At 42.9% G+C, this 112,842-nt stretch overlaps 6 protein-coding genes and 1 pseudogene across 9 annotated transcripts; 6 read left to right on the forward strand and 1 right to left on the reverse strand.

The window, feature by feature from the left end:
• Nucleotides 1-2,509: 2,509 nt before the first annotated feature.
• On the forward strand, nucleotides 2,510-43,129 carry adamtsl2 (ADAMTS-like 2). Its single transcript, XM_061672452.1, is given in 21 exon segments — nucleotides 2,510-2,618; nucleotides 2,621-2,708; nucleotides 11,586-11,697; nucleotides 12,410-12,552; nucleotides 12,643-12,718; nucleotides 12,997-13,099; nucleotides 14,780-14,925; nucleotides 15,077-15,200; nucleotides 15,872-15,952; nucleotides 16,040-16,215; nucleotides 16,708-16,851; nucleotides 16,853-16,979; nucleotides 21,813-22,161; nucleotides 23,674-23,777; nucleotides 23,870-23,996; nucleotides 26,359-26,572; nucleotides 30,183-30,338; nucleotides 30,423-30,593; nucleotides 34,206-34,382; nucleotides 37,889-38,033; nucleotides 40,516-43,129. Coding segments are annotated over 21 exon segments (3,000 nt in total). The 3' UTR covers nucleotides 40,644-43,129.
• A 3,459-nt stretch (nucleotides 43,130-46,588) lies between these two features.
• Nucleotides 46,589-57,097, reverse strand: LOC133400238 (protein FAM163B). The gene is made up of 3 exons (XM_061672689.1): nucleotides 56,884-57,097; nucleotides 53,143-53,258; nucleotides 46,589-47,032 (listed from the first exon to the last, which is right to left on the reverse strand). The coding sequence occupies exons 2-3, from the start codon at nucleotides 53,233-53,235 to the stop codon at nucleotides 46,589-46,591; spliced, it is 537 nt and encodes a 178-aa protein (XP_061528673.1). The 5' UTR covers nucleotides 53,236-53,258; nucleotides 56,884-57,097.
• Nucleotides 50,185-71,424, forward strand: LOC133400183 (natterin-3-like). 3 transcript variants are annotated; one of them, XM_061672589.1, is made up of 5 exons: nucleotides 50,185-50,504; nucleotides 55,531-55,674; nucleotides 67,566-67,673; nucleotides 69,341-69,451; nucleotides 70,161-71,424. In XM_061672589.1, exons 3-5 carry the CDS (start codon nucleotides 67,583-67,585, stop codon nucleotides 71,237-71,239), a joined length of 1,281 nt encoding a protein of 426 aa, XP_061528573.1. In that variant the 5' UTR covers nucleotides 50,185-50,504; nucleotides 55,531-55,674; nucleotides 67,566-67,582; the 3' UTR covers nucleotides 71,240-71,424. The 3 variants fall into 3 exon arrangements, with proteins under 3 accessions (XP_061528573.1, XP_061528575.1, XP_061528574.1); XM_061672591.1 differs by lacking the exon at nucleotides 55,531-55,674; XM_061672590.1 differs by lacking the exon at nucleotides 50,185-50,504 and having other exon boundaries at nucleotides 55,517-55,674.
• A 2,582-nt stretch (nucleotides 71,425-74,006) lies between these two features.
• Nucleotides 74,007-78,610, forward strand: LOC133399568 (natterin-3-like; annotated as a pseudogene).
• Nucleotides 78,611-79,582: 972 nt separating this feature from the next.
• On the forward strand, nucleotides 79,583-87,106 carry LOC133400195 (natterin-3-like). 2 transcript variants are annotated; one of them, XM_061672610.1, is made up of 5 exons: nucleotides 79,583-79,674; nucleotides 80,306-80,501; nucleotides 81,952-82,046; nucleotides 83,992-84,653; nucleotides 86,672-87,106. In XM_061672610.1, exons 3-5 carry the CDS (start codon nucleotides 81,956-81,958, stop codon nucleotides 87,104-87,106), a joined length of 1,188 nt encoding a protein of 395 aa, XP_061528594.1. In that variant the 5' UTR covers nucleotides 79,583-79,674; nucleotides 80,306-80,501; nucleotides 81,952-81,955. The 2 variants fall into 2 exon arrangements, with proteins under 2 accessions (XP_061528594.1, XP_061528595.1); XM_061672611.1 differs by having other exon boundaries at nucleotides 79,629-79,674; nucleotides 80,405-80,501.
• Nucleotides 87,107-93,095: 5,989 nt separating this feature from the next.
• On the forward strand, nucleotides 93,096-97,672 carry LOC133399569 (natterin-3-like). The gene is made up of 3 exons (XM_061671133.1): nucleotides 93,096-93,186; nucleotides 94,656-95,095; nucleotides 97,031-97,672. The coding sequence occupies exons 1-3, from the start codon at nucleotides 93,096-93,098 to the stop codon at nucleotides 97,670-97,672; spliced, it is 1,173 nt and encodes a 390-aa protein (XP_061527117.1).
• A 1,049-nt stretch (nucleotides 97,673-98,721) lies between these two features.
• ptrh1 (peptidyl-tRNA hydrolase 1 homolog) lies at nucleotides 98,722-109,063 on the forward strand. Its single transcript, XM_061672680.1, has 5 exons — nucleotides 98,722-99,206; nucleotides 105,068-105,281; nucleotides 105,349-105,448; nucleotides 106,518-106,563; nucleotides 106,641-109,063. Exons 1-5 carry the CDS (start codon nucleotides 99,027-99,029, stop codon nucleotides 106,839-106,841), a joined length of 741 nt encoding a protein of 246 aa, XP_061528664.1. The 5' UTR covers nucleotides 98,722-99,026; the 3' UTR covers nucleotides 106,842-109,063.
• Nucleotides 109,064-112,842: the final 3,779 nt, after the last annotated feature.

Consider the following 112,842-nt stretch of genomic DNA (forward strand, 5'->3'; position numbering starts at 1 on the left):
CGTTGTAGTTTCTCACGCTCCTCAGTGACACAACTGAGTGTTTGTGTCGCTTTGTGGTTCTGTGGTTCTCCTCTAAATGCCATCACACTCACACACTCTTTGGCATCCTTCACGTGCACGAACAAACAGATGTGTGAGGAAGACTTTGTATTTGGGGCATGTTGGGACATGATGGTGGCATTCTTTTGGCATCTTATTGGTATGGTGGTTGCATGTCGTGGTATTCTGGTGGCATGTTCGTGACATGATGGTGACGTTATGGCGGTGTTTTAATGAAGTGATGGTGACATGGTGATGGCATCTTTGTGGTATGCTGGTGGCTTTCTGGTGGTATGTTAATGAAATGATGGTGGCGTGTTAGTGAAGTGATGGTGGCATGTTAGTGGTGTGCTGGTGGCATCTTAGTGACATGATGGTGGCGATGTCTGTGTTCTCGTGGCACATAAGTGAAATTCTGGTGGCATTCTGGTGGCATTCTAACAGCATATTCATGGTGTGTTGTAGGCATGTCAGTGACATGACGGTGGCGTTTAGTTGAATGTTATTTTTATTCTGATGAAATGTAAATGCCGTGCTGGTGACATGTTAATGGTGTGCCACTGGCATCGTTGTGACATGGTGGTGGTATTTCGGGTGGCATCTTTGTAGTATGCTGACATGGTGGTGGCATTCTAGTGGCATGTCAGTGACATTCTGGTAGCATGTTAGTGACATGATGTGGCTTTCTGGTGGCATAGTATGACATGTTGGTGCCATTCTGCTGGCACATGGGCCTGGCTTTGGGGTATAAGGACACTCAGGAGCACACGGATGCACGACAAGGCTCAATGAGGCATGCGGAGCAACAGCAGCAGCTGTGGAAACAGCGGTTGCAGACAGAAGAGCACGAAGGGAGCAGCGAGGAATAACAGCAGGAAAAGGAGAAGGAAATGGTGGTGAGGGGTAAATGACTAGACGAGTAACAGGAGAAGAAGCCATGGTGGGAGGAAGACGACATGGTGGGCAGACATGGTGGTCCTCAGACCGCCGCCATCAATCTGAAGAGATGAAATTCACCTGGAACTAAAACAACTTTCACACTCTCTGCTCACGCTAATGCATTTTTTTGATCTTCTCCATGGTTCTTGTAGTGAAAGAACATCTTGTTTTGAGGTTCAGCTCGGGGGAACAAACGTGAGCCCTGTTTGCACACGTGGCTACGTCAGAGCCGCCATGCACATTTATGATAGAATGTAGCATTGAGGTTCTTTCATATGGCCTACTCCTAGTTCCATCAAGTTTCTACCAGAGGATTTATAGCAGGTTCTACCATACGTTCATTTCAAGGTTTCACCAGACATGGTATTAAAGTTTTGTTTATAGATTTTCGCGTTGGGTCTACCATAGGTTTTATGAGAGGTTCCACCAATAGAGTTTCATCCATAAGTTCTCCTGTTGGCTCCATCAGAAGCTTTACCAAATGTTCTATTACAAGTCCCACCAGACATTTTACTAGAGGTTCTTTACTACAGGTTCCATCATAGCTTCCTGTAGAGGTTAACCAGAGCTTCTGTCAGACAGTATGTAAGAGGTTCTTCCATACGTTATCCTGTAGGGTCCACTGGAAGTCCTACCACAGGTTTTGTAGCAGGTTCCTGGGTTCTATTAGAGTTTATTTCCTTGGTTCTACCAGCTGTTCACCAGAGGTTTGTTGGTTAGAGATTTTTTTATGGGTTCTCCCATCAAGTACAGCAGATTTTCTCCCATATAATCTATAAGAGGTTCCACCGGAGATTTTATTAAAGGTTTCTTTCAAAGGTTCTCCCATAGGATCCATCAGAAGTTCAAATGGAGGTTCCATTAGCAGTTCCACCAGAGGTTTTTTATCAAGCTCTACTATGATTTCAATTTGAGATTCACCAGAGGTTTGATTAAAGGTTCTTTCTTTGGTTCTATCCAATATTTTATTGAAGGTTTATTTAGAGGTTCTACCAAACATTGGATGAGAGTGCTTATTAGAGTCAGTCCTATAGTAGAACCTCTGTAGGATCCCTTAGAAGTTCTGCCAGATGTTTTATTAGAGGTTCTTTCATAGGTTCTTCCTAAGAAAAAGAAAATGCAGATACTGTAAATGCCTGTAGATGCAGTAATTTTGCCAGTTTTCTGCATGACAAGAAACTCCTGCTGGGGGAATGTGCACGGTGTAAAATGTCGCCCCCTAGTACACTATGACTGCCACGCGCAAATGCCGTATCGGGCCTTCAAGAGCCAGGCGGCGTCCGCTCACGTTCTTGTTGTTCTTGGCCGTTGGCCCGTTTCAGCTCTGTCTGGGCCGCGGGCGCACAGGAGCATTGTGGGAAGTCTGGGACTCGCCGAGGGAGGAAGCAGCGAGGTGTGAAGTGCCGGTTCAAGGCCAGCTGCAGACTTCAGGTCCCGTTTAGAAGTTCTAGCCACCACCTTAACTCCCACCCCCACCCCAAACCCTCCAATACAGCCTGCTGACTCAGGAGGAAGAGGAGGAGGAAGAGGGATGCAGGGAGCACACACCTTACCTCCCTCTTCTCTCCCTCCCTTCCACGCTTTCTTGCTCCCTCACTCGCGTCTCCTCACTCGGCGGCAGCCACGCACAACACAACACCGCTGACGCGCACACACATGCACACACACACACGGACACTAAGCGGCATCCTCAACACAAAGTCAGACGCCCTTGGACTGCAGCGGGGGAGGTGAGTGTGTGTCAATATGTGAAACATGTTGTGTGTGCGCGCGTTTGTGTTTGTGTGGGTTTGTCGGTGTTCATGTTTCTTTTTTTTTTTTTATTAGAGGTTCTTTCAAAGATACTACTCATAAATTCCATCAGAGGTTCTACCATAGGTTGTATTAAGTTCTATTGGAATTCCCACCAGACCTTTTATTAGAGGTTCTTTCATTAGCTATCCTCTGGGTTCTTCAGAAATTGTAGAAGAGGTTTTTTGGCAGGTTGGACTATAAATTTGTTTAGAGCAGTGATTCCCAACCTTAATTGAATCAAGACACATAGTTTACATTTGAAAAATGTCACGGCACACCACCAAACAGAAATGTCACAAAAAGTGGATTCACAAGTCTATTATGCCGCCGTCTATTAGCCATATTATGCCATATCTTTCTGCCACATAATAGAAGAGTATTTATTTGTTTTCTCTGTCACTACACATGCACCAAAGGTTTTATGGCAGGTTCTACCACTCGTTATTCAGAGGTTCCACCAGAGGTCCTATTAGAGATTATTTCATAAATTCTCCCGTAGGGTCCATCAGAAGCTCTACCAGGTTTTTTCTTTATAAATACAGTGGGGATGGAAAGTTTTCAGACCCCCCTTAATTTTTTTTACTCTTTGTTATATTGCAGCCATTTGTTAAAATCATTTAGGTATTTTTCTCCTCATTAATGTACACATTGCACCCCATATTGACAGTTAAAAAAAAAAACGGATTTGTTTAAATTTTAGCTGATTTATTAAAAAACAAAAACTGAGCTATCAACAGCCATAAGTATTCAGACCCTTTGCTGTGACACTCATATTTAACTCAGGTGCTGTCCATTTCTTCTGATCATCCTTAAGATGGTTCTACACATTCATCGGAGTCCAGCTGTGTTTAATTATACTGTTTGGACTTGATTAGGAAAGCCACACACCTGTCTATACAAGACCTTACAGCTCACAGTGCATGTCAGAGCAAATGAGAATCACGAGGTCAAAGGAAATGCCTGAAGAGCTCAGAGACAGAATTGTGGCAAGGCACAGATCTGGCCAAGGTTACAAAAACATTTCTGCTGCACTTAAGGTTCCCAAGAGCACAGTGGCCTCCATAATCGTGAAATCGAAGATGTTTGGGACGATCAGAACCCTTCCTAGAGCTGGCCATCCGGCCAAACTGAGCAATTGGGGGAGAAGAGCCTTGGTGAGAGAGGTAAGGAAGAACCCAAAGATCACTGTGGCTGAGCTCCAGAGATGCAGTCGGGAGATGGGAGAAAGTTCTAGAAAGTCAACCATCACTGCACCCCTCCACCAGTCAGGGCTTTATGGCAAAGTAGCTCGACGGAAGCCTCTCCTCAGTGCAAGACACATGAAAGCCCGCATGGAGTTTGCTAAAAAAACACCTGAAGGACTCCAAGATGGTGAGAAATAACATTATCTGGTCTGACGAGACCAAGATAGAAATTGTCTAAGTGGCATGTATGGAGAAAACCAGGCACTGCTCATCAACTGTCCAATACAGTCCCAACAGTGAAGCATAGTGGTGGCAGCATCATGCTGTGGGTGTGTTTTTCAGCTGCAGGGACAGGGAGACTGGTTGCAATCGAAGAAAAGATGCATGCGGCCAAGTATAGGGATATCCTGGACGGAAACCTTCTCCAGAGTGCTCAGAACCTCAGACTGGGCCGAAGTTTCACCTTCAAAAAAGACAATGACCATAAGCACGCAGCCAGAATACTGAAGGAGTGGCTTCAGAACAACTCCGTGACTGTTCTTGAATGGCCCAGACACAGCCCTGACAAAAACCAAATTGAGCATATCTGGAAAGACCTGAAAATGGCTCCCCACCAACGTTCACCATCCGACCTGACAGAACTGGAGAGGATCTGCAAGGAATGACAGATGATCCCCAAATCCAGGTGTGAAAAAGACTCAAAAAGAATCATGGCTGTATTAGCTCAAAAGGATGCTTCTACTAAATATTGAGCAAAGGGTCTGAATACTTATGGCTGTGTGATATTTCAGTTTTTCTTTTTTAATAAATCTGTAAAAACTTCAACAATTCAGTTTTTTTCCTGTCAATATCAGGTGCTGTGTGTACATTAATGTGGAAAAAAAATAACTTAAATGATTTTAGCAAATGGCTGCAAAATAAAAAAGAGTGAAACATTTAAGGGAGTCTGAGTACTTTCCGTACCCACTGTATATATATAGTTTTTTTTTAACTGTCCAGAGCTTTTATGAGGGCTTCTTTCATAGGTTGTCATAGAAGGTTGACCAGATATTTTATTTAGATTTATTTAATATATAGCACTAGATCAGAAATTATCCAAGAGCAGATATAGAAGGTTCCACCAGCAGTTATTTTCTAGCTTCCACTAAAAGTGATGTAGACTTTAGTTCAAGTTCTTCTAGAGGTTTTACTAGAGGGTTTATTACAATTTCTTTCATAGGTTGTTCCGAGAGATCCGTTAGAAGCAGCGTTTTATAGGAGGTTCTTTGATTGGTTCTCTAGTAGGGTCCATCAGAAGTTGTACCATAGGTTTTGGAGCAGGTTAAACCCTACTTCCTTTTGAGGTTCTCCCAAAGAGGTTTTATTAGAGGCTCTTTCTTAGGCTGTCCCATAGGATCCATCAGAAATTCTACCATAGGTTCTTTGAGAGGTTTTACCAGATGTTCTTTCATCGCCACTACTCTGGGTTCCATCCAAAGGTCTACAATCATTTCTGTTGGAGTATATTCACACCTGCCTCATTTGGTCCCATCTAAACAAACCAGAATTACTTTCCCCCTTGGTCCGGACAGGTATGAATAAACACAAGCAAATCCTGGTGCGCACCAAACAACCGCTCTGAAACCTACTTTGTGAGGTGGTCTCGGTCAGCCTCCAAACGGATTCTATGCAGTTCCTCTGTGTTGTGTTTCTGGTGTAAATATAAATCAGCCTCGATCTGACCCAACAAGTCAATATCCCATATCTTATAACAATATTGAATGTTGTAAGTCATACCTGATCTGCCGTCTTCAACATGAAAGACAACCTTCCGACAGCGTACCTTGCCATTGACCAATTGCGTGGATTGCATCTTGCAATGGCATGTCGCTTCCCTTGCTCACCGTTGTTAACATACTTGGTCACCGTTGTCAACATACTTGGTCACCGTTGTCAACATTTATTCACACACACAAACCAATGTTAACTGAAGCTTTAAAGCATGATTTGACAGAGCTCCGTGTTTATGTACAAACATTAGCGCCAGCAATAGCTGGCTACATAACGTTATGTTACCTGCTTACGAGCTGTATTAAAAATAAGTGAACATACCTCAAGCTCTCCTTGAATGGACATCTGAAAACGTCTTCTCCTGAGCTCCCGGTGACAACACCACACGGTAACGGTTGCATACGGTCGCGGTGCCTGGTGACACGTTTTGTGGTCCCACCTCTCTGTCAGTGTTTGATTTGACAAGATAAAACCCACTGATCATAAAAGAGGGGATACAGCGATATCGTAATATACAGTATGGCATGTAGTTTGCCACTGTCTGACAGCGATACAGCAAGATTTTATGGCAAGTAGTCTGACATATGAGGTGGATTTTTTCGCCTGTGGTTCTGAGTTGATGGTCCCCCGGGAGAACAATGCGCAGGAATGAATGGAGACTTCGAGACACTTGGCTTTTGGGCTAATTCGATTTATTGAACAAGCCTTAGTGTCCTAGTAGCTGCTTACAAAGCCAGGACAACGAAAAAGCCCCCGAAACTCCTGGATAGCCAGTTTATCCGTCCCTTTATCCGAGGTTACGTCGCGGGGGCAGTAGCCTTAGCAGGGACACCCAGACTTCCCTCTCCCCAGCCACTTCATCCAGCTCTTCCGGGGGGATCCCGAGGTGTTCCCAGGCCAGCCGAAAGACATAGTCTCTCCAGCGTGTCCTGGGTCGATGCCAGTTTATAAAGGTTTAATTATCTGGGCGTGGAATTAGCCCCACCCCTGGGTTTACACGGAAGGTGGTCGCTCCGCATGACCATATTTGGAGTGTTCTGCTGGCCACAAGGTGACACTCTGAGTCCGTGAAATACCCACACCCGCCTGCTAGCGTCTAACAGACTGGCCGGGTGCCCAAATGGTACCCTTATCTTGTAAGATGCAAATCAGTCCTCTTTGAAGACTCGAACCTCTGCTGTAAACCAAAGACAGGTTATGGTCTGAGAAGAGAAGGAAAACCCTAATAAACATACAAATGCCTGAAGGAATTCCTTTGATGTAGAAATACAAAGAAAAGATGGTTGGCTTGAATACTGATCTCAAAACACTTGGTCGTCTCAAAGGAATTCTGACTTGGGTACTATTTACAATACTACGCATACACCAGGCTACTAACGCTGTCCGTGCATGTTGTGGCGGAGGCCGATATATGCTCCTTCGGTTTGCAGCACGCATTTGCCGACGGTGTTTTGTGTCGCAAAACCTTCATTGAATGAGCTGCTCTTTGTTATGTTAGTGAGGCTGCCTGTATATATTAACTAGAGGCTTAACACATAACAAATGCTACATTTGAGTTGTTGTTTTTTTGCTGCTTTAGTAACAGTGCAAATTTGCAGAAAATAAATGTACCATGCATTTCCGGGTCTGTACTTTGTCCTGCCCTCGTCATTTCTGTCAAATGGGCGCAAGGATCGTCACATGTGTGACTTTGTTTACAAATTATAGTTCACTTTCAAATGTACAAAGTGGATGTTCTTTTATAGGGTGTACTCTTGGGGTTCATCAGAAGTTCTACTAGAGGCTTTATGGCAGGTTCCAGTTCCCTAGCCGGCCAGAGAAGGCCGCTGTCAGCTAGCCACTCTTCTGTGTTTTTGCGGTCGTGAGACATTGTACAAGCGCAAACAGAAGCAAAGTACATTAGATCACTTCCACTTTCGCTTTTTTGTTAGTCGACGAGCTAAATATCAACTAGCTACGTGCTGGTGTTTGTTGTTAGCTCTTCAAAAAATGCATGTATGCATCCTCTTTATCGTTTTTGGCTTGTGTCGCTACAGTGTTAACACTGATAACCCTCAGTCTCGCCTCTTGGTCTGAGTTGATGTTTGACTGCCAGTTACAATGGTGGACGTCCAGTTAGTGTGTTAACTATATGCTAACAGAGCATACAGAAGCAAGAAGTGCTACATTTCAATCACTATGTTTCCGCGACACAGAAAACATTTGCTCCTATTGCCATCAATCTAACGTTAGTTTGTGTGGCCGCCATGCTAACATGAACATCTTGTGATGCTCCATGCTATCTACATTAGCTTGTGTTACTGCTTCACATACAACATTATCTCATCCTGCAGTCATGATAACTTTGCCTGCTTTTGTTGCTGCACCGCCAAAATGTTAAGTCATGTTTCCACCACGCTAACAACATTAGCCTATGTTGCTGCTGTGCTAACAACAATAGCGTGTGTTGCCATCACACTAATGTTAGCTCGCATTGCTGTGACTTTTTTTCTGACACTGTTGGACCCCGGTTCCGGTTAGCTTCTTAGCTGGCATAACATGCTAACGTGCATGTAGATGCAGCTGAGGATGAGTGTGTGTGTGTGTTTGTGTATGTGTGTGCGCGTGCGTGTGCGTGTGTGTGCTGAAACTGCCAGTGTTACAATAACAAGACAGTGAAGGGCCCCTGCGGGCCGTCAAGATTGTTTACTTTAGTCTGTGTATGTGAGTGTGTGCGTGTGTGAGAGATGATGTATCTGCGTGTGTGTGTGTGTGTGTGTGTGTGTGTCAGAGGATTGTGCGTATGTGTGTGCGTATGTCTGACAGACTGTGTGTGTTGAGAGTGTGTGTGTGTGTGTGTCTGTGTGTGTGCGCATATAAGTGTGTGTATAGATAGATGTAGAAAGGAGTAAAGCCGTCATCCTAACAATAACGTGAGCTCGAGTTGACGTCAGGCTCACAATAACATTAGCTGATATTGACGTAACACAAACAATAACATTAGCACGTGTTGACATCACATAAGGACGTATTGCCGCCACGCTATCGACATTATTTCGCGTTGTTGTCATGCTAACTATGCAAGACCTGAGGTTTAGCTCATGTTGCCACCATGCTAACAACAATATTTGTTATGCGAACTGATTTAAAATACTCTTGTAAGTAAAAAATAATTAATTCACTTATCTGACATTAGAATTAATGAATCCACTTATTGGACGTGTACAAACCCCAATTCCAATGAAGTTTGAATGTTGTGTAAAACCTAAATAAAAATAGAATACAATGATTTGCAAATCCTTTTCAATCTATATTCAACTAAATACAATACAAAGGCAAAACAATTAATGGTCAACCTGATGAATATTATTTTTTTTATTTGTTATTTTTTGCAAATATTCTCTCATTTTGAATTTGATGCTTGCAGCACGTTACAAAAAAACTGGGACTGGGGAAACAAGTTTGGGCGTGGTCTGGTCATACTTATAGCGTGGCCACTTGTCCAGTCCAAGACACAGAAAAATTCATGACGCCATGTCCTTTAATCTGGCAGAGTCAAGAAAAGACGTGTAGTCTGAGCTCGACGTGACACAGTTCGTTGCTACATCTTCAAATGCAAGTTAAAACTGTAAATGTAAAGTGAAAGCCACATAGCAGCAACACCCAGAAATGGTGCCAGCTTCTCTGGGCCTGACCTCATCTCAGATAGACTGAGTCAAAGTGGAAAACCGCTGTGGTCTGACAAGCCACATTTCGAATTGTTTTTGGAACTCATGGACGTTGTGTCCTAGGGCCAAAGAAGAAAAGGACCATCTGGATTGTTATTAGCACAAAGTTAAAAAAACAGCATCTGTGATGGTATGGGGGGGGGTGTTAGTGTCCATGGCATGGGTAACTTGCACATCTGTTAAGGCATCATTAATTCTGAAAGGTACATTCAGGTTTTGGAGCATCAAATGCTGCCATCCAAGCAACGTCTTTTTCAGAGACATCCCTGCTTATTTCAGCTTGACAATGCCAGGCCACATTCTGCATGTGTTACAACAGCGTGGCTCCGTTGTAAAAGTGTGCGGGTACTAGACTGGTCTGCCAGCAATCCAGACCTGTCTCCCATTGAAAATGTGCGGCGCATTATGAAGCGCAGAATCCGACAAATGAGACCCTGGACTGTTGAGCAACTGAAGTTAAACATTAAGCAAGACTGCGAAACAATTCTACTTACAAAGCTTCAACAGTTAGTGTCCCTAGTTCCCAAACGCTTATTGAGTGTTGGTAAAAGGAAACGTGATCTAACACAGTGGTAAACATTCCCCTGTCCTAGCTTTTTTGGAACATGTTGCAGGTATCAAATTCAAAATGAGGGAATATTTGCATAAGAGAAAACCTGTTTATCAGTTTGAACATTAAATATCTGGTCTTTGAACTTCATTCAATTGATTATAGGTTGAAAAGGATTTGTAAATCATTGTGTTCTGTTTTTATTTATGTTTCATACAATGTCCCAACTTCAATGGAATTTGGGTTTGTATTAAAATTATTTAATAATGTATTGGAAGTATGAAGAATGAATCAATTTATTCAACATATAAAAGTAAAATAATCCACTCATTTGATGTATAAAAACGAATTAATCTACTGCTGGTTAGCTTGTCAATCATTCATCAATTGATTAGAATTCAAGGGCGACTGATCAACCCCATGTGTTCGTTTGCTTTTCATAGGTATGTTACCAAATCCAGAAAAACGGCCCCCTTTCTCTTGTCATTTTTCTGTGCCGAATTTAGGGCACGTGGATTTAGCAGATGTCCAAAATCGCATTTTCTCATTGTTTCCCACAAGGTAATCCTTGTTCTTTTCAGATTACGTTGTTATTACCAATTTGTACTTGAATTTTTTTAATTCAGGTGAGATTTTTTTGTGGTTCTGACAAAGATGAAAATGTTCCTCGCTTTCGGCGTGGAAAATAACACGTTCATAGGATTCAACCACGATGGAAAACTATATGATTCAGTATTATTATTCTTGTTTTCTGTGAAGTTTGAAGTTAATTCTGACAATGTGCCTGTATGCTCTCAGTTTGACCGGAAAATGAGATGGCTCGAGCGGATGCTGCCATTGAAAACTTCACTTCACATTTCAACTAATAATACTTTTACATTTTTCTATAAAGAGTCAAGGTTTTGGTCACACATTTCCTAAAGGTTTACATTGATTTCTGGGCAAGAAAATTTGCTGCATAAAAAGCCAAGTGACAAGCTAGGACTCATTTTATTCGTGTATCACTCCTCTATCCAATTATATTATCCTATCTATTTTGATATACAGGTATTTTGAAAATGTTAGTTTCATACTTACTTTACATACCTACTGCATTCACCCCACGTCAACTTCATCTTTATCGTGTTGTCAACGTACTAACAATGTTACGTCGTGTTGGTTTCATGCTAATAACAACTTTAGCTTGTGTTGCCCTCTTACTGACATTATCTCATGTTCCCACCATTTTAACGGTAGCTCTCATTGCCGTCATGCTAACAACAACAATAGCTTGTGTTGCCCTCATATTGACAACTTTAGCTCATGTTGCTACCAAGCTAATAACAACAACAGCTCACGTTACTGCGATGCTAACAATACCATTAGCTCACAATCCCGTCATGTTAACAACTCAAACTGGTATTTCCAGCATGCTAACTCATCTTTCCGCCATGCTAATAACGTTGATTCTCAGTGGCAGGATGGTAACAAAAATGTTAGCTCTTTTTGCTGTCATGCTCACGTTTTTGCGACTCTAACATAAGCTGGCAATGCCGTGATGTTAATGACATTAGCTGGTGCTGCCTTCACGCTAACAATGATGTGATGTATTTTGTCCAACAGAATGCGTGTGCGCTCCTGGGTGTTTGGTGAGACGGGCGTGGTCCTGCTGGCCGTCCTCACGCTGATGATGTCTGTGGGACGCCTCGCCACCACAGCCACTGCACCTTTGCAGGTCAAATAACCCCCACCCAGCTCCCTCTGTCTCCTTTTCTGTCTCCTTAGCCTTTCCTCTGGTTCCCTTTATTGTGTCCTTCATGCCTAATGTGTTTCCTTTTGTGTCTCCTTTGTTGTGTCCTTTTGTGTTTCCCTTCTGTGTTCTCTTGAGTCTCCTTTGTGTTTGCAGGTAAACAAACACGTAAACCAATTGGATGACACCCCCCACACTTCCCTCCCAGGGTGTCCCCTCCTGACCCCCTCACATTCCAGCAGCATGCTTGGGTTTGATTGCTGCTGCTGCACACAGGGAATGTTTGGAAAGTGCAGAGTCAGCGCTTTTCGGGATGTTCACAACAACACTCTCTTGCTGACTTCTGATTAGCTGACACGCTCACTCACGAAGCAGGGTCTTCTTTTGGCCCTGATGAAATACCCCAGGAACTAAATGTAGATGTTCACGTCATCCAAACACGTAATGGTCCTCCAAAAGTTCCTAGTTTCACTAAGTTCCAGGAACTTGTAGTTCTTGGTACAAGTAGTTTGTGGAACTATAAAGGGTTCAATCAGATACAGTATGTTTAAAGCCTCAAAGGTTGTTGCACCTCTCGAAACAGATAGTGACCTCATACTACCCCAAACGCCACAGCTTCATTTGCACTTTTACATCAACTTTTTGCTGGATAACTCCATTTGTGTGTGTGTGTGTGTGTGCGCGTGTGTGCGTGCAGGAGGAAAGCAGCGTAGCCTCCAACAGCCTGGAAGAGAGCCAGGTGACGGCGTTCTGGTGGGGCGAGTGGGCTAAGTGGACGGCATGCACGCGCACTTGCGGCGGCGGCGTCAAGTCACAGGAGAGACACTGCCTCAAACAGCGGTCACTAAAAAAACTGTTTCCGACGCGCCCTGAAGGCAACACCTGAGGTTTCTGCTTGTTGTTGTTCACATGTGTCTTTTGTGTCCAAAGAAAGAAAGTTGCTGCATTCAAGGACAACATGACGTGCTCAGGAACCTCCAAGAGATACCACCTGTGCAACGCACAAGTCAGTCACACACACACACACACACACACACACACACACACACACACATGCACACACACACACACACACACACACACACACACACACTGGCAAACACAGATACATCCATGCACACACAAACAGACACATACAGACACGCACAAATTGTGAATGTTAAACACACGCACAGACACATGCAACACATACACAAACACACACACACACACACACACACAGTGTGAAGCTAAATCACAAAGACAGACACACAGACTGTCAAGTTTGTTGTTTGCGCCACGCAGGACTGTCCGGCCAGTGGCCAAAGCTTCCGGGAGGAGCAGTGCTGGTCCTTCAACTCGCAGCTCTACGGTGGCCACAGCTACCAGTGGAAACCTCTCTATCCGGGTACCACACATTCAGCCTGAATCATGGGTTAGGGCAGGGGTGGCCAACCAGTCAGAGGCTAAGAGCCCACATTTTTACTGTGTTTATGCAAAGAGCCACATCATACACATGAGCACACACGGGGTACGATCGAAGATTTCCTTCCAGAAATTCTTTGTTAACGGGGGCAGCCAGGGGCCCAGGCCCGTTGTGCCAGTTTTCCACTTTGTTCGATGCCCCTAGGCACATGTAAACTGCTCTCGCTTTCTCTTACACAAAGAGACCTCTGCTCTGCCAGATTTACTGTTAATGTCACACATTAGAATAGTACTGACAACAAATGACTCCCATAGAACTAAGACCACAAAACAGTCATTTTCAACAATGAACACTGTGTGCACTGTCTCCCAAACAAACTCTCGATTCAATGTTCAGTTTAATGTCTACAAACAAAATTATTATAATTTACAATAGCATTAGTTCTCTTTCCATGCATGTTGCTTAATGGGACTTCTAGCATTCCTTGCCCTCAACAATCCTCAAATCTGGTTTATAGTCAGTTGTTCCCACTCGAAGCAATTCCTTCACGTGCCTATTCCAATTGAGTGTATACATGGGCAAACATGTGGCGTAAACGTCACAACATTTATAAAGATGGAAGTCCGATGTCTATTTAGGACAGTAGCTGGGATTGTTTTTACACTTTCATTAAAACAACCACTTGATAAAAACAAGTTACAAGTAGTTCAAAACAAGAACTCTTCCAAATACATGCTCTGGTCGCAAGCTGTCATATTTACGTACATAAATGATGATGTCACCGCACATTTACATCAAGACAGAGCATGCGCAGACAGAGCGCAGCCTGACACATTCGGATTCACGGTTAGCATGATGAAAATTTACTTTTGATCGGTTTGCAAAAAGGAATATTCCATCGCTGTGAAACCAAATTAAATTCCATTCAAATTTATTCCTATTTATTCCAATTGAGGTGTTTATTTGGAGGGTTTTCATAATAGGAAAATGTGCAGTCCGTTCCGAGTGTTTCCGGGTTGCCTGGCAACTGGCAGGAGAGGGCAGCATGAATGTAAGAGAAACCGGTCAGCGAGCCGCATGCGGCTCCTGAGCCGCGAGTTGGCCAGGCCTGGATTAGCGGTTAAAACCTGTGTTAGAATTTCCAATTAGGGTTTCAAGCCTGGGTTACACATTTCAATTAGGGTTTCCAACATGGGTTAGGGGAGGGGTGTCTCTTTTTTGTCTCGGGCCGCATTGTAGTTATGATTTCCCTCAGAGGGCGGTTAGAACAGTGAAACCATATAAATCACCAAATCATGTTATTGCCATGACACAACAAATTGAGGGATAACTAGTTTTGAAATCAGAAGACAAGGATAATAGTTTGTTCAAGTATTGTTTAAGTTACTGTAGAAGAAAGGTTTGGTCACAGAAAAATGAAGTATCTCAACATTATTGTTTATTATTATTATGACAATTTGGAATTTAGGTACAGGTTTTAGCAAAAATCACAGAAGTTGACGAGCATGATTTGCTTTCGCGGGCCACATAAAAGGATGTGGCGGGCCGCATCTGGCCCCTGGGCCTTGAGTTTGACATCATGGTTTAGGGTGTCAATGGAGGGCTTCGATGATGTTAATGCTACCGACATTAGCATTGATGTTAGTGCTGCGCTGTGTCTAGACGACTATGTGCACATCTCCAGCAACCCGTGCGACCTCCACTGCACTACCGCCGATGGCCAGCGTCAGCTGATGGTAGCTGCGCGCGACGGCACGTCCTGCAAGTACAGCAGCTACCGCGGCGTCTGCGTGGATGGTAAGTGTGAGGTGAGTCCACGCTCGGCCACGATGTCAAAGTAGGGTTTCAAGCTTAGGCTAGCGTTGCAAATCAGGCTAACATTTATTTTAGTATATTTATATTTCTAGGTCATTTGCCTGTGTTGAAAAACGCTGACATGTTTTCTTTGATGTCTCCCAGCCAATCGGATGCGATGGCGTTCTCTTTTCATCCAACACACTCGACAAGTGTGGAGTCTGCCAGGGTGACGGCAGCAGCTGCAGCAGAGTCACTGGAAACTTTCGCCGCGGGGCCACCACGCTCGGTGAGTGCCATGCGGTCACCACACCACCCGGTTGCCATGCCACTCACTCACCACCGCTACCTGGTCGCCACCACTGCCAGCTCGCCATGCAACCCAATCGCCAGCACCACCCGCATGCTGCTGCCGTCGGCTCGCCGCCCGCTCGCCACACCGCCCGTTCGCCACGCCACCCGCTCGCCACCACCGCTTGCTCGCCACTGCTGCCCGCTCACCACATCACCGGCTCGCAACCACCGTTCGCTCACCGTCACCGCCAGGCTTGCAACCGCTGCCCGCTCACCACACCACCCACCCGTCACCACTGCCTGGTCGCCACTGATGCCAGTGCCCAGTTGCTAGTACCATCCAACCGCTGCCACCCAGTCCTCACCACCACTCGGTTCCTGCCACCTCTCGGTCACTGCCGCCGCTCAGTCCCCGCCGCGGCTCAGTCCCAACCTACGCCAGATCCATGCCACTGCCACCTGGTCCTCCCCTCCACCCTCCCACCGCCACCCGCTCCACCCCGCCACTCGTTCTCCATCACTGCCTACACCCGGTCACCACCGCCGCCCGCCATCCGGTCACCCGCCGAAACCTGGTCTCTTCAGCCGTCCGGTCTTCACTGCCACCCGGTCCCCACTGCCACTACTCAGTCCGCTAAGTTCAGTCTCCTGCCTCCTGATTTCCAGGTTACGCCTTCATCACGCAAATCCCTGAAGGATCATGGGACATCCAGGTCATCGAGAGGAAGAAGTCAGCCGACGTTCTCGGTCAGTGATTGGCCGGCAGTCGGCGCGTAAGTTCCGTTTCCCAGACAAAAAGCCAAAGAAAAAGCCAAAACTGCTTCCTCCTCCTAGCCGTGACTGACCAGGCGGGGAACTTCTTCTTCAACGGTGCCTACAAGGTGGACAGCCCTCAGAACTTCCATGTGGCGGGCACTGTCTTCAAGTACCGCCGCCCCATGGACGTCTATGAGACGGGCATCGAGTACATTGTCGCCAAAGGGCCCCTGGACCAGCCCGTGAACATCCTGGTACTCAAAGCAGCATGTCAGGGACTAGGGTTTTAAATGAGATCTTGGGTTTCAAATTAGGGTTTCAATACAACGTTTGGGTTTGAAGCCAGGATTAGGATTTCAATGTAGGGTTTAAAACCATGATTAGAGTTTCAAATTTGGGTTTCAAATCTGGGTTAAGGTTTTAAATTGGGCCTTCAATTGTGGTTAGAGGCTTTGAATTAAGGTTTCAAGCTTGGAGTATGGTTTCAAGGTAGGGTTTTGAGCTTGGGTTATGCTTTCAATTTTTGGGCTTCAAACAAGGTTTTTTTTTAACTTGGTTTAGGGTTTGGAATTAGCGTTTAACGCTAATGTTAGACATGGTTAGGGTTTTCAAGATAGGGTTACATTTTCAAACCAGGTTTCAAGCCTGGGTTAGGATTTCAAGTTAGGGTTTTAAGCAAGGGTTTGGGTTCTGAAAAGGGTTAAGGGTTTCAAATTAGCGTTTCAAGCCTTGATGTGTCCTTTCAGGTGTGGAATCAGAATGGCCGCACGCCGTACATCACGTACGAGTACACAGTACTGAGAGACTCCCTGCCGCCCATGCCGCCGCCGCCTGTTTACACGGGCGCTGACAGCTCAGTGGAGGCTGGGCCCCTGCCGGCGCACAACGCCAGCCACGACCAGCAGACGCCCAGCTGGGGGGCGTATGGAGGGGCCGGGGGGCGCCGCACAGCAGGAGACCAATGAAGTCTACGAGGAGACCGCACACATACACTGTGACACGGACACACACTATACAGGTACACGAACACGCACACTTTTTGTCTTGTGTATTTTTGGTGTTTGTTTGTGTTTCCATTGGTGTCTTTGATACCTTACAGGTGCCATTTTGTGTCTCCTTTTGTGTATCTTTGTACAGTTATGGAAAAAGTCAAATATAAAATATTATAAATAAAAATATGAAGTGGGGTGGGTTGCTTTTATAGTGTCTAAACACCTCTAAGAACCTGTGAGTTGATATCTAAATAGAATCTGTGTTGTTATTAGTGGTCGCAGCATAAGCAATTAAAGCCTATAGCGTGTCTAGGAATTTATCAGTGAATGAAGACCACATCACAGGCATGTTAGTCAACTGGTGTATGGAGTTGCTGAGCTGGCACATTGAGGAAGGGTGGGCCTGGCCCTCTCCACCCACAATGAGGGGGCCAAGCCAGTAGGCCCATCCTGTGGGGGACCTAGCCAGAGGGACGTCGCCCACCCCTAATCACTCCCCCAGCCCAACCGAAGCGCCCCAACCAGTGCCAAAGGGAGGGGCAAGGGTACCGGACCCCCCCCCAAATACACCCCTCCCCCCAGCAACCCCGGCCCGCACACCCCTACCAACCCTGGAGAGCATGGGGGCCCCAACCACCAACAGGGCCCAACGCAGGAGCCAGCTGCCACTCGAAGAAGGTCACAGCCCGCCAAAAGCGAGCCCATGTCAAGCACCTGGCATGAACAATGAAGGGCGAGGGCGCCAGGAGAGGGGAGAGGAAGGTGGGGACCCAAGGGCGGGAGAGAGGGTTGTTGGGGGGGCATCTCCCTGCAGCCCGACAACCATGGCCCCAGGAGTCAAGCAAACAGAAATGTGAATACTCACCACCCACCCTACAGTATTACTATGGTTACCAGGTTACCGACCATTATCCCTGTATGCGTGGTGGGGTGTCATGCATTAAAATTGGGGAGACTGTTGGGGGTGAGGCGAGATGGTCCCGGGGCAATGATGACCCGTAACTGTCACCCCCACCCAGGCCAACCCTAAATGAGATGTGAATATGCCCAATGTGTGAAATATGTACAGTGTGAGTAATAAAAATGTGCAGAGTGTGTGAAGTAAGAGGCTAGACTCCTGCGGGTAGACCACACAGAAAAGGGGAGCAGCCCCTCCCTACCCTAGACCTAATTCTCAGATTGCAGATTTGCGCCCAATATTCATTATCAGAAGACACTGAGAGGTCTTATTCCCATTATGCGATTGGTCAGTGTATTGAATTAGTATTTAAGATTAATTTGATTGGTGTTCTTACTTTATAGTATTGAAGGAAGTTACCATCTCTAATTTGAAATTCTTGGAAAAAGGTTTCAGATGACATGATTGCATTATTTTTGAATAAGTGATGTAGGCGGTCAAGTCCACTTTGTTCCCATGTGCTGCAGTAAAGCGGTATTTTGTTCACCTCAAAATCAGGATTGTGCCAGATTGGGGGGGAGAAATGATATAGTGCTAAGAGATTGCGTGGGTTCTAGACTTTGGACCAAGCCGATGAAGTGGCTGCAATAATCGGATTCTTAAAACAATTGTGGTGTTTGAGACTTGTGCTGATAAATGGGAAGTCTGACAGTTTGGTGCTATTGCAGTGTCTGTTCTAGTTCCAGCCAAGATTGTTGTTCAAAATTTGCATGTCCATATTAATTAGTGACAGCGGTTGCTAAATAGCTGGATGAGTGAGGTCTTTCCCTGGTTTCAGTAGTAGTTTTATTGCGGCTGTGTTCATATGGCTTCTAATTAGGTTTTGAAATTACATTTCTTTAATTTCTTATTCATTTTAATGCCTGGTGTCACGAATGGTATATTAGCTGCAAACAATAAACACGACATAAATGCAGATGATTCCATAATACTATGTCCTATTTGACATGCTCAAATGTAATTGTAGTCCCAGGGATTTTGGGTATTATCAAGAAAAACATTGAAAATGCCTTGATAACAGCTCTTAAATTAAACTCTTATGAGCTATTATTGCTGTCATCATATTTGTCCAAACAAATGTGCCTTTAGTTGTACCAGGCATTAAAATTGAAAAAGAAACTGAAGAGTAGTTTAAAAACCTTTTTACATGACTGTGTGCCCTTCTTTCGTACTTTTGTGTCTCCTTTTGAGTGTCCTTGGTGCCTTGTTTGTGTCTCCTTATGTGTGTCTTTGGATGTTCGCTGTGTTTTTTTTTTCTTTGTTGTGTCATTTAGCCATTTAGGTGTCTAATTCTTCTTCTCTGCGTATCCTTGACTCCATTTGTGTTATTTTTGTGCATCTCTGATGTCCTTTGTGTGTATATTTTTGTGTGTCCTTGAGTGTAGTTTTGTGCATTATTGATGTTATTTGTGGGTGTTGAATGTCCTTTTTGTGCATATGGTGTCCGGTGTTGTCCTGATGAAGTTTGTGTGTCTTTTACTGTGTCTTTGATTCCTTTGTGTGTATTTTAGTGTGACGTTGATGTCCTTTGTGTGTCCTTTTAAGCAGAGGTGGGTAGAGTAGCTAAATATTGTCCTCAAGTAAGAGTACTGTTACTTTAGAATAATATGACTCAAGTAAAAGTAAAAATTAGTCATCCAAATATTTACTTGAGTAAGAGTAAGAAAGTACTCAATGAAAAAACTACTCAAGTAAAGAGTAATTTGTGAGTAACTTCAGATTATTATTCTTTTTTTTAAATCAGAGCATGAACAACAACAAAAAAAAAAATTACAAAAAAAAAAATATATATATATATATATTCAGAACTGTGAGGCTGACGCTCTAACATTCGGCCACCGTGCCGGCCACCAGCCATATATATATATGGGAGTCGACACACACCTGCCACCATTTAAATTTTTAAGTGCCCATAAACCAACAACACATGATTTGGGCCCTACAGAAACATTATTTGCTTTATTCACTTAAATAACTTCATGAAGAAGCTATTTGCTGACCAGACTTAGTGATTGTGTGTGCGTGTGGGACACCTTAGAGATAGTGCTAATGTTGCCATATCCACTGCCAAAACAACAATAGAAACATCTGCAATTTACTGCAAGGTGTTTTCTCAAGTTAGAAGTGGGCTGAAATATCCAAGTTTGGGCAGTCACAATTGAAGAGCTGCATGACAAAGCTGTTGTTTTTGGGTCTGTAAACACACTCGTGGGGCTTCCCCCCCCCCCCCCCCCAAAAAAGAGTCATTTTGATTGGCTTGCAAAGGCTACATGCACGGTCCTGTGACTGCCTTCTATCGACTGATTGGTGAATTGGAGTCAACTGCGCCAATCACGTTTGATTGGCGCAACGGCCGTCCTATGTGGAAGTCGAAGATGGAGTCTAAAAATAGACGGCCACACATATGAATGGATAAATACGAAGTACAGAACGATATGTTGATCATTGTAACGGAGTAAAAGTATCGATTCTTCTTCACATAAATCCATCCATCCATTTTCTGAGCCGCTTCTCCTCACTAGGGTCGCGGGCGTGCTGGAGCCTATCCCAGCTGTTATCGGGCAGAAGGCGGGGTACACCCTGAACTGGTTGCCAGACAATCGCAGTGCACATACAAACAAACAACCATCCGCACTCACATTCACACATATGGACAATTTAGAGTCTCCAATTAATGCATGTTTTTGGGATGTGGGAGGAAACCGGAGTGTCCGGAGAAAGCCCACGCAGACACGGGAAGAACATGTAAACTCCACACAGGCGGGGCCGGGGATTGAACCCGGGTCCTCAGAACTGTGAGGCAGATGCTCTAACCAGTCGTCCACCGTGCCGCCTTCACATAAATACTCAAGTAAAGGTAAAAAGTACAGTGCATTTAAAGTACTTGACAAAGTTTATCGAAAATGTTCTTTGAATAAATGTAATGGAGTAAATGTAGCGCATTACTACCCACCTCTGCTTTTAAGAAAAGGAACTGAAGAAGCTGTTGCATCCAGAGACACACGAGGGACATGTCAAAATAGCTACAATGCACAAATTGCTTGTGCGCGTGTGTCTTTGTGTGCGTCAGTGACGTGCGGTCAGGGTAGGCAAGTGAGGCAGAGCCTCACTACTCCCTGGTGGTCTTTCCTTTCCACTGCATGTGAATATTAAAAAAAAAACTTATGATTACATGAAATTGTTCCATTTTAGTTCTAGGGTCCGTGCTTTACATTGATTTTCTTTTTCAATCCAATAATTTCAATGATTTTATCATTAAAATAGCTGAATTTTCATATTTCCTCTTCAAATGCATAGGAAGTGCAGCTACGAGTCACGTTGCGTCATCGCTCCCATGATGCTTCAGGAGTCCACGCACACATCCATTCAGGCAGGCTGTGATTGGTAGACATTGCTGTTTCCTCATTACATCGCCAATAATATACGTTTTATCACACATGTACTGCACTTACTGACGCTTAATAGACTGTCTAATATATTTAATGAAAGTATGTGACATTTAGTCTTTCTTATCGACCAGAAAAGCCACTAAAAGTGCACTGTGGAGTCTGGTATGTACGGTGCCAAAACCAGCATGTGGCAGTGTTGAGCTGAGCTTCATAGAGCTTCAGACGTCACGTGACTGTAGTCAGTGCCTCACCGCAGTGCCTGTAATCATGAACCTCACCGCACGTCACTGGTGTGCGTGTGTGTGTGCGTGGGAGGCTGGTGCTCGTGCAGCGTTGCATTATTGATGTCGCGCTCACACAAAGCGTATCAACAGAAGATAAAAAATTCACCCAGGGCCATTACACCACCCCGCCAGGAATACGAGGGTACTTGGGGCAAGGCAGCTTTTTGTGGGACTTCCCCTTGCATCTCACATATTGAATCTTTAACACTTTCCATCTTGATCCACTAGAGGGCAACAGCAGCGATACAGGGAGCACCGCCAACCCAGTCCCCGCCGACGTGCCCCTGGACCCTGAGGCTGATGCCCCTAACCTTATCTGGAGGGTCCTGCTGGAAGGACGCTTGAGCCCGGAGGAGCTGCTCATTAATATTTCCACCAATCAGCTGCTGGAGATGGAAGGAGATGGCTTGTTCTCTGCTGGCCCTGGCAGCCCGGAGCCCGACGGACCGCTTGTACTCAACCAGACCCTAGAGTTCACGCTCGGACGCAAACGCAATGACAGCAGCGCAGACATCTTCTACCACAACAAGACGCTCCACGCCGCGGGCAGGGCCGGCGGACGCTCCAACAGAACAAGGTAATGTAACAGAACTAGGTCACACAACAAAGCCAAGTCACACATCAGGCAGAACCAGGTAACACAATATAACCAACATGACCAGTAACACCACCAAGAGAACCTGGTAATATGAAAGAACCAACTGAGCCAGTTACCACCACCAACAGAACCAGGTAGAACAACCTACAGAACCATATATTTAAAAAGAACAAGGTGATGCAACCGAACAACCAGGTACTACTACACAGCCAAAAAAAAAACAGGTACTACAACAGAACTAGGTCACACAACAGAACCAGGTCACACAACATAGCACAACTCAACCAACAGAACCAGGTATTACAACCAACAGAACCAGGACTTGAAACAGAACCAATATCTTGAAAAAGAATAAGGAAATGCAACCGAACAACCAGTTACTACTACTCAGCCAACAGGACTACGTAACACAACGGAATCAACAAGGCCTGGTAACACAACTAACACAAACATGGTAACGTAACACAACCAAGAGAACCAGGTACTACAACACAGCCAAGTTGACAACAGAATCAACGACTACAACAACACAACCAACAGAACTAGGTACTACAATAAAACTAGGTTACATAGCAGAACCAGGTAACACAACACAACCACCAGAACCAGGTGCTATAATAAAACCAGATACTAAAACAGAACCAGGTAATTCAACCAACACAATTGGGTACTACAACACAGCCAACCAAACCAGCTACTACAACCGAACTAGGTAACACAACAGAACCTGGTAACACTGCATAACAGAACCAGGTAATACAACACAACCAACACAACCAGGAGCTGCAAGAGAATCAGATGCTAAAACAGGACCAGGTAATACATCCTGGGTAATACAAGCTGGTAATACAACACAGCCAACAAAATCAGCTACTAGATAGAACTAAACAAAACTTGTTCACAAAACAGAACCAGGTAAGAAAACACAACCAGCAGAACTAGGTACTACAACACAATCAACAGAATCAGGTACTACTACAGCGGCAACAGAAACAGGTAACACCGCAGAATCAACAGAAACAGGTAACACCGCAGAATCAACAGAATCAGGTAACACGACACAACCACCCTAAACAGGCACTAAAACAAAATCCACAGAAGCAGATACTAAAATAGAACTAGGCAACATAACAGAGCCAGGTAACAACACGACAAACAGGATTAAATACTACAATAAAACCAAAAGAACCAGGTACTACTAAGCAATCAATCAAACCAGGTAACACCACAGAACGGGTACTACAATAGGTACTACAACTGAACCAGGTACTACAACCGAACCAGGTATTACAACTGAACCAGATATTGCAAACGAAACGGGTATTACAATAGAACCAGATCCTACGGCAGAACAAGTTATTCAAACACAACGAGGTATTAAAACAAAAACCAGGTAACAAAACAGAACCTGATATTGAGACAAAATTAGGTACTACAAGACAACCGGGTGCTTTAATGTTAGATGATGTATGTAGACGTCATGTTCCACAGGGGGAATTCAAGGCTCTACCAAAAGAACCTGAAGCTGAGTCCGGCCGACATGTATCGCTGGAAGCTTTCTTCTCAGGAGCCCTGCAGTATGACCTGCTCCATCGGTACCGTCCCATACCAGGATCGCTGTGTTCTAGCGAATCCAGATCGGTACCACTTCGATACACCCTCAAATATTCCCGCTGATCTCTTTCAGGCGTGTCCAAGTCCTTTGTCACGTGCATCCGCTACGACGGTGTGGAAGTGCACGACATGTATTGCGACGCGTTGACCCGACCGGAACCGGTCCACGACTTCTGCATCGGGCGGGAGTGTCAGCCCAGGTACACTACTCACAAAAATTTGATGATATCAAGCTTTCATCTGAAATTTCAGGATTACCGTAATGTATAATCTGCATTACCCCCCCCCCCCCCCCCCCACCCAAAAAAAAGAAAACAATTATCGTACTTATTATACATTGGTATTAGTAAAATTTAAATGGTCACATTCTTTAGACATATACCGGCACCTAGGGGTTGAGATAAAGGTGTACTTTCATTCCAATATGCTATGCAATGTGTAATGTTACCAGGTTGTATATAATATGGTAAGTTTTCGCTGCTCACCCAAAAATCACGACATGTTTGCAGGCGCTGCCATATCATATCATATCATATCATATCATATCATATCATATCACATCTGTTGCTACCGTGTCCGTTTGACAGCATAGGATTTAGCGTTTTAGTTTAGTAGACGGCAGATTTTATTTCTAGTACCGCCACTTCACAGACCACATCTCCCAAGTTAAAAAATGTCGAGTCAAAGAACACGCTCTTTGGAAGAAACACGGACATCAACTGGAAGTCCGGCCAATCGGCCTTTAGTTCCATAGGGGATTTATGTCAACCCACCACCACCATACTTCCATTTCAATATGATATGTAATGTCATATTTCACAAATGTATAGATAATAAGGTAAATTTTTGCTGCTCACCGAGAATCATGACAGCCTCTCGGGCACTGCCATATTGAAATCGGTAAAACGGTCCGGAATGAAGCAGCGCGCGCTTCCGAGTGTGTTTCCGAATGCCCCCATATCATATCTGTTGCTACCACGTCCATTAGATGGCATCACATTTAACGTCTTTACTAGATGGCAGATTTATTTCTTGTACCGCCACTTCAAGGAACATATCTCCCAAGTTAGAAAATGTTGAAGAAAAAGGCAAGTGACTCTGCTGCTTTTAAGAAGAAAGTTATCACTGTTGCTGTCAGAAGGGAACTGTGAACCAGCTCAGCAGTTGTAACAGTTAAAATGTTATACTTACCTTATTGTTGAGCATTGATTTTAATCCATTTGTTCTTTATTAATATGAGAACTTGAGTAGAAATGCTGTGAGGAAGCGACACGAATGTCAGCGCATACAGACAGCAGAACATTTCTTGGAAAGACCTAATGAAATACGGATTATACTTCATGTTTTGAGCATGGATACCAGCAAATCGATGGTGCATATTATACTGTACATGGGTAGAAAGGAATACCTGATTTTGGGGGATTAATTCTTGCCGTGTGTATTATAATTGAGAGCCTTTACAGGTGAACTTATGTCCAACTGTTCAATGTTTCAGTACTGTTTGCACAATATTTCGTGTGCATGCATGTTGTTATTTTCTAACAAGGAGCTGAACGACAAACAGGTGTTCGATCCATGAATGGACAAATAAATTCCCACAACAGAACTAGTGTTGTTTCGTTCGCTAAAGTTTGGTTCAGAAGAATGAATCTTTTTAGTGAACGAACTGAACCGAATGAGTTTATGAAATGATTCGTTCTTTTATCTTGGCCACTACCCGCCGCCAGGCAAACGAGTCGGCTGGGAGTGGAAACGGAACTGAGAACCACATAACTTAGTGCTACAACGGAACTAGGTAGCACAACAAACCAAAGTAAGTTACCACAACAGAACCAAGTACTGAAAGAAAACAAGGTACAATTAGCCGTTCTCTAACAAGGAGCTGAACGGCAAAGAGGTGTTCAGTCCATGAATACACCAATACATTTCCACAACTGAACCAGAGACCACAATAGAACCAGATACTGTTACAAAACCTGGCACTGCAGTAGAACCAGGTAATACAAAAGAACTAGGTAACACAACAAAACCAGTTACTACAACACAGCCAACAGAACCAGGAACTACAACCAAATCAGGTACGTCAAGTAAACAGAGCCAGGTATTGAAACAGAACCAAGTAGCATAATAAAATCAGGTGCTCCAACAGAACCTAGTAATACAACATGACCACGTAGGCCATCAGACCAAGGGATTAAAAGAGAGCCATGTACCACAAATGACCAGGAACTGAAACAAAACAAGGCACCACAAGTTACTTTAACAAAACCTGTCTACAACAGAACAAGGTAACACAGCTGAACGAGGTAATATAACAAGCTCACAATTTATAAAACAGTACCTCACCATTGCGCGGCTTCAAACAGGAAGTGACCACTGAGCTTTGAGTGTCACAGAGTGTTATCACCAGGTTGCTACAGAGCTACAGAGAGACTGGACTCACAGACTCACAGAAAGGCACAGATGTGGATGTATTTGGAAATGCTCATGGCTCAAACACCATGGGAGTAGTGCACTGGGAGCCACAATAATGTCACTGGATGGTTCTTACGGTCCCTTCAGGTGGGAGGCCAGCAGCTGGAGCGAGTGTTCGCGGACCTGCGGCGAAGGTTTCCAGTTCCGGCAGGTCCGATGCTGGAAGATGCTGTCACCTGGCCTGGACAGCTCCGTCTACAGCGACTTGTGCACCATGGCGGACCTGGACAGACCCGTGGAGAGACGGCCCTGCAAGAGTCCTGCATGCGGCCCGCAGTGGGAGGTGGCCGAGTGGACAGAGGTATGTCACCCCGGAGAGAGGCCTTCTACAACGTCTCGTGTATTGTTTTACAATGTTTCTCAGTTACAAAATGGATGGATAGCCTTTTTTTTCTATGAAAAAGCTATGCTAATATGTCAGGCACTACAATAGAACCATGTACCACAACACAACCTGGTAACACAACAAAGCCAGTGGAACCAGGTCACACAACAGAACTAGTATACAAGAAAGGCAGGTGCTAGAGACTGAACTAGGTGCTCCAAAAGAAGCAGGTAACACAACAGCGCCAGATACTACAACATAAACATGTATTGAAGCAAAACCAAGTGCTGAAACAGAACGAGAGACTACAACTGAACCACATATCTCAACCAAAACAAGTAGCACAACAGAAACAGAAAGTGCTCCAACAAAACCAGGTGATCCAACAGAACCAGGTACCAACACAGAATCTAGTACTCCAACGTAGCCAAGTAGTACAAGATAGACCAAGGTATTGAAACAGAGTGCTGAAACATAACCAGGTACAAAACCAGAACCGGGTAGGTCAAGAGAACCAGGTAGCACAACAGAACCACGTAATCCAACAAAACCAGGTATCACAACAGAGCTTAGTACGACAACAGAACCTGGTAGATAAACTGACAAATGTTTTGAACTAGAGCCAGGTACCACAGCATAACTAGGTACCACAACACAACAACATAACACAACAGAATCAGGTGCTCCAACAGAACCAGTGTTGAAACAGAACTAGATGCTGAAACAGAGCCAGGTAACACAACAGAAACATATTGAAACAAAAACGAAGTACTGAAATAGAACCAGAGACTACAACAGAACCAGGTACTTCAACCAAAACAGGTACTAAAACAGAACTGAGTAGCACAACAGAACCAGTGCTATAACAAAACCAACAGAGCCTATAGCCTAGAGCCTAGCCAGAGCCTATGCTATAACAAAACCAACAGAGCCTAGTACTACAAAAGAACCAGGGAGCACAACACAACCAGGTGTTGAAACAGAACCAGGTACTACAACAGAAACATGTATTGAAACAAAACTAAGTGCTGAAACACAACCAGAGACTAAAACTGAAACACGTACTTCAACCAAAACAGGTAGCACAACAGGAACAGGTGCTCCAACAAAACCAGGTGCTCCAACAGAACCAGGTCCCAACACAAAATCTAGTACTGCAACCTAGCCATGTAGAACAAGATAGACCAAGCGATTGAAACAGAGCCAAGTACTGCAACAGAACCACTTCTCTGAATAACTACCGACCAAAAAGCATTCTTCCAGCCTTTTCCAAAGTTGCAGAAAAATGGGTGTCAGAGCAGATTGTCCATTATTTAAACAGCAGCTCCCCCTCTCTCCACGCCATGCAGTTTGGTTTCAGATCCAAGCATTCCACTGAAATGGCTACATGCCTCTTCATTGAGAAAATAAAATATTCTCTCGAAAAGGGTGGAGTTGTAGTGACGGTGTTCTTGGACCTCAGGAAAGCTTTCGATACAGTAAATCACTCTGTTCTTCTTACCAAGCTCTCAAAATTTAACTTCTCTCGCAAAGCTGTGAGCTGGATTGAATCATATCTGCATGACCAAACACAATCTGTATCAGTTAACAACTGTAGATCAGAGTATCTTAGGCTAACCTCTGAAGTCCCTCAGGGATCAATATTAGGTCCCCTTTTATTTAGTCTTTATATCAACGATTTGCCCACTGTTTGTTCTGAAGCAGAGTGCGTAATGTATGCAGACGACACGGTTTTCTTTGTTCATGGTCGCTCCAAAGATTCTGTTGCTGCTAAACTTACTAATACAATGTCCTGTGTCACAACTTGGTTGCAGGAGTGCTGTCTACAGCTAAACGTTTCTAAAACTGTAGGCATGTATTTCACTAAAACAAATAGAGTATCACCTGACCCCGACAGACAGTCTTCACATATTTTCAGATTTAAATTTGATTTATAAAGTACTGCATGGTTTGGCTCCAGCTCCTCTGGCTGAGTTCATCAGCCAAAGAAACAGCTCTGAGTGTGTCACTCGAGGCTCTGTCAGAGGTGACTGTCTCATTCCTCTGCGCAGGAGCACTTTCAGTAAGTCAGCCTGGTCAGTGAGGAGCGATGGTGAGTGGAACTCAGTACCTGAGGAGGTTAAACTGCTTACAACATACAAGGCCTTCACAAAAAAACTGAAAATGTGGCTAGTTAACACCTATAGCTGCCAACACTAAAAGACATGTATGTTATGATGTTTTTTTTGTTATGCTCAAATGATTTGTGGTTTTATTCTCTCTTAATAGTATAGTAAGTCTTTGATTATGTATCCTGTATTATATTGTCTTGTAGACTTATTTTACTGCTTTTTTTACATCATGGCCAGGGGACTACAGATGAAAACTAGCCTTCTGGCTAATTCTAGCTTTTTTAACCATGTGTATTTCATGTGTTTTATTAAATTGCATTGTCCCCTTTCAAATAAACTGATTTAAAAAATAAAAAAAAAGATACCATAGCAGGACCAAATGCTATAACAGAAGCTGGCACTAAAACAGAACCAGGTAATAAAACAGAAATAAGTAACACAACAAAACCTACTACAACACAGCCATCAGAACCTTGTAATATTAAAAAAATAAGTCCGAAATAAACAGAACCAGATATTGAAACAGAACCAGGTACTGTTGTAGAACCATGTTTTGTGTTTTGGCCCTCTGTGTTTTCTCTCTGCCCACAGTCTGGCCTGGTTAGCTCATTCACTTCCCAGCCTTCCCAGTTAACATGGATATTTGACTTCTAAAGCAGTCAATGGCAGTGATGTGGTGTGCGGAGTCCCGTCGCTCCATCTGCTTGCAATCAGCCAGCTGCACCTGTTGCAATCAGACTTGGCTGGTATTTAGGTGCGGGTCCAGTGGAAGGAAATTGTCTGAGTATTGTACTGCTTGCCGTTTTGCTTCTCAACATAACGCTTGTTCCCTTGCATTGTGTTTATTAGACTATATCCTGTCACACCAGGAGTACCTAGGGTTCGTTTTTATTAAGTACTTCTGTGTTTTTGTGTTTCCATTTGTGTTTCGACTTTGTGTGTCCGTTTCCTCTATGGAGGTGTTCCAGAAGTACTAACATTATTTTTGTCTTTTAGTACTTCTGTGCTTTTCTGTTTTGTTGTCTATCTTGTGTCAATAGTTTTAGTTTCACTCTTTTGGTACCTTCCTTCCACTGTGGCTCCGTCCGCCATCTTTTGTTCATGTATCTTTCCCCGTGTCCTATTTCTCAGTCATTGTTGTTTTCCATTATTATAATACTACGCACTCGTGTTACCTTTGTAGCCTCGTATTTTAGTTTTTCACGACGACCGTTTGCTTTCGTCGTTTCGCATTTTGCATTTATTGCTGTTTCTCTGTCTCTTTGAATAAAACATGTGCAACTGTTCCAAACATTTTACATCTGCGTGATGGTCCATTCTCCGGCTATTGGCCGACCATAACACTAGTACTACAACAGAACAAGGTAGCACAACACAACCAACAGATCTGTGTTGGGAATTTACGTAATGTACAAGAACGATCAAACCAAAGTTAATTGCTAACTATGCTAACATGCTAATATGTACTAACATAGTGTACTGCAAAGTGTGGCCGAAGAGATCAGTTGACCCGTGACGTGCGCTGCTCCGAAGAAAGTCGCCCGTGTGACCCCATGACCAAACCACCTGGTGTCAAGAACTGCACAGGTCCGCCCTGCGAACGCCACTGGACTGTGTCCGAATGGGGGCCCGTGAGTGGACATCACAACACGACATCGTGAGCCAATAACCACGCCGTCACAGGACGTTCAGTTTTTCAACTTCTTGTACCGCAGTGCTCAGGCCCATGCCCGCACGGGAGGATGGTGCGCCATGTGTACTGCAAGGCCCCCGAGGGCCGGGTGGTGGCCGAGGATCAGTGCCCTGGGGACGAGAAGCCGCTCGCCGTTCAGCCCTGTGGGGAGAGGGACTGTCCTGCCCACTGGTTGAATCAGGACTGGAAAAAGGTAAAGCAAGTTGAGCGTTTTAATGCGTGTGAAACCTGCATGTACTCTTTGTTTAACGTCCGTAATGTCTTTAAGATGTGAGACCTGCATGGAACGTGTATGTAACCTGTGTGTAATGTCCGTACACTGAAAAAAATACATACTGTATAATTTTTAAAAATTGAAATAATCCGTCGCATATAATATTTTAGCTTTGACTCAATAAAAATTATTAATTTATTGTATTCTTTTTCATGCAAAACCATGTATGAATGTTGGAACCAAAATGTTGAACCAAAATGTTAGCTCTTGCTTAGTTTAGTTTAGTTTAGTTTAGTTTAAAAGCACGGCAGGGAGGTTCAGTGCTCTACGCTCATACACATTCACCCATTCATACAAGCTTTACACAAGGCACATGCTTTTACCATTGTTATTTCACATTTTATGGCGTATTTTTGGTTTATTTGAGAGGAATATTTAGAAATATTGAGAAAAGTTTAAGCAGCAGCTACTCCCGTCCCCAGTAGGCTAACCGTTTACACGGCCTGCACTCTGTGGACAATAGGGCGTCAGATTCGAGGGTTAAATTTTACGTCCAGTCAAGGACAGATACATGTTTAACAACATAAATGACTTTAAACTAATCGTAATGTTACCATAATGTAAAGTTTTATAATATTTCTTACCAATGTCAACGTCGCTTTTTCCGTCCTGGTCCGCAATGCATGCAAATCGCATTTAATTAAAGAAAATACTTTGAAATATTTCAGTTTAGCTGTAAATTAAAATTACACTAAAGTAAAAACAAAACAAAACAAAACATAACATTTAAATTACAAACTAAAAAATTTCAACAATTTGCAAGTTAAAAAAAAATTAAACAAGTGACAAGTTTGTTATATTTTTTTCAGTCTATCATGTGGCACCCACATGGAACGTGCGTGAACTTTGCATATAACGTGTGTAACGCTGTGTGTAATTTGTCTAACGTGTGAAACCAACATGTAACGTCTTTGTAATGTTTGTGTAATTTAACGTGTGTAACCTGTCTGTAACGTGAAAAACCTGCATGTGACGTGTAACCTGTGTGTAATGTCTGTATCGTATGCAGTGTCGGGGAGTTACTAATTACATGTCATGAGATTACGTAATGACAGAATTTATGTAATTGTAATCTATTACGTTATTGGGAGAAAAGGTGTACTGAAATTAAATTAGTTGCTTTTGGAAATTTTCATGATCACAATCTTAGCTACATTTAAAAAAATAGCTGCAAAAGCTCAGATATTTTTTTTAATCATTTGCTCCTTCTAAAGCCGACGATTGTGAATGCCTCTCTCTTTGGTCATGTGCCATTCTGCTGTAGCCTCAAACATGACATAATTTTCCAAATATGAGCTCGAAGCGCCACCTTGTGTGAAACCAGCATGTAACGTGTGTATAATATCTGTATAATGTGAAATCTGCATGTAACGAGTGTAACTTGTGTGTAAGGCCTACAATATGTGAAACAATGTGGGTAAAGTGGCCAAATATTGTACTCAAGTAAGAATACTGTTACTTAAGAATAATTTGACTCAAGTAAAACGTCGTCCTCCAAATAATTACTTGAGTAAGAGTAAGAAAGTACTCAGTGAAAAAGCTATTCAAGTACTGCGTAACTGAGTTCAAGCAGAGGATGAATGACAAATAAAATAAAAATAAGTAATAAGTAATATGATAGCGGCACGGTGGACGAGCATCTGCTTCAGAGTTCTGAGGACTGGGGTTCAATCCCCGGCCCCACCTGTGCGGAGTTTGCATGTTCTCCCCGTGGCTGCGCGGGTTTTCTCCGGTTTCCTCCCATATCTCAAAAACATGGATGGTAGGTTAATTGCCAACTCTAAATTGCCCGTAGGTGTGAATGTGATTGCGAATGGTTGTTTGTTTGTATGTGCCCTGTGATTGGCTGGCAACCACTTCAGGGTGTACCCCGCCTCCTGCCCGATGATAGCTGCGATAGGCTCCAGCACGCCCGCGACCCTAGTGAGGAGAAGCGGGTCAGAGAATGGATGGATGGAAGTAATATGATATTGCTGATCAATATCACTTAATCTACAACATAATACAATAATAATCAATACAATCTTTATAAAATAGCAAATGATGACTACAATCTTTGTAAAATAACAAATTAAGGCAAATTTATCTCCAAGAAATGGTTGTACACTATTTTGTTTCTACTTGTTAAACACCACAATAGGATAACGAGGCACAGATTACAAAAACAGGAACAAAGGTGCAGTGGGTATAAAAAGTCTACGCACCCCTGTTCAAATGCCATTTTTTAATGGAAAGAATTTCGACCAAAATTAATTATTTTATAATTTTTTGCCGCTATTAATGTGACCTAGAATTTGCACTACTGAGTGTATATATATATATATATATATATATATATATATATATATATATATATATATAATCTTTTTGAAAGGGTACGTGAAAATAAACAAGTTACATAATCTTGTATGTGACTGACATGGACTTTAAATTGCTGCTTTCTTGGCCAGGTCATCATTGCAAAACAGATCTTCTGTTTTAACTGATCTTTTACCCGGTTAAATAAAGGTTAAACAAAACAAATACAAATCTGGTTGCACAAGGATGCATTCCTTCTTATAAATGGGATGTGGCTGTGTTCAGGAGTAACTAATCACATTCAAGCCCAAAAACCAACAACACATGCATAGGGCCTTAGAGAATTTGCATTATTCACTGAAATGACTGAATGAAGAAGCTGTTTGCTGACCAGTCTTATTGCTAAAGCGTGTATGTGCGTGCGTGCGTGCGTACGCATGTCCGAGCGAGAGATTACAGCACGTACCCCAAAGGATGCATGTTTCAGCCCACAAAAACAACAAAAACATCTGGAACTTACTGCAAGGTGTTTTTCTGAAGTTAGAAGTAGGTTTGACCAAAAATAAGACTACACTGCATGACAAAAAAAAGTCTAGAATGTCTACACAAGTCAGCATCCAGTTTATTTTTTTAATTGTTTTTTTTAATAGTTTTTCCTAATATCTGTCCCTTTGATTGGCCCACGAAGGCTTTGGGAGCAGTCATGTGTCTGCCTTGTGCCATTTGATTGGTGAACTGGAGTCAAATGACACTAGTGTTTACGCGTTGGATTGGTGCAAACAGCGCCCGGCGGGAACGTGGAACTCAAAATCTAAAAAGCAGGTCGCACATGCAATAATTGATGAATAAAAGTAGCAAGCGCCGTTGAGCTCATTGTAACGGAGTAAAAGTACCGATTCTTCTTAACATAAATACTAAAGTAAAAGCATATAGTATGATGCATTCAAACTACGCTGACAAGTACAATTTATCCAAATGGTACTTGACTAAATGTAATGGTGTAAATGTAACGCGTTCCTACCTACCTCTGCATGTAACGTATGTGAAACCCCCATGTACAGTAACATGTCTGTAACCTCTGAGTAAAGCTTGCATGTAGGGTGTGTAACCTGTGTAATATCTGTGTTGTGTTGAAACTGCATGCAATGTGTGTGTAATGTCTATATTGTCTGAAATATATTGTCTGTCTCTATATTGTCTGTCATGTAACACGTGTTACTCGACTGTGTGCAGTGTAACACCACATGTGGCCGCGGTGTCAAGCGGAGGATCGTCCAGTGTGTGGGGATCAGCGGCGGTAAGTTCCTGGTCTTTGAGGAGGAGGCGTGCGGCGCCGACGAGCGGCCCGAAGATGAGAGCACCTGCTTCGAGAGGCCATGCTTCAAGTGGTACACCACACCCTGGTCCGAGGTAGGCTGATCGGCACCGCATGTAGGGTGTGATGTGTGTAACCTGGTTCAGGGCTCTCCACTACGTTTAGCACTAGTAGTACCTTTTCAGATGCCCGCACCGACACATGAGTTGGTCGCACCATTTTTGAGGAGGTACAGCATGACCATGGCATACCATAGTTTTGTATGAAGTAAAGATTGACAGTGACTCAAGATATGATATTTCCAAAATATTTTACTGTGAACAAGAAGTTTGTTTGCAACAGGTGGCGGTAGACAAAACAGGTGTATTCATTAAAAAACAAAAAACAAAGGCTTTTTTATTTTATTTGATCATTTGTTCGACTCAGAGGTGCCAACAGGCAGCTCTTATAGTGAGGACTCCTAACCCTACTTAATTTTGCGCATTACCACAACCATATGATTGACATACATTTAAAAACGATTGCATATGGTATATCCCCTGGATGTTGTCAAGCAGCAATCGGAGGTACTGAAAGCAAGATTTCATTGAGCTCCTCAAAAAATAGTTTTGATGCTGAGGTTTTCATAAGTGGACCTATCCAAATGGTACGATTCGAGGATGAACGTTTCAGTTGGCTCAGTCAATTAAATAAGCGGCTCAAAGAAGTGTGTACTGCACTATCCGTGAGTTTCATTGACAATTTCACCATTTTTTGGGAGCGCAGACATATTTACAAGGCAGACTTTCTGTCTAAATAGACAAGGGGTTAAGTTATTGGCTGCCAACATTTTTTACTGTGTACATCATTCAGGGGCCTGAAAGGAAAACATTGGCCTTGTTGACACAGCTGAAGAACAAAAAGATGTAGTTGTTCCCAAACAATTAGAGGAACAAGAGATAAGGCGAAACGAGGCGCAGATGGATTCATCAGCGTTATCCAAACAATCAGATGAACGAATGAGATGAGTCTGCACTTTGAATCTCCCACACCCCTCCCTGCCCCATTGGAGCAAGGCCCAAAGCAAAACTCACTCTCTTCTAGCCTAAATGCCTTGTTAGGTGTGATAGACAGGATGCAGGCTATCGCCGAGTGCACACCATGCCAAGATCTTCCTCCTATCCCCCCTCGCCTGAAACCAGCGTCCACTAAGATGCGAAGGGCCCCTCCTCCACCCATGAAGAATCTTATCTGCAAATCTGACTGATATCTGCGGGGTCTTTTCCAGAATAAGTCAGACCCCTATGGGGATCAGGCATTTTCAAGTGTTCAATCTTACCTAATGGCAATGACCTATGGGGTGCCTCAGGGGTCCGCCCCTCCTGTACAGGTTGTATATGCTACTCTTGGGTCAAATTCTTCAGAACATTAATTTTGAGTATCATAGTGATGCAGATGACACACAGTTATATCTAGCAGTGTCTCCAGATGACTACAGTTCAATTGAGGTGTTGGATGAGCCAAAATGTTCTTAAATTAAACCACAACAAAACTGAGACAATTGTTTTTGGCAATAAAGAAAAGAGGATTGCTGTTAGTAAATACCTGGAGTCACTCTCTTTAAAAAGCAAAGACCAATTCCGAAACCTTGGTGTACTGATAGATTCCGACCTGACTTTCAACAGTCATATCAAATCAATTATTAAAATTGCATTCTACCATCTGAAGAACTTATCCAGAATGAAGGCTTGCATGTGCCAAGCAGACCAGGAGAAGCTCATCCATGTTTTTATTAAACAGATGCAGCTCATTCAGAATGCTGCAGCTCGGGTTCTGACCAGAATGAAGAGGTCAGAGAATATTACTCCAATTCTAAAGTTTTGACACTGGCTCCCAGTAAGCTTTAGAATAAATTTTTAAGTTCTGCTACTGGTTTATAAATCACTAAATGGTTTAGTTCCTGAATACATGAAAGAAATGCTAATGGAATATAGAGGTGTTGTCAGCCCCAAGTGTGAATGTTTTTAAGTCCAGGTTAAAAACTTTTCTTTTTCCTCATGCTTTTTAGACCATTTCCACTTTTAAATGATATTTCTTGCACTGTACTCTGTTTTAATTGTACTTTTTTTCCTCTTTGTTTTTAAATGCTTTTAATCATGTAAAGCACATTGAGTTACCTTGTGTTTGAAATGCGCTATATAAATAAATTTGCTTTGCTATGCTATGCTATGTATATCGCCACCATATAAAAGTATTGTTAATGCTTATTCACACTATTTTGCCATGTATTTACGAGCAAAACAGACCAATTGACCAATTTAAAATCATAGTCTTAAACAGTACAAGGATAAATCATTATTACTGCAATTATTGCACTTCATTTTAATGATAGTTTGTTTTCCTATACAATTCTCTTTAAAGGAGTCTGGGTTTCTTTCACTTTGCACATACTGTATCTTTATATGTCTATGCTATTAACAAGGTTGCCCTTCTAACAATTTTTGGTTGTTGGGTCGTTCGCTAAACATTTGGTGTTACTAGGGTGGGAGTGTTACTTTAAAGATAGATAGATAGATAGATAGATAGATAGATAGATAGATAGATAGATAGATAGATAGATAGATAGATCGATAGATAGATAGATAGATAGATAGATAGATAGATAGATAGATAGATAGATAGATAGATAGGTTTGTTAGGTTTGATAGCTTCATAGCAAAGTTATTGAAACCTTTGCACATGACTTTCTGTTTTTTATAATAAGTGCAATGAAAGTGATAAAAAATTAAGGAGGAAATCATTGACCTCCTGCCCCCCCCCCCACACATACACACCCTCGTAATTTTAATACGATCATACGTGACGTCACTCAGGGAAACAGCTTTTGGTTTTATTCTCGTGACAAATGTAGCAGTATTGATAATGGTGACTTGCGGCGGGAGGAGTTAACCGCCTTACCGGATTTTACAAGGTAGGTGCGGGTTAGCTTGCTTGCGCAGTCGTCCAGATGAGTTGAAGGCTCACACTTGTCAATTAAAATGAATAAGTAGATGGCCAACATCAATATAGTTACGTGGTGGCCACTGGCCAGACACAGCGTACTAGCCTGTCTGTGACATGCATATGTCGGGTGAGTGTATGCAACGATGAGAATAGTGTGTCCTATCTGGAAGAAGCACTCAATTATGTTGCAGCAGGCAGCCAATCATATTGTGGCGGGTCGCTTTTAACTCAAATGAGATTCACAACCATTATCGAGTCGGCGCTCTCTCTCTTTCTCGCTCTCTCTCTTTGGTGCAGGGGGAGGCGATTGCAGTTGAAAAAAAGGTGACTTTCAAACATTAAAACATGCACAGTGTTTAAATGTACAGTAAGTGCGACAAAATTAAATTTTAATCGCACAACCTGAAAGAAAGTTCACAACCTGTGTGCTGTGATGTTAGTGTAATGTGTATGGAATTCGAATGGAATCTTAACACGTGTCACTTGTGTGTAATGTCGGTAATGCGGAAACATGTATGTGTGTCAGGTATGTTTAGGATGTGTAATTTGTGTCAATTTATGCTTGTGTGTGTGTGTGTGTAAAATGTGCTTGTAACATGTGTAACCTGGGTGTGCCCAGTGCACCAAGACGTGCGGTGTGGGCGTGAGGATGCGTGACGTCAAGTGTTACCAGGACCGCGAACTGGTGCGAGGCTGCGACCCACTCACCAAGCCTGTGTCCAAACAGACATGCAGTCTGCAGCCTTGTCCCACTGAGCCGCCAGGTCAGTCTGCTGGAACTGTCTGAGTCCCGGGTGTTTCCAGGGAATTTCCTGGCTCAAATTTAAGCAATTGTGGTACCCCTACTGGCTCAAACAAACACTTTTTCTATTGTTCTTTAACGTTTACTGTTTCTTAAATCATTTATAGGTGTGCCTCGACTTACATGTTTAATTCGTTCCTTGACTAGACGCATAATTCAAAACACTCATATTTAAAATTGAAATGAATTACCATTAATCCATTCCAGCCCCACAAAAAACACCAGCAAAACATTTTGTACACATTTTTTTCATGAAGAAAAGCAGTAAGGTATATAAAGCACCCTGCAATACTGTTCTTAATGGGGGAAAAAAACCTACAGTCGTGACATAATTAGATAGAATGTAAATAAATTGTTTTTGTCACATTTTTTTGCTTCATTTCAATGGACATTGTGCTCCTGGTGAAAACGCCTTTGCCACCCGGGGGCAGTATATTACAGACATACGGATAAACTGTACATGGAGACAGTCTCAACTCGTCAGTAAACCGCAGTAATATTGGTCATTCTTTGCGGAGGATAAGGAATACATGCCTCTTGAGTATTGTTAGATTTTCTACATGTGTTGGTCCACTGTTTGTGTTCAAATATAAATTGTTTAAGGAGTTAGAACTAGGGCTGGGTGATAAATCAATATCAGTATGTATCGCGATAGACACATACTCATTATCAATATAAAATACATTTGATGAAATTTTCGAGAGAGAAAAAAATCATCGCGAAGCAAGAAACTCTGTCGCAAATGGTGCAACTCGTGGGGAGGCGATGTTGGCTGAGCTAGAAGGGCCGCGTGCATGAAGCAGCCGCGTGCTTCATGGACGTCTCAATCATTCTGTTTCGCGACGCTACGACGGTTCATCAACATCGAAATAACTTCTCGAAAGACATGCAACGAGGTCAATCGGTTGCATTCATCCATGTTTTGACAGACAATACCAATAGCCAATAATAATGCTAGTTGCTCCGTGCTGAACCAATCATGTGATGTGAATAAAATCATACCAAGTTAGGTTGACGCACTCATTAGCTGCATGACACAACAGGCGCTGAGCTACACGGCGACAGCGGTGTAAACTCAGCAGTCGGAGGGTGTTGTAAAAAGCAAAGAAAGTGAGTGTTCCTTCAGAAGAAACGACGGGAGGCTCAACGGGTGACATTGTTGATAAGAAAGGCCCTTCAAGATCGTCAGTGTGGAATTATTTTGGATTAGTAAAGTCTGACACGAAACAGAGTAGCGTGCACTGGAAATAATGTTGAGTGTATGTTCACACAAAGACAGAGAACATCAGCAGCCTTTTCATGCACCTGAAGCAGTGCCACCCGCTAGCGCACGCTCAATACAAGACTTTACAAGCAAGGGCTACTCACCCCTCAATAACAACAAACAAATTGTATCACAAAAGACATGTTACCAGTTAGCACGGTTGAAAACAAGGGATTCAAGTGGATGATTAAAGTAATGGACCATCGTTACCAACTCCCTGGGCGTAAATTGGAATTGAAAACTTTTGCATGGTCAGATTATACATGTTTATAGATACTGTCGGTACAGAAAGTATTCATCCATCCATCCATTTTTTACCGCTTATCCGAGGTCGGGTCGCGGGGGCAGTAGCTTTAGCAGGGACGCCCAAGACTTCCCTCTCCACAGCCACTTCATCCAGCTCTTCCGGGGGGATCCCGAGGCGTTCCCAGGCCAGCCGAAAGACATAGTCTCTCCAGTGTGTCCTGGGTCGTCGCCATGGTCTCCTCCCGGTGGGACGTGCCCGGAACACCTCACCAGGGAGGCGTCTACTCTGAGAGCCTCCCGGATGACCGACCTTCTCACCCTATCTCTAAGGGAGAGCCCGAGCACCCTGCAGAGGAAACTAATTTCGGCCGCTTGTATCCGGGATCTTGTTCTTTCGGTCACGACCCACAGCTCGTGACCATAGGTGAGGATAGGAACGTAGATCGACCGGTAAATCGAGAGCTTCACCTTTTGGCTCAGCTCCTTCTTTACCACAAAGGACCAATACAAAGTCCGCATCACTGCAGACGCTGCACCGATCCGCCTGTCGATCTCCCGTTCCCTTCTTCCCTCATTCGTGAACAAGACCCCAAGATACTTGAACTCCTCCACTTGGGGCAAGATCTCATCCCCGACCTGGAGAGGTCGGGGATGGATGGATGGAAGTCAAAGCAAAAAAATCAGAGCGACTGCTTGTATCTTGAAAAACTTCTAAGTCGGGGCACTCGAATCTCCGGGCCCCACAGTATTTTTGTTGCTGTCAAATGTCAAAATGGGTAAAATTCGAGCCAAACAGTTCATAAGGGATGAAAATAGCCAACAACTGCAACACTGGTAAGATGAGAACAGGCCCCAAAATAAGTGAAAAAATAATGCGGGGAAATCCTTGTGTTTGTGACGCACACCCCTTCCTTTTATGTGTCTTAATGTCCAGATGAGAGCTGCCAGGACCGGCCCACCACCAACTGTCTGCTGGCTCTCAAGGTCAACCTGTGCAGTCACTGGTACTACAGCAAAGCCTGCTGCCACTCCTGCCGGGCCCTACGATCGCCCGTGTCCTAGAGCCCCAAGCCCCGCCGCCTTTCCCAAAACCCGTGCACATGGATTTTGTTCATCAGGTAGCCCGAGTGCAACGTTTACATTCTCAAAAGACAAAGTCAACACACACAAAAAGTTTAACAGCTTTGCTGGCTGTCAGGCTTCCTCAGACGGGGCATTAGAACCTTTTGGTTTATACCAGAATCCTGCACTCTCATCTTTTCGCATCATCCCTCACTCTCCCCCTACCTCTCATTCTCCTTTATTCCCAGCAGCCTTCCCTCATGCTATCTTTCCATTTCTCCCTCTTTTCCATCATCCTCACTCTAACATGCTTCTCTCTCCACTGCTTTCTTTTCCCCAGCCTTCATCACTCTCTCACTTCCCCATCGTCCCTATGCTCCCTTGCGCTATCAACGTCCCTCTGTTTCTTTCATCATCTCTCTGTCCTTATGCCCATCAACTTTCACTCTCTCTTTCTCACTCCTTTTTCCCCCCTTCATCCTCTCTTGCTTTTGTTCTCATCATTCTTGCTTTCTCCCATCGCGCTGGTCTTTCTCTATTTCTTTCTCATCATTCTCCCTCTCTTTTTCACATTATTCTCTGTCTTTGTTCTTCCCATCATAATTCATTCTCTTTTGTCCATCGTCCTTCTATCTCTTTCTCATCACTTTTTTCTTTCCCATCGTCCTTCCCTCTCTCTTTCTCATTTCATCATTCTCACTTGTTCACATCTTTCTCTTTCTCTGCCTCTCTCTCTTTCTTTCTCTCATTCCCCGTCACTCTTCATCCCATCATCCTTTGCTGTCTTTTTCTCATCATCCTTCAAATGCTTTCTCTTTATACATCACCCCCTCACTCTCATTCTCATCATCTCTCCCTCATTCACTTTCTCGCGCACTTGTGTGTCTTCAACCCTCAGCTTAAATTAGCCTTTAAACTTGAACCAGAACAATGGTGATGATGCCGATGATCAAGATGAAGATCCTCTCCTCCTGCAGCCTGACAGCAAATGGTGTGCGCCTCTCTCGACAAGACAATCTTCCGTTCAATCATTAAATATTATTTAACAGTGACAGAGAGTGAAATGTGCACGCTGGCGTATTTATTAGTCATCGCACATTTAAAAAAAAAAACAAAAAAAAACATTATCGTTATTATTTTTTCACATTAGCACGACCGCCTGACGTTTCTCCGCCGGGACCAAAAAAGAAAAAGGAGAAAAAAGAAAAATGATGGCCGACAGAGGAGCCGAGATTCCTGACACTTGAAATGTATTCAGACGTGTTTTACTTTCTGTCTTTGATAAATATAAATATAACGGATACCTCTTTGTACGACGCGGCAGGACGCACAAACCGATGTTGTTAATAAACACAACAAAATGTACACTTCTCTCTTAGCTGGACTTTTCATTTTTACACTGCCTCTCTTTTACAGCAATAATACCGATTTGGGGGTGGGGGGGGCTAAATGCACGTTACACCAGTGTAGGTGACAGCATGTAAGACTGTGTTACACCATGTTACAGTATGCGTGACAGTGTCTTACAACATAACTGAATGTGTTAAAATGTGTTACGGTGTATGTTACAATGTGTTACTTCATTGTTACAGTTTGCATTACACTGTGTTACAGAGTCGTGTGACAGGATCTTTCAATATGTGCGTTACAGTATAAGTGACTGTCTTACAATATCAATAAGTGTGTTACGGTGTGTGTTACGTTGTGTTAGTTACAGTGTTACACTCTGTTAGAGTACGGGTAACACTGTCTTTTAACATAAGTGAGTGTGTTACAGTGTTGTTACAGCGTAGGTGAACGTGTCTTACAATATGTACATTTGTATTACGTGTTACAGTCTATGTGGTGGCATGTAACAGTGCCAGTGTTACAGTGCTAGTGTTACAGTGTCAGTCTTAAGCAGTGTTACTATGTGGGGGACAGTTTATGTGACGGTGTTACACAGTGCTAGAGTATCTTTCAGTATAAGGGAGTGTGTTACACTTTAGGTGAAAGTGTTTTATGGTATAACTGTGTGTGTCACAATGTGTTACAGTGTACGTGACAGTGTTATGCCTTGTTACAATATGGGTGACAGTGTGTTACAATACAGGTGAGTGTCCTCTAATATTGTTACGTGTACAATGTCTTAAAATATAACTGAGTTACACTATGCTACATTGTAAGTAACAGTGTGTTACATTATAGGTGACACTGTGTTACATTCTAGGTGACGGTCTCACATAAGTGAGTGCGTTACAGTGTAGACAGCAATGTGTTACATTATAACGGAGCGTGTTACAATGTGTTAGTGTAGTTGACACTTGTACTTGTACGTGTACTTAATTGTAGGTCAAATTACAGTATGTGCTAAATTAACGAGCATCAATTGGAAGACTCCATTAGGTATCATAAAATATTTATTAAAACATTGAATCATTAATGTTTTGGGTGGGAGGCTACTGTCATGTTTATTTCATTGTCTGGATAATTAATGAAAATTTGAATTGATGCCTCAACTTCTTAGATTGTAAATGATGTGTTTACGTTAGCATTTAATGCTCTTGAAATGAAAAAGTGTCAAACATTTTTAAAATGTTGGCGATCAATAATTTCTTCATAGTGTGAGGTGCTGTGACGTCAGAGTACATTTACACGTACGATACTTACGTTGCTATGTTAAAATACAACAGCCACTTGTATAGTGTTTCATATAACAGGACACATAAATATAGTGATATAGTCATTGGTCAAGTTAGGCCTTTGCAAAAGAACAAAAGGCAAGCCGAGAGAATGGTTTAACCCTCCTGTCATGCTGCGGGTCAAAATGACCCGTTTGAAGTCTCAAACTCTTGATTTAAAAGAAAAAAAATGATTTTGACTTGTTCTGCTGCCCTTGTTTAATTATTTACAAAAAAACTATTTGCATGGTGTTACTTTTGACAATTAAAGGTACAGTGGGTCATATTGACCCATTTTAAGATTTCTTTTAAATTGGGGTTGAACTTGTTTCTTGGCGTTACTTTCATTTTCTTCATCAAAAATGTTTTGTAATTGGATTTGCATGGTGTTATTTCTGACGACTAAACATACACTGTGTCATATATAGGGTTGGGCATCGAGAATGGGGAACCGATTGGAACCGGACTAACGTTCCGGTTCTCCTGGAATCGTTCAAATTTAAAAATTGCGGTTCCCAGTTTCGATGCCTACAGTCCACCGACCCCGAAGAAGAAGTGGCGAAAACCCACAAAGAAGAATGCGCATGAAGAGGTGCTTGTGCCCAACGGCAGCGGCGAACAAAAGTGTGTCTCAAATTTGTTAAAATGAATGACCAGTCGCCTCAGTGCAGTTATATTGTTCAAAGGAGGCTTTCAGGATTTCTAGTCGCCTGACACCGAGCCTCAGCCTCCACCGCGCAGAACTTCAGTGAAGTCAAATTGGTGAGTGAAACAATAAAATACGTCTATGCATTAACATTAAGGCAGCTAACAAGGTAAACGGTTGGTTGCACTTCTGCACTGATGGGTTTTAGCGTTTATTTTAGTCTTCAAACCAATGTAAGAGCTGATGACAAAAAAAAAAAAAAAAAAAAAAAAACTTAACATTGAGCTAAAACATCACCGTAGCAACTTTACATCATAATGAATTGGGAAAAAATTCACATAAACGTATCACAAACACTAACCTTGTGCCTCATCGGTTGGTAGGGACAGGAAACAATGTTTTATAGCATTTAGATCCATTCATTAAAATAAAATAAAATAAAATAAATAATCACCGGTGTTGTGTGAAGTTACTTTTGGTGCCAAAATGCTGCGTACGCTTCAAAATAAAAGGCTACAGGCTTAAAACAGGAAGTCAAGTTAAAAGTTGCACATATAAATCGTTTGACGTGATAAAACAGTCCCAAATAAGTATTTTAACAATGCTACATGTAACTTTTAGCTGAAACATGAATTAAAGAATATTATGTCAATTGGGTTAGTTCCACACACATTGCCTTTTAGTTCATAGGTTTGATATTGATACTGGTTAGAAAGACCGCTGAGTCAAATGTTCATTTTAGTCTATGCTGCAGGCTGCTAAGACAATGGCTGCTCATAATTTGGACACCCTTTATTCAAACCATGTAAACTTTTTTTTACCTAGCCCCCTAAAAGAATCGGACTCGAGAATCGTTTGGAACCGGAATCGAAACGAGGAACCGGAATCGGGACCGGAATCGCTCAAATTCAAACGATGACCAATCCTAGTCATGCATAACATTGTTGCCAAGAAAGGGTCATAAGAGGAGGGTTAAAAAGTGAGCTCAGCTCCTTGTAACAAGCTGCGATGTCAAAGTTTTGTTGAATTGAGAGTTTGTTTCAAGTCAGACAGCAGTCGACAGACATCCAGCATGGCAGCATGGAAAAGTATGAGGGGCTATCAGGGACATACTGTAATTCAGGATTACCTCTCACAAGCACTGCTGAAACGCTCTCACATACTACTGAAACACTAGCACAAATACTTCAGAAACGCTCTCACACTCACAACTAAACACTTTCATATGCTCTACTGAAATGTGCATTTCAGAAGGTGTGCTGAATTCCCCATGACGTGTGTGAGAGCGTTTCATTTGTGTGCGAGCGAAATAATATTCAGTAGTTTGAGACTGTTTCACTGGTGTGAATGAAAGCATTTCAGCATGAGTGAAAAAACAATTATGTAGTGTGTGACAGCATTTCAGTATTGTGTGTCAAAGCGTGTCAGTCGTGTAGATGAGTGAAAAGTTTTCAGTAGAACGTGAAAGAACCTCAGTATCGTATATGAGAGTATTTCAATAGTGTGTCTGAGAGCGTTACAGTTACTCAACTGAAACAAGTGAATAGATTTCAGTACTGCTTGTTGGATTGTTTCAGTCGTGTGTGTTTCAGTTACGTTTGAGCAAAAAATTGTGTGTGACAACATTTCAATTGTGCATGCGAATGAAGAAAGTTTCAGTAGTGTGTGTAAGAGCGTTTCAGAATTGCGCAACAAAGCGTTTCAATAGTGCATGTGAGTGAAAATTTGTGAAAGAACATCACAGTCATGTGTGAGTGAAGAACATTTCAGTAGTGTTATGAGGGTGTTTCAGTTGTGTGTGAGAGTGAAGAAATTTCACTCGTTTTTATGACAACATTTCAGTAGTGTGGTGAGAGTTTCAGTTGTGGGTGCGAGTGGGGGGAAAAATCAGTGACGTGTGTGACAATGTTTCAGTTGTGTATGTAAGTGAAGAATATTTCAGTAGTAGAGGATATTTTGTATCAGACCATTTCAGTTGTGCATGTGAGCGGAAAAAATTACTAGTGTGTAAGAGCATCTCAGTAGTGTGTGAGCAAAAGAAAAATTCAGTCGTGTGTGAGAATGTTTCAGTTGTGAATGTGAGTGAAGCAAAATTTGAAGTGTTAGCGTTTCACTAGTGTGTGAGAGTTTCAGTTTTTGTGTGTGTATGTGTGTGAGCACAAAAATTCTAGTGTATGTCAGAAGGTTTCAAATTTGCATGCGAGTGTTTACATTTTCAGTAGTGTGTGAGAGCATTTCAATTGTGTACGAGCAAAAAAATGCAAGAGTGGGTGTGAGAGCATCTCAGTTGTGAATGTGAGTGAAGAAATTTCAGCAGTGTGTGTGAGACTGTTTCACTCGTGTGAATAAAAGCATTTCAGTTGTGTGTGTGAGTGAAGAAAAAACTTCAGTCGTGTGTGAGAGCATTTCAGTATTTTGTATCAAAGCCTTTCAGTTTTGAATGTGAGCAAAAAAAAAATCAAAAATCAATCAGTATGTGGTACATGTGAGCTTGTTTCAGTATTGTGAATGAGAGAGTTTCAGGTGTGTGTGAGAGGTAATCCTCAATGATGCCCCCGCCGGGCCCTCATAGAAAAGCCCTCAGTGTCGCTCCCTCCCGCCATTGCGTTTGTGGCCCTCCGCCCTCCCTCCGGGGCCATCTACACGTCGGTGCTGACGCTGCGTGTGACCACCTCTCGTGTGGCCACGGAGCGGATGAGGTCCAGCTTGCGGTAGAACCCGGCCAGGTCAGCGGGCATATCCAGGTCCTGGTGGACGCTGCGGTACCCACCGCCCAGTCGCCCTCCGTTGCAGAGATGCTCCGGGTGGTGCAGGTAGAAGGGCAGCGTGCAGCGGGCGCACGCCGGGCAGAAGCCGTGCGCCCGCTGGCACCGACGCAGCGGCGGCGGCGGCGTGAAGCTGGCGGGCCCGTTGGCCTCGGTCAGGAAGGTAGGCGGGTATGTCTCTGGTTGGTCACTGTAACGCTCCGGGGTGGGCGGCGTCGGGGGAGCTGACAGAGCCAGGGGGTGCGAAGGAGACATGGTGGACAGCTCTGGTTCCTCCTCCTCCCCTTTCACGGACTCCTCCCTCTTACAGCAGTAATACTGAAAGGGGAGATGAGTGGGCTTCGCTTAGTGCCTGTTACAATGTGTTACAGCGGTATTATATGAGGGGCCGTTAGGGACATTATTCAGGATTAGCTCGTATATGTACTATTCAAATGCTTTCACACACACACAAACTACTGAAAGGCTCTCAAAAGGACTACTCAAACGCTCTCATACACACGAGTCTTGCTCTCCTTCACACTACTCAAATGCTCTCATTGATACTCAAATGCTCTCATTTACACTACTCAAATGCGTTCACACAAGCACGTCAATCACATTCTCGCACACATCACTGGCATTCACGAGTTCATGTCAATCATGCTCACACGTGAATAGTGTCAATCGTTTTTAGGGAGTTCAATTCAAAAAGTGAAATTATAGAGGTACACTGCACACACTCAGAGTGAAGTATTTCATATTTAAAATATGTATTATTTTTGATGATTGTAGCACACAGAAAATAAAAAAAAAATCCCCATTTTGAGAAACTAAAATATAATGTCAAATGAAATAGTCAATGAATTCAAGAAATAAAGTGATTTTTTAATGTAGAAATTAGGCTGGAATTTGCCCTCTGAAAAGTACTTCAGTGTTTAAACACTCTATGAGTAATAAAGAAAAACCTTTCAACTATATTCTAATTTATTGAGATGTCCCTATATTTAAAAAGTCATAAAATATTTGACTGACTGTGTGTAGTCTGGAGTGCATATCTATGACACGAGTTTCACTAGATTTATTTTAAGATAGATCTATCTATCTATCTATCTAAAATGAAAAGTCTAGCATGTTGGATTTTTTTGGGATATCTTCCGCGTAGTGTGACATAACAACGAAAACTCTCCAACAGCGCACCTTGACGTCAACCAATAGGATTGCGTATTGCGCGTCACCTCCCGTGCTTGCCGTTGTCAACAACGCTGGCATGTTTACATACAAACATTAGCACTAGCTTGCTAGGCTACATAACGTTTTGTGTCTTACTTGCAAACCGTATCGTATTAAAAGTTTGTGAACATACCTCAAGCAATCCTTGAATGGATAGCCCATAACGTCATCTCCCAAGCACAGGGTGAGACTGCACGTTTTTTTTTCTCTTTTTGTTCTTCCCCCCCCCAACATTGCCGCAGCGATCAATTGCTTGACAACAACTTGTCGCCATGGTAATGATTATATTCAGTTGCAGTGAAAGGTGTCACGTTTTCTGGTCTTGCCTCCCCGACAGAGTTTGATTTGACAAGATAAAGCTCAGTGATCGTGAAAGACGGGATACGGCGGTACGGAATACATGTTGCCACTGTCTGACCGAGATACTGCAAGTCTGACAACATGCAATTGTGAAATACCAAATTTTTCTTGAACTCTGATCCAGGCATTACATACATTTTATTATTGATATTACGAGGGCCCGGCAGGGGCATCATTGAGGATTACCTCTCACACACACCTGAAAATGTATGACTTGGGTCAAGCGTTTTGGATATCCTTCCACAAGCTTTTCACAATAGTTGGCAGAAATTTTGCCCCATTCGTCCTGACAGAACTGGTGTAAGTGAGGCAAGTTCGTAGGCCGCCTCGCTGGCACATGCCTTTTTCAGGTCTGCCCATAAATTTTCAATAGGATTGAGATCAGGGCTTTGTGATGGCCATAGTTATTACCAGCTCGTTCTGTATTTAATCACGTTGCCTGCTGCCACGTGGGCCTAGAGCCGTGACAATGCCCCAGTCATGCACGGATCACCAGAGGTGTGATGTAATGAAGTACAAATACCGTACTTGGTAACTTTACTGAAGTAGATTTTTCTGGTATCTGTACTTTACTTGAGTATTTATTTTTCTGCCAACTTTGAACTTTTACACCTTACACTTTAACACAAATATCTTTATTTTCTACTCTTTACATTTAAAAGTGTAAGTGGTTTGTTTTTTCCCCTCTGCTTCATCAGAATCAGAATCATCTTTATTTGCCAAGTATGTCCAAAAAACACACAAGGAATTTGTCTCCGGTAGTTGGAGCCGCTCTAGTACGACAACAGACAGTCAATTGACAGAGAACACTTTTGAGACATTGACAAAAAAACATTCACTGAGCAAAAAAGGGTTGCTAGTTATCTGGTAATGCTGATACATTTTTTTTTTTTTTTTTTGACAATTGTGCAAAAACATGCAGTCTTCTAGCACTTAGATCAGTTCGAATGACTAACATTGCAATAGTTACAATTGTGCAACGGGCGCCGAGACTACAAGGAGTGTATGCGGTTTAAAGTGACTAGTAGTGCGATCATCTGGGACGATGTTGATTGTGCAAATGTTGCAGATACTCCTCAGTCAGTGTGCTAATGGAGCAGATGCTACTCTGGCATGAGTGGCCAGTATGGTCAACAACAGATATGCAAATGCATATGAAATGCTTGATTGCATGATTCATGAAATGCTTCAATCCGTCGTCCAGCCGTTAAAAGAGAATACCAGGTGCCGCTGCTCGGCGCCAAATTGAAGCATATTAACTAGATATACGTTCGAAGTGTTGATGGTCAATGTGTCCTGCACTTAACATTAGTTCTTCCAGCTAGCGACCTGCCGTCTTTATCAATGCACAAGCCTCTAATTACAGCTTGGCTGTCATGCCGAGTGGTGGCTTTTGTTGTTTAGTTCGCGAACGTTTCGTTCAGTAGAACAAATCTTTTTAGTGAAGGAACTGAACTGAATCAGTTTGTGAAAGGACTCGTTCTTTTAGCTTGGCCGCCACCAGCCGCCGTGAGGCGAGCGAGTCGGCTGGGAGCGGAAACGGAACTGTTGAAGCGTTCTGTCACTCACTTCTGAATCTTTGGCGAATGACCAATGAGCAGCCAGCGTGCGGGCGGGGGCGGGACTTCATTCAACGTACTGCCATGTGATTTGCGATTCGCCAGCCATGTCGCTCACTTCAGCGAATGACCAATGAGCACCCAGCGTCAGGCAGCGCAGTCCTCGCAGGGATAGCTTTCATTCGCTGCCGTTTCTTCAAGCTAACGGCTAATATTGAGTCAGTCAAGCACATGAAAACAAGCACACGTATTTAAAATAAATGTAAATTAATAATAAATGTTTTTACCGACACATACATATCATTCCCTCTGGGTCTCTAAGGCGAGTATTAAAGCTTTAATAATAATAATAATAATAATAATAATAATAATAATAATACATTAAACTTATATAGCGCTTCTCAAGATACTCAGGCGCTTTTCAACTAATCAGATGACAATAACAGTCAGGTGAGTGAGCAGGAAGCCCGGCTGGCAGGTGCTGGTGTCAGCGACGCTGTCCACCGTAGTGGAATGCAGACAAGTCACGCCGGCTGGCGAGAGCCGAGCTGGACCTCAGGAGACGCGGAAGAATGGTCGGGAGCTGAGTTCGCTGAACGTATGTTCACGACTCACAACCGAAGCTGGGTGTTCGAGAGTTTGCTGAGAGAGAGCGATAGGTAGGTGATCATTTAGCCGTTTTTGTTTTTAATAATCTAGCCTTTCCTATCTTACAATGCATGACAACAACGCATAGTCGGTGAATGTGTTGAGTGAACGTGAACCTCAAGGGTGGATCATTAACTGAATGAGTAAGCACTTGAATGATTTTGTGAAAAAGAACGGAACGATTCAGTGAACGAATCATTTGAACGAATCTTTTTAAGGACCTGATTCGAATGATTCAATACACTCAAAAGAACTGCCGTGCCCATGACGAGTTGTGGCGTTTTTTTTCATCCATCCATCCATTTTCTGAGCTGCTTCTCCTCACTAGGGTCGCGGGCGTGCTGGAGCCTATCCCAGCTGTCATTGGGCAGGAGGCGGGGTACACCCTGAACTGGTTGCCAGCCAATCGCAGGGCAGATAGAAACAAACACCCATTCGCACTCACAGTCATGCCTACGGGCAAGTTAGAGTCTCCAATTAATGCATGTTTTTGGTATGTGGGAGGAAACCGGAGTGCCCGGAGAAAACCCACGCAGGCACGGGGAGAACATGCAAACTCCACACAGGCGGGGCCGGGGATTGAACCCGGGTCCTCAGAACTGTGAGGCTGACGCTGTAACCAGTCGTCCACCGTGCCGCCCGTTTTTTTCAATTATTATTATTTTTTTTAAAATACACCTTAATTCCTATATAATGGGTATCTTTAAATGGCGGGCATCGTCACACGGTCGTATTTTCTCACATACTGTACGCCGCTGCCACAGACTGTCCATCGTCAGTTTTTTGGAAAGCTAGCTTGTTGAAGTGTGGCTCGCTTGCAGTAAATGATGTCACGTTTGAGCATTAACCTAATATTTAAAACATTTATTTCAGTGGGCAAATAAATGTTTGAAATGAATCTAGCTTTTTTATTTTTCACTATTTATTTTGTGTATGATTATTTCAACAGTACAAATAAATGCTTGCCTTTTCATTGAAGCTGACCTGTTTTTACCTTTGTTTTGTCCATTGTTGACTCCAGAAAAAGCATGCCAATCGTCTGGAGAAATACAAAAATCTCCCTTTATGTATTTTATTGTTGAGCCGTAAAATATCAATTTACTTTTTACTTTTTTTACGTAAGTATATTTATAAGTGTGTACTTTTGTACTTTTACCGGAGTTGTTTTTTCCACAAGTATCAGTACTTTAACATAAGTACTGACTATCAGTACTCTTGACACCTCTGCGGATCACGGCATCCTCTTCCGTATGAAGAGAAGTCTTCATGCAAGACATTGGCACCACTTTTAAAGGGAATGAAAGAACTCTCTTCGATTAGACAGGAATGAAGTCAGCTGTGAACACACCCTGATCAGCGCAGACGTCCCACTTTTAAATACACTCGCGGTACTCCGGTCCACAAAAATTCACCAAAACCAAGTCTAGCCCGCCTCCTCACAGAGTTACGCCAAGCACAGTGCTGAATTTGTGCTAGTCAAGAAAATAAAGCCATGTGTGTCTTTTTATATCCAGCCATCCATTTTCCATACTCCTTCTCCTCACTCGGGTCGCGGGCATGCTGGAGCCTATCCCAGCTGACTCTTGGTGAGAGGTGGGGTAGATCCTGGACTGGTTGCCAGCCAATCACCGGGCACATATAAACAAACAACCATTCCCACTCACATTCACGCCTACGGGCAATTTAGAGTTTTCAATTAACCTACCATGCATGTCTTTGGGATGTTGGAGGAAACGGGAGCACCCGGAGAAAACACACATCAGAACGGGGAGAACATGCAAACTCCACACAGGCGAGGCCAGATTTGAAACCGGGTCCTCAGAACTGCGAGGCAGACGTGCTAACCAGTCTGTCACCGTGCCGCCCGTGTGTTTTTATATAGTATATGTAAACATCTTCTTTTCAACCATATGTTACACCATACTAGAGTTACTGTCAGTAACAGTGTGTAATAGTGTAAATGACAGTCTGTTCCACGGTGTTCCAGTTTAGGAAAGGGTGTGTCACACCATGTTACAGTATCAGTAACAGTGTGTTACAGTGTAGGTGACAATGTGTTACAGTGTGTGACAGTGGGTTAGACTTGTTACAGCGTCAGTAACAATGTAACTGTGTAGGTGACCGTGTCTTATTATATAACTGAACATGTTACACTGTGTGAGTGTAGGTGAGGGTGTATTACGTTGTGTTATAGCCTATATGATAATGTCTTATAAGTCTAAGAGTCTGTTACAGTGCACTGTAGGTGACAATGGTTTACACCGTGTGACAGTGTCAGCATGTTACACTCTGTTATTGTGTAGGTGACTATTCATTGCAATAATCCACAGTGTGTTCTTCACTAAAGCCCTGTGAATAACTGTAACTGTGTTACAGTGTTAATTACTGTGAGTCACAGTGTGTTACATTTCCAGTTACTGTATTTCCCGATGTATTACAGTGCTTCATAATATGTTAGAATTTGTTACTGTGTAATTACAAGAGGTCACCGTGTGTGACAGTGACACACAGTGCATGGCAGCGTCAGTTACTCTGTTTCAAGTTGTTAGTGTTGACAATAATTTTTTTTGTGTTAATTACAACAAGTGAGATCGTGTTACAGTTTGTCACAGAGTTATTCAGTAGGTCGAGCGAGCAGACGTACTGTACCTGCAATCTACATAAACACAGCACAGCGACAATGGTGAGTAAGATGACGGCAGCCAAAATTCCACCTGCGATGACCACTGTCCCGGCTGACATTCGAAATGCTCTCCATCAACAGCCTGCAGGGGGCGAGAGAAAGGAGGGTGACCATTCGTACAATACGGAAGAAGAGAAAGACGACGATATTTCGTAGTCATTGGGCCTCGTCAGATTCTTGTTTTTGCTCAGGAACTTTCCTTTCCTATCTTATTGAGCAAGATGACCCGGAATACTGTCCTTTTATCATGTTTGGAGGATATTTTTGATTGGAAATGCCCACAATGTCTCTTTTCAAGCTATTCTAGTCTGCCTTTTCCACCTGGCAGGTGAAACGGTCAAATTTCTCATTGTTACACCACATGTAAATGAGCTTTGCTCTGATTGGATTTTTCATCTTCCCCAATTTAAATATGGAGCACAGCTTGGCTCTGATTGGTCCATATGACTGCGTCTGCTAGCGTCTAGATCGACACTCAGAGCGGCCAAGCATTCATACAGACGTTATGTCCTTTGACGTGACAGATTCGCGTCCCTTGAAAAAGTTTGATCGCAGGTAATTTAAACACACAGAAAGTGCATTTGTTTGTGGATCATCGGTGCGCTCGCGTCCGACGAAGGCGTGCTGTCAGCCGCTACGGCTAGCGCCTCAAGTCACCCCGGCTGGTTTCTTTGATTTTTTTTTTTTACCCCCCCCCCCCGGTTTCACTCCCCATTCCAGCCCCTCCGCCCCACGACTCTCACGGCCAGCGGGAATGCATGTCCCCCATTATTATCATTGTGAAGCACAATTCACCAAGCATTGGATTGTTGGCCCACTAATAGGGAACTTGATTTGAAAAGGGATGTGGATGAAATTGAAAAGAGAAGGGAATGTTTTGTGGTTATGCTCGTAATTCGCTCCCATTCTTTGGAATTGAGCCTGCCACGATGATCAGCACTGAGGAAAATGATCGCAAGCTTCGCTATTTCATCCACTGTTACATCAGAAATTATAAATATAGTTAAGTATTGCTGTAAAACATATGTATACTTCATAGACTGTATTTTTACATCTTGGCAGCGACTGAGTCGCTCACTTAAAACCCGGAAATGCCATGTTACCGTTCAGCTGTGTTGAGTGGTTGAGTACCTATAAAACTGCGTACGTATAAAACTACATCACAATGTAAACAATTTCAAATCCACCCGTTTTGCAAGTCTTCTGCTGTTTATTGAGATTTGCATTCAAGCCGCAAACCTAGATGTCGAACCTAAACCATGTCATAGACTCATTTTGACCTATGTTATGCATAAAACAGTAGAAAAGAAAACTGGGACAACTGAAAACTGAACAACCTTTACAAAAGGAGAGGAGATATATTACCCCAAATTTTGTATGGCAGCAATATTTAAAGCAACAGACCACCGATGAAGTTTACAGACTACGCAGAGACACTCGAGAGTTTCACACTAGATTATTTAAAAATAATTACTAATGAACTTTTTTTAAAGTACAGAACAGTAGATATAAATAGACATCCATCAAGAATATAGTCTTGGTTTTAAATTTGCCCCAATAATTGTAAGACTAACATTTCTAATCATACAGAAAAAACTGCTGTAAACAAAGCATTATAAAATGCTAGGAATAAAACTTCGAGTAAGAGAGAAAAACGACAGACAAAACAAAAAAAGCAAGCTCAATACTTTTTTCCATGATATTTATTCAGAAAACACAGAACATACAAACACAATCACCAGGGTGACATAGAATCAGTGGCAAAAAGGCAGATGATCGTTTTGCAAAAATATTTTATAAAGAGCACATCGATCCAAAGTTTCAATGGTCCTCATATATTGTTTGACATCATTTTAGTATCTGTACACAGTGTAACCTAGATTTAACGGACCCCGATTTAACGGACTTATGATTTAAAGGACAGAAAATGTTTCTAGTTGAAACTCAAAATACCCCTTTGATACAGTCTGTTAGTTCCAGAGATGGCCGCTATTGTTTACTGGTGCTGTGGCGCAATCAAAGGCAGACGCTGGTACTCGTATTTCCGGGTTCTGCTGCTGTTGTCATAGATATGAACACTAGGTCCGGCTAACTACGTGGCGGCCATGTTAGCAGTGGCGTCGGGCCTAGCAAAGGCAGTCCATGGACATATGTGGCGGCCATGTTGGCAGGGGTAACGTTCCCATCACAGGAATTGCATGGCGATTAGCTTAGTGTCGCTGTAGGGACGCAGCTCAAAAGGGGCGTTTCGCATCTTCCTAAATATATCTATGACTGTTCGAACGCTCATTGTGTCTCATCTGTTGAACATTCTATACTGATTTAGGTACAGTATCCTGTTGTCTTTTGTCAAGCCCTTCTCTATGGCATCCAATCGTAATGGAGGTGAAAAAAGGAAGCGGGCTAACTTCGTGGCGCATGAAAGCGACCCTCGACTCGTCCCCACAACTTTCTCCGACCACCTCGTGCCATTATCACCCACCCCAAGCACCAGTGAGGTAAGTTTGGATAAACTTTAAAACTTTTCAAACATTTTCAAGCTTTTTTTATATTTATTTTCCACTGTACTGGGTGTTTTTAAGCCACAAAAAAAGTGCTTCGATTTAACGTCTGACCACCCACCCCTCTTAGTCCGTTAAATCGAGGTTCCACTGTATTTTTTTAATCGTTGTAGAAACACTTTCCATGGGTAGAATCTGTGAATTACTTTAAAAGATACTTCTTTCATTTCATTTTTAAGCAAATATTTTACAGGTAAGGTCCGCAAGCAAGAGACTTACATTAACGGTACACAAATTCATTTGAAACAGTGTTGACCTTTTCTGTATTTGAAAGGAAGCAGCACCTTTTCATCTCTCCTTGACCTCCTTATGTATTTCAACAAAGGGTAAAGAAAGGTGGCATCACGATCATCTTTTCAGGTCCTCGGAATGAATTTGGGAAGGTGGCACGAGGTGACGTCATGCCGTGTGCTAATGTGTGCTGTTAGCGACGACAACATGCGCTTCATTAGTTGAATGTTTATGCAGCGCCTCTTTAATACAAAAAGTAGCACTTTTACCTTATTAAGGCAAACACACTGCTTCAAATACACTGCACATTTCTTATTCATATCTATATTTTATCTCCCTAAAATATTATTATAAATCTTTTTCCAATCCATCCATTGCTTGTATCGCTTGTCCTCATTTGAGTTGCGGATAACTGAAGCAGAACTATTTCAGTAATATCTCACAAAATACATCATTATGTCACTAATACCTCAGAAATGTCGAATTCTCTCTTATATCCCATTTCTTTAGGTTGGCAGCTCTGTTAACGCGGTAGCTTTGTTTTACCATCCCTCCATTTTCATTTGACCCTCCATCCATAATCTTCATCTTAAATCATCTATTGTCATTTTACCATCCACTAATCATCCATCCAGCTTCATCTTCATCTTGCCATCCATCCATCCATTATACATCTTCACCTTATTTCCATCCTTTCATCCATCCATCTCCATCTTACCACGCATGAATCCATTATTCCCTTCCATCTATTCATCCTACTTACATGGCCCTGCTTTTTTCGTTTAATCATGCCAAGTGTGTCACAGACAACCAATGAAGCACCTCTAAAGTGTGACATCACTTAAAGGTATTGTTGATTGTTGCATCACATTCAAGCAGCACACACGTACACGAACATTGACATGCTGATCTTACCCATCACTTTATTGCTGGTCCCGCTTGCAAACGAACACGCACACGTGCCAAGAGTGGGAAAAGTGATTGAGTGCGTCAAAGAAAAGAAAACATACATGTGCACAGCCAAAACAAAAACAAAAAAGTCACCAAACTTGTTTGATTCCCTTTGAGAACATTCTCCACGTACACTGGAAGGCAGTCCAGTCGGAATGAGAACCTCCTGCAGTGAGAAAAGAGCCTCCAGTGACACCGCGCGCAGCCACTCTGCTCCGCTCTGCTGCTGCGGCGGCGCGCTCAGCGTCCAGGCGGCGCAGCGCGTGTGTGTGCGCGTCACATCACAGTTGAGCGTTGGCGCGCACCTGCAGCGAGAGGAACGCGGACCTTCATCCTCATCCTAACCTTGATCTAGTTTGATAAGCCAAAGTCACCAAAGAAGTTCAAAGTTGACACTAGACAAATCTCATTAAAATCTCACTATCATCTCATTAATAATCTTAACAATGTCCCACTTAAATCTTCAGAGGTTTTCACTAATATCTCATTAACATCCCATTACCACCGCACTAACATCTTGGTAATGTCTCACTATTATCTAATTGATATCCCACTAATATGTAATTAATACATCATTACCAGCTCATGGATATCTCATTACCATCTCATGACATCACTAATATACCCTAAAAATCCTAACAATATCACACGGATAATCGCACTAACACCTTGGTAATATCCCACTCTTATCTCACTGATGTCCCACTAATATCTCATTAGTAGTTCATTAAATCTCACTAATATTTCACCAAAATGTTCAGAATAGTGGTTACCACTATCGCACTGCTATCTCGTTACAATAAAAAACACTGATATCCCACTAATATATATTCTCATGACACCTCACTAAAATATCCCAAAATCTTAACAGTATCTCAATGATATCTCATTACATCACACATCATATCACACTAATATCTTGCTAATATCTCGTGCTGCGGGTCTCCAACGTCTGTTGCGTGGCTGTGTCTCCAAAGCGACATGGAACAATGCTATTCGCTAGCTGATGTGCAAGGAATGTCGGTGCCCTCAAAAACGGGCAAACGTGTTTTTATACATTTTGAAGAAATTTCACTACGCAAGTGATTATCTGGAAAGCATAAAAATGCGAGCGCAGTCAGTACAGCCTCAATCATTATTCAGGAGGTTTGTAAAATGGAAAAAAATGTTAATCTGTATTGTTATTACAGATGAGGCACATTTGAAAGTAGCAATAATGGCCTCAACAATAACAAGAGCAACCTAACTAGAGAATGATGTTTACAATCCAAGATGTCTTCATTATCCCAGAGGGGGCAGTTTGTTTATTTTGTATCTTGTATCTCCAAAAAGATAAGGACTTCAAACTATTGCACTGTTGTTATAATTTTCTACGTTTTGTTGCACTGATTAAAAAAAATTCGTATATTTGTATCTGTTTATTTGATTTGCCTTATTTGCTCAGTATGCCTATATTATGTTGGGGGTCAGTGTTTCAAATGTTGGCTAGGGTGAGTGTTGTTAACTGAAGACGTTAATAAAATGTTGAACTACTCTCTAGCTTCCTTAGTTTTCAGCACAGATGCTTTAAAACTATTTTAAAATGTTTTTAAAAATTGCAAAAAATCGAGAGTAATCGAGATTTGACGATATGAAAAAAAAAAATTATTTAAAAAAAAATATTTTTTTTGCCAGATCGCCCAGCCCTATTATATATATTAATATCACACTAATACTGTATATCAAAGGTTATCCCATTACCATCTCACTAATAAATTGCTAATATCACACTATTTAATCACTGATATCATATGGAGCGCTCACTCACTAATTTCACTGATATTCACTAATATCTTGCTAATATCTCACTAATATACTGTATCTAAAGAAAAAAAGGCAGAACAAGAAGAAGAAAATGTTTCAGGTGGTGAATAATTCAGAGGTGGAAGCGGGCTGAGATTTCAGTGTCTTGTGCAGACAAGAGTGTGTAATATGCATGAGCCCTTACTCTTACTCCTTTTACCTCGACGCACACATCGACGCACGCACCCACACACACAGACACAACGCTCAGCAGTATCACAACGACATCGACGCAATGTCCGTCGTCTTCTCAGATGAATGAGAAAATGCCGAATCATTAAAAACCTCCCATGTCCAGGCAGGTCCACGCATCATCAACATCACACTGAAGGTTCCAACCGTAACCAGTAACTGAAGGTTATAGGTTTGGAGACTCTCTGGATATGCAGCTAAATAAGGACATAGGGATAATTCTAGACCTGGCTATGCTCCGGTTCTGCAGATGACCTCAATCTAGGTCCTCTAGCTGGTGAAATTATGTACTTGAATTAAGTCAGCTCTAGTTCTAAAGCTTCCGACTACATTTGGGGTTCTACACCCTATGACACACTGATCATACTAAAAGCGCTACAGCTAGTGACGCTCTGGATTTTAAGATAACCTCACTTTCGATAATTGAGTTGCTGAGGCTCGAGTAGACTTCTAAAGCTGACTCAATTTTGTGTTCTAGAGCTACTTATACTCTGGGCTATAAATCCGATGCCATTGAAGGTTCAAGAGCTTGAGACAGTTGAGACAAGTAGTAGAGATGGGATATTTTATGTTGTGTTCTGGAGCTAGTTACATAGGTTATAGAGCTCACTCACACCCAAACTCGATGATTTAGTGGTCATTTCTTTTGAGCTTTTACTGTTCACAATGTGTTCTAGAGCAGTGATTCTCAACTGGTGGGCTGGGACCAAAAAGTGGGTCGCAGACAGCAAGTAATTATTTTTATTTTTTTCATACATGTATTCCAATTCTGATTTCTCCGCTACAGTACAGAGGCGTACCAAATTCCGACACAGATCATACTAGGAAAGCGACAATAAATGTTACCTCCTCATTCGCTAGCCACTAGTTTATTCTGTGCGGGTCCTTGGGTGACAACAATTGAGAACCACTGTTCTGGTGAACCTCACTCTGTTTTGTAGTAACCTCACTCTGTTTTGTAAATATAATAATTTCTAGAGCCAGTGACTCTAATCCCACTGAAGGTTCTGAAGCTGTGATTAACGGGTGATTCCACTGTGGTTCTAAATCTGTCCTGTTATTGCGCTCTGAAGGTGTGGAACCTTTGGCTTTCAAGAGCTGACCACATTGAAGGTTCTAGAGCTGGAGACAGTGGTTCTGCAGTTAACTTCAGTCTATTTTCTGAAGATGGTGAAATTATCTTCTACAGTTGCCACGTTCTGATTCTAAAGCATGGTAGTTTCTCAGTGATGACTAAAGAAAAGCAGTACACTAGCCAAGTGGGTCCGTGAACACACAATTGTGACTGACGAGTTGCGAGCTTGTCGTACGAGAATGCGTCGTGTTCGGCTCAACAAGCGGGAGGAACATGCCGAGAGAATGTTTGTTCATCTTGTTGTCGACGAGTATCTTTGTCGACTCCAATTTCTTCTGCTCCACTTGAAGCTTCACTAGGATACACAAACACACAGACACACACACACACAGATACACACACACAAACACGCAGACTGATAGAAACCTTTCTGCCCGGAACGTCAGCATAAAGACACAATTTTCCATACACTTGAACACAACAGAACCCGCAAATCAAACCAAAGCTAAGGAGATTCTACAAAGTTGTTCAGTTTTTGACCTTACTTTGCATTCCAGTGCCAGTGACACTCTGGGTTCTAATTATAACCACACTGAAGGTCCAAGAGCTAATGACTCTGGTTCTGCGTTTTACTTCATTCGAGATTATCTGCTTGGTGAGACTATGTTCTAGAGTTAGCCCCACTAAAGCTCATCTAATGGTGGGTTCTAGTTTGGGTTTTAATTCTATCCACATGGCAGGTTCTGCAGCTCACTTCACTCGAAGTTCTCGATACTATCTAGTGGTTGGTGGGACTTTGATCTAGAGTGGATCCGGCTGATGTGCTAATGTTATCCTAGTTTTGGGTTGTAGTTTGTTCTTGTGAACTCTTATCGGATTCTAGAGCTAATGACACTCATTGTGCTAACGCTGAACATACAGAAGGTTCTAGAACTGGAGACATGCTGATTGTGTTTTCTTGTTAACACATCAACAACAACAGTTATGATGATAGTACATTTTATTTGTAAGCACCAGGACGGCATGAAAAGAAAGGCGAATAACATGATAATGATGATGATTCCCCCAGAGAGACTGTGATGGTGACTCCCTGACAAAGGCAAGCTGAAGCCAACGCGAGGCTTTATGCCAGGGAGCACGGGCAAGCATCTCGTGAATCTCTTGAATAATGGAAACATCTCCATTTAAAGGCTCTCCAACACTCTGACCCCACTTTTGGGAAAAAGCTTCTTTTTTTTTTTTTTCTCTCCAAGCAGAATATTCCGGCTCATCTCCACTGAAGCGCACGGGAGAGGAGCGTCGCCACATGAGGAGGCTTTTATGTGGGGAGGGGCTTGAAAGCTCGCCGTCTCTCACTGTCATCTTCCCGTTGCAGCCTCTACCCACACCAACACCGACCAACGCCAAAGTCCAAAGACCTGCCAAGTCATCCCAGCTAAAAAAATAATATTTTTTTTTTAAAGTTTAGCGGTGCCTTTTGTTTTCAGTCATGCTAATTGTACCTCATGAATATTCAGCGGCGGCTGTTTGCATGTCGCTTGGGATGTACGGAACATGACGTGAGGCACCGCTCATACGGGACAGCTTGGATGGGAAATCTTCTTGGGGATGTCTCATATGGGACATCTCTTTGCAATGCCTGGTATGAGAAGTCTTGTATGGGACATCTTGTTAAGGGATGGCCATCCATCCATCAGATCATATTAGATCTTATGTACTTTGCATCTGGGGCATCGTGTTACAGACCTCTCATACGGGACTTATTTTAAAGACATTTTGTTAGATTTCTCACATACTGTACGGGACACGCCAGACATCCTTAAATCGGACATGTCAGATGTCTCATACATCGTCAGATGTCCTTATGTCCGTCTCATGGAGGATATCTCATACAAGAGATCTCATTACGGATGAGTCATACGGCGCATTTTGTTAAGGACATCTCCTTACAAGATGTAGCTTTAGGGACATCTCGTTAGGAGGTCTCATCCAGGTCATCTCGTATGGGACATCTTAGGGACATCTCGGACAGGAGCTCTCATGTTGAAGATCTCATACAGGACATCTTGTATGGGACATGTCGTTAGCGACGTCAAATATCGTACATCTTATGCGGCATACCTCGTTAGGGATATGTCATAAAGAATATCTTGTATAGGACATTTTATCATGGTATGTCTCATTAGGAACATCTCGTTAGGAAGTCTCATACAGGACATCATGTACGGGACATCTTTGCGACATCTCAGACAGGACATCTCATTTGGCACATCTCATGCGGGACGTCTTGTATGAGACGTCGTTAAGCCATGTCAAAAATGGGACATCTTGTACGTGACATCTCTGTAGAGACACTTTCTTAGGGATATCTCATAGAGGACATCTTGTTCAGGACTCCTTACATACATCTCACACGGGACATCTCGTTAGGAAGTCTCATATGGGACACTTCATGATGATGTCTCTTTACCAAGAACTGCTATGCCATGTCTCATACGGAACATCTCATTATTAACATTTCATACGGGACATCTTGTTCTGGACAACCCGTTTGGGATGTCTCATATGGGACATCTCCTTATGCATGTTTCAATAAGGATATCTGATACTAGGAGTCTTATTTAGGCACGTGTCATACTGGACATCTTGTTCAGGACATCTCCTTATGTCCATTTCATACGAGACATCTCATAATGGTCATCTTATATGGCTGTCTCAAGGGGAACGTCTCCTACGGGACATCTTTTTCAGGTCATCGCCTGATAATCTCATACTGGACATTGCATGCTAATTGTGCCTCATGAATATTCAGCTTCGGCTGTTAGTGTACATAAGCGTGTGGGTGGTGGCAGCCCAAGCATTTGTAACTCCACAGAAGGGAGGCTGGCAGGTGGGTCAGACAAGGAGGGGCCGGCACCACCCACCCTGCTGCCATAGAGGCCAAAGGCATGCAAGGACTAGAGAGACACTCAAGTGTCGCTACTTTTGCGTATGTTGACAATGGAGTGTTAATTGTGACACAACAAAGATGGTAAAAGCCAAAGAAAAAGCTCATCTGAAAAAGTACATCTCGCAAGAGATGTCTCATAGGGACCTCTTCTTATGTCTGTCTCGTATGGGACATTTCATCAGGCACATCTTTATTTTCTTTATGCACGTCTCATTTGAAATAACTTGTTTGGGAACGTCTCATTCGTTTTACACGGAAGCTCTCATACACAGCGTCTCACGCAGGACATCTCAGATGAGACATCTCATAAAGCCATCTTCAGAAGTTCCACTTTGCCTCCTCCTGAAATGCTTTAAAGTGGAAAGTAGTCATTTCCAGTTTTCTTGAGCGTTAGCAGTGATACCGCCAGGCGAGCTACTTCCGCTAGTGGGAACAAGCGGGATGCGCTGCCGTGTGATGACAGGTGACGTGAAGATCAGTGTGTGCAACCAAATGCGCTTGTGCATTTTTTATACAGAGGCCGCCAGCTTCTTCTTCCTGCGCTCCACTCGCCTTCGGAATATCAAGAAGATGATTCACTGCCGTCTTGGAATGCGACCTGACAGTCACGTGATCCTCACACCGTTTGACACAACATGAATGCCGCGGCATCTCCAGTGTGTATGGGATGTACCATACTGAACATCAGTGATGTCGCTCCCAAAATCTGGTCCTCCGGTGACATCATAAGTAATCTAGTGCGTTACTTTTTATATTAGAGTCGTCAGATTACAGTTACTTTGATTTAGCTGCTAATAGTTACTTGTCTGTTCACCAGAACCAGAGCTTAACATGCTTTTGCACACTATCCTATTTATCGTCAGGCAACAGACCTTTATCATTAATAACAGTCACGGTGCATGTCATAAGTGAAGACCAATTTTCAGCCTTTGTTTTACTAATGGCTAATAAAACAGTCATAAACACTATATTGTTAACTATCCAGAACTAAAATGCACACAATGACTAAGTACAATATCGAAAAAAGGTAAAATATTGATCAACGGAGCCGTCTGGGGCAGTGACGTCACGTGACGTGTAGCGCGTTTGCCGCAGATAGTCAAATCACGTGTACCCAAGCAGCCAGTCAGCGGCGCAAACACAATGGACGCTAACGAGGGATTGACATACTTCAACTGGAAATACAATCACTACTTTGAGTTTCTCTAAGGAGGACAATACTAAGGATCATTGTACACTATGCGCGCGCACACACACACAGTCGCCTTCATGGACCCACACACAATCGGCAGGGTTGCTACAGTCTGTGTTTTCTGTCTGTCTGTCTATCTATCGATCTATCAGTTAAGAGTCTTTCAAGAAGTGTACTGGGAATGGTGTGCTTGTTTATATTTAGGTGGCTATTTGGCATGTCAAGTCTGCTCTAAGTTGCTCAGTTTAATGTGGCTTCAACTACACATTTTGTATTATTATTTTTATTGTTTTCATGTTGATGACATCATTCTGTAACTTGTGTGGCGTACATTACCAAGTAATGGGTACGGGTAAGCTAAGGCTTTTTTTTCTACTGTGGATAAGTGCTATTCCTGCCACTTGACAGCTGCTGAAAGTAACTAAAAAGTTACTTGTTTCTAACTTAGTTACTTTCGAAAATCAAGTAATCAGTAAAGTAACAAAGTTACTTTTTCAAGGTAACTGTGGCAATACTGCTGAACATATTGTCCTCTTCTTAGGGATGTATCAGACATATGATTAGAAATCGTTAGGGACATCCCGTACGGAACATCTGAATGACAAAGTCTCATATCATATGGGACTTATCATTAGGGACGTCTTATACATACACGGCATAACTCATACTGGACATCTCGTATGGGACGTCTTGTATGAGGCATCTCGTACTGGAAACCTTGACAGGAAGTCTCATATGGGATGTCTCCTATGCGATATTTAATTTGTAACATATCGTTAGGGACGTCTCATTGGGGACAGCATGACATTTCATACCGGGACATTTAATTGGGGACATCTTGTTTTGGGGCGGGGATCCGATCCCCGGCTACAGAAGCTGGCTCTAGGGATGTGGAATGTCACCTCTCTGGCAGGGAAGGAGCCCGAGCTGGTGTGTGAGGTCGAGAAGTTCCAACTTGATATAGTCGGACTCGCCTCCACGCACAGTTTGGGCTCTGGTACCAGTCCTCTCGAGAGGGGTTGGACTCTCTTCCACTCTGGAGTTGCTCACGGTGAGGACATCGGGGACAGTGCCTCTGGATTGGCAGACTGGGGTGGTGGTCCCCCTTTTTAAGATTGGGACCGGAGGGTGTGTTCCAACTACAGGGGGATCACACTCCTCAGCCTCCCTGGTAAGGTCTATTCAGGGGTGCTGGAGAGGAGGGTCTGTCGGGAAGTCGAATCTCAGATTCAGGAGGAGCAGATTCAGGAGTTTTTCGTCCTGGCCGTGGAACAGTGGACCAGGTCTACACCCTCGGCAGGTCCTCGAGGGTGCATGGGAGTTCGCCCAACCAGTCTACATGTGTTTTGTAGACTTGGAGAAGGCGTTCGACTGTGTCCCTCGGGGGGTCCTGTGGGGGGTGCTTCGGGAGTATGGGGTACCGAACCCCCCGATACGGGCTGTTCGGTCCCTGTACGACCGGAGTCAGAGTTTGGTCCGCATATCCGGCAGTAAGTCGGACTCGTTTCCGGTGAGGGTTGGACTCCGCCAAGGCTGCCCTTTGTCACCGATTCTGTTCATAACTTTTATGGACAGAATTTCTAGGCGCAGCCAAGGCGTAGAGGGGGTCCGGTTTGGTGGCCTCAGTATTGCATCTCTGCTTTTTGCTGCTGATGTGGTTCTGTTGGCTTCATCAAGCCGTGAGCTCCAACTCTCACTGGAGCAGTTCGCAGCCGAGTGTGAAGCGGCTGGGATGAGAATCAGTACCTCCAAATCTGAAACCATGTTCCTCAGTCGGAAAAGGGTGGCGTGGCCTCTCCGGGTCAGGGGATGAGATCCTGCCCCAAGTGGAGGAGTTCAAGTATCTTGGGGTCTTGTTCACGAGTGAGGGAAGAACGGAACGGGAGATCGACAGACGGATCGGTGCAGCGTCTGCAGTGATGCGGACTTTGTATCGATCCGTTGTGGTAAAGAAGGAGCTAAGCCGAAAGGCGAAGCTCTCGATTTACCGGTCGATCTACGTTTCTACCCTCACTTATGGTCACGAGCTGTGGGTCGTGACCGAAAGAACAAGATCCAGTATACAGGCGGCCGAAATGAGTTTCCTCCGCAGGGTGTCCGGGGTCCCCCTTAGAGAGAGGGTGAGAAGCTCGGTCATCCGGGACGATCTCAGAGTAGAGCCGCTGCTCCTTCACATCGAGTGGAGCCAGATGAGATGGCTGGGGCATCTGATTCGGATGCCTCCCGGACACCTCCCTGGTGAGGTGTTCCCGCCACGTCCCACCGGGAGGAGACCACGGGGACGACCCATGACACGCTGGAGAGACTATGTCCTTCGGCTGGCCTGGGAACGCCTCGGGATCCCCCCGGAAGAGCTGGATGAAGTGGCTGGGGAGAGGGAAGTCTGGGCGTCCCTGCTAAAGCTACTGCCCCGCGACCCGACCTCTGATAAGCGGTAGAAAATGGATGGATGGATGGATCTTGTTTGGCACATCTCATTATGGACGTCTCATATGGGACATCTTTTTAGGGACACCTTATGTAGGACATATCATATGGGACATTTCGTAATACAAAATCTCACACTAGACTAGACTTCTTAGTGACACGTCATTGCAGACGTCTTTTGAGACGTTTCATAGAGGGCATCTCTTTTGAGGGGTCTTTCATACCTTATTAGAGACGTCTCATACAGGACATCTTCTTAGGAGAATATCGTTACTGACGTCACATACAGCACAGTTTGTTACGAAGTCTTATTAGGGACGTCTCGTTCGGGACGTCTCATACGGGACCTTTCATATGGTAGTGACAACTTCTTACATACATCTCCTATAAAACATCTTTATGGTGACGGGACAAAACGCCAAAAGTGAAGTGTTGCGTTTGAGTCCCATTTTGTTGTCATATTGTTTAGTTTAAAACTAAAGAGTTACTGTCCACAGTGGAGAGGGAAAAAGTTTTGGTATTGTCCGGATTAAGGATTTGTTTGCGCTGGTCAATGTTTTATATGGAGGACGGCTGCGAGTCAAAGTGCAGACGTAGCTCAGCACATATTTGTGCCTGATGCCCATTCCCAATAATAGGAACGCTTGGACTCAGGTGAGTGTGTCTCCCCATCGTCTTTGTGTTGTTTTTGTTCCTCAACGTCATTTGATGCCCTTCTTGTTATCCGTCATTTGTTTTTTGTTCTTTGATGCCCATCGCATCATCCTTAATTTGTGTTTTTCCTCGGTGTTGTTTGATGCCTTTCTCATCCTCCTTCACTTATTTAGTTTTTTTCCTCGGCTTCATTTAAAGCCCTTCTCATCATCTTTCACTTGTTTTGTTTTTGTTCCTCAACGTCATTTGAGGTCCATCGCGTCATCCTTCACCTGTGTTGTTCCTTGATATCATTTTGATGCTTTCTCATCCAGTGTCGGACCGAAACAAAATGACCAAGGGGTGGGTTCCTCTTTTGCTGTTGGCTCTGGTGCACCTGATCTGCGCCAGACCGGACTACAGCGATCACCAGCCAAGATCAGGTCTGGTCACGTGGAACACAATCCTGGCAGAATGACCCCTTAAACCAGTAGTTCTCAATCTGGGGTCCCCGGGAATCCCTGCCCTGTAAAGGTCTGAACATTATTCATCCATCCATTTTTACTCATTGTAAATAATAAAGAAATAGTATTTCCGTAATTTCTCACGTATAATGCGATCTTGAGTATAAAACACAGCCCTAAAATCGACCCCAAACATCAGCAAAACCTTCTATGTATAACAAACCCCATTGATTTGGTGCTATTCAATGCTCAAAACGTTAAGTATTATCCATATTTATAGTTTTTCAAAGAAATTTTCTGCTCTGTGTGCATGAACTGACGTCCGTGTCGCTTCCTCACCATGCATTTCTATTTGAGTTCTCATATTCGCAAAGAACAAAAGACGGTGATGGACTCAAATCAGTGCTCAATGATACAGTGAGTATAACATTTTAATAGTACTGTTAAAAATAATAGTCTTACCGTGTAGGCTGCATTGGATGACTCAAGCCGCTGGTTAATAGTTGGTATATAGTCCACCCGGTGTTGTTTTTTCACAGGCCGTTGTTGTGCTTCAAGTCTGGAGATTGTAGCAGTCCTCTAATGAGGAAAACTCGTTGATGTCCACAATATTTTTCAGAGGTTGAAGTGGGCATAGGTAGAGATGTCCATATACATTTTAGTGACATTAAGCTACATCAAGATTTTTCTCTATAGTGAGCAGTTAGAGGAGTTGCCAAAAGCTCTCCAATGAAGTCGAACATGTTCAATTTCACCGCAACTCCTTGGCCACCTGGCTAGTCTCCAGGAGACGTCACAGAGATGTCTCCGCAGCCAGCGGAGAGATACAAGAAAAAGTAAATAGTGAGTGGAGTTGCACTGACTGAACACATGCACACATCCACGTCCTGTCCATGACCCAGAAGATATGATATTGATGTGGCAGCGCACATGAGTACGTCATCATTCTGTAAGCAGCACTTTTTCAGATTCATATACACTGTATACATTTGGGCAGCACAGTGGACGACTGGTTAGCACATCTGCCTCACAGTTCTGGGGTCAGGGTTTCAAATCCCGGTCCCGCCTGTGTGGAGTTTGCATGTTCTCCCCGTGCCTGCGTGGGTTTTCTCCGGGCGCTCCGGTTTCCTCCCACATCCCGAAAACATGCATGGTAGGTTGATTGACGACTCTAAATTGCCCGTGCCTTGCGATGGCTGGCGGCCGGTTCAGGGTGTACCCCACCTCCCGCCCGAGGATAGCTGGGGTAGGCTCCAGCAGCCCGTGACCCTAGTGAGGATAAGCGGTAAAGAAGATGGATGGATGGATGGATTTAATGTTTATTAATTTATTTTATTCAATAATTGTTGAATTTATTTATTGAAAATGATACTAAAATAAACATGAAGTCCCCAATCGGTTGATTTTACAAATCTAAAACTATGGCCTTTGTAGATTTAGGGTTATCACAAGATAGTTATGTTTAATTGGTGTTAGGATTATGAGAGGGTCCTTGGCTAAATCCCTGCCCTGTAAAGGGTCCCTGGACCCCAAAACGTTTGAGAACGCCTGCTTTAAATGTCACAACGTCACAAAATGCCTTCAAATTGAGTCGACGGTGATTGGTGACTCTTGTGTGTGTGTGTGTGTGTGTGTATGATTCCAAGGTTCAAGTTTGGCGAAGTATACCATGGGCACCCTTTCCAGGTTTTCCTGGTGGCTGGATGAAACGTTGTCAGGGCTTGGTGACACTCGCAAGTTCACACCGACCGCTAGAGGTATCACATGACTTGACTCGAGTCAGCCTTGCATCACAAATTTTAAGACTTGGGACTTTCTTGGCAACATCTTATGAAAGACTCAGTTTGACTTTGGAACTACATGACTTGACAAAGTCCTGGCTGTTTGCACATGAAAATCTTCAATTTCTTGGTAGCACACCACCTTACATTTGTTTTGTTTTCTGCTACTGTGGGATTATATGTTGTGACTGAGCAAAATTGTATGACTTGAATAATGACTTGGTTAACCCAAGTAATGACTTGACTAGAATTGTTTGAAATTTAATGGGACTCTACTTGACTTGCTCAGAACAACAAGGACACTCTAGTAGAACGTTTAGGGCGCACTGGTAGAACAGTTAAGATGCACTAGTAGAACCACTACTACAACCCCAATTCCAATGAAGTTGGGACGTTGTTAAACATAAATAAAAACAGAATACAATGATTTCCAAATCATGTTCAACCTATATCTCATTGAATACACTACAAAGATGTGTTTAACGTTTATGTTTTGTTTTATGTTTAACACAACGTCCCAACTTCATTGGAATAGGGGTTGTAGTAAGACTAGTGTGCACTAGTAGAAAGACTCGGGTACACTAGTAGAATGACTACGATGCACTATTAGAACGATTTTAGACTCCTGGGAAACGAGTCTCCGATGTGTCGTTGGTGCTGTGATTGTTTTCAATCCTTTACACAGAACCTGCTCTCAGTCCCGCTCTGGAAAACATACGCCCGGAACAACCACCCATCAAAAGGGCTCTGAGGGGGTCAACGGGTTTCTTGAGAAGCGCGCAAGAAGCCAGATCCATGGATTTTGAAGAAACCAACCTGGACTGGAAGTGGTGGAACGGCTACCTCCCGGATGGGGCCGTGTCAATCTACAACTCATATTCCCAACGCGTGGACTACATCTGTAAGGTGAGCTGCCAATCGGGCTACTACGACTCCACTAGCAGCAACCCTGCCTGCTCCTACACCTTGGACGGGGCGGGGTACACCTCTACGCAGTTTTATCTGCTGGTCAACAAAGACAGCTTTGAGATTCTGGAGTGGAAAGAGGGCTCCGACGGTTCAGTCACAGCCAATTCTATTAGGACCTGTGCCAACGAAGACATTTACGTTGGGAAGAATGAGTACGGATTGGGGGAAGTGAAGGTTCGCGACAAGAAGTTCCACCTTCCCTGGGGCGGAAGCTGTTATTCGTACGGTACTTACCAGGTCCTGGAGACATACAAAGACATCGTGAGAGAGCACTTGATGGACGTCATGTACCAAACAGCGGGCGTCACCCCCTTAAAGTATCCCCCTGAGGTGTTGAACAAGGGCACAATATTCAACTACGAGTGCCAGACCCTCAACCACATGACCACCCTCTCCAAGACCGTCGTGTCATCCAGCAAATGGGAGATCAACTTCTCAGTCACAGTGGGAGTCGGCACCACCATCGTGACCAAAATCCCCTTTATACTCAAAGGGCAGATTTCCTTCAATTCCGCCTTCACCTATAAATTGACCAAAGAGAGCACCTATACCGAAACCACCATCCACGCTCTGACGCTGGAAACCGTGGTGCCCGTCAGCCACTCATGCACGATCGAAATGCTAGGGAAGAAGTACGGATTGGACATCCCGTTCACTGCGCGCCTCAAGCGCACCTACCGTAATGGGGAGACCACGTGGACCACCATCACTGGGACCTTCAGGGCCGTCCAGATATCGGAGGTCCAAGCTGACATGGAACGCTGTGAACTTCTCCCTGATGTTAAGCCTTGTTAAGGTGTTCGGCTGTGTGTGAAACTGCAATAAAAATAATGTACACCATGAACCTGCTTCAGCTTTTATTAAAGTAATGAACACATCCATCCATTCACCCAGTGCACCCCTGACAATCAATTACCAGGGTATGCACAGAGACACTTTCAATTTCACATCCTCCATTTATCCAACCATTCTTTCATACACCATCGATCTATCATTACACTCACCCAAGCATCATGCTTTTTTCATTCATCTATCCATCCATTTATCAATCAATCCATCAACCATTCTTTCATCCATCAATCATTACTCGCTGTCTTGAGCTGCCCTGCAGTTCTATAGTTGGAGCCTGGGTGGCGCTTTGCGCCCTCTCGGTGTCTCTCTCCCCTCCCCTATTCTCTTTCCAGGACCTTCCTCGGCCACGCACATGTCAGCAATCAGCCCTCGTTACCACCTGCATTTAAGCCCGCCTGATCCCGGAAAACCTTGCCAGAGTATTGCAGCTTCTCCAGCGGTAGCACGGCTCACCTGTCTCAAGTAAGCAACCTAATTCCTTGCCATCGCTCTGACCCCCGTGTTTCTCCTTATCCTCCGTGTTCCCTCCGTGCTCCTCGTCAAGTGGACTCCTGCCACCACGCTGTCAAGTCTGCCGCATGTCCCTGCCTCCACCACCTGCCAGCGCACATCAAGGACTATTCTCATTGCCCTTTCAATAAACTGTTCATCACAACATTTCGGCCTCTGCCCGCTGTTGGGTCCAGCATCTATCCGATCGTGACACTCTATCCATCCATTCTTTCATCAATGAATCCATCCATCCAACTATACATTCTTTACTTGCTTCGTTCATTTCTCTTTCCAGCCATTCTTTTATTCATCTATCTATCTATCTATCTATCTATCTATCTATCTATCTATCTATCTATCTATCTATCTATCTATCTATCTATCTATCCATTCTCTGGCACAAGAAAACACTCCACTATTTAGAATCAGAATCATCTTTATTTGCCAAGTATGTCAAAAACACATAAGGAATTTGTCACCGGTAGTTGGAGCCTCTCTAGTACGACAACAGACAGTCAATTGACAGAGAATACTTTTGAGACATAAAGACATTGAAAAAAAAAAAAAAGAAGAAAAAACCCAAAACAGTCACTAAGCAATAAAAGGTTTCTAGTAATCTGGTAATGCCGGTACATTGTTTATGTTTGACAAGTGTTCAAAAAGATGCAGAGTCCTCTTGCAATTAGAGCAGTTTGAAATGACTAATAGAACAATAATCCGGTGCAATGACCATTGTGCAAAGGGCGCCGAGACTTCAAGAAATGTATGCAGTTTAAAGTGACTCGTAGTGTGATAATCTGGGACAATGTCAATTGTGCAAATATTGAAGATGCTACTCAGTCGATTGTGCAACTGTTGCAGAAGCTACTCAGGCATATGAGTAGCCGGTATTGGTCAACAACAGATATGCAAATAGTGCAGCGTTGCGAAATTATTACAGTGAGCGCAAGAGCAATGTATAATTGGACTGACAGAAATGTGACAACAAACTCAAGACAAAAAAAATGGCAGCATGTTCTAATGGAATTGCAAGTTAACCGCTTAAGAAGTTAATGGCAAGAGGGAAGAAGCTGTTGGAATGTCGGCTAGTTTTAGTTTGCATTGTTCGGTAGCGCCTACCTGAGGGAAGGAGGTGGAAGATCTGGTGACCAGGATGTGGAGGGTCCAAGAGGATTTTTCTTGACCGTGTTCAGCTCCAGGTTGTGTTGGCCGCACCACAGCTCCAGCCGCTCCACTTCCTGTCGATACGCAGACTAGGCACCGTCTTTGATGAAGCCGATGACAGTGGTGTCATCTGCAAATTTCATAAGTTAGACAGCCGGGTGCGTTGAGGTGCAGTCGTTCGTGTAGAGATAGAAGAGCGGCGGAGAGAGGACACAACTTAAGGACGCCCTGGTGCTGGAGGTGCGTGCAGATGAGATGGCCTCCCCCAGCCTCACCTGCTGTGTCTTTCCCGTCTGGAAGCTGTAAATCCACTGGCAGATGGCAGGCGAGACGCTGAGCTGGAGAAGCTTGGAGGAGAGGAGTTCCGGGATGATTGTGTTGAAAGCAGAGCTGAAGTCCACGAACAGGGTCCTCGCATAGATCCCCACGCCGTCGAGGTGTTCTAGGTTGAATAGCAGTCCCATGTTGACTGCATCATCTGCAGACCTCTTTGCTCGATAAGCAAACTGCAGGGGGTCCAGCGGGGGACCCGTGACGCTCTTGGGATGGTCCAGCACGAGGGTTTCGAAGGACTTCATGGCCACAGATGACAAGGCGACAGGCCTGTAGTCATTGAGACCCGAGATTGGAGGTTTCTTGGGGACTGGGATGATGGTGGAGTGTTTGAAACAGGGTGGTACTTCGCACAGTTCCAGAGATCTGTTGAAGATCTGTGTGAAGACTGGAGCGAGCTGGTCCGTGCAGACTTTGAGGCGGGATGGGGACACAAGGTCTGGGCCTCCCGCTTTGTTAATCTTTTGTTGTTTGAAGATGTGTGAAAGTGTCCTTTTCAAATCTGCAGTCGAAGGTGTTCAAGTCGTCGGCTAGTCTTCTATTGTTCTCAGCTTGGGGGGTTGGGCGATTGTAATGCATGCCAGACTGATTCCCTGAGAGTTTGACACTGAAAGGTCCACACAAGCGATTTCAGTTCTTGATTTGGTTGCAGGCAGTGGTGCCACACTCAGGCTCACCGTGTGTTCTGCATTGTTTGAGTGGTTCCAAGTGGCTTTGGCGCATGGCTGAGGACAGGTTCGGATACAGGTCTTGATACATGTGATTGATGTGTGATCTGCCACTGCTACCTTTGAACATGAAACCCAACCAGGATTTCACCAATTTGTTTGCGCTGGTCAATGTTTTATACGGAGGGCGGCGTGAAGTCAAAGTGCAGATGAAGAATAGATAGATATATTTGCACCTTCTCCCCACCACCTCAGTGCAGAGCTGCTTGGACTGGGCTTGGAGATCTGGTTCTGGTGTTCTGTGTGTTATCTCTGGTGATGAATATGTCGGTGGCACTGCTGCTGCTGGTCCTGTCGGCTCTGGCCTCAGCCCAAGGTCCAGGCTGCTACCAGCTTCGTAAGTGACAACAATCACTGTAACGGTAGTCTGTCTTTTTTATCTTTTGAAGGTCTGCGGGAGGGGGGGTTTCAGCCAGGTTAAGGGTAAGTTTAGGGGTATGTTTTCATGACGAGCACAAATTACGTGGGGAGGTGGGTTAGACCAGGTGTTTGTAATTTGGAAAACGAGTAGCAGCAGGCATATTTAAAAAATCGGCTGTCTGCACCGTTGTGGGAGTAAACACAGCCGACTTTATTTGCTGCCAATCAAAGCGGCTTCTTTCATTCTTCCCCTTTAAACCACCTGTTGTGTTAGCTTTCTGTTATTATCCCTGATGTTAGCGGGCCAGTTTTGACCCCGTGTCTACTCTTCAAACTATTATTTATCATCTAATCCATTTCTTACCTCATTGTTACATTATTAGGCTTCCTTTTCCATGAAAAGATTAGTTTTAATTATTTTGGTGTGGCCCCCAGGGCCTTTCTTTTGACAGCATACCCCTTGTTTGATAAAAAAGAAGGTAAAGTAACTTCAAGAAAATTATATATATAAATAAGAGGTTGTTACGTTACATGGCTATTACTGAGGGAAATTAGAAGACATTTCTGAAGTTAATTTGTTTTAATTTTTATTTTAAGATTATTAACGATAGTTACTTCTATGATGTTTGAGTCCATTTTTACTAGGGCTGTCACTATTGAACCTTTTTAGATTATCCTACAGATATTTTGTCGAGTACTCGAGTAATCGGCTGATTACCTCCCCCCAAGTCTTCCCTTGTGCAGTAATGTCTCCAAAGACAAACAAAAAACACGAAAACAGACAGTACTTGAGAGCGTGTTACCGAGGCGACCACGCGGTTAGGCGCCATCTTGACTTTGGTACTGAGTCAGGCATAAACTCTGTCCAGAATTTGGGTCAACAAAATCAGCCTTTGCTAAAGGGTTAGCATTTGCACTTAGCATTAGCGCGCTAGCGATTACAATTTTAGGTTAAAGAAAACTGAGAACTATCAATAAGCTCACCAAATACACTATGTGATACGTACATTTTCCACATCTTATAACAGAGATGGGAGTAATGTAATCATCATAAGATGATAAAGAAATGTGGCAAGTGGCCATATAGTGTAAAGTACGGACGGGTCAGTATGGTAGCTAACGTTAGCAATATAGCTAACGGTAGAGCGCTGCTAAATTGTTGACAAACTGTGCCTGTGCACTTCTAATATGTTCTAGCATAATGTTAGAACATCACTGCTTCCTAGTTCAGCATTGACAACATATATTATAGATACTTACGTTTCCTTAAAGTGATCGAAAATTGAATCTTGTATTATTGACGTTGGGTCTGATGCTCAGTGTGATGCAAAAAAAAAAAAAAATCCCACCTGGGGGCCTTAGCTGTCACTCAAAACAAATTAGCCAATGAGGACGCATTCCTCATAAAGCCCAGTCACCCGAGAGGTTTGTGCCAAAAGTCAGCGAAAAAAACAGAAGCGTAAAACTGAAACCGTAAACGAAAACAAATTAAACGTAAGCAAATAAATAAAAAAGTAAGCGAGAAAATGAAAACAACTGAAACGTAAGCGACAAAAACCAAAACATAAGTGAAAAATACAAAACCGTAAACCCCCAAAAAAAAACAGAACCGTGTAGCGTATATTGGTCAAATAAAAATGTAATTAATTTAGGAGAAATGAATAAGCCGGAAGCGACGCTGAGAACATTGGTGTGTTGGACTAAAGTTGGGTGAGCGTTTACTGCATCCAGTGCGGACGGGAAAGAGACGAAAAAGTTGAGATTTTGCCTGAAGCTAGTAATTTCCCCAAAATTTGTAGGCGCTAATATTGTAGTCTGGCAAAGTTGCTGTGTTTACTCACGACCGTAAATTCAAGATGGTGGGTGGTAGTCCCTCTGTGGAAGTGGCTTAGGAAGCAAGGCGACAGATTTGGTTGCAGACGACAAAGATGTAGAAAAATAAAAAAAATAATAATAAAAACGGCCGGAGAAGAAAAATGGCTGATCGTCACGCCTTCGGGAACACGCGTGATCACACGAGACTTTGAGATCGGTGGTGCAATGGAATCTTTGTGTGTGTGGTCTACTGTGTTGAGATTCTCAGAGCACACCACACACATGGCGACCAAAACCTGATTGTTTATCTTTATGTGTGGGATCTGTAGCAGATTTTTAAAAAAGTCTTTTAAGAGTGGAAAGATTTTTATGTGTGCACCAGGCCTCAGTCTAAATGGCAGCGGACGTAAAATAAAGGAAGTAAAAACGGCGTGGCAACATTGCAGCTCTTGTCAGAATAAAGTAAGCAGTACAGTATGTAGTTCTTTGATTTGTTCGATTGATTAGTTTGTCCAAACCTAATATATTAAGTTAGACAAAACCTATTTGAACCCGGGTAAATTAAGTTGGGCGCAATCCTGGTAATTTAGTTACATTAACCATATTAAATGATGTTGACACAACAAACGTCCATTGAGATGAACCAACAGAACTGCTTAATGCTTAAAGAAAACCATTTAATCATGTGGCAATTCTTTCCATGATTTTCTTCAAGTTCATTGAAAGTTGTTTTTTTTTTTTTTTCTTGGAGTGTAGGAAAATAGGAGCCTAAAATGCCCTCATTGCGTTGGTACGCCCATCTTGGCGCAGACTGGTCTGCCAAAATGGTAAACACGTCAGCAAGCCTTTTGCTTGCACGGAAATCATGATGGCCACCATTTGTGCTTCGACGCAGACTTTGAAAATAGAGCCCTGAGTTTAGGGGTAAGGTTAGGGTTAGAGATAGGGTTAGGTTAAAACTGTAACTAAAAGAATGTTGGAAAACAAACTGTTCTAAAAGATTACCAGTAAATGCAAATGCTTAAAAGTTAAATAAAACTGAACTGTACATAACAAATGCACTGTACTGGATGAAACAAAAGTTGAAGGCACTGTCACATCCATTTAATTTAGTGATTTTTTTGCGTACCGCGAGAGGAAGACCGCATACCACAAGTGGTACCTGTACCACATTTAAAGAATCACTGGGTTAGTGGGTTTGGCTTAAGAGTTAGGGTTTCATTTAGCTTGAGGATTAAGTGTTTTGTTAACGTTGATTAAAGAATGGTCTGTCATTTTCATGCTTGCTTCTATGGGTTCTTTTTCAACCGTTCACTGTATTTCCCCAAAATCCTGCACAGAACCAGTGATGGACCCAGCTCTGATGGACGTAGTTCCTAAACTATCAGGTGCCGGGTTACCTCGTCTAGTGACTCAAGACACTGCAAAAGCACCGAGAACATCGCCGTCAATTGATTTTGAGGGAACCAACCTGGAGTGGCGGCCGTGGACGGGCCAGCTCCCCACCGCAGCTGTTTCCATTTACAACGGCTACACCAGTCGCTACGATTACATCTGCAAGCACGACTGCGATTCAGGCTACTACAACCCCAACGAAGGACCGTTCTGTGTCTATTCCGACAGTGGCGAAGCCAGGCATAGCAAATACTTTTCCTTGCTCGTCAATAAAGACCATTTTGAGATCCTGCAGTGGCGGGAGGGTGCCTATGGTTCGGTGGCGTGGAACGCGGTCAAGAACTGCAAGGACGAGGACAAATACGTTGGCAAGAACGAGTATGGTCTGGGTAAAGTGAAAGTCAGCCACCGAGTCTTTTACTTGCCCTGGGGGAAATGGGAGTACGTTTACAAAAAAGACTACCAGTTCTTGACAATCAACGAAGATGTGGAGAAGGACCACCTGATGGATGTGGTGTACCACACCAACGGCGTCAATGTGGTGGAGCATCCCCCGGACATTATGAAGAACGACACCATCAAGAACCGAGACTGCCTGGAGGGCATGGTCACAGACACCATCAGCAAGAGCAGCCAAGTGGAGCACAGGTGGGACCACAGCTTCAGCCTCTCCCTCTCAGCCAACACTGCCATCACCACCAGTATCCCTTTCCTGGCTAAGGGAGCCATAAGGTTTAGCTTAGAGACCACCGTCGGGTTTACCAAGGGCACCACCTACACCGAGACCCACGAGCACGGACTCAAGTTGACAATCAGGGTCCCGACCAACAGCTTGTGCAGAGTCCACATGGTGGGCAAGAAGTACGGAGCGGAAATCCCGTACACAGCGAGCCTCAAACGCACCTACATGAACGGCGCGACCAAGTGGACCACCATCACCGGGACCTACAAAAGCATCCAGATCTCAGAGGTCAATGGCGTGGTGGACCGCTGTGAACCCCTGCCGAATGCCAAACCTTGTAATTGACAGCTGGGCATGATGGATTTGAGTAAAACTGCAATACATTGCTCCATTTTGTGTAATTCATGTAAAACTGCTATAAAATGTGTGTACGCCAAGCGTTGTAACTGACACCTGGGGATATCACTTTCACGAAAAACTGCAATCAATCAAAAATGCTGAGAAACACGCTTGGTTTTGGACTCTTACGAAGGTCCTTGTTATCAGAATAATAAAACTGACAAGAGATTTTTCTGTAAAAATCAAAAGAGAGATCTTTAAAGACACAAGATGGTGTCTTTAAAGAAACGAACTTCAGCATTTGTCTCAACACCCAAGACAGTTTGGTCTTCCTTCAAACTAATCTCCATATTTCTCTCCACACGAAAGACCATTCAGAGCCTTCAATCAACCTAACCTCAGTGTTTCCGTAAACATCAAAGACAATTTCATCTTCCAATAAAATGCCTGTATTTTGCAAACATCAGACTAGTTTGTTCTGCAAAGACAATGCAGTCTTACTAAGACTACAGCGCAGCGCAGGTGTTTCTCTTCTCAATAAAGATGCATTTTGGTCTATTTATTTATTTTTACATCTGCGGTGTACCTTTTAGCCACATGAGGGAGCCACACACGAGGGCCTCGCTTACCAAAGGGTGCGTTGGATTCTGACTAATGCACAACAGCTGAACACGGCGTACAGCAAAAATCCGATCAAATCTTGCGCACCCACGTGGGCACAGCTGTAAGTATCCAGCATACCCGCGATCCCAGTGAGGATAAGCGGTTTAGAAAATGCATGGATGAGTATGTAGTCATAAATAGATCCAGGATGTGGCGGATTGCTCCGAACGCATGGAAAACAATGCATTTAGATCGCTACGAAATTAGTTTAGCATGTCGAAAGGCTATACAGTCTAGGCAGCTCCAGAGTTCTTGGGATATCTCACGTGTGCGACTCCGCTCATCTAACAACAGCACAACGACGATGAACGACTATCGGGACCCACGTTGCCGCGGCCACCAGACGCTCGCCATCGGGCCTCACCTCCGGTGAATAGGAGCGCGAATGATGAAGAGTTGATGAGCTGGTGCGTTCGAAGACAAACCGCATGCACTTTGTCCCGTTGACTCTCATCTCTTAACTTGTTATCTTTTCATGTCGGTCTTATCATGCATGTGTGTGATAAGTCGACGATATTAAAGTCGTGATGGAAGCAGCGAGAACCTTCCCGCAACTTTCACTCTCCTAATATGCAACAATAATGGGTCATACGTGGGAGTGGAGAGCGTGTACGTAATGAAGGGGCCCATACATGTTACATGTGCGTTATACGTGTGTTACATTGTTTTACCACTCGGTTGTCCGATTGCTAACTTTAGTAACGTAAACGATCGAAATGCAAGTTTGGAGCGCGCGGGCCCAGTGTGGTTGTTGCACTACGTGTTACGTACGCATTACATGTGTGTTACGTTGTGTGTCAGTCGGTGACTTGTATGTTACATGGGGCATGACTTGGTTAAACGTGTTAGTTTGATGTTGCATGTGTGTTCCATCGTGTATTACATGCGTGTTACGTTGTGTGTTACATTGCTTGTTAGTCGCTTACTTGTGGTTCACATTCTGTTGTGTTTTGTGTTACATACATTGTATGTTGCACCTGCGTGTAACATGTCAGTTCCATTGTGTGCTACATGTGTTTTATGTTGCGTGTTAATCAGTTACAGGAAATGCATGGGGTAATTGGGGTAAACGAGGCACGGATTTTGACATTCGTGTAGTGTTCCTCGTGCGTTCCATCACGCTGTGATGGTGTTCAGGAAGGTGCGTCTTTATGGGGCCGGCGTAAAGTGCGGCGTATAAAAATCCGGCGTGGACAGAAGAGGACGACTCAGTTGGGAGGCGCACTCGATCGGGGTGAGTCCTGTTTAATCAATCGGAACCAGATTGATCTTTAATCATAATAATATGAATAATAATCCTACAAGTAAAACATAATATGAATGACTGTCGTATGAATTGATATAGTCGAATTGTTTTAGATGAACATTTCAGTGTTGGAACGATCAAGGTCCTTCTGACATAGAAAGCTCTGTTTAATTACAAGAAAAACGATGACTGTAAACCGTCGCCATTTTACGAATCGGCATTTTCCATCACTTTTCTGTGGAACATAACTGAAACTATTGGCTAAAAAATAAAGCACCTGTTTGTGCATATCTACACGGTTTTTTTTGCATATTTTATCCTCCAAATGGCTTGCTCCTTACTGTTTGCAGAGGAGTGCAGTAGCTGGAGCATGTACTACAAGTATGCTCTTTGTCCTCACTAGTAAGATAATTCTGCACACTAGTACAACAACTGTCTTACTGCAATGTTTTGTTTCTACTACAGGTACTAGTGCCACCTTTGGCCAACTAGTATGCAATGAACCTTACTAGTAAATGACTGTGCTGCGCTAGCAACACCCAACTACAGCAGTAGGCATGTGTTATGCACTTGTAGCCTGTTCCGCTTTATGTAAAGCTCATTAGTAAAAATTTGGCATAAGAGTAGGTAACTGTACGGTGTTATTAGTAAAGCAAAACTGTGCACTAGTTGACACCTCTGCACTACTAATACTGTAGATAAATAAATAACTAATGACTAAAAAAATGTCACTAGTAAGACACAGTTGTTCTACTACCGTGCTGAATTATCTTGCTAGTGAGGTCAAAGAGTGTAGTAGTACATGAACCTCGGTGAATGACTAGGGCGCACTTTTATAATGACTAGGATGCACTAGTAGAATGAGTAGGGCAGACTAATAGAATGACTAGTACACCCAAGTAGAATGACTCGGGTGCACTAGTAAAAAACTAGGCCACACTAGCAGAACGACTAGGGCGCTGAAGTAGAACAACTCGGGCAAACTAGTGGAACAACTACATGTTACTCGTGCCCACACTAATATCCTCTTTGTTTGACACTTCGGCACACTTGTAGAATGACTAGGGCACACTACTAGAAGGACTCTTAGAAGGAATAGTAGCAAGACTAGGGTGCACTAGTAGAACAACTAAGGCACAGTATTAAAATACCTACGTTACCTATGTTACTAGTGCGTCTACTAGTACGCCCTTTATCCTCATGCGTAGGACAATTGAAGGCACTAGTAGAACAACTAGAGCGTACTGGTAAAAAAAAAAAAAAAAATGAAACTCCAATACATGTTACTACTGAGGTAAAACAGTGCACTAGTTAACATATGAGTAGTACTAGTAGCACACAGTTAAGTTCAGTCAACTAGTGCACAGTTTTGCCTGACTAGTATGTAGTTGATATGAAGCCCTGAATATGTGCGAACGTTGACTGTGGCGTTTTACAGCCAGATGAAGAAGCTGTTGTTGTTGTGCGTGCTGGTGGGCGGAGCCTGTGCCGGCGTGCGGGACGTCGTCCAGAGGAGCGCCCAGAGCAGGAAAGGTGAACACCTGTTTTACATCCTATGTTACATTGTGTGTTACATGTGTTACAATGTGCGTTATTATAGATTGTATGTTGTAACGGGTGTTACATGGGTGTTCCAATAAAATATATATGTATTGTTGACATTTTTTTATTAATTGTAGTAAATCCATCCATCCATTTTCTACCGCATATGAGAGGTCGGGTCGCGGGGGCAGTAGCTTTAACAGGGACGCCCAGACTTCCCTCTCCCCAGCCACTTCACCTAGCACTTCCGGGGAGATTCCGAGGCGTTCCCGGGCCGGCCGAAAGACATCGTCTCTCCGGCCACCGCCCAGCTCGCACTGCACCCGACCCCTGTGGCCCCTCCCACAGGTGGTGAGCCCATGGGAAGGGGGGTCCACGTTACCCTTTCGGGCTGTGCCCGGCCGGGCCGCATGGGTGCAGGCCCGACCACCAGGCGCTCGCCTCCGAGCCCCACCTCCAGGCCTGGCTCCAGAGGGGGGCTCCGGGCAAGGGAGAACTGAGTCCATCGTTTGTCGTCATCATAAGGGGTCTTTGAGCCGTGCTTTGCCTGGTCCCTCACCTAGGACCTGTTTGCCATGGGTGACCCTGCCAGGGGCATAAAGCCCCAGACAACTTAGCTCCTAGGATCATTGGGACACACAAACCCCCTCCACCACGATAAGGTGACGGCTCAAGGATTGGTTACTTCATTATTATGTAATTAATTACAAGCAACAAATATGAGAATTAATGATCTTATTACATCAAAATTAATTATATATATATAATTTTATATATAATTATATATAAATAATAAGATTAAATCAGGCGGCACGGTGGACGACTGGTTAGAGCGTCTGCCTCACAGTTCTGAGGACCGGGGTTCAATCCCCGGCCCCGCCTGTGTGGAGTTAGCATGTTCTCCCCGTGCCTGCGTGGGTTTTCTCCGGGCACTCCGGTTTCCTCCCACATCCCAAGAACATGCATTAATTGGAGACTCTAAATTGCCCGTAGGCGTGACTGTGAGTGCGAATGGTTGTCTGTTTCTATGTGCCCTGCGATTGGCTGGCAACCAGTTCAGGGTGTACCCCGCCTCCTGCCCGATGATAGCTGGGATAGGCTCCAGCACGCCCGCGACCCTCGTGAGGAGAAGCGGCTCGGATAATGGATGGATAGAAGATTAAATCATGGCAGTGAATTCAAATAAAAATGTACATACAATGTATATAGTTCACATTTTTATTTGTTATCGTTTAGATCACTGTTGGTGTAGTGGTACACTCGCCTGACTTTAGTGCAGGCAGCGTGGGTTCAATTCCCACTCAGTGACGATGTGAATGTGAGTGCGAATGGTTGTGCTGTGTCTGTATGTGCCCTGCGACTGACTGGCGACCAGTTCAGGGTGTAGTCCGCCTTTTGCCGGAAGTCAGCTGGGATAGGCTCCCGTGACCCCTGAACAGGGTGAGGTGTTGGGAATGGATGGGTGGATTGATTTATTATTTAAATAATTGGTTAATCATCATTAAGTTATTTTATACTATAAAATGATGTGAATGAATTGTTTTGTCATTAAAATGGAAATGTATACGTGTATAAATGAAATATTATGTTTTGAATAATTGGTTGATTAATTACAATTCAATGAAATATAAATTATAAGATTAAGAAAGAATATTACAAAATATTATTCAAATAAAAAATATATTTTGACATTTTAAATGTAATTAATTAATAACAATAAAAAACATTGATTAGTTAATTAATTACAAATCAAATCATGACAATTATTTGTGATTTTATTATTAAGACAGATCTATTTTACGTACACATTTTACTTCATTTTATTTTTAGGTTTTACCTTACCTTAGCTTACCTTGAACGTAAAAGCCGAAGCCAGTCAACTCTATCTCGTCCTGGCCGTCAGGCCTCTTCACGATCCCGTCGCTTTCCTCCGCAGTGTCCCTCCTCAACCCGCAGCTTGAGGGCGTCGTTCCCGATAGAGCTCCGGCTCCGGCCCCGCCCCCGGCTCCAGTTGCTCCCGCCGACCTGCAGCAACGGGAGCCGCTGCCGTCCGACTACCTGTTCGGCGACAACGTCAACCTGGAGTGGCGCCAGTGGAACAGCTCGCTGCCCGACGGGGCGGTGGCTATCTATAACGGCTACACGGAGCGCACCGACTACGTGTGCATGTACAAGTGCGAGGCAGGCTTCTACAACGCCGCCCTTGGGCCCTACTGCCGCTACCCCTACGGGGACATCGAGTACTACGCCCACGAGTTCCACATCCTGGTCAACAAGGACAACTTTGAGTTCCTGGAGTGGAAGCAAGGTTCCTACGGTTCCGTTCCGCCGTACTCGGTCCGGACCTGCCTCGGCGTGGGCATCTTCGTGGGCAGGAACAAGTACGGCCTGGGCAAGGTGGTGCCACGGTTCGAGGCCTTCTTCCTGCCGTGGGAGGGTGACGAGTACTGGTACAAGAAGTACCAGGTCCTGACGATCAACCGAGATGCGTACACACAGCACATCTCCCATGTTCAGTACGCCCTGGACCAGGTGGCCATCTTCCAGTACCCACCTGAGACCATGCGCATCTCTGGAGTCACCAACAACGAGTGCCAGGTAGCCTTGCTGAAATTAAGAGAATGAGTCGGAAAATTTCCATGGCGATTCACAGGAATAAACCAGGAATTTACAAAATTGAAGGTTGTTTGGTAATATATTTCCAAAATTCCTCAGCTGACCAGAAACTTTCTGGAAATTGACTGAAGATTTTTAGGAACATTGTTTGAATGTGATACCGATCCATTGAGTTACTCCAAATCAGTGATTCTCAACCAGTGTGCCGGGGCACATTAGTGTGCCCTGAGCGCTCTTCCGGTGTGCCGTGAGAAATTATCAAATTTTACGTAATTGCTCAAAAAATTCTTTATTTACAAGAAATAATGGATCTTTGTTCATCAGTTTATGCCAGTGAGCCATAGTGACAGACAGAATAATTGAATGGTCTTCTATTAGGTGGCAGGAAGTACATACAGTAATTAATGTATCCACTTTTTGTGGCATTTTTGTTTGTTGGTGTGCCGTGAGATTTTTCTATCGATCTGCTCCATTCTTCCCTACAAGACCCCATGATACTTCAACTCCTCCACTTGGGTCAGGTCATCCTCGCTATGGAGAGGGCACGCCACCCTTTTCTGACTGAGTATCACGGTCTCAGATTTGGAGGTGTTGATTCTCATCCCGACCGCATCGCACTCGCCTGGGAAGCTCTCCAGTGAGACTTGAATATCGCGCCTTGATGAAGCCAACAGAACCACATAATCTGCAAATACTGTGGTCACCAAACCGGAGTATTAAGAGAGTCCAATCCCTCTCAAGAGGACTGGTACCAGAACCCGAGCTGTTTACGCTGTGTAGGTGAGCCCAACTAGTCGTAAAGTCTCAACCTTGCACACCAGCTCGGGCTCTTTGCCTGCTGGAGAGGTGACATTCCACGTCCCTAGAGCCAGCTTTTGTAGCCAGGGGTTGGATTGCCAATGTCCCTGCTATCAGCTGCCACCCAGATCGCTACGCACCCAACCCCCATTGGCTCCTCCCACAGGTGGTGAGCCCAAGGAATGGGGGACCCACGTTACCTCTTCGGGCTGTGTCTGGCCGGGCCCCATGGGTGCAGGCCCGTCCACCAGACACTCGCCTTTGAGCCTCACCTCCAGGCCTGGCTCCAGAGTTAGGCCCTGGTGACGTCGGTCCGGGCAAGGGAAACTTAGCTCCCTCATAGGTTTTCATCATAAGGGGTCTATGAGCTGGTCCCTTTCCTAGGACCTGTTTGCCATGGGTGACGCTACCATGGGCATAGAGCCCTAGACAATTTAGCTCCTAGGATCATCGAGCCATACAAACCCCTCCACCACGATATAGGCTGGGAATTTGGATTTGGAATATAGAGTTTCCAAAGCTCCCAAGCTGAACTGCCCATGGAAATTTGCAGGAAACTTTCTGGGAATTTCATCAAAATGTTCCACCCCTTTGATTGAATGTGACACCCTTCTCTTAAATTACACTCAATTCCCAGTGAATTTCATAAATTCTATGAATTACCTAGAATTCCCAAGGAAAGTTTGCCATTTGGAATAGACCAGTTTAACGTCCATTGGAAAGTTACCAGAAAGAATCTCGAGATTTACTGGAAATATCAATATCCATTGCCACACATGTAATGAATTGCTATTAATTCCCACAAATTCCCATGGAAAGTTTCAAATTTGGAATACAGTGGAACCCTGATTTAACAGATTGTGGAGGGTGTTAAATCTGGTCGTCCGTTAAATTGAAGCACTTTTTCGTGGCTTAAAAACACCAGCAGAGTACAAAATTATTGTAAATGGATATAAAAAAAAAGCTTCAAAATGTTTGAAAGGTTTCAAGTTTATCCAAACTTACCTTGCTGGTGCATGGGAGGGGCGATTTTGAGTTCTAACTGGACACTATCATCTGTCCGTTAAATCCGCAGACCGTTAAATAGGGGTCCGTTAAAACGAGATTCCAAAGATACAGTAGTTCCACAATTCCCCATCTAAAATTTCATGTGAACCTTCTCAATTGTCTGTACATTTACCACCTGTTCGCAACTCTGTCAGGCTGTCACCAAGACGGTTACCATCTCCAAGACCACCGAGAAGGAGACCACCTGGAACATCGGCCGGGCCACCATGCTGGGCATCGTTGGTAGCATCACGGCCAAGATCCCGCTGATTGGGTCGGGCGGTCTGGAGCTGAGCGGCGAGAAGACCCTGCAGTTCTCCCGCGGTACCACACTGGTGGAGGCCCTCAGCCACTCTGTGTCAGTGGAGTTGACTGTGCCACCCAACCACTCGTGCCGGGTGCGCATGGAGGGTCGCAAAGTCAAGGCCGACATCCCTTACACGGCCCGCCTCAGCCGCACGTATCGCAACGGCGAAACCCAGTGGACGTCCGTGTCCGGCACCTACGACGGCGTCCAGATCGGTGAGGTGCGCGCGGTGGTGGACCGATGCCAGCCTGTGGAGGATGCCCAGCCCTGCCCGTCGCCATGACAGCCATGATGTCATCATGCTCGGCTACTGAATCATCTGCAATAAAGATTTAACAACACTGGTCGCTTCATTGTGTAAGCCTTCTCAAGGAGGGTTTGAAGCAATCGTTAAGGGTTCGAATTAGGGTGACGTTGAAGGTAACAACTGGGGTTAGGGTTTCAAGTCTGGATTTGGATTTGAAACAAGGGTTAGGGTTTGAAATTGAGCTTCAAACCAGGCTTAAGGTTTAAAGTTAAGGTTTGAAGTGAGCCTGGGTTAGGGTTTCAAACCAGGGTTAGGGTGTTAAGCTAAAGTTAAAGCTTTAAATTAGGGCAACGAAATACGAACCAAGGTTAGAAACCAGGGTTAGGGTTTGAAGTTAAGGTTTCAAATGAGGGTTTCAAGTCAGGATTACAGTACGGTTTCAAGTTAGGATTTCAAACCTCCTTTAGGCTTTAAAGTTATGGTTTAAACTAGGGTATCAAATTAGGGTTTGAAGTTAAGGTTTCAAATGAGGGTTTGAAGTTAGAAAGTTGGATTAGTGGTTCAAGCCTGGGTTTGGGTTAGAAATACTTGTTGGGAGTTAAAGTTAAGGTTTCAAATTAGGGTTAGAAGCTCGGGGTAGCATTTCAAACCATGGTGAAGGCTTCAAATTATTGTTTTGAAGTGGGGTTTGAAGTTAGAAACTAGGGTCGGGGTTTAAAGTTAAGGTTTCAAATTAGGGCTTCAAGCCTCTCTTATGTTTTGAAGCTAGGTTTAGCGTTTCAAGTTTTCAAATTAGGGTTTTAAACCTGGTTTTGGATTTCAAACTGGGATTAGGGGTCTCAAATCAGGGTTTGGGTTCAAATTGAATGTTTTAAATGACGATTCCAAGCCTGAAGCAGGGTTTTAACCCATATTTAGGGCTTCAAATTAGGGTGTGAAGTTAGAAACTATGCTTCGGGTTTCAAGCCTGGCTTTGTGTTATAAACATGGGTCATGATTTAAAGTTAAGGTTTGAAATGATGGTTTCAAGGCAGGGGTGGGGTTTCAAATTAATGTATCACAATTGGCCTTGGGTTTCCAACCAGGGTTAGAGTTTCAAATTCGGGTTTCATATTCGGGTCTCCAGCCTCAATCAATGTTACAAAGATGAGTTACAGTTTAAAGATAAGGTTTGAAATCAGGGTTTCAAGATTGAATTAATGTTTCAAGCCAGAGTTAAGGCTTTAAATTAGTGTTTTGAATCAGGTTTGACGTTAGAAAGTAGGATTAGGGTTTCGAATGAGGGTTGGAAATCAGGGTCATGGTTTCAAGCCAAGGATAGGGTTTTAAAACTCGGTTTAGGATTTCAAGTCATGGTGAGGGTTTCAAATAAGGATTAGTGTTTAAAGTTAAGGTTTCAAGCCTGTGTTATGGTTTCAAGACAGGGTTGCGGTTTCACGTCAAGTTTTCACAAATAATGAAAACATAATAGAAAATGTGAATAATACAGGTAGTTCAACAAGTATTACAATTATATAAACAATAAAGCCAATTTTAAAAATAACAGATGAACTTCATCAAGTATATAAATGCAAAAATGCGGTACAGAAAAAGGATGGATGGAGTACAAATTGTCAAAAGAAGTCAACTATCTCAGTAACCTAATTCAAACAATTCAAATACAAGTCATAGAGATTATAAAATAGTGTAATACACATAAGGAAAGTTATAAAAATAATAAAAATACTACAAGTAATACAAATAAGGAAAGTGATACAAATAGTTCAAATAATACATTTAAACAAATAAGTAATGCCAAAAAAAATAGGTTTACAATCATTACAATATGTATGATACAAGTACTAGAAGATGTTTTACCTAAAAAAATGCAAATCATACAAATATTATAAATCAAATGATTAAAATAAAATGTGTACAAGTGTATGAGTGAAGTCGCTTGAATTGCTGCAACCCTCCCGTCAAGGTCGAGGCGTTGGTCCGTGACCTTGAAACAAAGGTCAGCCTGCTTGTAATTTTGCCTTTCAAGGTCACACCAGGGCCGCGTGTTGTGTTGTCTTGTGTGTTTGTGTCGCGTTTTTGCTGAGCTTGACTATCAGCAATGGAATAGCTTTGTGGCCAACTGCCACTTATTATCTCTTGTGATAATATCAAGTCAACCCAACATCAACTTTTGCGCCTTCTCAACTTTATCTCATGTGATAGAGTCATTCAATTTTGTCCACTTATCTGGTTTCCAAAGCTTTATCGTTACGTCATCACAATATACTTCGGAACCTTTGACCATTACGGTCGTGCTTTGAGATGAGTTGAATTTGTTCCATGACCACGATCATAACTCAAATCCTTCTCAATTGAAATGAATTGAAATGCCATTTATCCATTCCGGACTGAATGGCCATTGTGCTGCTGCCCACCTTGGCCGCCGAGGGGCGGTGTGAAATGGGGTTAAGGTGTAAGGTCTCTGCTCCGATTAAGATTTCAAAGTAGGTGTTCAAGCCAGGGTTTAGGGTTTCAAACAGGGGTCAGGTTGATCGTCAAAGTGCCTGAAGAGTCTGGAGACTCCGGACGTCCATTTACGACTAAGTTCTTCGGATCCGAGCCGACAGTCACCTTGGAGGCGTTAAAATGCCACTCGTAAAAACAAAACATACAAAAACAAACAAACGTTTTTTTTCTTGAAATACATGCAACTATATTCTTGAAAAAGTATTAAAAACTCCTTTTGTAATTTTTGCCTTTCTTGAAAAAATGCTACTGTGAAAAATCTCTGTACTGTCCAACTAAAAACCAATCGAAGAGAATTATGTGTTGTGTATAGAAAACAACCGCATAGCTTAGTGTTTCAGTCCTTTTGCGCAATGCTAATGCTAAATAGCATCTATGTTGCGTCTGCGATAACCCTTTAAGTAGTGGACTGGGTTTGGACTTGGGTTCAAAGTTAAGGTTTTAAATGGGGGTTTCAAACTTGGGTTTGGGTTCTCGCCAGAGTTGGGGTTTCAAGTTTTTAAATTGGGGTTTTATGAGGATTTCAGCACAAACAATGAAAATATTCAATGCAAAGAAAATAACATGGGTAATACAACAATTTCAAAAATAAAGTACATCGAGTATTATAAGGAATGCATGTAAGCGGTATAGAAAATGGTAGGAATACAAACAGTAAGAAAAAGTCCAATAGAGCAATGAAGTATTTCAAATAATGCAAATAAAAAGAATAAGAAATGATCAAATACTACAGTACAAATAATGCAATTAATATAAACAGTGAAAATACAAGCAATACAAATGAGAAAAGTAATACAATAATTAAAATGATTGAAATAATACAAATATGTTTAAACAAATAAGTAATGCAAATAATATGCATGATGAAAATCATCAAAATAACACGATCTAAGTATGACCAAAAAAATACAAATATTACAGATAAGTCAAATGACTGGAATAAAATGTGTATGAGCGAAGTCAACTGAAGTGATGTAACCCTACCATCAGTCGTGGTTTGCATGAGTGACCTCAAAACAAAGGTCAGCCCGGTTGTAACCTTTGCTTTCAAGGTGACACGCAGACGGGCTTCCAGGACGCGCGTTGTGTTGTGTTGTGTCTTTGCGTAGCGTTTGTGTTGAGCTCAAGTGTATCAACAACGGAATGACTTTGTGGCCACTTATTATCTCTTGTGATAATATCAACTCGATCCGACATCAACTTTTGCACCTTCTCAACTTTATCTCTTGTGATAGTGTAAGTAAATCGTGTCCACGTATCTGTTTTCCGAAACGTCATCGTGTGCTGCGCTATCTTGTCTTCACTTCGGACGTCGTCACATCTTCCATCTGCTCAACGACCGACCAAACCACATTTACCTTTATAGAAGTGAAGAACAATAAAGAAAACTAAGTATTGTTCAAAAAAGGCCAAAAAAAGAGAAACGGAGATTGAACATGACAAGTCGATGTTCCAAAAAGAAACGACGTTCCCCACTATTTGCAGAGTACAGTAACTTTTCTTTTCAAGCAAATGGGAAGATTGTTCTTGAATGTAACACTAAGCCTTCCATAAGCCGGCCAGGCAAGCTTTATGCGGCGTTCAACTGCAGTGCTCGTATTTCCATCCGTTGTTACAAGTTGGCCTACATAGATGTAGTTGTCGACGGCGTCTAGGACATAGTCCTCCGTTTTGTTATCTTTTTTGTGGACAGTAACGATTGAACATGACCTTTGTTTTGCTTTTGTTCGTCTTCAGACCAGAGCGACGGCTTTCTAACTCTAATTCCTGAATACGACGCTGTAGTTGTTCAGCGTCGTAGGAGAATAAAATGATGTCGTCTGCAAATATATATATATATATAGAAGGTTGGGGTTTCAAAGTAGGGTTTCAAGCCAGTGTTAGGGTTGCAAACAAGGGTTAAAGATTCAAAGTAGGGTTACAAGCCAGGGTTAAGGTTTCAAAGTAGGGGTTCAAGCCAGAGTTAGGGTTTCAAACAGGGGTCAGGTTGATCATCAAAGTGCCAGAAGAGTCTGGTCACTCTGGCTGTCCATTTATGACTTCTTGGGGTCCAAAAGTCGCCTCGGAGGCGTTAAAACGGCATTCGTCTCGCAGGGACGGCGGCGGACGCGGAACGTGTCAAAAAGGTAAAGCTCAGCTTTCAACGTTGTTTTGCTTCCTTTCACACTTTTCACACAGTTGAAAACAACAAATTTACCGAGTTTATACAAGGTTAGGCTCAACTTTGCTCCCCTCTGTAGACGAGCAGGAGAACTGCATGCCGTACTGACATGCACAGAAGACCAAAATGGAGCGTAAAAAAGACACAAAAACAAGAGGAGACTAATGTTAATATTGTGTTTAATGTGACGACATAAACGTTTTTTTTTAAATTTATTATTGCCATTGTGATTGGAAGAGAGGCATCAAGATGTTTGAAATTCACTTGTTAAACTATCACTTTTTTTCTACACTTTAGTATTGTTTTACATATTTTCTCGAAAATGTTGTTTTTCAAGAAGACAAATTCGGTTTTATGCTTCTAAAATATATAATATACAATATAAATAAACATTTGAGAAAAAATCTACAGGTGTTTTTCCGCAACATGAAAAATACTTTTTCATGAGAAGATACAATTTCATATATTATCAAATATTCTTGCTGGATTTTTTGGGGGTTTCAGCAAATAAATCTTGAAAAAAAGCCAACTTAATTCCCATGTTTTAACTTCTTTTCTTGAAACGTTCGTGGAACACATTATTTTTGTTTAAATTCAATTCAATGTAACTTTGTTCAAGAAAAACATTTGAATTCTTAAACAAAATAGTTTTCCTCATAAAATACTTCAAATACTTTAACTGAAAAATGAAAACTCAGCCCTCTATCCTGACCGGAAATTATGTATTTATATTCTTTTTAATTACATTAAATTATGTCAGGCACGGTGGGCAACTGGTTGGAATCTCTGCCTCACAGTTCTGAGGACCGGGGTTCAATCCCCAGCCCCGCCTGTGTGGAGTTAGCATGTTCTCCCCGTGCCTGCGTGGGTTTTCTCCGTGTACTCCGGTTTCCACCCACATCCCAAAAACATGCATGCTAGGTTCATTGACAACTCGAAATTGCCCGTAGGTGTGAATGTGAGTGTGAATGGTTGTTTGTTTGTATCTGCCCTGGGATTGGCTGGCAACCAGTTCAGGGTGTACCCCGCCTCCTGCCCCATGACAGCCGGGATAGGCTCCAGCACGCCCGCGACCCTAGTGAGGAGAAGCGGCTCAGAAAATGGATGGATGGATGGATGATGGAAATTTAATTGAAAAATATCACACATTCATGCAAAAGGGTGGGAAATTCCAGTACATTTTTGGAAAGTTAGTTTTCAATTTCCATTGGAAGCTGGGCTGCGGAATTTTGTAAATACTGTATTCCAAATTGGAAACGTTATTTGGGAATTTATGGTCATTCATTGGAAATTTAGGGTTCCTTGGATGGATAAATTATGTCAATGTTTAATTATTTTTTTAATAATGGCAATTTTCAGATGAGGACGTGTTTTGTGCTGTCGGTGATTCTGTTGGAGCTCTGCAGCCTGACGTTGCAGTTGGATCCATTTGACGCCCCGCAGCAGTACAGTGAGTCACACGTTTTTCCAATATTGAGTTACTTGAGAAAAATACTTTATTGTGAAAAATACAACTTGTTATTGGAAAAAAAATCAACATTTATTTTTGAAAAAAAAAAACGTTTTTCTTAATGAAGCTTATTAAACAAAAGGAGTATTCTTGAAAAAAATGAATATTCAGGAAAACTATGCAACTTTATTTCTGAGAACACAACTTTATTTTTTATTTTATTTTTGTTTTTACATTTTTCTGTGAAATATGTTCTTGAAAAGAATACTACATTTTTATTTCTTGAAAAATGGCTTTTATTTTGAAAAGTATAACTTTCTTTTGGGGAAAAGAATATGCATTTTCTTTCTTGAAAAAAAAATAATATGAAAAATTACCTTTTTTCTTGAAAAAAGAATTTTTTTGAAAGAATACAACTTTGCTTGAAAATCAAGAAAAATAATTTTCTTGAAAAAAAATACATTTTTTTATGGAAAAATACAAAGAAAATTCGAGACAAATAAAGATTTTATTGGAAAAAATGTCTGTACTTGAAGAATACAACTTTGCTCAGGAACAAAAATACAACTGAATTCCTGACCCAAAACATTGATTCTTGAAAAGCCTCAACTTTTAGAATTCTTGCAAAAGATGCCGCTGGATGAATGGTTAGAACAGTTCTGAGGACCCGGGTTCAATCCCCGGCCCCGCCTGTGTGGAGTTTGCATGTTCTCTCCGTGCCTGCGTGGGTTTTCTCCGGGCACTCCGGTTTCCTCCCACATCCCACAAACATGCATGGTAGGTTAATTGAAGACTTGAATTGCCCGTAGGTGTGCCCTGCGATTGGCTGACAACCAGTTCTGGGTGTACCCTGCCTCCTGGTCGATGATAGCTGGGATGGGCTCCAGCACTCCCGCGACCCTTGTGAGGAGAAGCGGCTCAGAAAATGGATGGATGGATCCAAAAGATGGCTTTTATTTTGAAAATATGCATTTTCTATGAAAAAGTATAACTTTCTAACACCACTTTTGTTGAAAAAAATACATTGTTCTTGAAAAAAGAAATTGCTTTTATTGTGAAAAAGATCACTTGTTTCTTGAAAAGTATAACATAGACATTCTTGAAAAAAAAAAACTTTGTTAAGGAAAAACACTTACATTTATTCTCCGAATAAATACATCTTAATTCCTGAAAGAAATCTTAACTTTATTATCGAAGAAAAAAAAAAAGGATTGAAATACAACCTATAGAATTTTATTTTTTTTACCCAATTGGAAAAACTAATTTTTTTGTGAGTGTGAAAAAAAATCCACTTTTCTTGGGGAAAACAAAGTGTTTTTTTGGGGAAAAGCAAATTTCATTAGATGTAGAATAAGAATTTTCAGACGAATTAAGTGATTGGATCTTCGGGTATATTGATTGGGAATCTGGCCGAAAATAGAAGTACTGATGATTGCGTGTGTCCGTGCGTTTGTGCGCGTGTGTGTAAGAAGAAGCTTGGTTGAACGTGGCCCTGGGTGATGTGGTCCCGCCCCTGGATGCGGCCCGGGACCCCGCCGCGCGAGGACCGCCTCCGGGCTCCTCCCTGCCCTCCTCGGCCAACTTCGGCGAGCACGCCAACCTGAAGTGGGTTCCGTGGAATGGCTCCCTGCCCGACGGAGCGGTGGCCATTTTCAACGGCTACGCCCAGCGCACCGACTACGTGTGCAAGGTAAAGTGCGAGGCGGGCTTCTTCGCCCGAGACACCTGCCGCTACCCGTACGCCGACAAGGAGTACGCGTCGGACGCCTTCGACCTGCTGGTCAACGTGGACCACTTCGAGTTCCTGGAGTGGGCGGAGGACTCGTACGGATCGGTGCCCCGGCTCGCCGTCAGGACGTGCCAAGGCGTCGACATCTTCGTGGGCAAGAACAAATACGGACTCGGCAAGGTGGGCAGTTCATCTCATACCAGTTCATGTCTCTTCTTGAAAAGAGTATTTGTAGAGTATTTGTCCCACATTCCAAAAACATGCATGGTAGCTTAACTGAAGACTCTAAATTGCCCGTAGGTGTGAATGTGAGTGCAAATGGTTGTTTGTCTCTGTGTACCCAGAGATTGGCTGGCGACCGGTTCAGGGTCCTGCCCTGAATTCCTGATTTCATGGGTTTGTAGCGATTATGTATGAAATAAGAATTGTAATTAATTTAGGATAAAGTAATAAGCCTGGAGCGACGTTTGCGTTACTTCCGGTTTATCGTAAAATTCGATTTGATTGTTAAAATCAAACTAATGTCTTGAAAAGGGCACCACATCAAATTTTTCAAGTTTAACTTAAGGCGAAATGACGACAAACCTTTTAAAATTAGTCTCATGATCTGTAGGTTGCTACGCTCTACGACATTTTGAGTCCCAGGTTACAGAGGTTTACTCAAATTCAGAACACACACAAAATACGACCACGAGTGGAATTTTATGGTATATTTAATGAAACACAACTACAATTACAAACTACAAGAAAATAACACTAACGGTAAAGAAAGAAAGAAAATAAGGCGTAGGAAAATGGAAACGAGGACATCGTGTGTGGTCGCTGGGCTAAACTAAATGAGCGTGTGAGCCTTGAATGCGTTGAGTCAGAGCGAGAGAAGGCAAAGTTGGGATTTCGTATGAAGCTCGTAAGTTCCCCACAATTGCCGTCTCACAGCAGGGCAGCGTGGAGGAGTGGGGAAGCCCAATTATGTACTAATAAATAAATACTTGGAATTGTTTAAATTGTGGGCCCTGAATCTATCATCTATGCAAGTTTAACTTTTTGAATGAAACTATGGAAATAGATCAACTTTTCAATGATATTCTCATTTTTTGGAAAGAGTCTGTATATTCTTAGAAAAAAAATAATCTTTTTGAAAAAATATGCAACTTTAGTCTTGGAAAAATACATTTTGAAAGACTTTTCGCTTAAAAATTACTACAATTGTACAAAATATACAGAACATTTTTCAAACATTTTCCTGCAAAATAATGCACTTTTAATACAACTTCTCCTTCTTGGAAAAAAAAATCGACTTCACTCTTTGAAAATAATTCACAAATATTCTACTTCATTACCTTCTTGTGAAAAAAAATACTTTTCTTCAATTTTTTTTTACTTTACATAAAATAAATGAAGCGGCACGGTGACTGACTGGTTAGCGCGTCTGCCTCACAGTTCCGAGGACCCCGGTTCAAATCTGGCCTTGCCGATGTGGAGTTTGCATGTTCTCCTCGTGCCTGCATGGGTTTTCTCCAGGTACTCCGGTTTCTTCCCACATTCCAAAAACATGCATGCTAGGTTAATTGAAGACTCTAAATTGCCGATAGGTAACAATGTGAGTGTGAATGTTTCTTTCTTTAAATGTGCCCTGCGATTGGCTGGCAACCAGTTCAGTTCAGTTAAATGATGGCACAGTGGAGGACTGGTTAGCAGGGTTACAGTTCACAGTCCTCACTAGGGTCCTCACAGTTCTGAGGACCCTAGTGAGGATAAGCGATATGGAAAATGAATGAATAACATAAATGACTTCTTTATTTCAAATATTCTTTTCAAAAAAAGATTTTCCTCACGAGATTACACTTTTGTTCATGCTTTTTCTTTGGGAAAAATGCAACTTCATTCCTGGAAAATTCTTAAATTCTTCTTTAAAAAACAAAACACTGCAATATTACAAAATACAACTTAAAAAAATAATAATTGAAAAAAAAAAATATATATATATATATATATATTATGAATCTTTGAATATTTTTGTCTTGTAAAACAGTCCTCCTTTTTACTTGAAAAATATAACTCAATTCTTGAAAATATATCAAAAAAGTTTTTTCTTGCCAACTTGATTGTGTGAAGGTGGTGAGCCAGCACGAGGCCTTCTTCCTTCCCTGGGAGGGCGACGAGTACTGGTACAAGAGGTACCAGGTTCTACGGATCAACCCCGACGTGTACAGCCAGCACATCTCGCACGTGGAGTACGCTGTGGACCAAATGGAGCTCTTCCACCACCCGCCCGAAACCCTGCAGCTGGCCAAAGTCACCAACCTGGAGTGCCACGCCGTGCACAAGACAGTGACGCTGGACAAGACCAGCACCAGCGAGAAGACCTGGGACACCGGACGGGAGACCCGCAACGGCTCGGTGTCCACCATGAAGGCCAAGGTGCCCATCCTGGGGCCCGGGAACGTGGACTTCACCAAGGAGCAGACCGTCACCTTCTCCGAGGGGACCAGCCTCCTGGAGGCGGTGAGCCACTCGGTCAGCGTGGAGCTCCTAGTGCAGCCCAACTTTTCCTGCGCCGTCAGGATGGACGGACGCAAGATGAGCGCCGACATCCCCTTCAAGGCCCGGCTGAGTCGCACCAACCACAACGGAGACACGCACTGGACCTCCATCACGGGAACCTACGATGGCGTCAGCGTTGGCGAGATCAACGCTGTGGTGGAGCGTTGCCAGCCCGTAGCTGACTCCGTTCCATGCCAGCCCAACCAAGACTAAAGAAATATGACCTGTTGTCTTGTTACAATGAGAAGAAATAAAACTTTTTCATACAAATTATGGCATGTTCCTGTGTCTGGTCATGCATGTTGTTGTTGTTGTTTGTGTTTCCCCAGTTTCCGTGGTGAGCGTTAGGGGTTGAACCGATTGGTCGACTAGTCCGGTGATTCTCAGTGTGGTACTAGAAGCACTCATGGTATGCGGGCTCCCTCTAGTGGTACGCAAAAGAATCACAGCCTGAGTACAGTTCTGTTGTATTTAACTTCTTTTTTTCCCCCGTACATTTGCATTTAATCTTCATGCAATGTTTGTTTTGAAACTTTTATTTAGGTCCAATTTTTATTTAACTTTTATGTGTAATACAATTGAGTAAAATCATTACTTAAGCAAAGAGTGTACGTTCTCATCACCAGTGTTGTACCTGAAGGAGTTTAATGAATGAAAGTTCATGAACTAATTCATATTTTGGGCAAAGGTGAATTGAGTTTAGTTCACTTCTGCCTGCTGAATGTAATTGAGAACACAGTCATTCTGATTTCAAAGAACAGTTTTCGAAAGAAAGTTCATTTTCATTCAAGAGTGCCAGGATTTGTTAGGAAACTTCCAGGACAAAACCCGTCTGAATAAACTATGTATGTGCCTTCATATGTCGGCAGATAAACGTCGCATTTAGCAACCGATTCATATACACACAGGAAGTCTCCCATTTGTATTTGAATGGCCTTCATTGGACTTCCCTTGCTCTACATATCAGCACACCGAACACTTTAGGTAAATCAGGTATTAGTTTTTAATGATATTCAATACAAGAACACAAGTTTAAAAAACTGATATCGCAACATTTTGAGATATTTCTAATACTTGACCATTGTGTGGAGGTAAATAAGGTGGTTTAAATTGTATTAAAATAGTAACTAACATATTCTTAAACTAAAAGCTCTCAAAAGTGTGCATTTCTAGCTTTTTGAAGGCATGTTTTATACAAGGCTTATATTGGATGGCTGTAGTTCTCAAGTCGCCACGCCGGGTGTCGCTGTGGCCTAGCGGAAGGAAAGCACGCTCGTCGTTCACGACGAAGAAAAAAACGAGGAAACCACAAAATGAGACTTTTTGCGAATATAATGTAATGTACATCTTGGTAGTACTGATATAATGTCTCAAAAGTCTTTATCAAGCTGTATGTTGACTTCGCTTCTCGCCTCTTCGTTATTCGAATGTCGTATGTTGTAAAGTTTAATAAGCAGCAATCTTGCTAACCCGGAGTTGCTAGCCGGACGAGCAGTCATCGGTGTCACAGAGTGGGCAACAAAATCACGTTTTTACCAAAGTTCGCCGTCTTTTATTCCACTTTGTCATGATAAGGCTGGTTGGCATATTCACGTCCCTTTGTTGCACCTTGCTTCCTCCACGCCGTTACCTTTTGACGATGCAACGTTTTTTGACGAGAATTGTCAGCCGCCTTTGGCTGAGCGAGCCGGTCGCGGCGGCGATGACCACCGAAACACAACTGCACGAACAAGGGCGACGAAGGATGGTAAGTTTGCATTATGTGTCGGTAAACATGTATTCACTGTGTAATGTCACCAAAACACTGCCGAATTCATTGAAATGTTGAAACAGAGAATGTGAGACTTGGAAAGTATAACATTGGTCAAGTATCATTTGACAATAGTTTGAATGGGTTGAGAAATTATCTATTCCAAAGATTTCTTTTTTTAAATTGGGCTTCGTACAAAAACAGCACGATTTTAGTCTCGTAATATTACAGCTTTATTCTAAAAAAAAAAAACTTTTTTCACAAAGTTACTGCTTTTAAAATAATATGACTTAGTTTTTGTAATATTACGACTTGATTTTCCCATCTAATGTTAGTACTTACACCAACCAATGTGACTTCTCATGATATTGCGACTTGATTCTACATAGTTTTCTACATAGTTACTACTTATTCCTAAATATATGACTCTGTTCTCATATTGTTACTATTGATTCTGGGGGTAAAACATTTTTTTCAACATAGTTACTACCTTTTCCTTGTGGTGCAGAGGGTAAGCGTACACCCTGAAACCGGAGGGTCGCCGGTTCGGATAGCCGCCCGAGCGCATGTCGTCGTCGTCGTCGTGTCCCTGGCCAAGACTTTTTGCCCACAAATGAATGTGGTGGTTGGGGTGGCCGTAGGTGCAGAATGGCAGCCAGGCTTTTGTCAGACTGCCCTCGGGCAGCTGTGGCTCTACAAATAGCTGACCACTACAACTGTGGAGTGAATGAATAGTGTCTGCAATTGTAAAGTGTCTTTGAGTGCCTTGAAAAGCGCTATGCATTTTGTTTTAAGACAGCTTTATTTCTCCTATTAAAAAAAAAAAAAAAATCCAACTTCTCGTAATATTATGACCTTACTCTTAACAATAAAGTGTTTCCGTATAAACTTACTAATTTTTCTTAAAAATACGACTAGTTCCATAATACAGTGGACCCTCGCATATTCGTATTTCGGCATTTGCAAATTCACCTATCTGCTGTTTTTTTGCGGAAACCCCCGCTTATTCACAGTTTTTGGGACCTAATCCCAAGGCTTTACACGATCATGATTTTGGGGACGATCAGCAAGTTTAAAAAAACGATAACTGATCCCCGATCCAATCACAAGATGGTGTAATGCGTCTATTTAAATGACCTGTTCATTTACTCTATGTACATGTGTACATAATTTCTCAAAAAACTATATTTATAATAAATAATGTATCTTTGTTCCTCTATTTATGCCAATGAGGGATAGTGACAGACTGAAAAAATGAATGGTCTTCTATTAGATGGCAGTAAGTACATACAGTAATTAATTAATGTATCCACTTTTTTTGACATTTTTGTTCGTTGGTGTGCTGTGAAATATTTCAATGTTAAAATTTGTTCCAGGCCTCCATAAAGGTTAGAAATCACTGCTCTAGTCAGGTCATGTATTCTAGTCAGGTCAAACCAACATTGCGTGGCAGAAATAATGGGTTCTAACTTACTGTAATTAAATTAGTTTAATGTAATTAAACGAACTCCTCGCCTGAGCACCGGTGACCACCAACGCACGTTTTTCCCCAGTTTGTTCTTGTAATACAGTTGCGAGCCACTCTTGTTGTCGTCGCCACGGTAACGAGTGTATCCGCTCACATTTGAGTTGACAAGATAAAGCCCAACGATGGTAAAAAATGGGAAGCGGTGGTATTGGAATACAAGATTTTATTGCAGTAGTCTGACATAGTGCAAGCGTGAAAGAGCAAATCTTTCTTGTAGTCTGATCATTACGTGTTGTCTGTCTCAGGCGTGTGTTGTCTGTCCCACACCGCCGACATGTTTTTTTAAAATAACTTTATTGGATGTCAGATATTTACATTTATATACGATTTTATTCAAATAAATGAATAAAAACTTTGATTCCATGTAAAGTTACTCCCCCCCCCAAATATGACTCATATATTGTACATTTTCTTCTTAAAAAAATTACTTTAATCTTGTAATATTAACATTTTATTCTCGTAATATTCCATCATTAAAAAAAATACTTTTTCCACGTAAAGTTACATTTGCCTAAAAATACTGTATTTTTGTAATAGTGCAAATTTTTTTTCCTCAAATAAATATTACAGCTTTATACTCCTTTTATTATTAAAAGTTCTATTCTTTTGAAATATACTTATAACTTTACCTTTCTTTTGTTTAAAAAAATACTTTATTCTTGTAAAATCACAACTTTGTAATACGAGGAGGGTCTTTTATTCTAAGAAAGATCTGTTTCTCAAAATTACTATTTTTACTGAGAAAAAAATTGTCATTCTCTCAAAATACAACTACAGTACTGTCGTAATATTACAACTCTTTGCGAAAATACCTCATACTTTTTTCCTCAAAATAATGAAAACTGTAATTGTTGTTTTTTAAAAAACATTTCATGGTGAACAAAACATTTCAATGTGAAATATATCTACAAAATAATGAAATTATATTATACATAGAAAAATAAGACAAAAACATGACAATATTATTCAAAATAAAGACATTGGATGCAGAAAAACATGCTATTCACACAATAATAAGAGTTAATTTATCACACACACACAAGTACACAAAGAAGCATACAACAACGTACAACAATGGACACAATGGTGCCTGCCTTGGTGGAGGTCACATTGGTGCCAGGAGCGGACCTCATGCTTCTGGAAAGACGCCTTGTGTCATTTGTGGCAAAACACCCCCATTCTGTGCAGGAACACGAATAAGAAACAAAACATTGTGAGCAGGAACAAAATGACTTTATTCTGTAAGCTTGAGACATTTGTCAAAATGAAACATCACCTCTGTCCTCGTAATTAGCGACGTGTATCCACGATTGCTGCTGAAATGAGGCAAATTTCCCCACTGTGGGACAAATGAAGGTTATCTTATAAATATTTTATTTATGTTATTTTAAACTTATAGGCCCCTTTTCTCAAGTGACGTAGCAGTAGAGTACAAATTAATTTCCAGTTCCTGTCCTGTGTGGCTGTCTAGCGTTATTGTGTAATACAGAATTTTCTCTCTAGACACTTATGAATTTGCCAGGTGTTTTGCTCTTCAAAGTTGGTTACTCTCCACTTTAGTGCTGTTCCAGCCAGACCTATGTGACAAGTGTACTGCATCACCCAATCACTTATTTCATTTTTTTGCGACTACACGTCACGATAGCTTAGCAATTAGCATAGCATTTTCATCTCTCTCCTGTTAATTACTCCTCGTCCTCCCTTCATGATAACAATACTTGTCAGAAATGGAGCTTATTCGCTCCCATGGGCGTGAAGATTATCGATTTATGCTGCGTTTACACTGGACACAAAGCGAACGTTCGCCTCCGTGGCTCAGCATTGTATTTAGCCGCGTTAGCCGTAGCGTGTAGGTAGCTGGGGCGGTGAAAAATAGCGTGCAACAAAAGACCCTCACAACAACATCCAAAGAACTGCAGGCCCCGGTTAAGGTCAGTGTTCATGACTCCACCATAAGAAAGAGACTGGGCAAACATGGCCTGCATGGGAGAGTTCCAAGATGAAAACCACTGCTGAGCAAAAAGAACATTAAGGCTCATCTCAATTTTGCCAGAAGACATCTTGATGAGCCCCAAGACTTTTGGAAAAATACTCTGTGGTCTGACGAGACAAAAGTTGAACTTTTTGGAAGGTGTGTGTCCCATTACAAAAAAAAGTAAAGGTAACACCACATTGGAGAAAAAGAACATCATACCAACAGTAAAATAAGGGTGGTGGTAGTGTGATGGTCTGGGGCTTTTTTGCTACTTCAGGACCTGGAAGACTTGCTGTGATAAATGGAACCATGAATTCTACTGTCTACCAAAAAAATCCTGAATGAGAATGTCTGCCCATCTGTTCGTTCTGCAACAGGACAATGACCCAAAACACACCAGCAAGTCCACCTCTGAATGGCTGAAGAAAAACAAAATGAAGACTTTAGAGTGGCTTAGTCAAAGTCCTGACCTGAATCCTATTGAGATGTTGTGGCATGACCTTAAAAAGGCGGTTCATGCTCGAAAACCCCCCAATATGGCTGAATTACAACAATTCTGCAAAGATAAGTGGGCCAAAAGTTCTCCACAGCACTGTAAGAGACTCATTGCAAGTTATCGCAAACGCTTGATTGCAGTTGTTGCAACCAGTTATTAGATTTAGGGGGCAATCGCTTTTTCTCAGAGAGCCATGGCGGTTTGGATTTTTTTCCTCTTAATAATAAAAACCTTAATTTAAAAACTGCATTTTGTGTTTACTTGTGTTGTCTTTGACTAATATTAAAATTTGTTTGATGATGCAAACCATTTAAGTGACAACGATGCAAAGAAATAAGAAAGTGGCAGACACTTTTTATTACACCACTGGATATCGTTAACAAGAACACAGTGGAAAGTAACAAAACAATTGAGATCTTGTCTACATGATACATGGTTGGTGGGAACTACTTTTTCTTATCGCCTGGCCGTAGTAAGTCGGTCACTCAATAGATAATAGCAGAGTGTAAACAGTTCTGGGGAGCTATTTGAGCTCTTTCAATTGGTTCTAACTTAATTCTTGAGAAATAAATACTATTTTTCTTCTCTTGCTCTCGCTCAGACTTTATTCTCTATAAAGATCTGACAAATAAATGACTTTATTCCCATAAAATTATGACTCTTTTCCAAAAAAAGACATTTTCAAATGATGACTTTTCTCAAAAAAACAAAGTTACATTTTCCACAGAAATTACTTTGGTATTATTACTATTTTAAAAATTATTGTAATATTAATAGTATCCCCCCCAAAATGTATGACTTTATTCTCAAATAAATATATCTTTGTTCCTCAAAAGATTGTTTTCTAAAAAAAATTACTTTATCGAACTATGCAGTGGGTGTTAACTGTATTCTCCTTTTTTGGTCATTTTTTTAAACGGGGCTTGTTCTCATTGCTTTATTTTTTAAAGTTATAATAAGTGTAATTTTGTTTAATTAAAAATGTTTTATTTGTAATTTTTTTCCAGAATTCTTTTACACTTCATTCTTGAAAGAAAATCAGTTTTCATATTCTCTATGACTTCTTTCTCTCTAAAAATCAGACTTAATTCTCAAATTATGTGACTTTATTCCTGTAAGATTTTCTTCACGAAAAAGAAGATGACTTCTTTCATAAGATTACAACAATCCCCAGCCCAAAAATGACTTCTAATATGAAGACTATTCTAAAAATCATCCATCCATCCATTTTCTGAGCCGCTTCTCCTCACAAGGGTCGCGGGCGTGCTGGAGCCTATCCCAGCTGTCATCGGACAGGAGGCGGGGTACACCCTGAACTGGTCGCCAGCCAATCGCAGGGCACATACAAACAAACAACCATTTGCACTCACATTCACACCTACGGGCAATTTAGAGTTGTCAATTAACCTACCATGCATGTTTTTGGGATGTGGGAGGAAACCGGAGTGCCCGGAGAAAACCCACGCAGGCACGGAGAGAACATGCAAACTCTACACAGGCGGGGCCGGGGATTGAACCTCAGAACTGTGAGGCTGACGCTCTAACCGGTCGGTCACCGTGCCGCCATTCTAAAAATCAGTAATAGTAATACCCCCTCAAAAACTACTTTATGAAAATTAAATTTTGTCTGTTTTATTCTTGACTTCATTCTTTACAAAAAATATCATTCTTTTCATGAACAAATGTAAGATACATTTTCAAATGACTTGTTGTATTATGACTTTTTTCAAATTCTCATAATATTAATTTGTACAGTAAATTATTGACTTTTTATGTATGATTACAACCTTTTCCAAAAACAATCACTTAATTAGATGATTGTCAGTGTTAGTATTCTACTTTTTTTCCATGCAATTCAGGTGGTGGGCCTGGGAAACCCGGGCATGGAGGGCACACGGCACAGTGTGGGCATGGCGGTGGTCAGCGCCCTGGCCGCCCGTCTGTGCTTAGGCAAATGTTGGAGCGGTGACAGGCAACTTTGCGGCGAGGTGGTAGTGGCGGACGCGCGCCGCCTGGTGTTGCTGCGTCCCCGAGTGCTGATGAACGTCAACGGCGTGGCGGTGGCCAAAGCTGGTAAAAAAAAGCTGCTGTGATCGACACCAATGCGAGCGGTATGTGATGCGATCCACTTTCTCTTTAGCCAGCAAGTACGGCGTCCAACCTGAGGACATTCTGCTGGTCCATGACGAGCTCGACAAACCTTTAGGAAAGGTTGGCATCAAACATGGAGGAAGCGCCAGGTTGGTCCTGAAAAGCACCTTTACGGAGCCTGGGGCTGAAACGATTCATTGAATAACGCTTTAAAACTACTTTAAAAAAAGTGCACATTCATACGTGAGCCGCTATAACCACAACTGACGCCTAGGCATTTAACACGCAGACTAGCTAACAGTTAGTCAGTTAACAGCCAGCTGCTAATTTTAGCTCACAACAGCCAACTGTAGACGCATTTGAGGATTCTCACATCACTCACCCAGCCAGGCCCCGCCTTTTAAAGCCATACACACTCAAAGACAGAGTCTACCGTGTAGAACGTCAGGACAAGGGTTTGAAATTTAAGGCCTGACACTTGGGCTAGGCGATTATAAGATCGCGATTAGTGATCACAATAAATTTCCCATCGATCAAGGTGATCAGCTGCACGCGTATTTATTTGATTAAACTTGGCGGAAATGTGCATGGCAACAGCCAATCAGAGTTGTCGTTTTCCTGCTCCAGTATGTTTGCAAGTTGTGGGAGTAAACAAAGACCGCACCTCATCGGCTGGCCCGCCCCGTAGCGGGATCGAGACACCGAGTCAGCCGTCTTCCCACAGAGGCCGCTGCGTCGGCCCATCCTCACCCCGGCAACGGGAGGCGGGCAGTGACCGACGCCGGTTGTGTGGCACTGTCTCCAAAGTAACGTAGAGCAATGCTATTAACTAGCCGATGTGTAAGCTATATCGTGGCCTAAAAAACGGGCAACATAACAAGCCTGTTTATTCATTTGATGATCACTTATCACTTATTCAAGTGATTATGCATAAAAATGTGAGTCAGTAAAATTGGTTGTTTAAAAAAGTTTAAAAACAATTGGAAAAAAGGGCGATAAAAATTTTAAAAATTATATTTATTTAAAAATAAAAAATGTGTCTTGATCTTTTTTGGGGGGCAGATCGCCCAGCCCTATCTGACACTAATTTCTTCTGCCCTTGTTAGTTTGAAAGCTATTTTCAACTACTTCATGTCACATCAATCCTTGTTATGGGTCTGATGGAGCTATTTTGCGGGATCTACGAGTGAAAAGCTAATTTGTTTTTTCCACCCACAGAGGCCACAACGGTGTCCGCTCCTGCATGGACTGCCTCCGCACCGATGTGAGTACCTAATTTTTGACTGGTTGCTCGAAATTACCCAATCACTGCATCCCGTTGTTTTCTTCCCCCCTGCTTAGGTGATGCCCAGGCTGCGGGTGGGCATCGGGCGTCCGGCGGGTAAGACTTCGGTGGAGCACCACGTCATGGGCCGCTTTTTTGCGGAGGAGTGGAAAATTCTGGACTATGTTCTTGTTCAGAGTGTCGACATTCTGATGTCTCAGCTCGGCAATCAAGAAGAAAAATGCTCCTCATCCTCCTCGTCAGCAGGGGGCAGATGAGGGAAAGTGACCAGCATAGAACCTCTGCGGACACACATAAAACTACCTTTTGTTCACAAGCAGATGGCGACGAGCAATTTAGCATCCAAAGCCAATGTAGCACTACTTCCTGGTAAATGTCAAAAACAAGATCAGAATCAGACTCATCTTTATTTGCCAAGTATGTCCAAAAAACACCAGGAATTTGTCTCCGGTAATTGGAGCCACTGATGGACTCAAATATACCACACAACATCCAAATCAAAGTCATCTGTTTACAAAAACCTGCCAAGTCCTAGCATGCCAACAGGAAGTAGCAACCTACCAGTGTAAAAGCTAAACATGACTGGATGTAATTTTCGATGACACTTGCCTTTCGTACACAAGTGTCAAGCATGTGCTTGCTAGCAGTCACACAAGATCTAAACCAAAGTCCTTTGTTCACAAAAAGTTGCCAAGAATCCTAGTGTGCCAACAGGAAGTAGAAACCTACAAAAATAAAAGCCAAACACACCATCTCCAACTGTCACAACACTCAAAACACTGCTGTTTTTTGTTCATAAGTGACGAGCATCTGCTGGCGAGCACAATGTAGCAGTACGAGATCCAAATCAAATTCCTTCGTTCACAAAAAGCTGCAGAGTCCTCCACACACAAAGTAGCAAACCACCAAAATAAAAGCGAAACATGACTTGATGTGGCGGCATGGTGAGTGACTGGTTAGGCACTTCTGCCTCACAGTTCTGAGGAGCGGGGTTCAAATCCCAGCCTCGCCTGTGTGGAAATTGCATGTTCTCCCCGTGCCTGACAGGTAGGCTTTCTCCAGGTACTCCGTTTTCCTCCCACATCCCAAAAAAAAAATGCATGGTGGGTTCATTGAAGACTCTAAATAAATTGCCTGTAGGTGTGAATGTGAGTGCGAATGGTTGGTTTTTATGTGGCCTGTTATTGACTGGTGACCAGTTCAGCGTGTACAGCGCCTCTTGCCCAAAGATAACTGGGATAGGCTCCAACACGCCCGCGACCCTGGCGAGGATAAGCGGTATAGGAAATGGATGGCTGGATGACTTGACGTTATCTCAGACTACCACAACACTTGAACAATCGCCGCTACCGCTTGTTCACAAATGACAACCATATGCTGGCTAGCAGTTACACAAAACCGAAATCAGTCGTTTGTTCACAAAAAGCTGTTGAGTCCTCGTTTGTTCACAAAAAGCTGCTGAGTCCTACACTTTAGCAGTCTATATCTTCACTCAGTGCGACCTTCTGTCACATCACATTGGAGATGGACTCAGATGCACCCTGCGAGATCCAAATTAAAAGTCCTTTGTTCCCAAAATGCTGTCAAAAGTCAACCCAACAGGAAGTACCAACCTAGCAAAATAAAATCATTGCTAAACATAAGTTGCCACCTCTAACTGGCACTGCACTCACTCTCCTCTACTCTTTGTTCAAAAGGGACAAGAATATGCAGGCTAGTAGTCACACACAAGATCTAATCGATGCCTTTTATTCTCAAAAAGCTGCTGAGAGTTATCAACCAACAAAAAAGCTAAACATTATTTGATATCTCCCAACTTTACACGACACTTGCCTCGACCTTTTGTTCACAAGTGACGACCATATGCTGGCATACTAGCTGGCGTGAGATGCTAACAATCAAGCTCTAGCGTCACTCAGTGCTACTACCTGTCAAACATCACAAAAAAGATCCAAATCTTGAGTTTACAAAATGCTGTTCATAAAAAAGTGGCAAATGAGATGACATTCTGCCTTTCTATTGCTAGTGGTGGTGGTGAGTCATAAAATGTCAAGAGCAAGTAGCAACCTACCAAACAAAGCTAAACATGACTCACTGTGACTAGTCAGCAATCGCCCCCACCTTTTGTTCACAAATTACAAACATGCTGGCGAGCAGTCACAAATCTAAATCAGTTCTAGTGAGCCAACAGGAATTAAAATAAGTGCTAAACATTTCATCAATCCAACTGTGATGACACAGTCTACATGTTCACTCACTCACTCCTACTTCCTGAGAAAGAATACACCGCAGCTGTCACACAAAATCCAAACAAAAGAACTTTGTTCATCAAAAGCTGCAGAAAGTCCTGTCCTCATGTTTTCAATAAAAGTTTTTGTACGAAAAAGGTCATCTTTAAGTTGTTTTTTTGTTATTTTTTTCCCCCTCCTCATTAACTTTTAAGGCCAGAGCTTTTAGATAAAGGTGAAATAAACCCACAATGTCTAAGGACAAGAATACAATGTGCCAACACTAATCAAAACGTGGTACTTTGGTTAACTGTTCGTGAGTAAAACAGAATAATTAATCTCAGAGCGCCGCCATTTTAGGAAATACAGTAAACCCTTATTTATCGCAGGGGTTACGTTCCAGCAACCCCTTGCAGTATGTTAAATAGTGATGCATTTTAAAATATATTACTAAATAGAATAAGTGAAATATAAGTACTTCAATGCCAATTTGTATAAATATAATTCTGAGAGGTGCAGGTATTTCATTTGTCCACTTGAAGGTCGCCATCTGCACAAAACAATTATGGTTGGTATTTGGAATTCATCAAACTCCGAACTGTGGCTTGCATTTTAAACACAATCACATTACCTACATGTCCTAGAAATTATTCTCAAGCAATGTGGTGATTTAACAAATGTATGAGTTGCATATACTGTAATCAAGTTTCTTTTTCTGCTAAGAACAAGATCCCAATTGCCTTTCTGTGAGTCACTGGTGCCACATTGAACTTATTTAGCCTGTGAGGCTGACTGTATCAGAGATGTGCAGGTAAGTAACTGCATTACACTGACCTTTATTAAAAAATAATAATAATAATTTTTAAAAAGGCCACGATGCACTGAATCCGCAATAAATGAACTATGGTTATTATATCACCCTCTGCTTGCGACCGAAATTAACTTTACAACTCCCCCTCGAACTTTGTAGACTTCACGTGACCAAACCCAGGAAACAGGTTCGCAGACTCCTCATGTCTGCTTCCGGGTTTGGTCACGTGACGTCCATGAAAACAGGTTCGCAGACTCCTCATGTCTGCTTCCGGGTTTGGTCACGTGACGTCCATGAGGCAGTTGTGATTTTAATTTCGGTCGCCAGCAGAGGGTAATATTGCCTAAAATGGCAGCGCGCTGGAGATTGATGAATTATTCTGTTTAATTCCTATTCCACAAACGCAATATTAACCACCGAGTTTTGATTAGTGGTGGCACATACAACGTATAAAAAAAAGTGAGTTTACTTCCCTTTTAATGAAACAGGTGTATTAATACATCCATAATTAGAAATTGGCTATTTCGGGCCATATCTTTTTTTTTTTTTTACCATTTTAGCTGTTAATGCAACTATAATGAAACTTCCCAAGGGTGGGTATTTTTCTATCACATACTTGCTTTTTTGTTTCACTTAGTTAAATAATGAGTTCAGTTTGCGACATGACTTCACAGTGACAAAAGTGAGTCCGTGTGACTATACGTCCTTGTGTGTCTTTAAGAGGGTCGAACCTCCTTAGCCCCCCCCCTCCCCCCCATCAGATTCATTACTTCTCCCCTCACACCACAATGACCATTTATCACCCCTTCAGCGTGTGGGTGGAATAGAAACGTGATGCACGGAGAGGCACTAGTCACGAGCTGTGCCCGAGTCTCGTGGTGCCTGCGCCGGTTGTCCTCGGTGCAAGCGGCCAGTGTCGGAAGAACCAGCAGGAGGAGAATGAGGAGCAACTTCCAGCGGAGGCTCTAGCCCGCCTGAGCGCTGCGGACGGCGGGGGTGAGCAGGTGCATCGCGTCTGCAAGGTCCGGAACTTTCCCCCCCCCCCCCCCCTCCCCCTTAAATCGGAATGAGACGACCGGACTTTCTGCACGTTCTTCCCGTCCTGTGGGCTCTCGCGGCTGATTGTCCAAACGCAATTCTCGTGGAAATGTTCCCAAAGCCAACGCGAGAATTGTGCGTGGACATCTGTTGCTGGCCGCTCGTGCACGACAAACCCCCGCTCATTTGCACGGCCACGTGCACGCGCCTCGATTTAGTTTCACTTTTCCATACACCTAATTTCTTCACTTTTTGCATGCTTAAGGAGAAAAAATAACAAAATAAAACACAAATGTTGTACGTAAGTTTTTAGTTGTTGTTGGACTAAAATAAAGTTTTGTTGAAAAAGATGTTAAAAGTGATGGGTGAGTAGGTTTGCTGTTGCCGCTGAGCTCTTTTCTCGGGGATTAAAAATTTGCATAATTCTTGAGGAATGTATCATTTTCACCCCTTTCAGAGAGTCGGGGAGGAGCACAAGGGGCGTGTAATTGGAAAAAGAAACGCGCACAATTTGTGTATTGCAACAGGACAGAGAATAAATTATTATTTGTGAAATATTAACCGGAAAAGTGATTATTAGTGTCATTTTAGATAGGGAGAGATGCGAGGGTGTGTTTGATTTTCACACCACAGTAGCCCAGCTGGGAAGTCCAGTCACGCTCCTTTGATGCTCTTAATCCTGCACATACAAACCTGCGTGCATGTGTGTGCGCACGTGTGTCAGTCACTGGGGGGAAGGGGCGGCAAACCAAACATTGCAAACACCAAGTGACATTGAACACATCATCTCAGACACTTGCTCTACTTTTAATTTTTTAGCGTCTGGGTTAATACAAGTTTTATATTTGAAACACATCTACGCAACAACACTGCTTTAGTACAACCCTAACCACATAAGCCTTATGCATAACATCAACGCGACCGCTACACGTATCTTCTAAAAATCTGCACCACCGCACCACTACACAACAACATGTCTACACACCATCTTTATTTATGAGCATCAGTGTTGTCTCCACTCATGCTTTATGGTGTGGCTAACATTATTAGCATATTTATCAGCACACAACAGTTTGTTAGGGCTACGCATGATTAGTATCACGTGCAGTGGGTACTACACGGCTAATCAATCAAAAGCGTCGGGTCGTGCCGCCCACCCGGCCAGTGGCCTTCGCCGCTCATCTGAGCACCACGCAGAGGCCAAGGTCAAATTGATCTTGCCCCCATGAACCAACAACGTCACTCTCTTTCTTCACCTGTTGTCATGGAGATTGACCGACTGACCAAAGTAATTCCCTGACAACCTTCGAGATGATGTCGCTGTAACATCAAAACTAACCAAAACAGCCGACCTTCTGCGTCTTTCTGGGCAATGCTTCTTGACTGTTTTTTTTGTTGTTGTTTTTTTTATCTACTCAAGTTAAATATGCCTTCCAAATTTCATGAAGCCAAGTCAAACAGGTTTGGCGGCTGAATTTTACAAAGAAATTCCAGGAGGTAAGGATCCCTGAAAAATACTTAAAAAATGGTCACTTCAACCCAAAATGGCTGACTTTGTCTTTTCGGACATGGCTTTTTGAGACTTCTTTGCGGTTCTTCTCATGATATCCATGTCTACCGAATGTTATCTTACTCATTGAAACTGCCTTCAGGGGCTGCATTTTCCCCAAATATCAACACACAAAGGGTTGAACTCTTTTCTTGTCCAATGTTCCCGCCAGATGCCCCCTGAAACCTCCGCCATCCTAAGCATCATTGTCAAATTTGCACGTGAAAGAAGCTAAGCCACAGGAATGAAAAGGGGTGGCTTGGGTCAGGGGCGGGGAGTGCCTGTCCTCACAGATGTGGAGGTGGGAGGGGTCGCGGGGGAGCAGCCAAAGGGGGAGGGAGAAGGGGGATGAGGAAGTGACTTTTGTTTGTGCTAATTGGAGCAGGAAGGAGTTCAGATGGAGGAGGAAGTCAGGAGGTGGTCACCTTCGTCTCCTCTTCCTCAAATGTCGATGAAGCATCATGGACGCAGTCATGGCACCACATCACCATGACAACATCATCATCATCATCTTGTTGACACAGATACTGTGCAACAAAAACTACACAATAACACAACCATTATACAAAAAAAACATGTCTACATAACACAACTCCTACTCCTCTACAAAACCACCAAACAACTATACATTA

Source organism: Phycodurus eques, chromosome 3 (assembly GCF_024500275.1).
Source record: "Phycodurus eques isolate BA_2022a chromosome 3, UOR_Pequ_1.1, whole genome shotgun sequence".
NCBI classification, from domain to species: Eukaryota; Metazoa; Chordata; class Actinopteri; order Syngnathiformes; family Syngnathidae; genus Phycodurus; species Phycodurus eques.

What these genes read in the sequence shown, in the direction of transcription:
- LOC133400195 (XM_061672610.1), top strand. Translation starts at nt 81,956, where the DNA reads ATGAAGAAGCTGTTGTTGTTGTGCGTGCTGGTGGGCGGAGCCTGTGCC. An exon ending in GAGCGCCCAGAGCAGGAAAG is followed by an intron (nt 82,047 to 83,991) that starts GTGAACACCTGT and finishes TTTCCTCCGCAG; the next exon opens with TGTCCCTCCTCAACCCGCAG. An exon ending in TCACCAACAACGAGTGCCAG is followed by an intron (nt 84,654 to 86,671) that starts GTAGCCTTGCTG and finishes CAACTCTGTCAG; the next exon opens with GCTGTCACCAAGACGGTTAC.
- LOC133400238 (XM_061672689.1), bottom strand. Translation starts at nt 53,235, where the DNA reads ATGTCAGCCGGGACAGTGGTCATCGCAGGTGGAATTTTGGCTGCCGTC. An exon ending in TGTGTTTATGTAGATTGCAG is followed by an intron (nt 47,033 to 53,142) that starts GTACAGTACGTC and finishes CTCCCCTTTCAG; the next exon opens with TATTACTGCTGTAAGAGGGA.
- LOC133400183 (XM_061672589.1), top strand. Translation starts at nt 67,583, where the DNA reads ATGACCAAGGGGTGGGTTCCTCTTTTGCTGTTGGCTCTGGTGCACCTG. An exon ending in CGATCACCAGCCAAGATCAG is followed by an intron (nt 67,674 to 69,340) that starts GTCTGGTCACGT and finishes TATGATTCCAAG; the next exon opens with GTTCAAGTTTGGCGAAGTAT. An exon ending in GTTCACACCGACCGCTAGAG is followed by an intron (nt 69,452 to 70,160) that starts GTATCACATGAC and finishes TCCTTTACACAG; the next exon opens with AACCTGCTCTCAGTCCCGCT.
- ptrh1 (XM_061672680.1), top strand. Translation starts at nt 99,027, where the DNA reads ATGATAAGGCTGGTTGGCATATTCACGTCCCTTTGTTGCACCTTGCTT. An exon ending in AACAAGGGCGACGAAGGATG is followed by an intron (nt 99,207 to 105,067) that starts GTAAGTTTGCAT and finishes CATGCAATTCAG; the next exon opens with GTGGTGGGCCTGGGAAACCC. An exon ending in AAACATGGAGGAAGCGCCAG is followed by an intron (nt 105,449 to 106,517) that starts GTTGGTCCTGAA and finishes TTCCACCCACAG; the next exon opens with AGGCCACAACGGTGTCCGCT.
- LOC133399569 (XM_061671133.1), top strand. Translation starts at nt 93,096, where the DNA reads ATGAGGACGTGTTTTGTGCTGTCGGTGATTCTGTTGGAGCTCTGCAGC. An exon ending in TGACGCCCCGCAGCAGTACA is followed by an intron (nt 93,187 to 94,655) that starts GTGAGTCACACG and finishes CGTGTGTGTAAG; the next exon opens with AAGAAGCTTGGTTGAACGTG. An exon ending in ACAAATACGGACTCGGCAAG is followed by an intron (nt 95,096 to 97,030) that starts GTGGGCAGTTCA and finishes GATTGTGTGAAG; the next exon opens with GTGGTGAGCCAGCACGAGGC.